General features: G+C 41.5%; 1 protein-coding gene and 1 non-coding gene across 2 annotated transcripts; both read right to left on the bottom strand.

Moving 5' to 3' along the window:
* Window positions 1–26,131: 26,131 nt before the first annotated feature.
* Window positions 26,132–120,011, bottom strand: LOC124775698 (gustatory receptor 5a for trehalose-like). The gene is made up of 7 exons (XM_047250526.1): window positions 119,834–120,011; window positions 70,873–71,067; window positions 61,838–62,124; window positions 45,791–45,948; window positions 33,512–33,674; window positions 31,936–32,025; window positions 26,132–26,361 (listed from the first exon to the last, which is right to left on the bottom strand). Exons 1-7 carry the CDS (start codon window positions 120,009–120,011, stop codon window positions 26,272–26,274), a joined length of 1,161 nt encoding a protein of 386 aa, XP_047106482.1. The 3' UTR covers window positions 26,132–26,271.
* LOC124778183 lies at window positions 71,950–72,052 on the bottom strand. The gene has a single exon (XR_007015887.1). It is a non-coding gene; the product is annotated as a U6atac minor spliceosomal RNA (small nuclear RNA).
* Window positions 120,012–144,179: the final 24,168 nt, after the last annotated feature.

The raw sequence follows: 144,179 nt of genomic DNA, 5'->3' as shown, positions 1-144,179 counted from the left end.
TTCAGGGAGAGCATAAGGGAACAATTGACAGGAATGGGGGAAAGAAATACAGTAGAAGAAGAATGGGTAGCTTTGAGGGATGAAGTATTGAAGGCAGCAGAGGATCAAGTAGGTAAAAAGACGAGTGCTATTAGAAATCCTTGGGTAACAGAAGATATATTGAATTTAATTGATGAAAGGAGAAAATATAAAAATGCATTAAATGAAGCAGGCAAAAAGGAATACAAACGTCTCAAAAGTGAGATCGACAGGAAGTGCAAAATGGCTAAGCAGGGATGGCTAGAGGACAAATGCAAGGATGTAGGGGCTTATCTCACTAGGGGTAAGATAGATACTGCCTACAGGAAAATTAAAGAGACCTTTGGAGATAAGAGAACCACTTGCATGAACATCAAGAGCTCAGATGGAAACCCAGTTCTAAGCAAAGAAGGGAAAGCAGAAAGGTGGAAGGAGTATATAGAAGGTCTATACAAGGGCGATGTACTTGAGGACAATATTATGGAAATGGAAGAGGATGTAGATGAATATGAAATGGGAGATACGATACTGCTGAAGAGTTTGACAGAGCATTGAAAGACCTGAGCCGAAACAAGGCCCCGGAGTAGACAACATTCCATTGGAACAACTGATGGCCTTGGGAGAGCCAGTCCTGACAAAACTCTACCATCTGGTGAGCAAGATTTATGAAACAGGCGAAATACCCTCAGACTTCAAGAAGAATATAATGATTCCAATCCCAAAGAAAGCAGATGTTGAAAGATGTGAAAATAACCGAACTATCAGTTTAATAAGTCACAGCTGCAAAATACTAACGCGAATTCCTTACAGAAGAATGGAAAAACTAGTAGAAGCCGACCTCGGAGACATCAGTTTGGATTCCGTAGAAATGTTGGAACACGTGGGGCAATACTGACCCTACGACTCATCTTAGAAGCTAGATTAAGGAAGGGCAAACCTACGTTTCTAGCATATGTAGACTTAGAGAAATCTTCTGACAATGTTGACTAGAATACTCTCTTTCAAATTCTAAAGGTGGCAGGGGTAAAATACAGGGAGCGAAAGGCTATTTACAATTTGTACAGAAACCAGATGGCAGTGATAAGAATCGAGGGGCATGAAAGGGAAGCAGTGGTTGGGAAGGGAGTGAGACGGGGCTGTAGCCTATTCCCGATGTTATTCAATCTGTATATTGAGCAAGCAGTGAAGGAAACAAAAGAAAAGTTCGGAGTAGGTATTAAAATTCATGGAGAAGAAATAAAAACTTTGAGGTTCGCCGACGACATTGTAATTCTGACAGAGACAGCAAAGGACTTGGAAGAGCAGTTGAACGGAATGGATAGTGTCTTGAAAGGAGGATATAAGATGAACATCAAGAAAATCAAAACGAGCATAATGGATTGTAGTCGAATTAAGTCGGATGATGCTGAGGGAATTAGATTAGGAAATGAGACACTTAAAGTAGTAAAGGAGTTTTGCTATTTGGGGAGCAAAATAACTGGTGATGCTCGAAGTAGAGAGGATGTAAAATGTAGACTGGCAATGGCAAGGAAAGCGTCTCTGAAGAAGAGAAATTTGTTAACATGGAGTATAGATTTAAGTGTCAGGAAGTCATTTCTGAAAGTATTTGTATGAAGTGTAGCTGTGTATGGAAGTGAAACATGGACGATAAATAGTTTGGAAAAGAAGAGAATAGAAGCTTTTGAAATGTGGTGCTACAGAAGAATGCTTAAGATTAGATGGGTAGATCACATAACTAATGAGGAGGTACTGAATAGGATTGGGGAGAAGAGGAGTTTGTGGCACAATTTGACTAGAAGAAGGGATCGTTTGGTAGGACATGTTCTGAGGCATCAAGGGATCACCAATTTAGTATTGGAGGGCAGCGTGGAGGATAAAAATCGTAGGGGGAGACCAAGAGATGAATACACTAAGCAGATTCAGAAGGATGTAGGTTGCGTTGGGTACTGGGAGATGAAGAGGCTTGCACAGAATAGAGTAGCATGGAGAGCTGCATCAAGCCAGTCTCAGGACTGAAGACCACAACAACAACATGTAAATTAATTAATTTGATCAATTAATTCCCCTCAAACCATGCCCACCCCACTCCAGACCACGCCCAACCCTGCTCCCAGATGACGTCATGCGTTTCTCTCAGTCTGGACATATGCTCCAAATCCCCTCCCCTTGTCCCACTCATCCCCCCCCCTCCACTACGTACCCTATTGGCGGGAATTTTGAATTTTAGTGGGAAAATCGAATTTTGGTAGGAATTGCTTTGTCTAAGGACTGTATGATAATCCCAACCCTATCCTTACCTGGGAACTGGAGGGAAATTAAAAATGACAGAACCATTTCTGGGACACGGATCCAGTTCCTCCTGGACGGAAAGCCCAACTGTACTCCTCCTCCTCCAAAACAATTATATCACCAGGGGCGCTGACATTGACAGGAAATTAAAAATGGCCGTGCCCTTTCTGGAACTTGCACCCTGGTTCTACTGAATGGAAAGCCCAAGTGCACCCCCGAACACATGTAAACTGTCCAGACGTAGGACAGGAAGGTGAGCTTAGTGTACTTTATTTATTTCGGTTGGAAAAATGAAGTAAAGATAGGTCCTAATTATGTAAGTAGGGGGAGTACCGGGTCACTTAAGACCCAGAAAAGCTTAAAAATTATGCTCTGGCTGCATTTACATTTAACCCTTCCCCTCCCCCTGTAAACTACTTGTGTTTCCGTAACACACACTCCTACAAAGGCGACATATGTATTACACAGAGGTGTCATATTAAACCAAGCAAAACATATGCCTCCCGATCCATAACTGTATTCTCACACATGCGGTCGAATTGGTGGGAAATTAAAAATGGCGGTACCCCTTCCAGGACTCGAACCCGGGTCTTCCTGGACGGAAAGACCAAGTACACCCCCCTAACATAATTATCCCACCAGAGGCGCTTGGAATTGCTTAAAAATGGCGGTGCCCATTCCCGGACTCGAACCCAGGTTCTACTGCAAAGAAGGGTCTGTGATCCCTATCCACCTCCTCATCGTTACCTGAGCTTGCCACTATTTTGCAAGTAGAGTGGTATAATGTTCCCTTGGAAACCATACAAGACCCGCATTTATTTATCCCGAGACGACTGGAAGCTGTTATGAATGCCAACGGTTTCCCTGCAGGGTACTGGGCTTGGTAATATGTTATGTTTTGGTGTTTCCATTTTTTATCCACCTCTGCGCACATGAGTCAAATGGTGCAACGGGTGCTGGCTGTGCATGTGCAAACTTGGCCTCAGTAGATGTAGGATAGGCCGGCCGCGGTTCTAGGCGCTTCAGTCCGGAACAGCGCGACCGTTACGGTCGCAGATTAGCATCCTGCCTCGGGCATGGATGTGTGTGATGTCCTTAGGTTAGTTAGGTTTAAGTAATTCTACGTTCTCTGGGACTTATGACCTCAAACGTTAAGTCTCATAGTGCTCAGAGCCATTTGAACCATTTAGATGTAGGATAATATGAACTAGCCACCGATACATCGATTATGACAGTATAACTAATAACAGTATTGGTATCTATGAAGTTAATGTGATAAAATGATGCTATGACTATTATGCTATAGTATTCTCAAGCACTAGTACAAGTACTGAATTACCACCACAAAGAACATCATAACACCCCCTGGTGCATAACGTAATCCATCATGAGTAATACGTTTAAGAGAGCAACAGCGAAGTTATTTCTTGTATGGATAAAATACCTCCAAGGTCTTCTTGGAAATAAAATGGCTGACAAGTTTACGGATGAACGAATTACAATAGGTAACCAGGAGAACGATAAGATTCCGCGCTCAGGTCTCCTAGTCCCATACAAGGAGGCGTTAAGAATCAAAAGGGACTGCGAATGTAAAGCATCTAACACAACCTGAGGATATCCCTGTAGTGAAGAATACACATACAGTCCAGCATTTCATTACTAAACAACGAGAAACGGAGCACGAAGACTTTTCTCAACAGTGGTGCTGCTAAAATGCAATCATGGACGTCTTAAACAACATCTTCACCGATCTGGGACGATGGAATCGCCACATTGTGAGTGCGGAGACCATGGAAACACTAGCCACGCTGAGCTCGCCTGTCAGCGGTGGAACCACCCAACAGACATACCAGTTCGCCAGTCGGTCAGTGGCTGAACTTCTGATACAGCAGGGGGGGGGGGGGGGGGGGGGGGTGCCCCACATCACCACAACGCTACTGTCCACAGCCGATGGCAGGCTCTTTAAACTTACTACGGTAATTTTTCTTCTGCAAAGAATGTAAAAATGTCAGTCAAATCTGAAAATAAAAAATATATCGTGCACAACACAAGGGCTGAAAGGCGAGAGTGTGTGTAAGTAAAAATGAGTGGGAACGATAGCTGTAGTAGGATGACAACTTCGATAACATGAGCTGTAAAAAGTGGTAATTGTGTAATGTGGGAGATGACTGTATGATTGTCGAATCAATGCAAAAAGAAAAAAGAAAAAAACAGCTTCTCGAATCGTTTGTTATTGTGTGTTATACTGAAGACAATTTAAGTACAAGACACCACTGTGAAACTGCTATCGGAGTATAAAATTTTCAAGTAAGGAACGGAAATGAAGCCTGGTGACGCCTTCGACAATGCTGATATTTCGCCTGATGCACACCCCGTCATTTTCAAGCACTAATCAACGAAGAAGTCTGTGCAAGGAAACTGAAAACTCTTAAAATTTGTCAGCTGAATTAACCCCCGACGTCACCTCTCGTCAGAATAGCTGCAGTGTAAGACAGATGAGACCTGTATAGCGCTATCGACAAACCATGAATCGGGTGAGTGACAGTAATAATGAGGTGGCACCAAAATCTACGGCCTTCTTGCCTTACGCAGTTATCCTGTCCAACAGGACTGGTCGTATTCTGCAGCAACATGATCTGAAATATGTTTTTCGACCACCATCTAAGATTAGAGCCATTTTGGAATCCGTATTTCTTGCAGCTGTGGGTATGTCATATATTGGTCAGACCATCAATACCGCGTACAACCGGTATACTGAACATACAACAGCTGAGAAAATCTGCCATTGCAAACGCTGCCTTGGCACCGGCCATCCTATGGAATACGACAACATAGATATACTGGCATGCACATCCAACAACTGTAATTAAATTAGCAGATGATTGAAAAAATAGTCTGAGGTTTTTACTTAAATTCTGCGTGCAATCCTGCGCTCTCCCTCGTCAAACAACGGAGGAGCAGATTTAATGCTATCTAGCCCGTTTGCTGTTAATATTTACTGCTGATAGCTTCTGACGTTGGTTATTTTTTATGCTGCAGTGGCGCTGATGTTCACAATGTAGTGAGTGTTATCTCTCAACTTATACTCAACCTAACGAAATTTTAAATTCTCTTGCACAGTCCTCTGTCGTTCCGTTCGTGCCTTCAAAATGACAGGCTGTGCGCCTATCGAAATATCGCTGGTTGTTGAAGACATCACCAAGTTTCATTTCCGAAAGTTATTTACACAGAATTAATTTTAATTAAAAGTAAAAAGAAGAAAAGGAACAGTACCTGTCGTGGTCTTACAATTAAAAGCATTTGTTGTACAGTTTTCTGTCTCGTAATCAACAGTTTAACTGGAGTTGTATCTTAATTATTCTACACAGTTCATTGGAGCACTCGAAAATGTTGAAGAAGTAAGACGATATCAATAAGAAGGAGTTTTCATTTAGTAAGAATGGTAGACAGCTCATACAAGAAATGTAATTTCACTTTCACTAAAGCTAAAATCGTAAATTAACTGTCGTTAGCTTAAATAACTCATTTAACGAGAACCACTTTTGTTGATTCTCTACTTATGAATCATCTCATCACACAATGTTAGTCCTCACGGCACAATCACTGCCTACCGACATTTACGTTATGTCAGCTACGAACACAGGCAATGCTCTTCATATTTTCGCGGCGCAAAGACTACTCCATAAAATTTCGGGCGTGTAGCCGCATAAATTCAACTTCTTCTAATATTTCGGCTGAAACCGTCCAGCCATCTTCAGATTGAGCCGAGGTGACTGACGCTCCAGCACTTGCTCCGACGTTTTAAACACTCGGACCGAACCACTGCGCTTGGGGCCACAGATCTGTCAGTCACTTCGGCTGGCTCTGAAGATGGCTGAATGGTATTCAGCCGAAATATTAGAAGAAGAAGTCGAATTTACGCGGCTGCAAGCCCGAAATTTTATGAAACGACGCAGACTTCATTCATTATTTGAATTTGAATGATGCTTTGGTAAGCTTATCTACCTGTTCGGTTAATATATTTCATTATTGTCCATGTTTTCTTTCATCTTTTCAATGACAAATGTGAAAACAAGGGTCTATTAGCTCTGCCACCTACATTTCCTTCCGAAAGTGGGGAGTAATCATTTAAATATTTCGTATAAACAAATACTGCTCTTCCCTTAGAATACTGAGACACAACCGTAGGAAGTTAAAGATCACATTCAAGGAAGACTGACATAACACAGTTTCTTTGTCAGAAAAATTTTTGTTGACAAACTGAGGCAGAATCTGAAGCAATAAGATTGTTTGTCCAAACACTTCTGACTTCTACTAATTCTGACATATGGCTGTTTAAAAGTAGTGATCAGTTAATATTTCAAGTAGATGAAAGGAAATTCGCTTTCATTATATAACAGACATTCAACTGACACTTCCAATGAAAACACAAATAAAGTAAGTAAATACTGCCAGGTAAAGAAATAAGTTGTTGTAGAGGTTATTATCATTCAGCATTAGGCATAAAGAATTCGATTTAGTTTTCATCTGACATACGCAGAGTATTCAGCTGCCCGTACATAAGGGTTTTACGTAACGCACAAAGCCTTCAAAAACCATGAGCCAAGTTTTCAAATTCTGTCACTCACTATTAGTGCTACAGAACAAAAATATGTTAAAATGTGTGTGAAATCTTATGGGACTTAACTGCTAAGGTCATCAGTCCATAAGCTTACACACTACTTAACCTAAATTATCCTAAGGACAAACATACACACCCATGCCCAAGGGAGGACTCGAACCTCCGACGGGACCAACCGCACAGTCCAGGACTGCAGCGCCTTAGACCACTCGGCTAATCCCGCGCGGCGCAACAGAACAATGAACAGCTAATTTTCGTAGGAAATTTAATGCAGTTAAAATTTATACTGGGATACGTTTTCGGTGGAGGCTACAGTTTTCGAGTTACTCACGGAAAACGCATTTTAGGGCCATTTTTGTAAATTTTTCTCGAATAATTCGAAAATTACAGCCTCCACCAAAAAACGTATCTCGGTACAAAATTTACTTCATTAAATTTCTTACAAAAAGATGCTGTTCATTTTTCCTGTAGGACTAACAGTTTGTGCAAAGCGAGCTGTGCGGCTGGTCCCGGTGGAGGTTCGAGTCCTCCCTCGGGCATGGGTGTGTGTGTTTGTCCTTAGAATAACTTAGGTTTAGTAGTGTGTAAGCTTAGGGACTGATGACCTTAGCAGTTAAGTCCCATAAGATTTCACACACATTTTTCGCAAAGCGAGGGCGATTACATGAAAATCTTACACATGGTACTTGAAGGCTCGGTGGATTGCATAAAACCCATAAGGATGGGCAGCTAAATCACCCTGTATACTGATACAGTATCCATTGCATAATATTTACTGTTATCGTATGCATGAAACTCATAATGAAATGAATATGAAGCGAAATCCATTACTATCAAGCTAATGTCGAATTACCCCTTGTAGTGTTTCTGTTGACGATGAATAAATGATTGAAAGACTTAGGGAAAGTTTTCTAACTGGCAACTGTGATGCTGACAAAGAATTATGAAGGGCTCATAAATTAAATGAAAACGACATTCAGAAACGTATTGTAAAATGAAAGTAAAGGAAAGATAGGAAAGGAACATGAAGGAAGAAGAAAAATAACTAGCGAGACAACTTCGATGGTGCTTAACTGTTAAAATATGCAGAGGTTGACGTTTCTCATACCGTATGACATAGCGTGATTGATAAGGTAAATTATTCTGTAAGCCATTATTGCGTAATTTATGTACCTCTTTTCCTGTTGTTGTTGTTGTGGTCTTTAGTCCAGAGATCGGTTTGTTGGATCTCTCCATGCTACTCTAACCCGTGTAAGATTCTTCATCTCCCAGTACCTACTGCAACCTACATCCTTCAATGAGTTTCTTCAGTTTTAATCTACAGTTCATAACCAATGTCATAACCAGAGTCCACATCTTCCCCCTGGAAATGTTTTACAATTTAAAACCTGGTTCCTAATTCTCTGTCTTACCATTATATAATCTATCTGAAACCTTCCACTGTCTCCAGGTCTCTTCCACGTATACAAACCTCTTTCATGATTCTTAAACCAGTTGTTAGATATGATTAGGTTATCCTCTGTACAAAATTCTAGCAGACGGTTTCCTCTTTCATTCCTTACCCCCAGTCCATATTCACCTACTACTTTTCCTTCTCTTCGTTTTCCTACCATCGAATTCCAGTCCCCCATGACTACTAAATTTACGTCTCCCTTAACTATCTGAATAATTTCTTCTATCGCAACATACATTCCTTGAATATTTTCATCATCTGCGGAGCTAGTTGGCATATATACTTGTACTACTGTGGTAGGCGTGGGCTTCTTGTCTATCTTGGCTACAATAATGCGTTCACTATGCTGTTCGTAGTAGCTTACCCGCGCTCCTATTTTTTTATTCATTATTAATCCTACTCCGGCATTACCCCTTTTTGATTTTCTATTTTAACCCTACAGTCACCTAACCAGAAGTCTTGTTCCTCCTGCCCTCGAACTTCACTAATTCCCACTACATGTAACTTTAACCTATTGTGAGCTTTCAAATAACTACGCACCCTTCGACTCAGAGTTGCAATATTAAAAGTTCTGGCTGGTTTCGTTGTCTAGGGGCTGGGATACGTAGTTGCCACATTACAGGCCAAATACTGTTGAGTCTACAGTACACAATATGAATATACACATGAATCGAATGGACGAAGTTCCTATCACTCGGCAATTGCGAATTTTGAACGTAACATAGACGTTTACAAATGAAAGATTGCAATCAAATAAAATCTGCAGGTACTATCTTAACGACCTTAAATGTAGAGTACGATAGCAGAAGTACTTTTGAGTATGCGGTATATTTCTGCAAAACACTTGTTGGTGTCGATGGTCCAGCAATTAAATGAAATATATAATCTGAATTACAGGGAAACAATAGACTCCTACCGCACGTAATTAGTTACGAACAACAACATAGCTCGCGAGATATACGGACACTTCTAAACGCACACTACGTCTTCACTGTATAAACGTCGGAAATCTCACAAGTTCCCAAGTCCGCACTCCGAAGTATTTCTATCTCTTGCGACCACTCGCAAGCTGCTCCACACTCCAAGTCCTTCCTCGCGACCGTCGCGTCCAGCACCTCCCGTGTCCTGTGCGACTGTCCCTCGCGCCGCACTCCCCTAATTCCAGAACGGCCTCGTGTCCTCTCCGGAAACGATGCTCCCATCCAGTTTCCCCATTGACGAGCGCTGTGATTGGCTAGAGCGCTCGCACCAACGCACCCACAGACATATTTAAGCACATACGAAATACTGGAGTTACATTTAAATAACTGAAATTAAATAAATATTCCTACGGCTGGACCATAAGCACGCTCTAACACACATTATTGAATACAAAAACAATTAAATAAACACATATCAAAAGAAAAGAAGCAAAAGGTAGGCCAGGAGCCTAATGTCTCTGTGTTTTCTAAAACACAGTAAATATTTAACCAATTTCTTCATGAATAATATATGTCGGACATATACAAAGACATAGATGAATAAATATATTTATGAGCATGCTGCTACCGTTTTTCCGTGTAACTGTGGATGACTTAAGGCCTGACGCGATCGCTCACTTTGACCTCCAATAACTCATGTACTATTCAAGTTACATATCTGTAATTTATACCAATTTAGGTTTACACTAAATCGGATGAAGCGTTTATATTTTGGAAATTCGTTGCTGGGTGTTACTTGTCTAATTTACAGTCAGATACTAAACTTTAAACTAATAAAGATATTGAAAATCTCATTACACCATCGGAATCGTCGTGCAAATAATGGTAATTTACATGCTTCTTTTTGAGGTGTCATGATTCCTCTGGCTATTATTAATATCTTTATGAAGTGCGAAATGTCTGCCATTATGGTTTCACGAAGTCCGCCATCTTTGGCGCTCTCGGCATACAGCGTCACCAAGAAATTCCCAGCCATGCGGCTGGACCGGCCGTTGGAGCTGCCCCTCTCGTCCGCCTAACATTTGGCGACACGGGTTTGTTAACGAGCGGCTCGCGCTCGCCGACCCGAGCGCTGGCCGCCAACTCTAAACTTAGAATATTTCCAGGGCGCCACAATTCGCCCGTTACCTCACACTATCCATTTCCCTTTTTAAATTTTCTAACATACCTACGTGATAAAGGGATCTGACATTCCACGCTCCGATCCGCAGAACGCCAGTTTTCTTTCTGCTGATAACGGCATCCTCTTGAGTAGTCCTCGCCCGGAGATCCGAATGGGGGACTATTTTACCTCCGGAATATTTTACCCAAGAGGACGTCATCATCATGTAATCATACAGTAAAGCTGCATGCCCTCGGGAAAAATTACGGCCGTAGTTTCCCCTTGCTTTCAGCCGTTCGCAGTACCAGCACAGCAAAGTCGTTTTGGTTAGTGTTACAGGGCCAGATCAGTCAATGATCCAAACTGTTGCCCTTGCAACTACTGAAAAGGCTGCTGCCCCTCTTCAGCAACCTCACATTTGTCTGGCCTCTCAACAGATACCCCTCCGTTGTGGTTGCACCTACGGTACGGCTACGTGTATCGCTGAGGCACGCAAGCCTCCCTACCAACGGCAAGGTCCATGGTTCATGGGGGAAGCCTCTTTTCCTAAATACCCATAAAGTAGCAATAAAAGTTATCATAGAAAATGTATGTATTCACAGATGGTAAACAAAATGTATGAAAGTGATTCATTAATTTTTAGGGATTCGTACCTCAGTCGGTAAAAGTTCAACAATTACAGGATCGCTTTGTTGTCCGTATATCTAGTTCTGCTTGTCCGACGGTTCAAACCCCTTTTCTCACAACGAGTAGACGTATCAAGTCCAAGTTTATATGGTACCTTGTGGAAAGAAGCAATTACGCTTCTAAGTCAATGTCATTAAAAGATGTGGCCATTTATGTTGCATTTTAATACTTGCAAACTCGCTCATCAAAACCTATAGGATACTTCTTGTTGATGTTCAATCATAAAATTTGCAAGAAGCAAGATTTCACAGTTCACGTAAAGGAAAAGTCCGAAAATGATTAATGTTTAATCGTATCACGCGATAGAAATATTTTATTTATCATCTGTTATATGTCTCTCCGTTGTTTAGACAAAGTTTTCTCAGGAACGGCTGGACGGATCAAGTTGAATTGTATATCACACACTGAGGTCTACAGTCCTAGGCCGTTTAAAACATCTAAGTTTCTAAACCAATGCACTCAAAATATACGGGCACCTACGCCACATATTTTGATACTTAGAAAGTCACTCGTCAAAACCTTTATTGTACTTCCTCGTGACCTAGAATCATGAAATTTCGGAAGAAGTAAGATTTCACAGTACAAGTAAAGGATACAATCCGAAAATTGTCAGTTTGTAATTACATCACATGTGAAAGATCTTCTCGAAAACCTTGAAATTCGCAGGACAGCTATCCTGCCAGCATCGATAACAAGGAAAAATCGCCGAGATTCTCGATTCCCGAGATGGATGAACTGTCTATAAACATAATGAAGCTTGTACAGAGAGCGAGTCGAACCCGCACTTGGTCAATTTTTTTTATAAATTAATAAAATATCAGTACAATAGTTACAATTACGTCAATTTGAAAACATATTCATTCTTTTTTAAATGTATTTGGTGCACCTTTGTACAATCTTTCTGATATCTTGAAAGCAAAAAAAAAAAGTTGAAGATCAAGACACCGATGTTCTGCTTACTTCGAACCGACAACATCTTAACACATCTTTGAGTGGCGAGAATAAATGGCAGTCGGACGGGTCAACGACGGAACCGTTTGCGTAATGCATCGATACCTCAAAAGGCAGATTCTGCGGGGTTTGCACGCTGTGGATTGTGGCATATGGACGCAAATCATCATACAATTTCAAACAATCGACTTCGACGTTTCGTTCGAATTGTAGGTTTCATATTGTTGCAAAAACATCTCACTGTAGTGTTCACTGGTTATTGTTAACCGAGTAATGCAGCCAAATAGTCTACTGTAATTCCAAAAAACTATAAGAATTTCTTTTTGGATGATGATTCTGGGTGTTTTAAATTCCACGCCCTGGAATTTCCTATCTGGTTGTAGTGACTAGGTCCAGATCTAGGTGGGGCGGGGGGAGGGGTGGAGGTGTAGGTGAAAGCGAGGTATCTGTACTGGGCGACAATTTCAGCGGGCACCAAATGCATATTCTCGAAGGAAAAAAAAACTTGTTTCACAAAGCGCCTAACAGACCGCGCACGTTGGTCTATCGATTATTCGTATCATTGTCAAACGTATCCCTGTCGGTTTTTAAACATTTTTGAACATAATCTAAGTTGATTTCTGAACGAATATTAAGTTGACTTTTGAATGCGTGTATAGTGTACGTGATGTCTTTGCTAGGGGAAATCTCGTCGCATCTAGAAATAAAAAACTTCCCGTAGTCAAAATGGGACGGGGCTGTACGAGCTGAGCCGAATAAACCCGAATGGGTGAATGCCAGTGGCTGTTTGTTTATGTGGTTGACTGGGTGTGAGAATGATCAGTGATGTTACAGTCATTATCGAAAGTCATAGATTCAGGCTACCAGAGTGGAAATAAACGACTAACAGGAATAACAGGTAAGAAAGATTACATATTCTTGGTATACCCAAGAAACGAAATTTTGACAGAAAATTTTTACCATATGGTTACATTACAAAGGGCCAGATGCACAGTTCCCAGTTAGCAGCCGCTTGAGTTCTAGCCTCGGAATAGTGCGGAAACGCGCTGTACGAACACGTGACACCGCCTAACGAGAGAATAAATGCGAAATAACTAAACCGGTGATTCTGGGAGGGTTAATGAAGTTAACTGGAGAATAAGGTTTGACGGTGACAGGAATAGTTACAGATTAGTTATGAGAAGTTTTTTTTTTTTTAGAACGAGGAAGGAGAAAAAACGGGAACATCACACTAATTATGTGGAAGAATTTGACGATTCCGAATTCATACAAAGATTTCGTACTACCACTATGTAGTGTGCGTACTGTAACACCTTCGGTACACACACCATCAGATTATTTGACTTGTCGCTCTAACGAAGTGGCGAGTGTCAGCAATGTGTCTCGTGGTCTTATCGTGGCGTGTTTATCTTCTGCCGTTAGGTCAGACGGTAGAAATGACATCTGCACGCTTAGAGTAGCAGATTGACGGTGACCAACTTTAAACAGAACTTGATTAATTTTCACACACATTTATTAAAATAATAATAAGCATAGACATCATGTAACTAGATTCTGGATGCTGTTTACAATTGACAATCTGAAGTTCCTTTGGTCTTGGGGCGTTAATCTTATTTTCACATATCTCTGATACTTGACAAAGTGCCTATTCATTTATCTTCATGGCTATGTACAGGAATATGGTAATCTTACTAGGCGCAGACTGAAACTGGTACAGACTAATGCAGACTGCTACAGACTGGTGCAGACAAATGCAGACTGACTGATCGGAGGTCTGTACACTCGTTATAATACCTCGCGCGTTCAGGTATCATTGCGCAAGTGTGATCTGCGAGGAGAAAAGGTTCTACGTTAGCAGCAATCTCATTGGCTGCGTTACATATTAATACGCGGATTGGCGGAAGCAGAATTCGGTCTGTCTCTAAGGCAGCGCCATCTCGTAGTGCAGAGACGGACGAGCGCTGCGCCTGCGCTGTTGTGCTTAGCAGGGCGCGCTCTAGTGGGAAAGTTGTGTACACGCTGACTGTGCAGATCTATGTACACAACACACTACTACTACTATTACTACCACTACTACTACTATTTTTCGATCTCATGCTTGAGAAACTGGAGCACATGAATGAAATATGAAACTATTTCCTAACATAAATCTTTTTGCTTGTAGTAGGCCTAATAGGCATTTGATGTTGGAACTTCGTGAATTACATTCTGTCGTATTATTTCTATAAATGAGGTAGATAAAAATGGCCATTTATGCCAAAACAGTCTCGTTTATTTGGCGCGTGTTACAACTGCTGCAGTATTAGGCAGCCCTATTTCGTTTTATCTAGCAGGCAGTTACAAAATTTATGTAATCAAATCGAGAAACCACAGCATTCTTGGGTACTACTTGTATTAACAGCTTTTTCAGTATCAGCCAAAGACATTTTTATTTTTCATGTAGCAAAACGTTTGACGAGCTTTGATGAAGTAGTAGATCCGTTCACAGAAAGGAACGCACGCCTTGTAAAGTTGTAGCAGTATTAGAAAGAAATAAATGCTGGGACCTAAGGATAGAAGAAATGGGTGCTTTCTCGCTTGTCTCTCGTCTTTACTGCTTTTATGTTTCCTATATTTAATTTTATGTCACATAAAAGAGAAAGTTATTAGCTAATAGGCAATAAAGCGTGCAAATTTTCTGGGTAGTTCTTCTTCTCGTGCTCACAACTAATCCCACCCACTATTAACCGTGAATTTTTTGTAGGAGGGGTAGGATGTCAAACCGGCCGACTGGGAGCGGGAGAGGCGCCACAGGACAATTCAATTTCCACTGCCTTGAATACAGATCTGATAGCTTCCATTACACGATACATGTGTCTCAATTCTACAGAGCAAATACAATGATGTGCGATAAGAAGTATTCTGTGTAACAAGGCGTGGCACTGCACTTTGGCACACTTAAGACCAAATAACATGTCTTACATTTCCTCGAACATATATGTTTTATATATCAAACTCTTCACAAAGGTGTGTGCTACAGAATGAACAAATTTTTGAAAAATAGATTTTTTTTAATTTTTGACATCCTGTCTCAAACGTTGGAGGGAGAGGGAGGGGGGGGGCGCCACTATCAAGTTTTTGCCCCGATTCCGAAATATTGGAGATCGGGGGTGGAAGTGATTAATCCATCTTCCATCTACAGTGATCTTTCGTTTCAGAAAAGCTTCTTTTTCGTTAGTATGAGACTCCAGTAGGTGCTGACAGATTCTCCATTTCTATATCTTGTGTTCTTCACTAAGTTTTTTTGGAACCTATCTAGTACCGAGTTTATAATATTGAACTAGTTACACATGCTTACATATGTAAAACCATAGCTAATATGCATGTGCTTGCATTTTGTCACTTTCTCAGGAGACACTTTTCAGGATACAGACTTGTTTGCATCAGCGGTGAATGAGGGTGGGTATCTTGCTGTCTTCTCGCCCTCCTCGCTTGTTGTAACACTTTTCAAGTATTCAGTCCACTGGTACACAAATCCACGTCTACAACATTTACCCCGAATAACGCCAAAAGACTTAGTTACATTTTCTATCCTGAAACTCCAACTCACACCTTGCGAACCAAACATCGCCTTTATGATCCTGATGTCATGTTCTAGTGTGTGTATCATGTATGTAATGGTTGCTGAAAGATGTAGCACTAGTTCTTCATCATTTTAATTGTCAATGAAGATAATTTTTATAGCTTAGCTAAAGAATCAGTAGGGTAAGAAATTGACGTGTTTATTTTTGCTTGCTTGCCATCGTTGGGATCGTTTGTTTACTAGAAAATTGACTTATAACCTGAAACCTAGGTCGTACATTAATAATAAAATTTGTGACAGAAGGCAAAAAAGTTCTACGTTTAATTAATACGTTAGTTTTTTACATTATACGAAATAATGTGTGTCGTCTCTGTGTAGAGAGTGCTGTGATTGGTGTTGAGAAATGAATGAATAATGTACTGCTAGCTTTTTACATTGTGAAGTAACTTATCAACAAGAACCTATAAACCAAACAATGTTTTACACTAAGGTTTAACAGAATGAGTTTGATCTAATTTAAACAGACGTCCTTGCATTCAGGAGGCAGAAAGCTAATCCCGATAAATTTGTCCTAACTTAAGTTTTCCGTCGTTTCCCGAAATTACTTTAAGCAAATGTTGCAGTTGGGTCTCGCTGTAAGGCCACGGCCGACTAACTGGCTACCCTTGTAAAATTAGACCTATAAGTCGGTAAATATCTGTATGTATCAATATGTATCAATAAATATATCAAAATATATTCCTAAACTGTAATGCTCTGACATGTCCATGTTGTTGTTGTTGTTGTTGTTGTGGTCTTCAGTCCTGAGACTGGTTTGATGCAGCTCTCCATGCTACTCTATCCTGTGCAAGCTTCTTCATCTCCCAGTACCTACTGCAACCTACATCCTTCTGAATCTGCTTAGTGTATTCGTCTCTTGGTCTCCCTCTACGATTTTTACCCTCCACGCTGCCCTCCAATGCTAAATTAGTGATCCCTTGATGCCTCAAAACATGTCCTACCAACCGATCCCTTCTTCTAGTCAAGTTGTGCCACAAACTTCTCTTCTCACCAATCCTATTCAATACCTCCTCATTAGTTACGTGATCTACCCACCTTATCCATTGCTGTTTTGGTGGGAACGGGCCGTGGTGCGGCCTTGTCTGCATTGCAATAACGCGCAGCGAACTGATTCGATAAACTCTGAAACCTGCCGTAAACGAAGGGAACGGTTTCATCAGGCAGCATACTCAAATTACGTAAGATTGTTTTAGAAGTTTTGGAACTTATTCACTTACCTTTCTCGAAACAGCCAATACTGTAACACAGCAGCTTTGTGGCATTATTTGTTTGCTCATTCATCCTTTTCGAGCCTTTTCTGTCTTTGCAGTTCAGACAAATTGATGTGAATCTAAACTACATGCTTCTCCCACGTTGAATAGGGCCAGACGGCTGCAGAGAAACACATGGTGCCTATAAAGTCTTTCCCTGATTACAAACATTTATTTCTAAAGAACTATGCTAGGTACAGTTAAGCGGTAAGTTGCAAATGGTAGCTTAGCTCCTAAAGTTTTTTTATGGCACACTTTATTCCGTCATAACTGCTTCTAATTTCTTTCAACTGGTTCCTCTTGATGTTTCCGTACGTTCAAGACTTTTAATGAAAAGTTAATACCGCTGCCCCAGCTATGCATCCTATCCTGTAGCGGCCTCCAAGGAAACAAACATCTGTAATTTCTCTACAATGCGTAAACACGTTTGACCGATGTTTCGGGCACAGAACTCAAGTACCACACACAAAATGAACTCATATAAGCTACTCACACAAGTAGATAAATTGTATACTAATATCATCAGTAAGCGCTTCCGGGCTAAGTTGCCGTGGTCGATCTGTAGAACTTCTTCTCCCTGACGTTTCGTTCTCAACTACGGAGAACATCTTCCGAGGTGAGTCGACGACTACTCACCTCGGAAGATGTTCTCCGTAGTTGAGAACGAAACGTCAGGGAGAAGAAGTTCTACAGATCGACCACGGCAACTTAGCCCGGAAGCGTTTACTGAAGAAGACGCCGGCCGTGAAAGCCTACATGGGATGTATACTAATATGTTACAGTAGGCGTTAATGTGATGATAAATGTCCCTTGGAATGTGGGTAGGCAGAGTTCCAAAGGATCAAGTCTACATCTAATAACTTTGTAAAAAAAACGTTCTTTACATTTCAGTTTTGTAATGTCTGTGGAGTAATAACATGGTAAAACTAGTACTTTTCACGTAAATCACTACTTGAACACATTTCATTACACGAAAAATTATGTGAAGTCCTTGCATTGAACTGCTCATTTATAGCACATATGTAATTTTATACTGCTGAGTTACTGCGAGAGAATTATAAAGGTGATCGACAGCTGGCCTGAACCCATGCGACACGCTTTAAATGTTTGTACTCAGTAGTTTTGTGTTGAAAAATTCCAGTTAACATCTGACAGTGTGATTGGATAGACGTGTTTTCAGCTGCTCGCTACCTTCGATAATTGATGCGATATCTTTGGTGCTGATTCTTCATTGTATCGATGATCGCTGGTATGGCGCAAAAACAGCGAAGCTAAATCTCATAAATAATATGTTTATTCATACTTCTCAAAGCCAAACAGTATTTGATGCTCTTCCTGTAGATACAATACCAATCATGGCTGTATCTAATCATGCAGTACAGTTTGCTACACCAACGATAATTGTTTACTGAACTTTCTCGACAGCATAACGCAGCGCACAGTCTCTATTCGAAGATAAATTACACTCATATATCTGGCTCTGTATACTCCGGGATGATTTGTGGCATAGCTGAATCATTTCAGTTTACCACCGGTGTATCTGGCACTTTCTGAGGCTCTAGTGTGTTCAAAGTGTATTGTGCACTCTTCTACGATTAGACTTCCCCTACATCTTCTCTTCTCCAAATCATCTTTCTTCTGCTTCTTCCTTCTCTTGCGATCTTCTCTTCTTGTGAATTCGCCTTTATGTCTAAATTATTGGTTATTACGATCCACAGAATAAATATATCTGGAATAAAAATGTCGCTTTATCTCCTAGTACTACTGCTCTCGTTTTAGATCTTCAACAAATCAAGTTGTTCAAAACTCTTCCTTCTTCTCTTGCCGATGAACAATTTCTTCATAATAAAAACAGGCGAGGTTTAATTTCGTCTTAGTCCTTCGTTGACCTCACTGCTGCTCTTCAACTCTCTCTCTCTCTCTCTCTCTCTCTCTCTCTCTGCGTCATTAACATTAAGCACTGATATTGATTTTTCTATCGTGCCGAGGTCTAGAAATACAATGAAATTATATCTTACCCCAACACAAAAAATACATAATGTAAAACAAAACAATACAGAAATCATGAGAATTTAGAAAAGGAAGACATAGTGGCACACACAAAACCTGGGTTAAATTAGCCCACCACAACTTGCATATGTCTATATGACCTTTTTTTCCAAAAGGTTGGACTCTTACAGTGTATGATGTCTTTTCTCTCCCTCTTGTTACGTGAAGCATAATTTAGGAGTGTTGCTGTCACAATGGCGTGTACGCAGGAGAAAGCGCAATGTGTTTGTGGTTTCATGAAACAGTCGTCTATTACAGGTCAGCGACAATTCCGAAATTCTGATGGTCGAGATCCGTCAGATTCGAAGAGTGTCAAAGGATGCTATGAAAAGTTTAGAGAGACTGTCAGTGTTGCTGACAAGGGAACAAGCGGCAGACGTGAAGTCAGTGACGACACTGTAGATACCCTGTGGACGGTACAACGCACCTATAAACACTGTCTGTTGCTGTATTTCACCAGGCCGTACATGTTGATCCCAAAACTATTCAGCCCGGCAATTAGTTCAGATAGTTAATTGTTGTCCGTTTCTACTTTTCCTGGCTGCACTTCACTCATATTTCTCTATTTTCACACACCTGGACAGATCTTGGGTGATCTGCATACATTGATTCACAGACACCACACCACCAAAGCTGTTCATGATACCTGGTTAGTGATGTTATAGATTTATGGCATCTCTTGAATTTTCTTTTGACGTATGTAATTTCGCTTTGATTCAGTTAGCTCTACTAAAGTTAGCGGTGGCTGTAACAAGGAATTTTCAGTTCCTTCCATTTATTCTATGGTACAAACAACTGGAATTTAATTTCGGAGTAACTGGTTATTACCCATCACCTACACAGATATTCACATTGAATGCCTTACAATTTCCAATATGACCATATCCACGCAAGAAATAACAAATTAGGATCATAATACCATTTGGCGGGGAGTAAAAAATTTAAAATTTTTAAAAAAGAAAAGAATGTATCTTGTCAGTGTTACAGAATGGAAACGATTTCATAGTTACAAGTTGCCAAATAGCAACAACTGGAGCAAAGATTGAAGATTTAAACTTTACAGAATACAACTGAATTTCTCGTTTTCTGAAAGAGTCGCTCCAAAATCAAGCTCAATAGAGGCACAAGTTTCTGTAAATAAATTGAAAGTACTAGTGCACTAACTCTAGTGTTGTTGATTCTGGAGGGGGAGATGCTACTCGCCATTCACCTAAATTTACTTCACAGTAGTTATTTCCTTATCATTTCTCCTTTACTTTCCGTTGCATTCTTAACTGTGGATATCAGATTCGGTTAGTGGTTATCTTCATTATCTTTTCATTATTTTTCTTTTTCTTTGATTTAGTTTTCAACCAAAAGCCTCCTTCACATCTAACAGTTTAGTTATTACCATTTCCTTCCTTTCTTTCTCCCTAACTTCCTTACGTTTATGTTTCTTTAATATGCAGATACTAATAGGGTAATTTTGGTGTATCAGAATTTCAGTTTCATCTTTTAGTCGATGTTGCTTCGGCTGCTACCTATCTGTTCTCTCTCTTCTGATCCAGAATTCGGAATGATCTTTTCTTCACTCTTTCACCTGAATATGTTCATAGTCTAAATCTTTCCCTTGTAATTGATGAAGCTGAAACGTGCCAGTAAGCTGCGAAATTTTACTAATTTTCCGGCCGGCGTGGCCGAACGGTTCTAGGCACTTCAGTCTGGAACCGCGCGACCGCTACGGTTGCAGGTTCGAATCCTGCCTCGGCAATGAATGTGTGTGATGTCCTTATGTTAGTTAGGTTTAAGTAGTTCTAAGTTATAGGGACTGATGACCTCAGATGTTAAGTCCCATAGTGCTCAGAGCCGTTTGAAACATTTACTAATTTCCGTGCACGGCGTAGTAAGAAAAAAGCGTGATAAAATTTGTAGCTGATTTTGAGGCGTTGGCAACACTGTCAGCAACAACGTCTCTAACCCGGCTGCACATCAATCGCATTGATGACTGGTAGGGGTATGCCATTATATGCTCCATCAACTCTATGTCAGATGGGCTGACGGACGTTGATGTGCCAATCTGTTCGAAAACAATGATCACATGTTTTCGTTGCATTAGAGATCTGGAGAAAGTGCCGCCTAGGTCAGCGATCAAACAACCTTTGCATCGCAGTAGCCCAGGACAGTGCGGGGAACATGTGGTCTTGCGCTATCTTGTTAAAGCACAACATCACATCCACCTGAAAAATATGACACAGCAGTCTGTCCTAACACTCCCAAAGGTAACGACTGCTATAAAAATGCGTACCCAATAGCTTCCCACGTCATCACACCAGATTCTGGGCTCGTATGACGATAAAAAATGCAACATGGCAACATTCGATCTCCTCGGAACCTCCACACACAAATATGTCTATTGTGATGTTGTAAGGAAAATCGAGGCTCGTCTGAAAAGATAACGCTCCTCCAGTTCCGTATCCTGTGCTGTCATTCGGCACACCACCGTTGATACACGTCTCTCTGCTTTCACATCAAGCGGAGCTTCAACAATGGCCACTGTGCTAACAGACAGTACTGCTTGAGATGTAGTCGCACTGTCTGGACTCTACTCTTGCTGCAAACAAACTAATTTACTGACAGGGTAATTGACATGACAGTACAATAGTCTGACCCATACGGCTCTAATCACGTAGGGTCGTTGAGATTATGGATGGCGATGAATATTGCCCACCTGAACCCATCGATATAATCTTTGCGTGACAGTCATGTGATCCAAATCAACGCGAGCTGCAGTATGATGAAACGAAAAATCACTGTCTCCGTAGGCCATGATCTGCAACTGTCTAATTCTGGCACGTGTTGGCAGATGTTCATCGTCTTTACATGGGGCAGGAACTTTCCTCTACGGGATAAACAGGGCATCCCAGGAGTAATGGTCAGTATTCAGTGATAGTACAGGAACGACCATTCGAAAGTCGCGTATACATGGGATCTAAAATGCGTACCTTAAGAGCGATGAGAATTAATTCATTTTTGATACCATCAAACACATCTCTTAGCTCTCGACGTACGCATTTTAGAGCCCATGTTTACTTGAAAATTTTCTCCTGTTTTGTTCCGTATTATCTCATCCCCAAGTATGGAAAGCGAAGAGCTTGCAGTAAAAGTGATTTGCTTCACAGTATCGAAGATAAAGAAGTGCTCATAGCTCTTAAGGTTTCCATTTTATGACCCATGTTTACTAGGATTCGAATGATAATTCCTGTAATATCCCTGAATACTGACCATTCCTCTGGGGACACCATGTAGATAGCAACTCTTGCCTGCTTGGTGCAGATGTGCTGAAATACTAATTACTTGTAAGTGCAAGCATGTAGTACACTTCACTCGAATTTGACGTTCGTTGTATGCCATCTTGTGGAGTTGTGTCGTAATGGTCAGTAGTGTACATACTGAAGACTTCTCAGTACAATATTTGAACAAGGCTGCATTTGTGAGGTTTCAGGTGTCCGTTCCAACTTACAGGAGAGCAAAGGCATCATATATTCCCGTAGCATGGAGCAATGTGATAAGTACAGGCTGACCTGATGGGAAAAAGCCATTACCACGAACTACACATTAATACAAAAAAAAAACTCATCACGAAGGAATTATCTGAATGGGACGTAAATCGGTAAGGCGATGTACATGTACAGACAATCAAATGATTACAGTTTCAGAAAACGTGTGTAATCTATTCAAGAAAAAGAGCTTTACAAACTAAGGACGTCAGCAACTCATTGGTTCACCTCTGGCCCTCATGCAAGCTGTTATTTGGCTTGGAATTGATTGACAAAGTTGATGGTTGTCCTCCTGGGGGACATCGTGCCAAATTCAGTCCAATTGAGCGTTAGAGCGTCAAAATCCAGAGTTGGTTTTAGGTCCCTGTCGATAATGCTCAAACTTCACAACTGAGGAAAGCTCCGGCGACCTACTGCCTTCAGAGCCTTCAGTGGTACATCCCGTTTCGAACTGCGCCCCAATGACAAGTGAAGACGTGTCTGGAGGTGCCCCGGCCAGCAGTGGGATACCAACCTGAGTTTCGCCCTTCGTGCGGCCCAAACACTAGGAGTGACGGTCTGGTGTGCCATTTCATTTCACAGCGGGACGCCCTTGGTTGTCATCCGCACTATCCTTACAGAACAGCGGTATGTCAATAATATTCTACGCTCCGTTTAGTTGACCTTCATGGCAAGCCATCCTGACTTTACGTTTCAGCAAGATAATGCCCGCCCGCACTCAGCGAGAGTGTCCACCGCTTGTCTTCATACTTACCAAATCCTGCCTTGGCCAGTAACATCGCCGGATTTCTCCCCAACTGGGAACATTTGGAGCATTATTGGCAGGGCCCTCCAAAAAGCTCAGGCTTTTGACGATCTAACTCGCCAGTCGAACAGAATTTGTTACGACGTCCCTCAGGAGGACATCCAACAACTCTATCAATCAGTGCCAGGTCGATTAACTGCATGCATAATGGCCAGAGGTGGAACAACTTGTCATTGACTTGCTCAATTTGTGTAGCTCTTTCTCTTGAATAAATTATCCATTTTCAGTGGAATTGTAATTATTTGATTGTCTGTACACGTACATCACATCAACTGATTTCCGTTCCAATAGGATAATTCCTTCGTGGTGCGTCTCTCTCTATCTTTATCTATCTTTTTTGTCTTAGAGAGTAGTATACGAGGGGACCTGCGCGCCATTGCTGCGCACCAAATTTCAATACTTATCTAACAAACAACAAGTATTCTAGGTTACGGACACTACATGTACGATTAGAAATATCTAGAATATCAGTGTTCTTATCACTTCGGATAGAAAAATTCATTTCACATACAGTGCGGAAGTTATGGGCCAATAAAGTTGGCTGTCTCCAAAAAATGGTATCTCTTTATTATTTCGATCTGACTGCACCAGAATCTACATGCCTATGTAAGGCTTTACATTACTCTCAACGAGTGCTAATACTATGGGGTGTAACGAGAACTGTCCAACGCCAGCTCAGCTTGGATAAAATATCTGTATGGTGCGAGAAGTGGCAATTGACCCTGAATAAAGAAAAGCGTGAAGTTATTCACATGAGTACTAAAAGAAATCAGCTAAATTTCGATTATCTTAAGGCTGTAAGTTCAACTAATTACATAGGGATTACAATTACGAATAACCTAAATTGGAACGATCGCATAGATAATGATAACCAAAGACTGGAATTCATTGGCAGAACATTTAGAAGGTGCAACAGGTCTACTAAAGAGACTGCTTACACCAAGCTTGTCCGCCCTATGCTGTGTGGTGTGGGACTGACGGATGACATCGAAAAAGTCCAAAGAAGGGCAGCTCGTTTTGTACTATCGCGATACAGGGGTGATTGTGCCACAGACATGATACGTGAATTGGAATGGCAATCATTAAAACAAAGGCCTTTTTCATTGCGACGGGATCTTCTCATGAAAGTTTCTCCCCCGATTGCGAAAACATTGTGGCACCCAACTTCGTAGGGAGAAATGATCACCACGATAAAATAAGAGAAATCAGGGCTCGCACAGAAAAATTTAAGTACTAGTTTTTCCCACACGTCGTTCGAGAGTGGAACGGTAGAAAGACAGTTTGAAGGTGGTTCATTGAACCCTCTGCCAGTACTTTATTGTGAATAGCAGAGAAATTATGTAGATGTAGATGTAGGACACAGTGCAAGTAAGTGTTTTATCTGAACAACAGCTCCGTATATTATGTGTTCGACTGAGTAAATCTCCGGTGGCGTCCGCACAGCGTATGGATAGAGTGGTGGGCGTATTTATCGCAAAGTCGATGACAGGTGGCCACCAGCAATCCACCGAGGTCTGCCAGGGCCGATCAGGACGCACCCAATTGCAGATCGAACTAGTCGGTCCTAACGATGCGCCAAGCAGTGTCATTGTCTTCGAGAGTTCTAAGATTTAACTGATGGGACATTGCTTTGGTCAGTTACATTCGACCATCTCAGAGAAGGCTCAAGCAGAGACCCTTCTAACTCTTTATTCCTGTTTCAAGAGAGAGGGATTTAAAACCCAAATGTTTCATTCTTCATAGCACAGCGGAGCCGCAGGAAGCAACACTGTACACAGGTCCACTGCAAAGAGTACGGGACATCTTCCATTATTACGCCTCTAGCAGCGCCTGTGGCATAATGTCAAAGGCATTGCCACATCACTTCGCCCGCTGTTTCGACTTGCATTATTAAACTGACGAGCTTGCTGCTGGATTCTCCCACAATGACCTTTGTCTACTTGAAAAATCTGTACATACTTATCAGCTGGACTGTGTGTGTGATTTTGCAGAGCTCCAGGGGTGCCTCTAGTAAAAAAAAAAAAGGTTGAAATCACTCTAAGCACTATGGGACTTAACATCTGAGATCATCAGTCCCCTAGACTTAGAACTACTTAAACCTAACTAACCTAAGGACGTCACACACATCCATACCCGAGGCAGGTTTCGAACCTGCGACCTTAACAGCAGCGTGGTTCCGGACTGAAGGGCCTAGAACCCCTCGGCCAAAGCGGCGGGCTGTCCCTGGTCTTTCTTGACGTCATCTAATACGCAGAATCAGTACCGTATTGTATTATTCACATTTATTTAATTTCATCTCTGCGAATTCTGATAGTGTACAAGTGTATAAACAGTTCATAGAATGCAATAAAGGTAAAGAAATAGCATCAGTAAAAACATTAACACATTTAAGATGTTATTTATTAAGCACCAGAATTCCAGACAAGTAGCAGCATTTATAACATGAGTTTTCAATGAGTATCGTATCAATCACCTATCACCTTTAAGGAAAATATCAGTCATCATCATGTACCTGGAGCTTAACGAAGTTTCAAAAAATGTGTGTGAAATCTTATGGGACTTAACTGCTAAGGTTATCAGTCCCTAAGCTTACACACTACTTAACCTAAATTATCCTAAGGACAATCATACACACCCATGCCCGAGGGACGACTCGACCAGGACCTAACGAAGTTCGTCTGAGGGTTGTTCGTATAGCACTCGACATCAAGTGATGTAATTGTACTTTGTATAGCTACAATATGCTGAAACAATTCATTTTTATTTTTGCTAAGCAGTCTAATGTTGCATAAATATAATAAACGTTTACATTTCTCCAAATTTTCTAAGTTTCGATACAAATAAAATACATCTGAATGTCCTGCACTAAGGCAACAATCACATTGTCTAGTACTGAAAAAATGTCACTTCACCGAGATGACATTGTAGCATTGAGGACTGAACGCTGAACGCTGAACTGCAGAAGTACCACTTCGTATGTCACAATCGCTCCAGCCACCTATGAAAAAAGCAAAAAGCATTAAACATTATCAAGAAATTTTAATATCGGCAGAGCTGCATCTGAAATGTGACGTGCCGTGGGAAACACAGTTAGGCACAGTTCGGAAGCTTTCCTTGTCTCGCGTACATTGACGATTTTTAGTGGGAGTAGAGCTACGCTTTAGTTGTTGATGGTGGAGGGGAGATAAGAGAGAGCCTGAGATTTGGTGTTGGAACATAGCCTTCTCCTCTCTAGTAAGTGGCCTATTAGCTGAATTAACTTATCACAGGGCTTGGTTCTACGCGCATAGGCGAGTCTAGCCAACACCACTTTTTCCTAGTCACACAGTGTGCGGAGAGGAGACACATGAGCCAAGTTCACCTCCCATGTCCATCCGGCACTGAACGTTCTGGATTAATTGCCCATCGAGGTGAAACAATTAAATGAAGGCGTCGTGTCTCTTGTTTCACACACATTCGAAAGAAAACACACCGCGCATTCACATAATCACATAATTTCGTCAATCCATAGCCTGTGACGCCACGTCTCCACCGCCGCCAGGCGTTAATCCGATACCCAATTGCTGGCTCCACGTCGCCTGTCAATGTGCAAATTGCAGAATCTATCTTACCCCTAGTGATATATGCCTCTACATCCTTGCATTTGTCCTCTAGCCATCCATGCTTAGCCATTTTACACTTCCTGGCGATCTCATTGTTGAGTCGTTTGCATTCCTTTCCGCCTACTTCATTTACTGCTTTTTATATTTTCTCCTTTCATCAATTAATTTCAATATCTCTTCTGTTACCCAAGGATTTCTACTAGCCCTCGTCTTTTTACCTACTTGATCCTCTGCCGCCTTCACCATTTCATCTCTCAAAGCTACACATTCTTCTTCTTCTGTATTTCTTTCCCCTGTTCTTGTCAGTCGTTTCCTAATGCTCTCTCTGAAACTCTCTACAACCTCTGGTTCTTTCAGTTTATCCTGGTCACATCAACTTAAATTACTACATTTTTGCAGTTTCTTCAGTTCTAATCTACAGTTCATAACCAACGTCATAACCAGAGCCCACATCTGCCCCTGGAAATGTCTTACAATCTAAAACCTGGTTCCTAAATCTCTGTCTTACCGTTATATAATCTATCTGAAACCTTCAAATGTCTCCAGGTCTCTTACACTTTTACATTCTTCTTTCATGATTCTTAAACCAGTTGTTAGATATGATTAGGTTATCCTCTGTACAAAATTCTAACAGACGGCTTCCTTTTTTCATTCCTTACCCTCAGTTCATATTCACCTACTACTTTTCCTTCTCTTCGTTTCCTACCATCGAATTCCAGTCACCCATGACTATTAAATTTTCATTTCCCTTAACTATCTGAATAACTTCTTTTATCGCAACATACATTCCCTGAACCTTTTCGTCATCTGCAGAGCTAGTTGGCATATAAACCTGTACTACTGTGGTAGGCTTGGACTTCGTGTCTATCTTGGCTACAATAATGCGTTCACTATGCTGTTCATAGTAGCCTACCCGCGCTCCTATTTTTTTATTCATTATTAAACCTACTCCTGCATTACCCTTATTTTGTTTTCTATTTTAACTCTGTATTCACTTGACCAGAAGTCTTGTTCCTTCTACCTTCGAACTTCACTAATTCCGACTACATCTAACTTTAACGTATCCATTTCCCTTCTTAAATTTTCTAACATACCTACCTGATTAAGTGACCTGACATTCCACTCTCCGATCCGTAGAAAGCCAGTTTTGTTTCTCCTGATAGCAACATCCTCCTGAGTAGTCCCCGCCCGGAGATCCGAATGGAGGACTATTTTACCTCCAGAACATTTTACCCAAGAGGACTATATCATCATTTAACCATACAGTAAAGATGCATGCCCTCGGGAAAAATTACTGCTGTAATTTCCCCTTGCTTTCAGGTGCTCACAGTACGAGCACAGAAAGGCCGTTTTGGTTGATGTTACAGTCAATCATCTGGACTGTTGCCCCTGTAACTACTGAAAAGACTCCTGCCCCTCTTCAGGAACCACACGTTTGCCTGGCCATTTTACAGATACTCCTCCGTTGCTCTTGCACCTACGGTACGGGTATCTGTATTGCTGAGGCACGCGAACCTCTCCATGAACGGCATGGTCCATGGTTCATAGGGGGGGGGGGGGGGGGGCAGTAATATTGTGTGGTATCAATTTACTGTGTGGAGCCAAGCGTCAGAATATTGGGCAGTAATATTGTACAATATACTGAAGCTTGGCTCCACACAGTGAATCGATATTGTGCAATATAAGTGTCAAATCTCGGCGGGTACAGACGTCAGCTGTTATTTGGCTCTTGGACAGATTTTGCGCTCATGTAAGGGAAAGAGGAAACGTAGATGGATGAAGGGCTGGTATGAGAAGAGAGGAAGGGGGGCGCATGAGAATTTACTGAGTGACTTGAAGAAAAGCGAGCCAAATGACTATCGAAACATTCTGAGGATGGAAGCTTCCTAATTTGATGTACCTCTATAAATTCTTACACCTATACTTGAGGTTACATTCGCGTAATATTTATTTATTTAGATCCAATTAAAAAAAAAAACAAGTAAACCAATTTTTATTCAAATTTCACTAAAAATGTGTTGTACTTGCAAAACGTTCATGGCATCAAAGTACCAAAGTGTTGACTCAGTAGCTCGTAAACACCAGTTGCGCTTTTCTTTGCGCTCCTACTTCTTTTCAGCTCTTTCCTATAAGTTGTCCGCAGTGAATTTAATTTCTTTACTGATTCAAGCTTACCTTCTTCCGGGTACGCTTCTCTATATTTTCAAAACAACTAATCATCGTTTGGCTATTACTACACTCGTTTCATTTTACACACTGTACGGCTGACAAACTCCTATATACTTAAAATAATTCTCAAATGACCGTGCGTCCCGCTGATTTCAAAGTCACTTGCATTTCACAATACAATAAATCGCACAAAATAAACGGTTTAGCATACGATCCTAAGCTGAAAAAGATACAATATGAACCAGAAACCATACAATCGAAGCAGTTTTTTCGATAAAAATCTAATTCCAGTAGATCCGTCAACATACTGCACACCCTTCGATCTTATCTAGAGACGGTCGATAATATTACGTAATATGATGTATTGCATAATATTATTCACAGCATAGGGGCCGTTTAACTATCGGACAAACGTCACGACTAACTGCACCTCCCCTCCCCCCCCCCCCCCCCCGCCCCTCCTACCAACTTCTAGTCTCCTGCCCTCCTTGGCACCGCATTCGAGCCATCAGGTAGGATCGGCACTGCCCATGCTGTTATGCTGGACACACGATCAGACAACCAGCAAAAGATGTTCAACTAACTAGGAAATTGGAACGATTTATATGTTATTGTTGGCTGGGAGTTTCCGAGGGGTCAACTGAGCCGCCTAATCAATAAGCGTTTTCTTAATTGCACCCGCAATGGCCCCTTTCCAGTGTATGATATTTTTATATTCAGAGTATCTGTAAATCGTAGGTGACTGGAATGCATGCGTTTACAGTGTTCTGTTGTAAGACAACGAGAAAACGGAGAGCGTGAAACTTGGTACCAGAGGTTTGGAATGTAATGTAAGTCACCTGCACAAATTGTGGTGATCTGGTTTTTTACGCCAGCGTATCCCCTCCCATTGGCTGATCGGGTACTGGTAGTCAAAATTTCTTCTGCTACCGAATGTCGCCACCTTTTTGCGAAGATTCTATTCCAAGTTGTCGCTAGCTGGTTTTAAATACATTTGAGAGGCAGTGTTATATCTTTGGCCAGTTCTTCTTTACATGATCCAGTGCTCCTGATTAATAAAGTAGATACAGTTATCAGTTTAAATTTTTGTTTTGAGGATATAAAAAACAAACTGTCCTATTAACAACGAGCAGCTGTCATCCGTAATCTTGGGAAACATTTACCAGTCGAGTACTGGAATTTCCCCCCCCCCCTCCCCCATGAACCATGGACCTTGCCGATGGTGGGGAGGCTTGTGTGCCTCAGTGATACAGATAGCCGTACCGTAGGTGCAACCGCAACGGAGGGGTATCTGTCGAGAGGCTAGACAAACGTGTGGTTCCTGAAAGGGGCAGCAGTCTTTTCAGTAGTTGCAGGGGCAACAGTCTGGATGATTGACTGATCTGGCCTTGTAACACTAACCAAAACGGCCTTGCTGTGCTGGTACTTAGAACGGCTGAAAGCAAGGGGAAACTACAACCGTAATTTTTCCCGAAGGCATGCAGCTATACTGTATGGAGCATGGAGAGATGCATCAAACCAGTCTCAGGACTGAAGACGACAACAACAACAACTGGAATTCTATCAATCATAAGTGCATTTGGGGTCGTTCTATTAACGAGCGCCAACAAGCAAAAACAATAATGGTGGCTCTTAAAAATGAGAAAATGCCAGAAAAGGACGTCACCGAAGGTTTGTGACTATGCAACAGTGACATAAAATGTACGGAACATTTATCACTCTAGGATAACGCTCCAGATTAATGTTCCTCTTCAGCACTTGTAGCTACATTTTGAATTTTACTATGGATGTCCTAGGTACTAAAATAGCGTGTTAGACAACAGCTCCATTTTATTTTATTGGCAATGACGAGTATTACTCTTCGTGTGGCTACACTGCTTGTAACATATTATCAGACAGCACTCTTATTTTCAAAAGAAATTATTGAATTATATAAGCGCTAAATGTGTTGAACCGTTTCGTTGGTCGCTCTGAAAGTGGCAGTCGTCATGGTTACTCTGGCATCTCGACCTGGCGACTTGGAAAGGCCGTCGGAAAGCGTGTAGCTGATTCTCGGCTGTGTATACGGAGCAGCAATAGCCTCCGAGCGCTAATGTGGCCACAGGCCGCCGCTCCGGCCTTTCAGCACTTGTGGCGGCAGTGCAGGCGGGCCTAAGACTCCAGATCACGTAATTTGGGGTACGACGGCTACACGACACGTTAGGCAGTCGTGTATTCGCATCGGTGCCGTCTGGTTGTAACACACTACTGTTTCTTATCTCGGCGTCTAGTTTTCTCTCTCTGGGCTACCCGTTTGACTTGGTTTATCAGCCGTGGCGTCTACAGTTGTCCGTTTCCTCGTTGTTAGTGTAAAATACCGTTTATTATTACGAGTCGGCAACACGATAGCTTAAGACTAGTGTTAACGTCCTGAGGACATCGATTGAATAATAAAGGAACTCATCTTGAACTGTTCAAGGATGGGGTAGGAAATCGATGGTGACCTCTTCGCTTAAGTGCTTTATGGAAATAATGACAAACCTAAATATGCATGGCCTGACGGGACAGTGATAGCTTAGTGAACGCGATGACACAAAAAGCACGGGACATTTATAAGTTAGGGTGTATTCACACTATCATAAACTTGCTTTAGAAGGCTGATAACGGCGTCCTAAGCATCTGAAAACAAATTTGGAGCAGTAGTAATTCGCTCTGCATTACACACCAAAATATCCGTAACGACAACCGTCTGTTGCACGATTTTACTGCTATCGTAGAAAACTGGAAAATGAATACTGTACATCACTACAATAGTTACTTACTCCGAGCATGAAATTTCTTGTGATGGAGAAGAATCTCATGCCTGTGAGAACAATGTTGTCAGACGAAATTTGGAACTGCAGTCGTTGGGCCTGAAAAGGAACGTTTAACATTATGAAATTAACAGGAAATCACTAGAGAAAAATTTAATTATTTATTTTACGACACAACGTACTAGATATATTTTATTTCCATTGTTAAATCCATTTTACATGACTTCTTATACGTTACATGAATATCCTTTTTAAAGGTTTATGGTATAGCTACTTATATAACATTGAAATATCATATTTTCTTGTATAAGTTCGTGACAAGGGTGTTACGTGCGACATATTGCTTAGGAAGGCTCTTTCCATTATTAACGAGAGCCATACGCCATTTGTACTCTATAAAATGTAAACAAAAGGCCTATTCCACAATGGGAACCTCATATGCGGTCGTAGCAGATTGCAACTTCGTCAAGTAATGAGGTAAAGTCACCATCCAGTACAAACGGAAAGCGATCGTGAAAAATATCTTCGCGAACAGACACGGCGGACTGATGTTAACGCCATTATATTCACTGGCGATGACAAAGAGAAATTCAGCAATATTGGCAATAGAAAAGTCAACGGAAAAATCGACATGATGGTAAGGACAATGATATTCAGGTGCATAACTTTCCCAATGAATAAATGCTATTTGGGCAAACTATCAATTTACGAAGTATATTATCGACTTTGATATTCTACTTGCTAAACTCGCAAGTTAAAATTTATCTTCAAATGCTGTACAGTGGTTCCATTCAGATCTTTCTTTTTATCCATTTGACCCTGAATAACGAAAAGAGTGAGGTCATCCACATGAGTGCTAAAAGGAACTCGTTAAACTTCGGTTACACGATAAATCAGTCTAATCTAAAAGCCGTAAATTCAACTAAATACCTAGGTATTACTATTACGAACAACTTCAATTGGAAGGAACACAAAGAAAATGTGGGGAACGCTAACCAAAGACTGCCTTTTATTGGCGGGGCACTTAGAAAATGTAACAGACCTACTAAGGAGACTGCCTACACTACGCTTGGCCGTCCTCTTTTAGAATACTGCTGCGCGGTGTGGGATCCTTACCAGATAAATAAAAAAATTGAACTGTTGTCTAAAGCGATTTCTTAGGTACCTAGGACAGGACGGAGTACATCGAAAAAGTTCAAACAAAGGCGGTACGTTTTGTATTATCGCGAAATATGGGAGAGGGTGTCACAGAAATGACACAGGATTTGGGCTGGACATCATTAAAAGAAAGGCGTTTTTCGTTACGACGGAATCTTCTCACGAAATTCCAATCACCAACTTTCTCCTCCGAAGACTCAATTACCAGAGGAACCCTGTCCATATCGGTATTCAATTACGTGACAGCTTTCGTTATGGCATCTGAATCTATGGAGAGCAATCCGAATATCGGTAGGTCCAACCAAAGCAGATCACTGTGCCAGACAAAAAGGTATGCTCAGTTGGCCTGTCGTGCACTTCATTCTTCGCTCCCCAGTAACGCGATGTTGTCGCTGATGACTAGACAGGTGAGCAGAAGTGAGCGAACCTCGGGGCAGAGCGCTGGACAGGCGAAGAGGTGGGGCAGCGCGGCGCGGCCCTCGTCGTACACCGCGGCAGCCGATAGCGTCACCCAGCAGGCGCGCACCAGCAGGAAGCCGAACGAGCTCACCAGGTACACCGACTCCAGCACCGAGCCGCGCTTCAGATGCCTGCACACACACAACACCCAGCTGCTACACTACGCCACACACTACTGTGTGACGTCGACCACCAGGTGCGCACAAGCAGGAAGCCGAACAACTCATCACGTATACCGACTACAGTGCCGCGCCGCGCCTCCGCTGCCTGCACAGATACAACACGCTGCTGCTACGTTACATGACACAATACCGCGTTACGACGCCCAGCAGCGTCCACTAGCAGAAAGACTAATGAAAAAAATATATTGAACATACAGTTAATAACACGACAATATTAGTCTACGTTGAATTCTGATCTTGTCCAAGATGTACTTGCTGCCTGCGACCGCGGCTGAGTCTTCCAGCTGAGCCGGCCGCTGTAGCAGAGCGGTTCTAGGCGCTTCAGTCCGGAATCGTGCTGCCCCTACGGTCGCAGCTTCGAATCCTGCCTCGGGCATGGATGTGTGTGATGTCTTTAGGTTAGTTAGGTTTATGTAGTTCTAAGTCTAGGGGACCGATGACCTCAGATGTTAAGCCCCATAGTGCTTAGAGCCATTTGAGCCTTCCAACTGACAAATAGTCGGCTACGCGACCGCCACCCGACCGCAGCCGCCGCTGTTTTCCAAGGCAAGACGCCAGCAGCAACCGCAGTCGGCAGTCAGCAACAGGATGAAGAGAAGCGTGGTCGAATTGGCTTTCAATTCGAACTACTTGAATAATTTACTACAAGAAGAAGGGGACGAGATGCTAAAGTTGTTGTGGCTACAGAACAAGGGAAAAAAGAAGAAGATTAATAGTATTTTTGCGATACGTGACGGTAAAAGTTGTTATAAAATTTGATTAACAGTCAGCTTTTAAATTAAACTTCCTGGCAGATTAAAACTATGTGCTGGACCGAGACTCGAACTCGGGACCTTTGCCTTTCGCGGGCAAGTGCTCTACCAACTCAGGTACCCAAGCACGACTCACGCCCCGTCCTCACAGCTTTACTTCTGCCAGTACCTCGTCTCCCACCTTCCCGAGTTCGAGTCTCGGTCCGGAACACAGTTTTAATCTGCCAGGGAAGTTTCACATCAGCGCACATTCCGCTGCAGAGTGAAAATCTCATTCTGGAACCTTTTAAGTTGCTATACATATTGCACACTCTATTTTAGATTAAATGTCTGTCAGACTGTGCATATTTTGCAGCTTACAGAAAGTTATGTACAGAAATAAAACGTGCAACCGGTTCAAGAAACTCATCAATACAGCAGAAAAAATTGCAGTGACGCTCATATTGCTCTCTAAACGACTACTTTCTGGCTAAAATTACTTAAAATGTAGTGTCTCCCTTTGTCACAGCTGTAATTATTTAATCACTGGACATTTTTACACATCGTCCAACGATAAGTATTTCCTCATTGCTTTGTCGTCCTAACAAGACACAGACAGGGCAAAGCACCACAGCGCAAAGATGCGAGCTGGTGCCAGTGCCATAGAGACTCGCCACTTGCGCGAGTTGCACCAGCACCACGGGCGGCGCTCACGATGAAGATCTCGACTTCGCCTCGGCCAATTGCCTGCCGAGTACAATCCGCCAATGGCAGGACCCCAACTGACAGAATACTACCCACAAGGGAACTTCCCCATCGCATCCCCCTCAGATTTAGTTATAAGTTGGCGCAGTGGATAGGCCTTGAAAAACTGAACACAGATCAATCGAGAAAATAGGAAGAAGTTGTGTGCAACTATGAAAAAAACAAGCAAAATATACAAACTGAGTAGTCCATGTGCAAGATAAGCAACATCAAGAATAGCGTGAACTCAGGAGCGCCGTCGTACCATGGTTAGCGTGAGCAGCTGCGGAACGAGAGGTCCTTGGTTCAAGTCTTCCCTCGAGTGAAAAGATTAATTTTTTATTTTCAGAAATTATTATCTGTCCGTCCGTCCGATGCGAGGTAACTGCGCCGTAGTATGGGGACGCTACATCTAAACAAACATCGAAACACACGACGTCAGTCGACTACAGCACACGGAAGAGAGAGTATTCCTGCTAAGGAGGCTCCCTGGCTGGCAGTTGACTGTTCGCTACTTTGGACGAGAGTACATTAAACACGTGAGATGTATTCCGTGGGCAATATGAATCCAGCAAATATAGCTCGCGACTTCAATAACAAGGTCAATTAATATTTTCCGAACTGTGAGGAATCGGAAATTTCCTTACCGGGAGTGATTATCACATCCACAAGAAAACCTAAATCGGACAAGGCAGAAGAATCTTTTTACCCATTCGCCAAGTGTACAAGTTAGGTGGGTCGACAACATATTCCTGTCATGTGACGCACATGCCGTCACCAGTGTCGTATAGAATATATCAGACATGTTTTCCTGTGGAGGAATCGGTTGACCTGTGACCTTGCGATCAAATGTTTTCGGTTCCCATTGGAGAGGCACGTCATTTCGTCTACTAATCACATGGTTTTGCGGTGTGGTCGCAAAATACAGACACTAAACTTATTACAGTGAACAGAGACGTCAATGAACGAACGACAGATCATAACTTTGCGAAAATAAAGAAAGTAAACTTTTCACTCGAGGGAAGGCTTGATCCAAGGACCTCTTGTTCGGCAGCTGCTCACGCTACCCACGGGACCACGGCGCTCCTGAGCTCACACTATCCTTGATGTTGCCTATCTTGCGCATGGACTATTCAGTTTGTATATTTTGCTTATTTTTTTTCACAGTTCCACACAACTTCTTCCTGTTTTCTCGATTGATCTGTGTTCAGTTTTTCAAGGCCTATCCACTGTGCCAACTTATAACTAAATCTGAGGGGGGTGCGATGGGGAAGTGCCATAGAGACTCGCCACTTGCGCGAGTTGCACCAGCACCACGGGCGGCGCTCACGATGAAGATCTCGACTTCGCCTCGGCCAATTGCCTGCCGAGTACAATCCGCCAATGGCAGGACCCCAACTGACAGAATACTACTCACAAGGGAACTTCCCCATCGCATCCCCCTCAGATTTAGTTATAAGTTGGCGCAGTGGATAGGCCTTGAAAAACTGAACACAGATCAATCGAGAAAATAGGAAGAAGTTGTGTGCAACTATGAAAAAAACAAGCAAAATATACAAACTGAGTAGTCCATGTGCAAAATAAGGAACATCAAGAATAGCGTGAACTCAGGAGCGCCGTCGTACCATGGTTAGCGTGAGCAGCTGCGGAACGAGAGGTCCTTGGTTCAAGTCTTCCCTCGAGTGAAAAGATTAATTTTTTATTTTCAGAAATTGTTATCTGTCCGTCCGTCCGATGCGAGGTAACTGCGCCGTAGTATGGGGACGCTACATCTAAACAAACATCGAAACACACGACGTCAGTCGACTACAGCACACGGAAGAGAGAGTATTCCTGCTAAGGAGGCTCCCTGGCTGGCAGTTGACTGTTCGCTACTTTGGACGAGAGTACATTAAACACGTGAGATGTATTCCGTGGGCAATATGAATCCAGCAAATATAGCTCGCGACTTCAATAACAAGGTCAATTAATATTTTCCGAACTGTGAGGAATCGGAAATTTCCTTACCGGGAGTGATTATCACATCCACAAGAAAACCTAAATCGGACAAGGCAGAAGAATCTTTTTACCCATTCGCCAAGTGTACAAGTTAGGTGGGTCGACAACACATTCCTGTCATGTGACGCACATGCCGTCACCAGTGTCGTATAGAATATATCAGACATGTTTTCCTGTGGAGGAATCGGTTGACCTGTGACCTTGCGATCAAATGTTTTCGGTTCCCATTGGAGAGGCACGTCATTTCGTCTACTAATCACATGGTTTTGCGGTGTGGTCGCAAAATACAGACACTAAACTTATTACAGTGAACAGAGACGTCAATGAACGAACGACAGATCATAACTTTGCGAAAATAAAGAAAGTAAACTTTTCACTCGAGGGAAGGCTTGATCCAAGGACCTCTTGTTCGGCAGCTGCTCACGCTACCCACGGGACCACGGCGCTCCTGAGCTCACACTATCCTTGATGTTGCCTATCTTGCGCATGGACTATTCAGTTTGTATATTTTGCTTATTTTTTTTCACAGTTCCACACAACTTCTTCCTGTTTTCTCGATTGATCTGTGTTCAGTTTTTCAAGGCCTATCCACTGTGCCAACTTATAACTAAATCTGAGGGGGGTGCGATGGGGAAGTTCCCTTGTCAGGAGATAGAAGAGTAGCTCTCGCTCACTTAGTTATATAATGGCTCTGAGCACTATGGGACTTAACTTCGGACATCAGTCCCCTAGAGCTTACAACTACTTAAACCTAACTAACCTAAAGACATCACACACATCCATGCCCGAGGCAAGATTCGAACCTGCGACCGTAGCGGTCGCGCGGTTCCTGACTGTAGCGCCTAGAACCGCACGGCCACCCCGGCCGGCTCACTTAGTTATAGATCATCATCCAGAGAAAGTCGTTTAGTGAACTCTTAGAAGTGAATAGATAGTTGTTGTAAATTGCTTTTGCTATGTACTGTGCAGTTTACCGACGATTATTTGAACTTACCCATTAAGGCCATTTTTTGTGTTATATTACATGCAGTGTTGCAGACTTCATTATTCAACAAGTCACAAAGATAAATAAACCTTTTTAACTAATTTGTGTGACTTCGCTACGAATTTGTTGGAGTGTTGTAGAACCTTCTTTCTCCTAACCTGTTACGTGACTCTGGGGCATAGCTTTGTAATAGTGGCAGGGAGAAATTGTATTAGCGGTGTACTGCACCAAAAGCCGTTTCACGAACTCACAGACTTGGCTTACCGTAACAACACCCCCGTCCCCCACAGCAGTAGCGACGAGGCATTTACAAAACTGGCGACGAGGGTTTACAAAGAAGAGTGAATGATTTCAGATGATAACTGAACCATTTCATGTTTCTGCTTTAATATGAAGACTAGAAACGTTTTGGAGAAAAGTATTTATTGACATGTTTACATATTATTTAAAAAATAATTCTGCAGAGTACTGAATCACTGTGATATAAGTCAGCATCGATAGGATTACAGCAATGGAGACAGAAAGAATTTAATATAAACAGTATTCATTAACCCGTCCAGCTGGTTTTGAGAAACTTAGAAAAGTAGTAAAAAGTTAAACAATACTTTAATTTTAAATTAAAAGGAAAAGTGTAATGCTCCTAAGATCATCAGCCTCAAATAATAGCAGTGAGTTCTGACATATTCTTAAATTTCTCAGTTTCGGGTTATAGATCCATCACTAAAATCGATATGATTTCCTCTTTGGTTTTACAGAACTTTAATAATGGGGTAGGATGTCCTCAAAACCACACCTATGCTCAGAAGAAATCAATTTACATCGGCTTGCTTCGCGGTCGTCTCTATGTATTTTATTTCGAATTCCGCAGACGCTCTCTCCCTTTCAGTCTGCCTTTCCTTCGAGCAGAAGATACATCTTGTCCTCAACTCCCATCTTTTCCCTTTTACGTAAATTTGTGCCGCTGGTATCACGAACTTCGTTTATCTGCGTGGAAGTTGTATATTCATCTGAAACATTTCATGGACATTACATCTCTCTCTTGTCATGCTCTTCCAGATTAAGTGCTGTGGATTCAACTTCCGTATTGTCTCCAGAATAAGCACTGCACTTACGAATAACCTAAACCGAAACGATCACATGGATTATGTTGTGGGGAAAGCTAACCAAACATTGCGATTCGCTGGCAAAACGCTTAGAAGATGCAACAGGTCTACTAAAGAGACCTCTTACACTACATTTGTCCGTCCCCCTCTGAGGCATTGCTGCACTGTCTGGGATTCGAATCAAAGAGGATTGTCCAGGCACTTGGAAAAAGTTCAGAGAAGGCATCTCGTTTTGTACTATCGCGCAACAGAGGAAAGAATGGCACGGACATATTATGCGAGTTGAGGTGGTATTCAGTAAAACTAAAGCTTTTTTTTGTTGGGAGGAGGGGGGGAATCTTTTCGCGAAATTTCCATCACCAATTTTCTCTTCCGAATGCGAAAAAATTTTTGCTGGCGCCGGTATACGTAGGGAGACATGATCACTGTAATAAAATATGAGAAATCATAGATTTCTCAGAAATATTTAAATCTCCGACTTTCCCGCGCGTTGTTGGAGAGTGGAACAGTAGAGAAAGAGTTTGAAGGTGGTTCGATAAACCCCCTGCCAGGCACGTAATTGTAAATTGCAGAGTATTGATGTAGATGTAGATCAGTCACAGTATTTACAACAACGCTGTTAGTCTTTTGTCAGGCACTTAACTGTGAATTGCAGATTAGTCGTGTAGATATAGATGTAGATCAGTCACTACGTTTGCAACAACGCTGTTGATGTTTTCTTCCGACTGCGAAAAATGTTGGAAATAGATCTTGAACTAGATATTTATTGTTGAAGTTCATAAAATTGTCAATAATAGGTCAAATTTATTATTCCCAAAAGCAAAGAAGTGAAAACTACTGGCAGACGATAGTAGTACACTTAAAATCAACAAATTTACTTACTAAGTCTCGTATTGAACCGTATGCAGAAAAGCCAAGCGATCATAGAGAACCCATTTCTTTGGTATTGCTGAGATATTTTATCATGTTCCATGCGTTCTCTCTCTCCGTATCACGGATATGAGTCCCTAAGGTTTCTCTATATGAACATGGAAATTTCTCTTAAAACGTCAGAAAATATCGGTTTATTAAAAGTAAAGCATACTAGCTTTAGGTTATTGGCAACAAGAGACTCTTACCCATGTCTAGTATTATCCTTCTGAATCTCTACAAGATAACGGTTGAGTCGTGGAAGAAGTACTATTCGCATTTGTCTACAGACTTTTTATTTATTTGTCACTTTCATCAGTAGAAGAACTTTTGGAAGTAATTTTTGACGAAATGGCGGTCTACAAACTGTGATAGTGCTAGAACAAAACGTTCTAGTGAGTTTTGATGTTCTAAATCGTGGAAAATTTATGTTAAGAGACTAACTCATAGAGTATCACTTTTGTGGCTAGACATCATGCGACAACATTATGAAGAACGCCTCTGTCGCACGGTTACCGTCACAGCACTGTTCACTGGTGCAATGCTTCGCCTGCAACCGCACCGGCTGGGCATCGCTGTCGAAACTCATGATTGCGGAGGCGCCAGAAGGCACTCCCTGCTACTGCAGTGTGTTCAGTCGCAGCCGCTGGCCGTTTTCGCACCTGGGACAAGGCACCTTAAGACGTAGAAGATTTTACAACACATATCACATTATATGTAAAACTCATATGAGAAATCTTCGTCGGGTGTCTCTCCTAAGAGTCATCAGGTGTTTTTTCTCTGGTGTTTCGGGAGACCCCAGCAATCTCGCTTTTGGCATGTGTAGCTAGAGTGAACCCAAACAAATATTGCTGATCATTACTTTTATACGGCGCTCGGTGTCGACGAAAACCGTCGCTTTGTTTTTCATGACAAAACTAATGATTTTTAAAGCGGAATTTTACCTGCTCACTCGATAGAGGGGTCCCAAAATTTGACTAGTGTGATATTCATTTCATAGATATATATTAACGGGGACAGTAAAACACGAAGAATAACAAGTTCTTTAATAGTGAAAGCGCCGTCTTCGACAGCACTGACTGCTGTTGGCGGGCAGCAGCGCTGCTGAGTCACTGTTGGAGCACTGGTTATTCATCGTGATGATGATGATGATGATGATGATGATGAGGTTCCATCCTCCGAGGAGCGTAGGGGGACGATGCGGGAGATCCGCACCGCTTTACTAGGCAGGGTCCTAGTGGAGGTGGTTTGCCATTGCCTTCATCCGACGGTAATGGGGCTGAATGATGATGATGAAGACGACACAACAACACCCATTCATCTCGAGGCAGGGAAAATCCCTAACCCTGCCGGGAATCGAAGCCTGGTCCCCGTGCGCGGGAAGCGAGAACACTACCGCAAGACCAAGAGCTGCGGACTTATTCATCGTATATAGACTAATTCTGGGACCCTTATATCGAATGAGCACGTAAAATTCCGCTTCAAAAATTATTTTGTTTGTAACGAGAAACAAATCGACGCTTTCCGTCGACACTGCAAGTCACATGAAAGGCACCACCTGAATGGTGTTCGTTTGGGCTGACTCCAGCTAACACTGTGTAACGTCCCCTTTGAAAAATTATGAATGACTGTGCTGGTAAACTTCTACGTTATTTGATACAGAAACAGCTGAGTAAAACTCAGCGTACCCAGACAGTTTTCTCTTTACTTATTCTGATCATCACTAAACTGACAGACAATATTTTAGCGCAACGCCATCTGACTTTCAATAATCCCTTCAAAGGAACGGCCCTGACTAACAATAACCTATACCTTTCATTAATCACTTACCTCACAAAAATCTTAGTTACTCGAACTACTGCAATACAGCGAGCGACAATACTGCCAGCTAAATAAAAGTTCTAGCTATTGAAGGCACTAACTACTGATAGGCATAGTTAGCAAATGAAAGATTTTTATAGAGAAAAAACAATGTATTTACCTTAATAATGTTCAAAAGTCATTATATATATATATAATTTTATGACATCCAATTAAACAAATTTCCTTCTTCTGACGGACACACGTCCAGGTCGTCCGCTCAAAACTCTGTCATCTCTCTCTCCACATCCACCACTGCTAACGGCTCACCTTCAACTGTCCAACGCTACGCGCTGTTCACATCCAACTGCCCAACACTACACTAGCGAATATTCCAACAATGCCAACCAGCCACACACTGCTCACAGCGCGGTCAGCGATTTTCATACATAGCACTACGTGGCATTACCAACATAAAAACCTAAACAGCCGACTTACAACTGCAAACACGAAATTTCAGATACCTGGCGAAAAACCAGAAAAATGTTCCTGGCGACTCTTAGGGGTTGCTGGCATTTTAGCAAGTAGACCAGATATGTGTCTGAAACATTATCATGGATTTGTCGATGGAAAAACTTCATATTAACATGTGGGAGAATGTGCCCTTCGAAAATTCGTTCTGGTCGTTGTGTCACTTTTGCATCTTCTATAAACAGATTCGTATTGTTCTTATGGAGCAATGGGCTTTCAAGAACAAGGTGATTAAGATCGTCAAAGGCGTCAAAACCGAAATTCGCCCACACTTCTAGTTCTCGTACCAGGGGCGACTGGGGAGAGTAGGTAAACTGTCAGCTTATTGCCTGCCTTTGATGCAATAGACAGTTTGAACAGGTGGCTCCACTCGGTCCTGGAATGCATCTCAATGAAGTTGTTTCCTGAAATTTTATCATATTTCTTCTCGTCCAGCGGGGCAGCATCCATAGCTAAGGAACGCCAATTTCCATTATGAATTAATCCGCAATCGGTTTTAACCCATAACATCAAAGATCTTTCGTTTTGATTTTCAACCTGTTGTATCACTCCCAGTATTCCACAAACTAGATGATTGTTAGTATTATTGTAGATGAAATTCTGCATCAGTAACAAACCAGAGGTTGAATCTGAAAAGACCGAATACTATCCCTTCTTGAACTTTTTTCGATTTAGTAGTCATTCTGCGATAGCAATGAACACGCCTGTCATCAACGATTAGCCCCATTTTTATTCATAATGTACCATAGATTCTTTGAACAACATAATGTGCTCAGTAGTTGGAAGAAAGCACAGGCCACAGCCGTCTACAAAAAGATTAGTAGAAATAAACCACAAAAGTACCGTCCAATATCGTTCACATTCATCTACTTTAAAATGGTAATTAAGTAAAGACGCTAAGCTGCCGACAGGCGTTGATATACATCAATGGGGACAGTTGAAAATGTGTGCGCCGACCGGTACTCGAACCCGGGACCTCCTGCTTACATGGCAGACGCTCTATTCATCTGAGCCATCGAGGACGCAGAGGATAGCGCGACTGCAGGGATTTATCCCCTGCACACTCCCCGTAAGACCCACATTCCCAACTTAAAGTCCACGCACACGCATTGCCCGAACTCTTACGGGACTCGGTAAGATTGTCTGCCACGTGTAAAGAGTGTAGTGGGCAGGGGCACTACGAATGTATTCATATTCATCTGTTTTAGAACCTAAAAGAAAAGAAAAAAAACCTCTGATTGGAATGAAAATCGTTAGATCTCAGCTACATGTATGGACAAACAAATGATTACAATTTCAGAAAAACTTAATGGTTCATTCAAGAGAAAGATCTTCAGAAATTGAGCAAGTCAATAATGAGTTGGTACACCTCTGGCCCTTTATGAAGCACTTATTCGGCTTCGCATTGTTTGACAGAGTTGTTGAATGTCCTCCTGAGGCATATCATGGCAAATTGGCGCATTAGATGATCAAAATCCCTTGCTGGTTGGAGGATTTTGCCCATAATGCTCCAAACGTTGTCAATTGGAGAGAGACCCTGCGACCTTGCTGGCCAAGTTAGAGTTTGGCAAGCATACAAACAAACAGTAGAAACTCTCGCCGTGTCTTCAGCGCTGGAATCTCATTGATTCGAGCAGAACTGTCTTCAGCAATAAGTTCATTTCCGAAGTGGGCCCCGGAGGCAAGCTAAAACGTGTCTGGAGACGCAATGGGATACCGACCTGACTATCTCCGCCATACGGCCTGACAACCAGGAGTGATGTTCTGGGGGCCATTTCTTTTCATGGCAGCACTCCTTTGGTTGTCTTCCGCCGCAGCCTTACAGCACAGCGGTGCGTCGACGATATTTTACCGCCCGTTTCTTTGTCCTTCACAGCAAGCTATCCTGGGCTTACGTTTCAGCAACTTAATGTGCGCTTGTACACGGCCTGCTTGCATTCATGCTTGCGAAAGCCTACCTTGGCCAGCAAGGCGGCTGGATCTCTCCCCAGTTGAGAAAGTTTGAAGCATTATGGGCACGGCCCTCCAACCATGTGGAGGTTTTGATGGTCTAAAAATACTGCAACCCTCATTTTCCTGTACCTCTTCACCTGTCAGCCCCACTCGCCGCTGCGCTTGGATCAATAGGCAGGACTGTGGCCGGAGCACTTGCGCTTGCGGAGCCTTAAATCAAGATCAAAGATCAAATTTATGGCTGGAAACACCATTGCTATTCACTAATACCGCTAATACTATGGAACCAGCATCCTGAGCAGTACTGCAATTTATATGAGCTTGTCCTAACTACCAAATGTTATCGTTCCCTATTATTTAGGACAGATATATAAAAGATGTTCCAAGAGAAATGGTCAGTATTCTAGGATAACAGGAACGATCATTGGAAGCAAAAAGGTCTACTAAACATGGGCTCAAAAATGCATACCTTAAGAACAATGAGCACTTCTTCATCTTGTATGCTGTGAAACATATCTCTTCTACTGCAAGCTCTTTTCTTTCTATATTTTGAGAGGTGGTAGCACCTATGGACCAAAACAAGAAAAAAGTCCAGTAAACATGGGCTCTAAAGTGCATACCGTAAGAGTGGGCCACTGAGTGCAACAGCGTAATCGGACTAATTACTCAACAGATAGTCAATACACTGCTGCACTCTACTGAATTTTTTAAAGGACATACGCAACAACAGATACGAATTCCGAAAAGGTAAACAGCTGTATTATTCCATTCTTATAATGGCACATGCTATGTGATTCGAGGAGCATAATGCTTAATTCTAGAAACTTACGTCTCCTAAATTTCCTGGATATTATCGTTACTGACACATCTGAGATGTCGGCGAGCTCCATGTCATCTGCAGGCATTACCAAACCCGTGAGTAAACACTGATTAATCTAAATCAGTTACTTGTGTAGAATTCAGGCCACGAAGAACTAGTTTTTGGAGTCAAATGTCGACCACTATGAAGTCAGGTTGGTGGCTCAAAATGGCTCAAAGCACTATGGGACTTAACATCTGAGGTCATCAGTCCCCTAGACTTAGAACTACTTAAGCCTAACTAACCTAAGGACATCACACACATCCATGACCGAGGCAGGATTCGAACATGCGACCGTAGCGGCAACGCGGTTCAGGACGGAAGTGCCTAGACCGCTCGACCACAGCGGCCAGCTCAGGTTGGTGGTCACAATGTACTAGTTGATCAATGTATCGTTTTCGAAGCAACTGCTTAATCCGAGGAACGAAGGTATTTGTTGGTAAAGTACTCACGAAATGCCTTTCAGTAGTTGTAGACAGATGAAATACAGATTGTTGGCGAAAGACAGCAGCATAAGCGGCGAAATCGCGTCGTCGACATCCTTGATGAAGGCAGCGACATCGGCGAAGAGTTCGCGAAGGCGCCACCATGCAGCATTGTCCAGTGGACCCTATGACAACGACATAAACTGTGGCATATTGCGACTGCTTCTAACAGGCGAAGAGCATCTGAACGTCGTCGAATTTGAGATCTGTGTCTTAGACATAGAGCTACAGTGAATGTAATAATGCATTTGAACCCTTCTAGTGCACTGTCAAGTAACACAAATTTATTTTTAGTATGGTGGTGCAGTGGCTAGAACACTGGTCTCGCGTTGTGGAGAAGAAGGGTTAAAATCACCAGCAGGATTCTATATTTTCTTTACTTGTTCTGATGCGACCAAGGTGAATGCTGTACTTGTTTCTTTGAAAAGGATATGGCCGATTTTTTTCTCCATTCTTGCCCTATGCCAGCTTGCACTCTTTCTCGAATGGCACTGTCGTCAACAGAATACTGATCACGAATGTTGTTTTTCATTTTACACAGAGTGACCTTAAGTGGAATGACCGCACAAAACAGATAGTGGGAAAAGCACATACCATACTCAAATTCATCGGAAGAATCTTAAGGAAATGTAACTCATCCACGAACGAAGTGGCTTATTTGGCGTTTGTTCGCCCGATTCTTGAGTATTGTTCATCTATTTGGGACACCTGTCAGGTAGGACTGATAGAGGATATAGAGAAGATCCAACGAAGAGCGGCGAGTTTCGTCACGGGATCGTTTAGCTGGCGAGAGAGCGTTACGGAGATGCTAAGCAAGCTCCACTGGCACACGTTACAAGAGAGACGTTGTGCATCATGGAGAGATTTACTATTGAAATTTCGGGACATCACTTTTCAGGAGGAGTTAGACAACATATTACTTCCCCTCACACACATCTCGCATATTAACCACGAGGAGAAAATTCGAGAAATTAGAGCCAGTAAAGAGGCTTACCGATAATCATTCTTCCCACGCACTATTCGCGAGTGGAACAGGGTTGGAGGGATCAGATAGTGGTACCGAAAGTACCCTCCGCTACACACTATTAGGTGGCTTGCAGAGTATGATGTAGATGTAGATTATACAACACTTTTACATGTGTAGAACGCGAAATATTTGCAAATGGTGTACATAAGCCAACCTCATGTCTCGTAACAATAAAAGCTGTAGAAATGGCGGAAGTTGTTTACGGCGGTCTCTAGTGCGCATTGCTTCATGTGATTCTAGATTCAGGCGCCAGCTGAAGTATCGACCAAGAAATACTGTGTGTTCCTAGGTACACTATCCTCTAGGTATACTCTCTCCCTCACCATTAATCCTAGTTACTTCTACGAAGATAAGGTCATAATCTGTTTCCGCAAGAACGCTGAGAAATATTGATGTAATTGAAAAAAATCATCTAAAATAGCTCAGCATGGAAAAGGCGACTTTATTAGGTGTCTGCACGATTATATGAGGTCCATCCAGAAAGTAAAGAACGTTTCATCATACCAAGATATTCTTCAGTAATAATACAGAAACTGAATATACATATTTTGAAACAAATTTTGACTACCTTTCTACCTGCTGGCCTACGCAAGCCGTCCTCTAGTTTTATGCTTCCCGGATACTTTAGCACAAGAACGGTCGCCTCGTCACTGCTGTCCAAAGGGGAAGTGCGCTTACAAGCGAACCTCCACCGAGCCGTACCGCCATCTGCGTGCGTTTTCCTCCCGGTTCCGCTCTGGTAAGGTCGGGTGGTCGTATGCTTGTAGTTCAGGTCAGAGCTTACAGCAAGCAGCAAACAGCTACAACGTACACAAGTGAAGACTACACCGATATGACACTGATCTATGGCAAGATGCACCACAATACAGCTGAGACTAAAAGGCTGTAGTCACAGCGTTTTCCAACTCGATGTCTACATTCTGTGCATGATTTTAGACGTACAGAGAAGCGCTTAAAAACCGAGGGAGCTTCCTAGGTACAACGTGTCGTGGAATAACCAATCCGCGACGCACCTAATGGTGCACAGAATATTATTGAATATATTGGCTCACATCCCGCGCACAATAAGCATACCTTAAATGAAAGTAACATGTACGTACAATGTAATATAAACGAAAGTATTATCGTACTATTGAATTTAGTTTGCAGTATAAGTAAGACTAATAGTAATACTGTTATGGTCATTATTATTAATATTATGGATGTCATTAGATTTCGCCCAGTAATACCTACTTCTCATCGTAATTAGGACAAAGAAGAGTGGCAGCGGACCTGAGAATATCGAAGTCTTCCATACAAAGGATTCTGGAGCAGCACCTACGCCAACATCTATATGGAAACGATTTCCAAAATAGGATACCGTTCTGCAAGTGTCTCGTAAATAAAGTAGTCTTAAATCCGGATTTAATCAGGCAGATGTTATGGGGAGATTAATGCTATTTCGTCAATGACGCCGCTGCCGATAGACGCAACCCACTGTACTGGGCTCCTGCAAATCCTCACTGGTTACGACCACATCACATGCAAGTACACTAGGGTGTTAACTGTGGTGAGCCATTCTAGGAGACCACATCATTGGGCAAGAGTATTTGTTTCCCAGATGAACTGGTCGGCTGTATTTGCAATTCCTACAGAATGAGCTGACTCTTGGTCATCTCCTAGACGACATCTGAGTTCAGTTCGCTGAGAGAGGCTGGCTTCAGCACTATCCTGCACCAACCTATTGTTGTAGAGGGGATAGGGAATATCTCAACATGGGTAGCCAGAACGTTGGAGGTCGTGGTGGTTGCATTCGATGGCCAGTGAGATCGCCTGATTTAACGTCCTTGGACTTTTTCTTATGGGGTTGTATCAAAGTCAGGGTTTACGAACCGGAAGTGGATAATACAGATGTGTTAAAAGAACGAATACATCATGCTACAACTTCAGCATCTGCAGAATGTTAAGAGGTGTCCCTGCTGATACCGTGAAGTGCTTACATCAATGCATCCAACAAGGTAGACATGCATTTCAACATTTGTGTTATGAACAATGCAATGATAAAGATCTGTTAGTCTATAACATAGGTTTAAATTAACATAATTATGATCTTCATTATATTCATTGTTCTTTATTACAATAACGGATATGATAGCATTTGTGTAATACTGCCCATTGTGAAGCACGAATTGGTGCAATATGTGCTGTAACAAATTAGCTGTCGTATGTTGATGAGCCTTGAAACAGATAATTAATATTGTTTTGCCCTTCTGCGTATTATTTCAGTCAGAGACAACCATTCTTCTACACAGACACAGCTGTAGGACCGGTTGTAGCTGTCAAGTGTTTGTTGTCAAGTGCTAGTGTTAACGTTTAACAGGATTTCCTCTCTGTTGGTGTGGAGTCCCCTTTAGTGCTCTGCTTAGGCAAACCTTTCGGCTCTTTGGCACCCAGGATTGACTAACGTCAACGGAGGATGGCGTGAGAGGGCCATCTGGTATATAGATGCCTTTGACATTAAGACACTTATCGTACCTTGGCCCCAGTTTGTGTATACCCTCTGGCTATTCAGTCAGGTCACAACAGTATCCGTCAGGTCTTCAATATTTGCGAAGAACATCGAGGTACATCAACAACACCTGTCGGCAGCTAAGGGTTTCATTTAATTATTATTTGCGAAGTGTTTATCAGCAAGGTGCCCTTTCAGTTTTGTAAACAGAGATAAGTCCAGCGGTGCCAGGTCCGGACTGCAGGGAGAATGCTCGAAGATGTCCCACCGTAATTTCTCATGCAGCAAGGATTGGTCTGCGGACAGTATGCGGACGCGCGTTGTTGTGCAACAGAACAGTTCCATGCCAGAACTTGACTATTCGACGGTTCTGGACAGCCCAAGGAAGACGTTCAAGGACAGCCCAGAACGCTTTGCTTCATTATTGATTGTTGTGTTTTGGGGCATGAAATCGACGAATAGGACCACTTCAGAGAATACAGAAGCCACCAGTTTTCGAGCTGATCCATTTCGAACTTGCATGGCTTCTGCGGCGACTGAGGATGATGCCACTCCGTAGACCGTCCCTTCATTGTCGGGCTGTTATGAGAAAACTATGTTTCATCTGCTGTGACACTCAGATAAATGAACGTGTTGCCATCTCTTTCGAAACGCTCCAAGAACGCTAATGCAGCGCGGATTCTCGCAGCTTTCTGGTCATCCGTGAACATGCGTGAGGTTTTGTGGTACTCAAGGCACAACTGAGCGACACCTCCTGACATTGTTAATGCAAGTCATTCTTTAATCGGGAATCGCCCATTCTCTCGAATGATACGATCTACATTTTAGACAGAAAGGCTGTTAATGTATACTTAGTTTCAGGTATCTAAGTAAAATAGTAATTCAGTGCACAGATTCGAAGTATGGATCGGCATATAAAAATGTAATGTACTGATCTTTACAAAAAAAATTGTAAGAAGTCAACGTGTGAACTAATGTGGTTAACTATACATCAAAATGTTCTGCAAGGATCGCTCCTGTTGTCACACCATTTTCAGCCTACTAAGAGATCACGTTTTTTAGGTAGATATGTGTAAACTGCATGAAAGTTGTTAGAATTTTTTCAGGCGTTCACAATCAAGTTATCTTAAACGGTTTGCTCATCAGAATCTTGCCGCCTTTCGTAAACTTTCGAGACTTCAGCACCGAGGAACACTGCTACTACGTGGGCGCTGAAACCACCGATCCATGTGCCCCGGCGGCCGACTGTACTTATCGCAAAACCGTTTTGACTTCTACATGGTGGTCCAAAAAGTGAGGGCCGCTACTACCCTTGGGTGCTGTATAAAGCGCCGGCCGCGGTGGTCTCGCGGTTCTAGGCGCGCAGTCCGGAACCGCGCGACTGCTACGGTCGCAGGTTCGAATCCTGCCTCGGGCATGGATGTGTGTGATGTCCTTAGGTTAGTTAGGTTTAAGTAGTTCTAAGTTCTAGGGGACTGATGACCACAGCTGTTAAGTCCCATAGTGCTCAGAGCCATTTGAACCATTTTTTTGCTCTATAAAGCCCCGACTCTGAAAGAAAAGAACCGACAAGCGAAAGCAGCACTATTTTTTGTGGCCAACTTAGCTGTGTCTTTCGCAGCACTTACGGAGGGACCACTCTGGAGCCATCTACTAAAGACCAATTTCATGTGGGATAAAGCGTTTAAAGTTCCTAAAAAGGCTAGGAAAATAGCCTTCTATGCTATAATTACTAACTTTTCGATATAATCAGGGAAAAATTCTTCATACCTACATCTCGTGTGTCTTTGTGTGTGTGTGTGTGTGTGTGTGTGTGTGTGTGTGTGTGTGTGTGTGTGTGTGTGTGAGACATTGCCTAAGATACCACATATTTGGTCAACTGTCCTAAAATTTTCTATTAAAATACTTGAAAGATAATTTTTATTTTATTACGATTAACGTTAGTACAAATAGTTAGAGTGTTCTGGATGTTATAATTGAGCAAATTTGAGAATAGTTAACCGATGATAGTTCCTGACCTACATATCGATGTCTTGCCGCGTCAGACATCCCAGCCTATTTTATTATAATTGTAAATCGTTCGTCAACCATAAGTGCAATGACAGCACCGAGTTCGATCCACAGAAAATGAATTATTTAATGTTTGAAGTCAACAGAGAGATCTTAATCTAACCCTGCGCAAGATAACGCTAGTTAGGTATTGCCTTAGGATGACGACTACTAGTTGCTTTCTTTCTAATACTACTTCTACGTGGGACGGGAAAGCCTGTAATTTTAAAGAAGCATTCCAAACTATTACATTTATTAACATTCTCTCGACCAATTTACTTGGAACTTGGCAATAATAGAATGGGTACTTAGTTCATCTAATCGTCCGGTACGCACTCGCAACTGAGTGAAACGAAGTAGTAGAAAGATCAGCCTGGGGTGTACTTCGTGCACGGAGGACACGAAAACTACACTGAAGGGAATGTTAATCACACAGACACGAGATTTGGGGGAACGAAAAGCAACACAGATACTTTAGCAAAGAAAGTTAAAGAGTATGTACGAAACAACCTAAGGGGAGTAAGCTGAAGCTCCGGTAATTAAAGATTCGGTAGTTTATAACAGGAAGAACCATTTGGGAACAAAATACTTTTGAAACAACAAACCAGACACTCACACGAGCTGAAGCAGTGGTTCTAAGTCATCTCGTAATTTAACTATTTTCGAAACGGGAAAGATGAAAATACTGATAAGCTATCAGTTACTCTGGAGCTGACAACTCACCGACATCCACGCTTACAATTACTTATTTCTTACTATTTCAGTGTGATCGCTGGAACAACCCATTAGGGCAGCAACCTATGTGGTCTTCCATTACACAACTACTGCATCCACCATGAGTCTACCCTGTGCAGCGCCCCAAACTTATCTGAGAACTTCAGCATTAAACTGGCTCCCAATTACTCTCAGCGTTTATCACATCATACACAGTAAAGAAACTTATTCTTCATAATCTCTACGATTTCGCAATGCAGTTTTAATGATATTCATAATTACTCAAATATCTCACTGCATTTTCAGCGTCCCCAAAAGCTAACACGACTACCCTGCTTGTGACCCAAAAGAGTTACCTGCCTTCACTCCAACGTTCCAGACGGCACCCCGTCCGCGTTTTTTCGCAGTCGGCCCCCTCCCGATAAATAGTCTGTCACACTTTTCTATACGACAGTACAGATCAATCAGAATGCGAGAAGAGCGCGTAGGAATACATCTTCTGCCAAGAGAAAGCTACCAGAAGTTTCTAGAAGCTTCTCCCGAAGAACTGGAAGAGCCAATGAAACTTCTCAACTCAAAATTGGCGGGAATATCCGTTCCTTTATCGGCATAGGCCGCATGAATTACGTAAGCCACATACACTACTGGTCATTAAAACTGCTCCACCAAGATGAAATGCAGATGATAAACGGGTATTCATTGGACAAATATATTATACTAGAACTGACAAGTCATTACATTTTCACGCAATAGGAGTACATAGATCCTGAGAAATCAGTACCCAGAACAATCACCTCTGGCCGTAATAACGACCTTGACACGCCTGGGCATTGAGTCAAACAGAGCTTGGATGGCGTTTACAGGAACAGCTGCCCATGCAGCTTCAACACGATACCATAGTTCATCAAGAGTAGCGACTGGCGTATTGTGACGAGCCAGTTGCTCGGCCACCATTGACCAGACTTTTCAATTGGTGAGAGATCTGGAGAATGTGCTGGCCAGGGCAGCAGTCGAACATTTTCTGTATCCAGAAAGGCCCCTACAGGACCTGCAACATGCGGTCGTGCATTGTCCTGCTGAAATGTAGGGTTTCGCAGGGATCGAATGAAGGGTAGAGCCACGGGTCGTAACACATCTGAAATGTAACGTCCACTGTTCAAAGTGCCGTCAATGCGAACAAGAGATGACCGAGACGTGTAACCAATGGCACCCCAATACCATCACGCCGGGTGATACGCCAGTATGGCGATGACGAATACACGCTTCCAATGTGCGTTCACCGCGATGTCGCCAAACACGGATGCGAGCATCATGTTGCTATAAACAGAACCTGGATTCATCCGAAAGAATGACGTTTTGCCATTCGTGCACCCAGGTTCGTCGTTGAGTAAACCATCGCAGGCTCTCCTGTCTGTGATGCAGCGTCAAGGGTAACCGCAGCCATGGTCTCCGAGCTGATAGTCCATGCTGCTGCAAACGTCGTCGAACTGTTCGTGCAAATGGTTGTTGTCTTGCTAACGTCCCCATCTGTTGACTCAGGGATCCGTTATAGTCATGCGGATAAGATGCCTGTCATCCCGACTGCTAGCGATACGAGGCCGTTGGGATCTAGCACGGCGTTCCGTGTTACCCTCCTGAACCCACCGATTCCATATTCTGCTAACAGTCATTGGATCTAGACCAACGCGAGCAGCAATGTCGCGATATGATAAACCGCAATCGCGATAGGCTACAATCTGACCTTTATCAAAGTTGGAAACGTGATGGTACGCATTTCTTCTCCTTACACGAGACACACAACAACGTTTCACCAGGCAACGCCGGTCAACTGCTGTTTGCGTATGAGAAATCGGTTGGAAACTTTCCTCATGTCAGCACGTTGTAGGTGTCGCCACTGGCGCCAGCCTTGTGTGAATGCTCTGAAAAACTAATCATTTGTGTATCACAGCATATTCTTCCTGTCAGTTAAATTTCGCGTCTGTAGCACATCATCTTCGTGGTCTAGCAATTTTAATGGCCAGCAGTGTACTGGGTGATCAAAAAGGTAGTTTAAATTTGAAAACTTAATAAACCACGGAATAATGTAGATAGAGAGGTAAAATTTGACACACATGCTTGGGATGACATGGGGTTTTATTAGAACCAAAACAAAAAATTCATAAAATGTCCGACGGATGGCGATGGACAGCAAAACTGCTACCGTGACGGGTGAGAGGTATGCCAATATGTTACAGAATCGCCTGGCTGATAAAACACCTGCTGGAACGTACGATGTTTATGCAGGATGGCGGTCCATCCCATATTGCTAGACGCGTGAAAGATCTCTTACGCGCGTCGTTTGGTGATGATAGTGTGCTCAGCCACCACTTTAACCATGCTTGGCCTCCTAGGTCCCCAGACCTCAGTCCGTGAGATTATTGGCTTTGGGGTTACCGGAAGTCGCAAGTGTATCGTAATCGACCGACTTCTCTAGGGATGCTGAAAGACAACATCCGACGCCAGTGCCTCACCATAACTCCGGACATGCTTTGCAGTGCTGTTCACAACATTATTCCTCGAGTACAGCTATTGTTGAGGAATGATGGTGGACATATTGAGCATTTCCTGTAAAGAACATCATCTTTGCTTTGTCTTACTTTGTTATGCTAATTATTGCCATTCTGATCAGATGAAGCGCCATCTGTCGGACATTTTTTGAACTTCTGTATTTTTTTGGTTCTAATAAAACCCCATGTCATTCCAAGCATGTGTGTCAATTTGTACCTCCTTATCTACATTATTCCGTGATTTATTCAGCTTTCAAATTTATACTGACTTTTTGATCACCCGGTATAATGGGCTGTTGTGTACTCCTACAGTTTTTTGCTGTGTTCATGCAGCTATTGCAGCAAGAAAGATATCGGGACCTCCTTGCGCTCCCTCACCAATGCAGAGCAGAAATCCGTCCAAAGCTCAGATAAACTTACATACTCACGCACTGTAGTGAACCGGAACGTAGTTGGGATTTACTGATCAGAAGGGGAACTTAAAAATTAAAAATAAAACGCACTTTACACTGTCACTTCCTCTGGGAATCGGTATTCCGCCACAGAATTGAAAACAGACAAAAACATAGTATGATACCAAGTTAAATTAAACGATCATAGAATAAATGAACATAGTACCAAAACAACATATGTCTTACGTACTGATAATACAAGGAGGAAGCAAGAAGATCGAGACAAGGGTACGGAGCCGCCTGGTCACTTACAATAAATATGTATGAGCCAGCCGCTCTGATAATATCAAGCCTGAAACTCCTCCCCACCTTAAATGAGCAATGAAATGATAATTAAATCAAGACCCTAAGCTGTCGACAGGCGTTGATATACATGAACGTAGATAGTTGAAAATTTGTGCCCCAATCGGGACTCGAATCTGCGATCTCGTACTTACATGGCAGACGCTGTAGCCATGTGAGCAACGGAGGACACAGACGATAGTGCGACTGCAGGGATTTATCCCTTACACGCTCCCCGTGAGACCCACATTCCCGACTTATTGTCCACACACTACATTCTTAGTGCCCCTGCCCATTACACTCATTACTCGCGGCAGACAATCTTACCGAGTCCCGTAAGTGTTCGGGCAATGCGTGTGCACCCAGCACAGAAGAAGAAGGTCAATGGCCAGTTAGCCTTAACTATATGAAGATTGTATCTGTTCTTTCGGACAGGTAACCATGCAGCTATCTTAGAATGAAATGATAATTAAATCAAGACCCTGAGCTGTCGACAGGCGAATGTAGTGTGTGGACATTAAGTTGGGAATTTGGGTCTCACGATGGGGAGCGTGCAAGGGATAAATCCCTGCAGTCGCACTATGTGCCCTCTGTGCCCTCAGTGGCTCAGATGGCTCTTAACTAAATCAACCGCCGGTAACTCACCGTGTTTGGTCAGAGGGCTACCTGCCCTCTCTAATAAAAAAACTGAGTTAATGGATCACAACGAACTGAAATGGGTGTCTTTCGACGTCCACCCCGAGCAGATATAACGAACGAAAACGAACAAAATGAGATTTAAAAAAAAATGGCTAAAGCGTCTGCCGTGTAAGCAGGAGATCCCGGGTTCGAGTCCCGGTCGGATCACACATTTTTAACTGTCCCACTTGATGCATATCAACGCCTGTCGACAGCTTAGGGTCTTGATTTAATTATCATTTCATTCTAAGAGAGCTGAGTATATTAAGGGATTAAGGGAGCAAGAACCACATTGCACAGAATCTTAAAAGTCGTACCAAATTCGCCTCGTTGTCAGCTAAAATACAATATAATATAAATCGAAACACAGTCAATTAAATGTGGTGCACTGTGATCTGTACATCGAAGCGCTACTTCTCATCTCGTTTTATATGTGCGCTGCTTGGCAAAAAAGTGGACGGCCCAGAAGGGAAAAGGAAACATAATGAAACTACACGGGTTGAGAGAGTTTTTAATTTTATTTCACTTATCGAGTCAAATTTGCAAAGAATTCGTTAGTATCAGCTTATTTATTGGCATGAATTTTCACCTAACTGTCGCCTAAGTGGTTGCACCGATTCGGTTGGGAAGGATATCACAAAGCCGTTTTAATCTCCCGTGAGGCAAGGTGGCTCACAGCTGTTCTGACTGGTCCTTGACACCCTGGATACTGGCACTGGGACAGAGTTGACGTACAAGTCGATCCCACAAATGTTCTATCGTTGACAGATGTGTGATCTCGGTGGTAAGAGGAGTGCGCAAACAACGCATAGAGATGTGTGCCAAGTGTTGGCACACTGTCCTGTTGAAAAATTTCGCCAAGGTACTGTCGCATGAGAGGTAACAAACGAGGACGCACAGTGTTCCTGACGTACCGTTGTGGCGTCAGAGTCCCTTCAATCGCAACCAGACGTGACCTGAAGTCACACCACACCAAGACGCCAGGTGTAACACCGCTGTGCCTCTCCAAAACTTTGGAATAATGGAACTTTTGTCCACAGCGTCTTCATACTCGCCTTCGATAGTCGTCCGTCCGATTCATCGTTGAATACAATGCGATTCCAATCGTCAGCATTCCATGCTTCCTGATCACGGCACCAGTCCAAAGGGAGCCATTTGTGTTGTGGTGTTAACGGCAGCCTCCGCATGGGATGGTAATTCCCTGGTCTGACTGCAGCTAGTCTCTGACCAATGATACAGGATGACTCCGAATGTTGCATGTAATGCATTACTTGTCCTCGAATAGCAGGCAGAGATGTAAAGGAGTTACATTGTGCTTGTCAGACAGTATGGAGATTCTCCATTCTGGCGGTCATACGTGATCGACTGGAACCTGGACAACGAGTATGCCTACTCTCAGGCTGTAATGCAGTCTAACAACTGTTACTGTCACGTACGAATGTCTCACTTGCACTTTTTGACCAGCCGACCCTTTTCCACTGTGTCAAATGCTGATAACGCTGTCTCACACGCGTTCGCGGTATCTCTGTGTCCCTCACATTTATTATTCAACATCTGATGTTGATAGCGCCCCTTATGTACTCTGATAGGTCTCGTAATGACACTAAAGGCCAACGACAGTAAACCAGATCTTTTTGTCAAGCAGTTTGTCATTATCACTGCGCTGCCTTTCATCAGACATAAAATTAATATGCAAATTTGCGTACCCTTTGATCAACGAACCGTCTCAATTAATTTTTAGCTTCAAGTGCTAAATTTCATTTGAAATAGCACTTAAAAACATCCTTCCTCTTCGCCCAGATCTCAGGAAATGACCATGATGTTAATTTCAGAGACATCCAAGATCATATGGAGGCTTATCGACCGTCGTTCTTCCTGCGTGCCATGTGGGAATGGGACTGGGAACGTGGAAAGTGACAGTGATACCAAAAATACGTGGGTTTGTTGAAAAGTTATACCTCCAAATTTTTATGTGAATACTCTTAAAGCTTTTTAAATAAAACAGGCCTGATTAACATTCTACTTCTTTATTCCTCTTGTCTACACATTTAGCAGTGTCTAATGTAACTATGTCGGTGCTTGGAAAACAGCGTGCCGTCATCGAGTTTCAAATTAGAAGAGTCCTTCCACGCATGGATCTGATCTTGAGCATGACAATGCCAGGCCACATACGAACGCTGTGAATCTGCAACAGTCCGATGCCTGTCGTCGATCATCCTCCATACACTCCCTACTTGGCCCCATCCGATTTTCACCTGTTTCCAAAACTTAGAGAACACCTTCGAGACGTCACTTTGATAGTGAAGCAGCGGTAAGTTGTGGCTCCGTCGGCAATGTCCAACATTCTACAGTGATGATATAGGGTGACAATTATTGAACTATATGAAAGAAGTGTAAATTAATTGCAAACTATGGCGTGCACACACTTTGTTCAGTGTGTAAACGTCGCTATAGATATTCGGATTTAGCTTATGACGTGTTCAATATGTCTTCCCTCATTGAAGATGATGTGGCGCAGACGTATAGCGAAATTCTGCATGACCTGCTGAAGCATAGGAACGTCGATACTGTCCATATCCCCTGAATGGTTGCTTTCAGCTCAGCAATAGTTTCGGGGTTATTGCTGTACACCTTCTCTTTAATATAGCCCCACAAGAGGAGTCGCTTGTGTTCAGGATCCGGAGAATATGACGGAAAATCGAGACCCATGTCAGTGGCATCTGCGTACCCCAGAGCCAGAATGCGGTCACCATAGTACTCCTCCAGGACATCAAACACTCCCCTGCTTCGATGGGGCCGAGCTTCGTCACCCATGAACCACTTCTTGTCGAAATCAGGGTCACTTTGGATAATGGAGATGAAATCATCTACCAAAACGTTCACGTACCATTCGGTAGTCACTGTTCCATCAAGGAATATCGCACAGATTATTCCGTGAGTGGTCACTGCACACCACACAGTGACACGTCGAGGGTGAAGAGACTTCTCGATCGCGAAATGTGGATTCTTAGTCCCCCACCAGATGTGCCAATTTTGTTTATTACGAACCCATCAAAATGAAAGTGGGCTTCGTCGTTAAACCAAACCATACGTGTGGATATTAAATTCCATCATGCCTAGCGGCCAGCCATGCAGTTTGAACGCCCTTATGCAAACCGTTCAAAAGTTATGATGATTTTATTTAATATAGTTCAATAATTGTCACCCTGTATGAACAAACTGGTCACACGTTGGGAGAAATGTGTTCGTCGCCAGTGTTTTATTTAAATAATACACTGAAAGACCCGCCTCAGTTGCGAGAATTTTCTGGTCTTTACCCAGGTTTGGGCTAGAATAATCTAGCCTTCTTCAGAAGCATAGTATTACTATAACATGCCAGAGTAAGGCACAGTCGACACTAAAAATTAAAACCTATAGTACCGTGGTACCATATGTCATTAAATCTACTTAACTGAAGTCCAGCCCCGGCATCACTTCACCACGCGGTTGGTTGGCAGCGGCAACTACGTTGGCACTGACCGTTGCACGCAGAATTGCACTGGGCACATAGCAACTCGTGCGCGTGCGTATAGGGAGAGGCAAGGCTGTATATCACTGGCTGGCTGTATATCACGGGTTGGGGGCTGACAAGCGTAATTGTAAGCAAACTAGGCATTATGTAGATGAAGTCCCTATGAGTATTAACTATACGCAAATTGTATTAAATGGTAGGAAATTTATTTGCTTGGGTATATAAAGTTTAAGGATTACCTTTACGACTTTGTGCACATATGGTCATCGTGTAAAGTATCCCCACCGAACATGACTAATAGCGACAAAATTACTTGTCTCACTTATTTAAGACCTTAATAACGAAAAGTGGGAAGTGATCCACATGAGTTCCAAAAGAAATCCGTTGGAATTCGATTACTCGATAAATAGTACAATTCTCAAGGCTGTCAATTCAACTAAGTACCTGGATGTTAAAATTACGAACAACTTCAGTTGGAAAGACCACATAGATGTTATTGTGGGGAAGGCGAGCCAAAGGTTGCGTTTCATTGGCAGTACACTTAGAAGATGTAACAAGTCCACTAAAGAGACAGCTTAAACTACACTCGTTCGTCATCTGTTAGAATATTGCTGCACGGTGTGGGATCCTTACCAGGTGGGATTGACGGAGGACATCGAAAGGGTGCAAAAAAGGGCAGCTCGTTTTGTATTACCACGTAATAGGGGAGAGAGTGTGGCAGATATGATACGCGAGTTGGGATGGAAGTCATTAAAGCAAAGACGTTTTCGGTCGCGGCGAGATCTATTTACGAAATTTCAGTCACCAACTTTCTCTTCCGAATGCGAAAATATTTTGTTGAGCCCAACAAACATAGGTAGGAATGATCATCGAAATAAAATAAGAGAAATCAGAGCTCTAACAGATAGGTTTAGGTGTTCGTTTTCCCCGCGCGCTGTTCGGGAGTGGAATTGTAGAGAGATACTATGATTGTGGTTCGATGAACCCTCTGCTAAGCACTTAAATGTGAATTGCAGAGTAATCATGTAGATGTAGATGTATAATTTAATAAGGGTGTAACTGGGCGTACAACGCCCGTGTCATCACACTTAACTGCTATTGACCGACATAGGTCAAGCGTATTAATTAAAGTGTTGCGGAGGGTACAACGTCTCCGTCATCACGCTTACGTGCTATTGACCGACGTAAGTCAAATATACTATAATATATTCTACGATGTCCGGTAGATGGAAAATATTTTCTGTAGATAACATTGTAAGTAATACGATACACGTGTAACATTATCGTTATCATTAAAAGGGGTAATATTTAGAGCAGTTAAGTTCTTCTTTACTTTTCTGCATAACTGTTAAATTCATCTATGCTATTGACCGACACAGGTCACTCATATTAATTAAAGTGTGGCGGAGGTTACAACATATCAGTCATCAAGCTTATGTGCTATTGACCGACGTCCTCGTATTTTCCTGCACGCACACTGTTGTGTACATAGTTCCACGTAGTCAGCACGTACACAACTTTCCCAATAGAGCGCGCCCCACTAATCACAACAGCGCAGGCGCAGCGCTTGTCCGCCTCCGCACTACGAGATGGCGCTGCCTTAGAGACGGACCAAATTCTGCTTCCGCCGATCCGCGTATTAATATGTAACGCAGCCAATGAGATTGCTACTAACGTAGAACCTTTTCTCCTGGTGGATCACACTCACGCAGTGATACCTGAACGCTTGAGGTATTATAACGAGTGTACAAACCTCCGATTAGCCAGTCTGCATTAGTCTGCATTTATCTGCATTAGTCTGGATTAGTCTGTGCCTAATAAGATTACCATATTCCTGTACATAGCCATGAAGATAAATGAGTAGACACTTTGTGAAGTATCAGAGATATGTGAGAATAAGATTAACGTACCAAGATCAAAGGAACTTCAGATTGTCAGTTCTAAACAGCATCCAGAATCAAGTTATGTAATGTCTATATTTTTTATTATTTTAATAAATGGTGTGAAAATTAATCAAGTTCTGTTTAAAGTTGGTCACTGTCAGTCTGCTACTCTAAGCGTGCAAGTGGTAATTCTATCGTCTGACCTAACACGCCACGATAAGACCACGAGACATATTGCTGACACTCGCCTACTTCGCTAGAGCGACAAGTCAAATAATCTGATGGTGTGTGTACCGCAGGTCTTACAGTACGCACACCACACACACTAAAGTGGAAATTGGAGAATAAGCGCAAGTGTAGATGCAGAAGTAGATGCGGAAGTACCTTGCGTGCGGGCTGCGCGGCAGCAGCGGCCGAGATGCGCGCGTTGGCGCCCCGCAGCAGCGCGGCGAGGCCGGAGGCGACCAGGATGAGGAAGAGGTCGCCGAAGTTCCAGACGCAGGTGGCGGCGGCGGCGAAGGGCAGCACGAGCGGCGCGAGCCACGGCCGGTAGGCGGGCAGCAGCGTCGCCGAGAAGAGGAAGGGGTGCGTGCGGCGCACGTAGGCCTCCAGAGGGTTGTGGGCCGGCGGCAGGGCGCGCAGCGCTACAGACACGCTCAGCGCGTGCTCGTCTGCAACCCGAGGCGGGCCGCCGTCAGCGCTTCCAGTCGACGCGTGCCGTCACAGCAGCCCTCTGTCAGTACTCGTGGGAATTTGTAGAGTGCTGTGGTGTTCTCAAGGAGTGCACACAGGTAAGCTCATTTAACTCTTTCTGCGTCTGCGATTCCAAATGGCATCATTAAGTATTCCTGGCTTTTTTGAGCTTCCCAATGCTTTAATGGTACCGTTTGGCATCGTTTCGCGTAGTTTCAAGTTTGACCATCAGATTGCAGTGGCGTTTGGTTTCGTGACTCGCTGTTTGTTTGAAGTGCAGAACAAAGAAGCGTCGTAAGTTGTGCTACTGCATTTGTGAGTGCACAGCGATTGTTGTGTTTAGTTTTATTGTGTGTATACTGAAATTCTTGGTTATGGAACCAACTTTACCTAGTTCCTCAAGGGCAAGGGAAAGAAATACGGTCGGCCGGTGTGGCCGTGCGGTTCTAGGCGCTTCAGTTTGGAACCGCGTGACCGCTACGGTCGCAGGTTCGAATCCTGCCTCGGGCATGGATGTGTCTGATGTCCTTAGTTTAGTTAGGTTTAAGTCGTTCTACGTTCTAGGGGACTGATGATCACAGATGTTAAGTCCCATAGTGCTCAGAGCCATTTGAACCAAAGAAATACGGTAAGTTTACAATACAGCTATGCATACATTTTTGAGTAATTATTACGTAATTTCTAATGACATCATTTGGAGTCATTGATGCATTAGTATGTATGAAGTAAGCAAAAATGAATTTGTATCATAAGAGTGAATTGTGTTTGTTCTTATATAATCTTTCGTAGTTTTCATTCTTGCATCACAGTTTCTTTATAGGTTAAGCGTGGAAAACATTAAGCTCTACAGGATGATGAAATTCTTCATCTTCTTCTGTGCGGCGATGACTCTAAAATATCAGATGACGAAATTGTTTTGGATGATCAAAGTGACTATGATCCATCAGTACAGCAAGTATTGCCTCTACAGACAGAACCTGAACTGGGCAGTTTAGAAGACTCTCTTACTGATGATGAAATTCCCCTATTTCTCCGCCTTGAAACTTTAGGAGCAGGAAATGAAAATTGCCTGAGCTATATGTGGATCTGCAGGCTATGGATCTTCAGTGTGCTGTGCAGTTTTCGGATCCACCAAGTGAAGAACATTCTCCGCTTCAATATTTTGAAAGTTTTATTGATGAGTGTATAATTCACAATTTAGTTACGCAGACAAATCTATACTCTACTCAAGTGTTACGACAAAGTATAAACACTAGTGCCAATGAAATAAGACAGTTCATTCGCATTTATTTACTAAGTGGTATTGTGAATGTGCCGAGTTACAAGATGTATTGGGCAAATGAGACAAGGTATTATCAGATAGCTGTCATAATGCCACTCAGTCGATTTTACAAGTTGAGGAGGTATTTGCATGTGAACGATAATGCAAAATTCTTCAAATGGCTCTGAGCACTATGGGACTTAACATCTGAGGTCATCAGTCCCCTATAATTTAGAACTACTTAAACCTAACTAATCTAAGGACATCACACACATCCATGCCCGGGGCAGGATTCGAACCTGCGACCGTAGCGGTCTCGCGGTTCCAGACTGAAGCACCTAGAACCGCTCGGCCACCAGCGGCCGGTGCGATAATGCAAATATGTTACCTTGGGATGACCCTCAACATGGCAAGTTGTTCAAGGCTAGGTCAGTTTTAGATCAACTAAAGAACAATTTTCTAAAAACCAAAGTTGAAGAATACAACAGTATTGATGAACTTATTATTCCTCTAAAATCACATCCATCTCTGCACCAGTATATAAAATCAAAGCCACACAAATGGGGCATAAAAGTATTTGCTTGAGCTGGTGTAAGTTACTACATTTATGATTTTGAAGTGTATGTTGGGATGGGAACAAATACTACAAGTAATCCTGAGTTACGAATGAGTGGAAATATAGTGATTTGGCTAACTGAGAATTTGCCTAGGCACGCCAATTTCAAATTCTTCATGGACAATTGGTTTACTTCCCTCAACCTAACAGTAAAGCTTATAAATGAAGGAATATATGTTGTGGGAACCATAAGAAAAAACAGATTGTATGGATACCGTCTGAAAAATGATGCAGATGTGAAAAAAGAAGGCAGAGGAACCTGTGGTTACCGTGTAGATGATAAAAACAAAATTATAATTTTTAAATGGTATGACAATAAAGCTTTTCACCTGATTTCTACCTATAAAGGCAAGGAACCTGTTGAAAATGTGGAACGTTGGAGTAAGAAAAAATATCGTATATAGACATTCCACATCCCAATATTGTGCTGGAACGTTGGAGTAAGAAAAAATATCGTATATAGACATTCCACATCCCAATATTGTGCAGGAATATAATATGGACATGGGAGCAGTGGACGTCCATGATATGTTGGTCCAAATATGCACAATAAACATAAAAAGCAAGATGTACTACCTGAGAATTGTTTTCCATTTCATAGACATGGCTTGTGTGAACGCTTGGCTGCCTTACAGGCGACATTGCGCTCAGAAAAATCAGAAATATACACCACTGCTGAAGTTTTGAGCAGAAATAGCAAGTGACTTACTGAAGAAAGGAATTGGTACACCTGCAAGAAAGAGCGACCATCCAGCCACAGACTCTCCAAGTCTACCTGCTCCCAAAAGAAAGCCTAAGACAATTCACCCAGTCGCTGACGTGCGCTTTGACGAAATAGGACACTGGCCAGAGCATTTAGAATCAAAATCAAGATGCAGACTTTGTATAAAGGCATATTCAAGAGTTACATGCTCCAAGTGCAATGTTGCATTGTGCTGTAACAAACAAAACAACTGTTTCAGAAATTTTCATTGTAAATAAATCAGTAACAAATCAATTGGTTTTGTGTTAAAATTAAATGGAAGGTTCAAACAAACATGCTGTCTTATTCCTTAACAAAACAATAAAGTGTCTTAACGCTTACTAATAAAATAAATAAGAAATTAGTTTATGTATTTATACTGACAACTTTACACCTAAATAATACTTACGGTGAATTTATGTGACAATGATGCCATTTGGAATCATTATTTTATTTATTAACCAATAGCTTCAAAAGAAATTTTGCAATGGATACGGCATATGTTCAACATATACAGTAAATACTCATCATAAAAACATTTTCCACAATTTTTTTCTAAATGTGACGCAAAAAGGGTTAATGGTGATGCATTTGTTATACACTGAAGCACCAAAGAACAGGTACAGGCATGCATATCCAAATACGGAGATACATAAACAGGCAGATTTCAATGTTGGGCCATCAACAAGTCTCAGCATGCGAACAATTCAACGAAACATCACAGATGTAGGCTTTCGGAGCCGAAGACCCACTCGTGTACCTATGATGACTGCATGACACAAGGCTTTACACCTCGTCTGGGGCCATTAACACCGACATTGGACTGTTCATGACTGGAAACATGATGCCGGGTCGGACAGATGGACGTGTACAGTTATGGAAACAACCTCTTGAAACCATGGCCCTTCCATGTCAGCAGGGGACTGTTCAAACTGGTGGAGGCTATGTAATGGTGTGGGGCGTGTGCATATGGAACGAAATGGCCCACCTAATACGTCTACATACGACTCTGACGGGTGACACGTACGCATCACCTGCATCCATTCACGTTCATTGTGCATTCTGACGGACTTGGGCAATTCCAGCAGGACAATGCGACAGCCCACACGTCCAGAATTTCTACAGAGTGGCTCCAGGAACACTCTTCTAAGTTTAAACACTTCCGCTCGCCACTAAACTCCCCTGCACGAACATTATTGAGCATATCTGGGATGCTTTTCAACTTGTTGTTCAGAAGAGATTTCCACCCCCTCGTACTCTTACGGATTGATGGACAGCCCTGCAGGATTGATGGTATCATATCTCTCCAGCACTACTTCAGACATTAGTCGAGTCCATGCCACGTCGTGTTGCGCCACTTCTGCTTGCTTGCGGGGGTCCTACACGGTATTAGGCAGGCGTACCAGTTTCTTTGGCTCTTTAGTGTATTTACGTACTTTCAGCAGCCAGTCTGCAGTGATGGACGAAAAACTGCCAGACAAAACAATACTTACTGTAGAGTAATGACATTTCGGCGATACGTTTGTCTAGGTAACACAATTAAGTGATTAACCATATAAGAACACAGGTCAGTGTCAGCGCGAGGTAAACCCCTGCAAATTTGAACTGATAGTACATTAAAAACCGGCGTAACCGGCAGAATGTTAAATGCAAGCATACAAATGTAGTGTGTTTCCAGGTGCCAGATACCAGTTTGTAGGATGGAGTTCCATGCCTGCTCCATTTGCTCGCTCAATACAGGGACGGTTAATGCTGTTTGTGGATGAGGCTCGACTTGTCTTCCGATGACATCCCATGTGTGCTCCATTGGAGACAGAGTTGGTGACCGACACTCTGTAGAGCAGTGGTTCCCAACCTTTCTTACTCCATTACCCCTGAGTGTAATCAAACATTAGCAAGTACGCCAGTCCTAGACCCCCTGCCATCTGTTGCCCCTACTCTCCCACGTTGTCACCAACTTTAGTACCTAACTAAACTGTAGAATGAAAGACTTTTCTTAGAAGACTTTTATTTTCAAAATGATGAAAGATGATTGATATTTAGTGTGTGTGTGTGTGTGTGTGTGTGTGTGTGTGTGTGTGTGTGTGTGTTTGTGTGTGTGTGTGTGTGTGTGTGTGTGTGCGCGTGTGTGTCTGCGTGTGTGTGCATGTGAGTGTGTGTGCATGTGAGTGTGTGTGCATGTGTGTGAGTGTGCGTGTGTGTGAGTTAGGGCGTGAGTGTCTGTGGGCGAGAGTGTCTGTGTGTGTGTATTCATGTGTTAGAATGAATGATGAAGTAGTTCGCGGTGCATCACAAGTGCTACCCGTAGCTCTTTCTCAGAAAAGAAAGCTGAGTATCCACAGTGAGGGTACAGACTTGTTACAAAATATGTTTCCCCCGCATTACTCCTCTCTGTTGCACGACTTGCTTCACATGCACACTGAAACTCCATTTAAAATGAAGCGAGATCAGATGTGTGCACTATGTTTACTGTTCGTGAATCACTTCATTACTGCACTGCTTACTTTTGAACTGAAATTAAACTTGACGTCTTCAGGCTGTCAATGCTTTGTGTCTAACCATTCTAATAATAACAATTAAACTGGGTACAGCAATCTATGTTGTTACTGTTATGTTGTGCTGTCATTTAATTCATCTATCTATTTCGAAACAAGTAATGAAGCAATTTGTGGACTAGTTCAGGTACTATCTACAACACGGAAAAGATATTTTCCTGAGATATTTAGCATTTGACGGATAAGTGCGGTTCTAGTGGCGACCCTATGAGGATGCAAATCAGGTTGGTTTCAAATACGGGCAGTAATGGTTAAAATGGCTCTGAGCACTATGGGACTTAACATCTGTGGTCATCAGTCCCCTAGAACTTAGAACTACTTAAACCTAACTAACCTAAGGACATCACACACATCCATGCCCGAGGCAGGATTCGAACCTGCGACCGTAGCAGTCGCGCGGTTCCGGACTGAGCGCCTTAACCGCGAGACCACCGCGGCCGGCTGCCGGGCCGAGACTCGAACTGGGGACCTTCGGCTTTCGCGGGCAAGTGCTCTACCAACTGAGCTACCCAAGCACGACTCACGCCCCGTCCTCACAGCTTTACTTCTGCCAGTACCTCGTCTCCTACCTTGCAAACTTTGCAGAAGCTCTTGCCCGTGAAAGGCAAAGGTCCTGAGTTCGAGTCTCGGCCCGGCACACAGTTTTAACCTGCCAGAAAGTTTCAACTACGTTGTAGACACAACGTGACTCACTCCTATAGAATGTCAACTACCAATATCAGCTTCGCTACCTGATTCGCGCGACCCGGAGGCTTCGAAACCGAACGCTTCGTACGGGAAATCAGAATAGATCTACGAGACCTGATTGGAATCCAGCTCTAAATTACGACTAGTGTGGTTTAACTTAAATTGATCAACGACACAGGATGAGATAAATTTGTAAGTAACCATAAGAACGGACTACAATTCAAACATTCGGATGGTCGCAGATTCTCTCCGCTCAGGGACTGGGTGTTGTGTTGTCCTAATCATCATCATTTCTTCCCCATCGACGCGCAAGTCGCCGAAGTGGCGTCAGATCGAAAGACTTGCACACGGCGAACGGTCTACCCGACGGAAGGCCCTAGTCACACAACATTTACATTTACCTCACTTAAATCTTGATAACCTGTCATTCTAGCAGCAGTAACCGGTCTAGCAACTGCGCCAAGCACGTGTTGTCTGATATAGGCTTTGCCGGCCGCAGTGCCGTATGCTGCCTGTTTACATACCTCTATTTGAATACGCATGCCTATACCAGTTTCTTTGGTGCTTCAGTCTATTTCTATATGCCAGTCTGTGAATGTGTCTCTGTCAGTGAAGACTGCCCTCAGTTAAGAGTAAGTTGTTCTGTGCTAATTTTAGAATGTGTTTCTTACTGCCAGTTTCTAAAATTTTTATTTCCGTTGCGACTGCTATCAGCTTCCCCTAGTATCCATTCAAAGCATTGGCTACCTGCAAGCAGGGTCGTCGTCCAAGCATTCCCATAGTCTGATACTACGTAGAATGGTGACATGAGATTCCAAGGACCTATCAATATTTATCCCTCCCGCTAACTGGGTCAAGTTCCTTTCATTCAGATCACCTGGATACGAAAGTTGTGGCAGTCAGTTTAGGTGTGGCAGCGCAACCGCCCGTGTCCTCCCTGCATTTCCAGTCAAATGGAACAGTTACATATTAGCTGTGGTGACACAGAGGAGGGAATGAATGAATCAATGAAAGAAGAGGCAGAATGCTTGTTTCACTAGACACTTCGGTTGCGGTCACTGTGTATACTTCTTATGGGGATGGTCTGTCGCTTTATTTTTCGTCATCCAGACTCGTTTGGAAAAAAAAGGAAGATTGGGTTTGACGTTTCGCCGACATCGAGGTCATTAGAGACGCAGCACAGGTTCTAAATCTGGATGGCCAGGTGCAGGTTTGAACAGTCGTCCTCTCGAATGCGAGACCAGTGTGCTAACCACTGCGCCATTTCACTTGGTCAGACTTGTTTGGACACTAGGAGCGTCTGCGCCAGCTAACTACTATACGATGGTGCACTGTCGCCGTACACTTGTACCAGATCACCGTGGATTGCTGCTGTGACACTTCCATTTCAAACAGAGGATGAAATAGAAAGCAATACTCCTCCTTATCAGGGGGCTCAGGCATTTTGTTTTATGTGGTGCAGCTGCGAGCTACAGTGCTGTGACGCGAGGATTTTAATGTATAGCAGGGCTACAGATATGTACCTGCAAACTAGTAGGAAACTACACTGAGGTGACAAAAGTTATGGGATAGCGATATGCACAAACACAAATGGCAGTAGTGTGGCGTACGTAAGGTGTAAAAGGACAGTGCATTGGCGGAGTAGTCATTTGCTGTCGGGTGATTCATTTCAAAAACTTTCAGTCGGTGATTATGGCCACACGACAGGACTTAACAGACTTCGAACGTGGAATGGTAGTTGGAGCTAGAAGCATGGGACATTCCATTTCGCAAATCGTTAGGGACTTCTACATTCCGAGAGTGCCGAATTTCAGGCATTGCCTCTCACTACGGACAAACCAGTGGCTGATGGCCTTCACTTAACGACTGAGAGCAGGGGCGTTTGTGTGGAGTTGTTGGTGCTAACACACAAGCAACACTGTGTGAAATAACGGCAGAAATCAACGGGAACGTACAACGAATGTAGCCGTTAGGACAGTGCGACGGGGCTATGGCAGCAGAAGACTGACCCGAGTTCCTTTGCTAACAGCGCTACATCGTTTGCAATGCCTATCCTGGGCTCTGACTGTATGAGTCTGACCATAGACGACTGGAAAACCGTGGCTGGTCAGATGAGTCGCGATTTCAGTTGTTAAGAGCTGACGGTAAGGTTCGTGTGTAGCGCAAATTGCACGAAGCCAGGGACCCAAGATGTCAACAACGCACTGCACAAGCTAGTAGTCACTCCATAATAGTGTCAGCTGTGTTTACACAGAATGGAGTGGATCCTCTGGTCGAACTGATCATTGACTGGAGATGGTTATCTTCAAATAACTGGAGACCATTTACAGCCATTCATGTAGTCAATGTTCCCAAACAGCCATGCAATTTTTATGAACGACAATGTGCCATGTCGGCGGGCCATAAGTGTTCGTGACTGGATTGAAGGATATTTTGGACAATTCGAGCTAATGATGTGATGACACAGATCTCCTGACATGAATCCTATCCAGCATTTATGGGACACAATCGAGAGGTCAGATCGTGCACAAAATCCTACCCTGGTGCAACTTCGCAATTATGGACGGCCATAGAGGCAACATGGCTTATAATTTCTGGAAGGGTTTCCAGTGACTTGTTAAGTGCATGTCACGTGGAGTTGCTGCACTGTGCCGATGTAAAGGAAGTCCACCACGATGTTAGGAGGTATCAAATGGCTTCTGACACCTCAGTGTTATTACGTACGTAGTTTTACATTTTTCATGTGAAAACTACAACTTTATGGCTGCTCCTCCAATATGGAATATTCGTGGACGTCCTTCTGAAAAGCGTTTGTGTTCGACAGCGAAATGCAGCGAGTGCAGGAGAGAGCGGGGGGCTACTCACAGAGGGCGCCGAAGAGGATGGCGGCGGCGGTGAGGGCGACCCTCCTGGCCAGCGGGGGCGGCAGCGCGTCGCGCTCCAGCAGCGCCCAGCGGCTCAGCAGCTGCGGCCAGCGGCGCGACAGCCGCGCGAACACCAGCTGCGACAGCAGCGCGTTCCCGTAGAACGCCATGCCCCACGCCGCCTCGTCCAGCCCGTCTGCAACGACACGTCAGCCACACCACTCAGCGCTGTTGTTTTGTGTCACTATGTGGGCAGGTATACATACCTACATCAGAATAAACTGACAAGGGAACCTCCCCATCGCACCACCCTCAGATTTAGCTATAAGTTGGCACAGTGGATAGGCCTTGAAAAACTGAACACAGATCAATCGAGAAAACAGGAAGAAGTTGTGTGGAACTATGAAAAAATAAGCAAAATATACAAACTGACTAGTCCATGCGCAAGATAAACAACATCAAGGATAGCGTGAGCTCAGGAGCGCCGTGGTCCCGTGGTTAGCGTAAGCAGCTACTACGTAACGAGAGGTTCTTGGTTCAAGTCTTCCCTCGAGTGAAAAGTTTACTTTCTTTATTTTCACAGTTATGATTTGTCCGTTCGTTCACTGACGTCTCTGTTCAACTGTAATAAGTTTAGTGTCTGTGTTTTGCTGGATTCATATTGCCCACGGAATACATCTCACGTATTTAATGCACCCTCGTCCAAAGTATCGAACAGTCAACTGCCAGCCAGGGAGCCTCATTAGCAGGAATACTCTCTCTTCCGTGCGCTGTAGTCGACTGACGTCGTGTGTTTCGATGTTTGTTTAGGTGTAGCGTCCCCATACTACGGCGCAGTTACCTCGCGTTGGACGGACGGACGGAGAGATAATAATTGTCTGAAAATAAAAAATTAACCTTTTCACTCGAGGGAAGACTTGCACCAAGGACCTCTCGTTCCGCAGCTGCTCACGCTAACCAATTTTTTTTTTTTTTTTTGTTCGTTATAGTTCGTTGTAATTGTTCGTTGCGGATGTTCCCTGACGGCTGTTGAAGTTCATTATTAATCCAGTCACTCAGTTTTTTTTTAATTACAGAGGGAATTTTTGGGACAAGCGCTGATAACTCAGCGGTGCCTCAACCTTATATGTGTTCCATCCTTGTCTAGGGGAGTGCTAACCGTCTCTCCTTTCATACAACACTACCATGGGACCACGGCGTTCCTGAGCTCACACTATCCTTGATGTTGCCTATCTTGCGCATGGACTAGTCAGTTTGTATATTTTGCTCATTTTTTTCATAGTTGCATACAATTTCTTCCTGATTTCTCGATTGATCTGTGTTCAGTTTTTCAAGGCCTATCCACTGTGCCAACTTATAACTAAATCTGAGGGGGGTGCGATGGGGAGGTTCCCTTGTGAGCATGGGAGGAGGGCCGGGGATTGTTGACAGTTTACCATTACACACAAGTTAAGTGTGGCTGTGACAGCAGCAGTTGCGCAGTTCCCTTCTGAGCAGAGCTCACGCTGGGCGCAGGGCGACTCCATTTTGTTGTTCCAGGGGGGCAGCCCTCTCAGTTGACTGTCACCTGCCGACCTGTGCACTTCGAACGTTCTTGCAGTTGTTTCCAGGGCTCTCGAGTGTCCAACCGGATGCGATCGTTGAAGTCCCACCATGCTTCGACGAATAACCTTTCCGCCATCATCAGGTGATGATGCACATTGTCGGTGTTATTTATGTCCGTCGGTAGAGCTTCGATTCCCTGCGCCGACTGTCCGATTGCTGCCGCCGACAATCCGTTTGCGGGAGCCAACCCAGGTCTGCGCCGTCACCTGCATCGAGCCGGGTGGTGGAAGATGCAAAATCCCGTGGAGTGTCCCCGGCAGCCGTCATGGAAAGATCTTGTGTTCGCATTCTACCGTATGTAGGCAATGTGACGTCAAAAATTGGGAAACTGCTAAAACAACACAAAATTGACACGGTGTACTGACCACCGTGCAAGATATGCGCCTTACTGCGGATGGTGAAAGACGAATTTGGCCTCAATAAAGCGGGCGTATATAATATTCCATTTGGTTGCGGCAGATCCTGCATTGGTCAAATGATCCGAACAGTCGAAGACCACCAACACCACACGCGCCTACGGCAGCCCAACAAATCGGCACTGGCAGAACACTGCTTGGGAACTGGACACAACGCGAAATACGAAGAGACCAAGACTCTGGCCCCTACAAGCCTCTACTGGGACAGCATCTTCAAGGCGGCCATTGAAATTCAACGGACAATCTCATAAACCGAGATACAGGTTTTCAGCTGAGCAAGGCCTGGAAACCCTTACTTAGCTCCATCAAAGAGTCACGCCTCAAGCGAAGACAAGATACGCCCAAGACAGCCGCCGGCGAACTCCACGGGATTTTGCATCTTCCAGCACCCGGCGCGACGCCCGAGACGGCGCGGACCTGTGTCGGCGATCGTAAACGGATTGTCGACGGCCGCAATCAGAGCGTCGGTGCAGGGAATCAAAGCCCGACTCACGGGCGTAAATAACACCGACAATGAGGAGACAGACCATTCCATCAGAACTACCTGATGATGGCGGAAATGTTATTCGCCGAAATATCGTGGGACTTCAACGATCGCATCCGGCTGGACACCCGAGAGCCCGGGAAACAACACATACGCCGGGAAAGCCTCCGATCACACATTCTTGTAGTTATTTACAGGGTGTTTCAAAAATGACCGGTATATTTGAAACGGCAATAAAAACTAAACGAGCAGCGATAGAAATACACCGTTTGTTGCAATATGCTTGGGACAACAGTATATTTTCAGGCGGAAAAACTTTCGAAATTACGTCGTCTTTCTGCTGTAAGCGTGTGCTGTTTACAACGTGCAAGTGTGCTGTAGACAACATGGTTTATTCCTTAGAACAGAGGATTTTTCTGGTGTTGGAATTCCACCGCCTAGAACACAGTGTTGTTGCAACAAGACGAAGTTTTCAACGGAGGTTTAATGTAACCAAGGACCGAAAAGCGATACAATAAAGGAGTTTACACCTCTATCCATACAAAATTCAAACACGGCAACCCCTCAGCGCCGCTACCATTGCTGCACGAGAGACATTCGCTAACGATATAGTGCACAGGATTGATGACGGCGATATGCATGTGGGCAGCATTTGGTTTACTGACGAAGCTTATTTTTACCTGGACGGCTTCGTCAATAAACAGAACTGGCGCATATGGGGAACCGAAAAGCCCCATGTTGCAGTCCCATCGTCCCTGCATCCTCAAAAAGTACTGGTCTGGGCCGCCATTTCTTCCAAAGGAATCATTGGCCCATTTTTCAGATCCGAAACGATTACTTCATTACGCTATCTGGACATTCTTCGTGAATTTGTGGCGGTACAAACTGCCTTAGACTACACTGCGAACACCTCGTGGTTTATGCAAGATGGTGCCCGGCCACATCGCACGGCCGACGTCTTTAATTTCCTGAATGAATATTTCGATGATCGTGTGATTGCTTTGGGCTATCCGAAACATACAGGAGGCGGCGTGGATTGGCCTCCCTATTCGCCAGACATGAACCCCTGTGACTTCTTTCTGTGGGGACACTTGAAAGACCAGGTGTACCGTCAGAATCCAGAAACAATTGAACAGCTGAAGCAGTACATCTCATCTGCATGTGAAGCCATTCCGCCAGACACGTTGTCAAAGGTTTCGGGTAATTTCATTCAGAGACTACGCCATATTATTGCTACGCATGGTGGATATGTGGAAAATATCGTACTATAGAGTTTCCCAGACCGCAGCGCCATCTGTTGTTGAAAATTGTAACTACTGTAATTTCTAAAGTTTGTCTGCCTGAAAATGTACTGTTGTCCCAAGCATATTGCAACAAACGGTGTATTTCTATCGCTGCTCGTTTAGTTTTTATTGCCGTTTCAAATATACCGGTCATTTTTGAAACACCCTGTATTTACTATACACAGTGTCACTACATTCATCATGCACCACAGTCATCATGCACCATAGGTGCAACGAAAGTTCTTCCTTATCAGGGGCACGTAATTACATACAGTGCCATTCAATTTATGTCAAAAGAGACAAAGAAGGAAGTAATAATATTATTAAGAAATTTGGTCGAGAGGAAAAATGTAGAAGAATAAGAAAATTTCATGTTATAACACGGAAGCTAATTACCGTACGAGTACTAAACCTGGCAGCATTAATGTCAAGGACATGGAGAAGAGAAGTAATGCAGAATCAATTCAACTGAAACACTTTTAATGTGCTGCTACGGTACATCATACCATTACATACAGATACCATTACTGCTATAAAAGGGGCCTAATATGGAGCCCATCAATGTCCTGAAGAGACTGAAAGTGCAAAACTGCATTTTGTACAGGAGAACGAAGCGTGCCCGTAGGTATGCTGGCTACCTCGCTTGATAAGCTGAGTTTCAGATCAGCATAAGTGTGAATGTTTCCCTAGTAAACCCTGTCCTTCGGGTAGCCCCACAACCAGAAATCACAGGAAGTGAGATCAGGTGATAGTGCCAGCTAAGCATTTGGAAACGATCGGCTGATAATTCGATGATTTCCAAATGTGTGTCGGAGAAGCAGACGAACTTCACAAGGGATGTGCGGTGGGGCCACATTTTGCATGAGAACTGTTGAGTTCAATGGGCCTCTCCTCTGGCGCGGGTACGACGTGCTGGCGATGCATATCGAAGTAATGCTAGCCAGTCACACTGCACTTCTTCGACCCTTGAGCGCCAACCTATTCAAAAAAAGAATGGGCCAATGATGAACGTAGTGAAGCATGCCCTACAGTGACACGTTCATCACACAGAGGAACTTCATGCACAGTGACTGGAGGTGATGATCCCCAAGCTTGGCAATTCTGTGTGTTCATCTTACCCACCAGAAACAAAATGAGCTTCATCTGTCCATAGTATGGTCCAGGGCCAGCCCCCATCAGCTACAATTCTTATGAGAAAGTGGACAGCGAAGTCAACGCGTCGTTGTGCGTCTTGTAGTGCAAGCTGCTGTACGATGTGGAAATTGTATGGATATCATTTGAGAATGGTTCGAAGCACCTTCCTTACGGCAGACCAGGGGAAGTTCAACTGTAGTGACACAGCACGAACACTGCCTGACGATCGGGAATTGTGAGCAGCATTGTCCGCCATAGCAACAGTGATGTCATCAACCACCTGTGGTGCAAATGGTCGTCGGCCTCTTACCGGAGCGACGCCCAGTTGTCCAATTGATTCCAACTTCTTCATCATGCTCCGCACAGCAGGTGGAGGAAGAGGAGCCTCCGGTAATTCTTTCAGCCGGCGATATTTTCGAAGTGCAGCTGCAGCATTACTGTTGTTTTGACAATAGAACTTCACCAATAATGCTCTGCTCCTTTCGTCCAAGCTCACGTTGACAGATCAACAAATGCACTGCGACTGGTCATGTGTGTGAGACTATGAATCACAATGACTGATCATTGCACCTGGTGGCCGTTGTTGGAACTGGACTGTGGCGCTGTGACACATGGAAATTATGCGCTCCATACTCTGTACACTAATGCTACCAGATTTGGTATTCTTACTGTAATTAGTTTCAGTGTTATAACGTGTTAAATAGAGAACGTTTAACTACAACTAACTGGTACATAGTGGGTTTTCTGCCTTGGTTGACCCTTTGTTTATACAATTAAATCTTTTTCTGTACTCTTGGGAGAAATTATTGACTTCGAATGTCTACATTTGTCGAATTGTTCGTTGTACTTACTATGCGTCAGAACTATCGTTAGTAGACTCGCTAGCTGTAGCATACCAATAACATGGGAATGCGGCTGTGTATAGGCTTCATCTGTCGTACTGCATCTCCCAAATTGAGCGACCGTCCTTGCCCCTTCACTACAGCCCCGTCTTTGCACATATGGGTCAAGTTACTTGTGTGTAGTCCACATTAATGCATTCCCATTAGCGTGCAGCATAGATTTTGCTTTGCAGGATCTTAATACTCTTATTACACATATATGTGGTGTCGAGAGCGTTAAGGATAATGGGAAAGCAGCACTACATCGGTAGTGTGTCGTAAAGTTGAGAATTTGGGTCCGACGGGAGGCATGCAGCTGCGATGACCCTGTGTTTGGATGGTGCAGTGATAATCGCATCTGCCAAGTAAGCATGAGACCTGGCATTCGGATCCACTTCAGCTTAAATTTTCAACTTTTTCCAGTGATTTAAATCAATGTCCACTGACAGATATCGTCTCTAACTCCTTTGTGTTTTGAGTCTTATTACAGTTATTAGGTTCACACATTTCGTAAAAGAAATACACCACAAAGAAATATACGACATAGAGCAACAAAGGTAGGCAATAGTTAGAGGGGATTGAGGCAGGGTTGTAGTCTATCCCGAACGCTATTCGGTCTGTACACTGAGCAAACTGTGAAGAAAGCCAAGGAAAAAGTTGAAGAAAGCCAAGGAAAAAGTTGGAAAGGGAATTAGAGTTTACCACACTTATGTATAATACCGACTGTATCTCTTTTATGCAAATGCTATGTTTGTTATGAATTCTGTAATATCTATGTTTGACGTTCTTTAACTTAACATATGTGGTAATAAATGTCCTTACTTCTGTTAAATTGTGTTAACAAAATCAATTTGTGAATGTATTTTTTGAACTATATTCTCTCATATGCAAATGTTTTATAGTATTATATATATGATTGGTTCATGCACCGGGAATGTAGGATTGCATGAAATGTAAAACCAAGCAGGAAGTCCCTCCACAACGAAATGCTTTGGTGGGAGTATAACAGTTAGTTTAGTGTGAAGTAGCATAAGAGGTCTTTGTGACAGGTTTATTCGGTGGCTAGCATCCAAACTACTGTCATTCCAAATACTTACTGGAGCAATAATTGCAGCAACAGTGAATTAATTATGCCTCAGATGTGTATTTATATTGGAAATTACATCATAACATTTGTAGCTGTGCTCTGAATCGTGAAATTCCAGCGTCAAGAAGATAACTTACGGAGTATTTTACATCAAGAGCCTTGATCCTGTATGACAACTATGTACTTTTGCCACAGAAGATCACCAAGGTCACTACCTTCAGTACAAGTTAAGTTAAGTAGTATCCATTTTAGTCTAGACCAATAATTTTATTAATTGTTCTAGTTTAAATTTTGTGTCAAGAACTCCAATTTATCCCCACTTACGTACCTGGAAGGTTCTACTTCCTAGTGCTGAAATGCTCCACAAATACTTATTAACTTCCATTAATATATTTACATACAATTTTTAAACTATTTGAGTAGTATGTTCTATGATATTCTCAATGTGTTGAGAAAAGTGAATAGTTAAAATTCTACAAAACAATAAATGTTTCTTAAAGGTCCGATTACAACAATTATTTTCAACTCTTATTAAAAGCATTGCTTATTACTAAAAGTAACAGCATAAAACTGTGGTTTCAAAAACCAAGTACATGCCATAACAGTTCAAAGACCTACACAAATCTTATTTGCTTTATAGGTTTGTATAGTTCTTTTATTCATATATTGACATTTATGGGTGTCTTATCAATATGTCTTGCTAGAAGTGATAGTCCTAAACCCAGTCAGTAGCTGGAACAGTTTCTGAGTCTACCGATTTATACTGAGCCAGTAGCTTAGCAAACTTTACAGTGAAAGTATTTATAAAGTTCAGAAATTACTTTAGAAACATTTGTCCAGTTAAAGTCATAACTACCAACAACTTAGAAAAACCATAAGAGATTCAGAGCCCCTTTACGTCACTGTGCTCAGTACAATACAAAGACTTAGCATCTTTCTATGAAAACATATAGGTCCATGTTAACTAAGATAAAAGATGGTTGATTAATTCTATATTACTGTCTTGCAGTAGTAGGGTACTAAAGCCACCTAATGTCCGATTTATGAGTGTGTAAAGAATGTGCATTGAGATACCAGAAAATTAAACTTACATGATAAATCTAGTAAAAATGTTTTCAAGCTTTCACTCAAACAACATGAAAAATCATTATTTTTTAAAAATCTCATGACTGCTAAAGGAAGTTAGAACAATTTTAGGTAAATAAAATTTATTTTTATAGTAAGAGGACTCTTTTTCTTTTTTTCCTTAAACTCGATTTTCTTAGTAATAGGGGAATGTAAGAAAAAAATAAAATTAATATATGAACATCAAGATATTTCTGTATTTTGAAGCACTTATATTATTTTTCAACAATTTGGGAAAAGTGAGCCAGACGCTGCAGAAACATCCCACTACCACAGATATCGTATTTGTAGAGACAAAATGTAATGAATATGTAATGTCAGTTACAATAATAAAATTAATGTTAAAAAGAATAATTTCTGCTTAAACTAAAGAATGTTCCCATATTTATTTAATTGGAGCTTGCCCTGGGGTTGTCTGTTGACAGATTTTCATACTACAGTTTAGTCAAAATTCCACATGTAATTTGAGTTGACTACATTTAGGTGCATGAAATTTATTTTTGTTGCAACTTTTTGTTTTTATAGATAACTGAATTCCGATTGCATATTTGGACAGGGCTAGAGACCTTGAAAATCTGTCTCCACTAGTACATGGAAGTAAGCTGGGTTGCATAACTCGTTGAGACAGTTGAAAATCCTTTCTCAACCATATACAAATTGATTTTAAAAATTCAAAATGCTAACATAATCTACATAAGAAGAGCTATTCAGAAAAATAAAGTAAATAAAATCGGATACCATTTAATAGGTCAGGTACTCAATTTTTCAGTTTCAAAATTCTCAGTTAGTATCCTGTGTTGTGCATCAAATGTGAGATTTTTCTTGTACATACATAATTACATAGGCTGAATTGTCTGCAGGAATTTTTTCATCAAAAGTTGCAACAAATTTCATTGCTGTTTTCTGGGAGGTCACAATATTCTTTCTGTGAGATATGTTTATCACATAGATAGGATAGTTTGTTATGAAATTATATGGACTGATGTTAACATAAACCTTCAACCGTGTAACTCCATTAAAATCAGGAAATGCATCACAACTTTTGAGAAAATTATTTGGTGGATCTAAGTTCCACATCTCCTGTGGGAAAATTTCATTCCATCCACTTTTCAGGTATAGTTTGCATAACTTAACATCAAATAATGTGGAATTGATCAGTTGGTTATTTTTGTGATTAATTTTAAACACAACCGTTACAAAACAGTGCATCTCAGATTCTTCTTCCCACTCGAGTCAGTACAGATTGCAGTTCATAAAATATAATAATTTTTGGATTTTTCGGTATATTTCCTCATTGCTGTACTTTGTAATATGGCTCATATTTAACAAAAGGGAAATTAATTTCCATATATTCTAGAACAATATTATCTCCTTTTGGAAGAGTGCCTTTTATTTCAATTCCAGCATCACTGTAATTGGGCTATATAAGAAGAGCATCTCCAGCACTGGAACTCCAAGTAACAATTACAGAAGGATCACATTCCCACATAATTGCTGCATAACAGTGAACTGAATTTTTATAAGCTTTTCCTTCATGTGTTGGATAATTTGAACTATCAGTTCCAATAATACTTAAGCTCACACACAACTGAGCACTATTAAGATGATGCAATCTATCTCCTATATTTATGTTAATTTCAGTATCCTTATTAGGAACATTAAGGTTATATTCATTTTTTTCATTCACATGGAATGAGTAAAACTGATACCTTTCGATTTTGTTAATTATTTAATAAGGATAAAATTTATTAAGCCATTTCCAACATAGCTATTACAGTAGTACCACTGAAGTTGATTAAATTATTGTTTTCATTAGTTACAGTTATTTCTAAATCCTATATAACTTCAAAAATTGGAATATCCATCAGGTAACGCAGCTCATGTGTTAGTGGTACACTAAATTCAGCATTTGCCTTCAATGAAGCAATAATATTTAATTTTTGATGAAAATGACCAGTATGCTTCACAAAAACCCCATCAGCTAGATTAAAATTTATAATGATTAATTTAAGTTGGATAATTTTAGGAACGTCATTGCTGACAGTTTTTGCATTAGCTTCAAAAATTTGGTTTACATTGTCTTTTTATCCATATCAACTTAAATCACTCTCAATAACAATTCTATTTAAAATGTCGTTTGCTTTAATGTGAACATTAGGCATTTTCAATGAATAAATTTTCCCAATTTTTCAAAATATGTGGAACAACAGGAATTTTTATTATTTCTCCATCACAATACCGTCTATTATTTTTCTATGTGGTATTTGGAGTTAGAAATGTATGAAATCTAACTAGTGCAACATTGTTATAACTTTCTTGTATAGGTAAAGTCAATTTTTTTTTGAGAACAGTTCCTTTTCCTCTCAATTGAAAAAGATGGCTCATTTAATACTAATAAAAGTTATATATTTAAGTACAGATTGGAAACCAGAAATCGAAAAAGAAACACAGTAAGCGTTTACGAAATTCTATTTGATGTGCTACAATAGGGTCAAGTGGATGTGGGAAAAAGATGTTAATGATTGATAATTATATTTCAGCTCCTGGATGAATTAGCACTAAATCAATCACTTGTATGCCTACTCTAAAAGTTTAGACCGACCAAAATATCAAGAATTTATTAAAAGGTTTAAAAAACTGAAGATAAATATAATAAGACAAGTACTACTTTTATTGAGAGTAATCACTGCCAAGGTGATTCAGTTGTAGTATTTGATGATTTAATTCTTGAAAATCAGGATATAGCTAAAGAATATTTTGTTAGAGATAGACATAAAGGAATAGATTATTTTTACTTAGCCCAGGCATATTCTAAAATATCTAAACAATTGATCAAAGATGATCTGATTTTTTTAAATATTTTTAGAGGGCATGGCACAAATTTATAATCATATTTACCTTGAGTTTATTGGTGGTAATGTAAGTTTTGTTAAAATAAGGAATATTATAGGAAATGTTGAAATATGGATAAGTCAGGATTTTGCACATCAGGTATGACTAGGGAACCTATGGATGGAAAATTCAGGAGAAAATTAAAATTTTTTATCAATATAATAAATCCATTAAACATTAAAAATATTTTATAAATGTTTTATCTGTATCAAACCTTTTCGAAATATAATCCAGAGGTAGTTAAAAAGCTAAATGACATAGAAGAAAGCTGAAGAATTGAAATAAAGATATTAGTTTAGGAAACAATTACCAAGAACATACTATATAAAAAATATCAACCTGTTATTAATGTAACAGAAAAAGTACAAGAAAGAATGGAGTGATTAGGTGATAATGTTCTAAAAGCTACTGAAGGAAATAGAGAGGTTGAAAAAAAGATGGTTCCTATTATTCTCATGGGTGTTTACTGGGATATGAAAGTCCAAAGTATGGATGGTCTGATGATCATTCTGCTAAGTATGAATATAAATTAAGTGATTCAGAAATACATGGCCATTGAATAAATGTGAAGAGAGACTAAAACTAGAATAAAGTAAAAAGATGAAGCTCAGGGTGTTGCTAAGAACCAAATATAAGTTAAAGAATGTGAAAATATATTAACAATAGTGAAGATAAAGTCTTAGACAAAGATCTGTTGGCATATTTAAGTTTGTTCACCATTTACTGGCTGAATTCAGTGGAGATAAATTGACAATTGGTGGAAAAGAAAAAGAAGGTATAGATGGACTAATGAATCTCTTAACTAAAAAATAGATTAATATGGATGATAAGGGTGCAAATTTCGATTCAGGTGAATTATCTAATTTTATGGATATACTATACGATTCAGGACCATTATGTTCTAATAGTAATTCAAACAACATAAAAACAAGTAGAGGTGAAAAATAAAGAGGTTTTATAAAAGATATTGTTAATGTCTATTTCCTACATTCGAGTCATATAGATTCCAATGGAAAGTGGGTGAACATTTAATGAAGGCCCATCAGTTGAATATGTTTGGATGAAAGATGTGAGTGAATTGCTCGATAGATTAGCAATAATCCATATAAAAGAAATAGCTGGAAATAAAAATTTTCATAATGAAAAAGTGGCATAACACAGAAATGACAATAAATGAAATGATTTTTCAATCAGCAATAAAAAGTGGATTCGATATCTGATTAGATTTCTCAGCCATCTTCATCACACTTCTTGGAAAAGTGATAAATACAGTAAGGGGCTAGTAAAAACTTTGATTAACAAACTTCCATGCGAAATGCATCCATTGGCTATAGATTTTGTGATGTGGGAACCAAACTAGATGAAAGATCAGCTAGAGGAGATGAAGGAATATATCCACTAGACGAAAATTGCAAAAAATTTGATATTGTCATTAGGGACAATAAAAATTTAAAAAACACAAACCCGATAAAGAATTTCAGTTAGCTGCAAAAAAGGAATGCATGCCTCTCATGCTTGATTAGGAGAAAAATCAGCAGCTACACCAGTTCAAGGAATAATGTACAGGAAGAGAAAATTAGGTATGGGGTTTCAACTTGACGAAAATGAATGGAGACTATAAAAATATTCGTTTTCATAAAAAAATTTATTTCTATAAATGATTAACTTCAGCATCAATTACAAATAACTACCTAATGTCAAAACCAAGCCCAAATTAATTAAAACTAAACGCAATAATGAACAGTTACATAGTACTCATAATTTTTAAGTGATGTCCTGAAACAGGAAAAAGGATAAAAAACTGGTGGAAATTTACTCATAACTTCAGATATACCTGTTGTGATAGAGATTACTTAATATCTACCAAAAACGAAAGAAGACTCTCAATTAACAATACCTGAAGGGGAATTTCTTCCTTTGTTATTTGTGGCATTACCATATTTAGCTATTGACACATCACTAACCGGTAGAGCTGAAGCTACTGCAAATGTAGTCATAAGTGTGAAGAAAGGTGATGCAGAATAGGAAGAACAGAAGAGACACAATTTAGTATTGGAGAAGAAAACTGCAGCTGGAATAAAAAAAATTAAAAAAATAGTTGAAGCATTCCCTAATACATTAAGTAACTTTGATACAGCAAAACTTGTCAAACAATTAGAAACTAAACAGTTTTGTTGTGTGTATATGATTTATGAATAGCCAAATCATCCTACAGTATACGAATTTGGAATAGTAAATGTAGATGTTTATGATAATGTTGGAACTCACTAGATTTGTTATTATAGAGCAAAAAATTAAACATTCCTTTTGCTTGAGTTGCAGGAAATATTCCTGAAGAATTGGTTAAATATCATTGTGAGAGTGAGGTGTTCTACAAAAAAAACGAATTAACATTATAATGAAGTTATTTGTGTTTATTTGTTTTAATGATATTTTGAATTTAATGAATGGATATTTTTGGAAATAAGATGCAGCTTATATGTAGCTTCAGTAATGGAAAACTAAACTTGAATGAGTTAGATACAAGAATTGATCCAAAAATAGAAAATTTAATTAAATAATTTGGTAAATAACTATATAACATCTCTTAAGTATCTAAAGGATATATTAATTCCAAAGGCAGAAGGTTAGTACATTTAAAAGATCCAGTAAGAGGTTATGATGCAGTTACCAAACAACACTTAGAAAAAGAATATGTTGCAAAATCTGAATACACAAGTGTTCTAACACAAGTGAACACCTATACACATATTAAGACAAATTACTTTACAAAATAGGAGAATGAAAAAGCTTTCACAGATTGTTTCTCAAGGGCAGATTTAACACCAGACCTAAGCCATTTAAGTTATCTGCAACAAAGGATGTGCAACTAATATAAACTGAACTTTCATTTTGTTTCCAGTGATGAAATATTAAAATTTCATATTTGATTACTATGTAAAAATCAAGGGAGTTACTTTATTTTGAGCTAATTTAGATGGTGATCCCTCATCTACTGATTTTAAAAGAGAGATAAAAAAATTAATGTTGGCGAACTTCAAATTTTATATCTAACTCATTCAAATAATCTATTACTCGAAATGAAAATGAAAGACAAAATATTTATACCTCTAAAGCAGTCTGCTACACAGTACTTACTTCAGGTGAGTTACTAATGTTTGGTGAACTAATTTTAGAACCAAATTATGACAATACAGCAAACAGTAACTAATGATTTTTAATCTGTACACACATATATTCACATTTGGTGTTTGAAATGAAGAAATTTTGCAGAAATGCATAATCCTCACAAAGTAACACCTAAAAATAGAAGAGAGATTATTGAAGTTCTTTGCACAGTATACAAAACTAAAAAGATTAAATTTGTTAAAAACTTTTTGTAGGTGATGGGTTGACTATGCATGCAGAAATAACAAATGAATTACAAAAAACAACGAGAAAAATTTTTCAAAAAGAAATGTAGTTTCATTCAGTAGGCGATTTATGGCAAACTGATGTAGTAGAAATGGAATCTGGCAACTTGAAAAGAATATCTGTTGACTGTTATCAATGTGTTCCGAAATTTGATTGGGCTATATCAGTTAAAGATAAAACTAATAAATATGTAGCTGATACTTTGGAAAAAATATTCAAAGTATGAACTCCAGGAAAGTATACAAACAGATAATGGTATAGAATTTTACAACAAAGATTTTCAAGAACTTACGAAGAAACACAAGAATAACCATTACTCGTCTCTTACAGAATTAAAACCATCTGTATTAGAACGATTTTCCAGAACACTGCAGGGCAAAAAAGTGGAAGATATTTGCTATTCAAGGAAATTGTAAGTGGGTAAATACGATTTCGATAGAATTTTACAACAAAGATTTTCAAGAACTTATGAAGAAACATAAGATTAACCATCTTTTACAGAATTAAAATCATCTGTACTAGAACGATTTTACAGAACACTGCAGGGGAAAAAAGTGGAAGATATTTGCTTTTGAAGGAAATTGTAAGTGGGTAAATACGATTTCGAAACTAACTGATGAATGCAACAACACAAAACTGTCAATAATAAAAATTTAACCAATGGAAGTTAATGAAAAACATATAAGCCAGCTGCTGCTATATCTAATGATAAGCCGAGTTACAGACTTAAGTCTGCTTCAGTGGAGGAAAAATGTAATGTGTGTGATAAAGTGAGAATCAACAAACTAGAAGGATAATTGGTCAACAGAAATTTTTGAAACTGAAAGTCATATTCATTCTTATCCTATCACACATTAATTAAGAGATTTAAATGGAGAAGGAGTGAAAGGAAATTTTTATGATCAAGTTTTACAAAAAAACTAATTATCCTGATGTATATCTTGTTGAAAAGGTTTGAGAAAGAAAGGAGATAAAGCATGTGTTAAATGATTAGGATGTAATAATTCTCACAATTGTTAGACAAATAAAAGTAAAAATACTTATGTAACAGATTTCTTACATCTTGTAAAAGTTGTTGCTCTTTATAGCCAATAATTAGTTGTATTGTATTTGGTAACTGAGTTAGGGAACAGCCCTAAGGCTGCTTCAGCTGCCACTGGATTGCATTATATTCTTATTATTTCTTCACAGTTTGGATGTGTGTCTGCAAGTACATTTAACTATGTTTGAAGCTTTCTGCTTTTATATATAATCACGTAGTAACCAGATTCAAATTCGTCATACAATAATTTTTAAATACCAAACGTCTTTGTCAAATCAATATTTTCTGTTCATACAATGATATACAGGGTTATTACAAATGATTGAAGCGATTTCACAGCTCTACAATAACTTTATTATTTGAGATATTTTCACAATGCTTTGCACACACATACAAAAACTCAAAAAGTTTTTTTAGGCATTCACAAATGTTCGATATGTGCCCCTTTAGTGATTCGGCAGACATCCAGCCGATAGTCAAGTTCCTCCCACACTCGGCGAAGCATGTCCTCATCAATGAGTTCGAAAGCATCGTTGATGCAAGCTCGCAGTTCTGGCACGTTTCTTGGTAGAGGAGGTTTAAACACTTCACCATTAAGAAAAAATGTTGCTTCATCACCGAAAACAAGTTTCGTATTGAACGCATCCTCTTCCATGAGCTGTTGCAACCGCGCCCAAAATCAAAGCGTTTGACTTTGTCATAAGGTGTCAGGGCTTGTAGCAATTGTAAAAGGTAAGGCTTCTGCTTTAGCCTTTTCCGTAAGATTTTCCAAACCGTCGGCTGTGGTACGTTTAGCTCCCTGCTTGCTTTATTCGTCGACTTCCGCGGGCTACGCGTGAAACTTGCCCGCACGCGTTCAACCGTTTCTTCGCTCACTGCAGGCCGACCCGTTGATTTACAGAGGCATCCAGAAGCTTTAAACTGCGCATACCATCGCCGAATGGAGTTATCAGTTGGTGGATCTTTGTTGAACTTCGTCCTGAAGTGTCGTTGCACTGTTATGACTGACTGATGTGAGTGCATTTCAAGCACGACATGCGCTTTCTCGGCTCCTGTCGCCATTTTGTCTCACTGCACTCTCGAGCGCTCTGGCAGCAGAAACCTGAAGTGCGGCTTCAGCTGAACAAAACTTTATGAGTTTTTCTACGTATCTGTACTGTTTCGTGACCATATGTCAATGAATGGAGCTACAGTGAATTTATGAAATCGCTTCAATCATTTGTAATAGCCCTGTATGATTGTGTTTGCCTTATTCGCTCTAGAAGCACTTCTAATCTTTTTGAGTTTTGAATTTCTTCTCTTCTCTTCCTCAGAACACAATTGCCATTTCTTTTGTAAATCTTCAATTTGATCTTGTAAATTTTCAGTTGTTCATTATAGTTTGTATCCCCCATAAAACAGTCCTTAAAATGCATAGCTATTATCATTTTATATCCGCATATAAATTCATGTAATCCAGTTTCATTAATAAATAGTCTGCAGCTCGTGGTCTTGCGGTGGCGTTCTTGCTTCCCAAGCATAGGATCCTGGGTTCATTCCCGGTGGGGCCAGGGATTTTCTCTGCCTCGAGATGACTGGATGTTGCGTGTCTTTCATCATCATTTCATCTTCATTCACTTGCAAGTCGCTGTAGTGGCGTTAAAGAACTTGTGGAGTGGCGACCAAACCGCCCCTCGAGGGGTCTCCCAGCCTCCAATGCCATACGCTCATTATTATTATTATTATTAAGTAGTGTTTGTGGATGAAGATTTTGTAAAGAGGTTGAATACCTCCCTTCGTATTTGAATATTATTTTTAATCCTTCCAGATACATGTTCTCCTTTAAGTTTCTTGTTATCTTTTTATTCTCATTTCCCACAAACATCCTTAACTTTAAACAAGAATTATTTTCTTGATCAATTATGTAGTACTTCTTTATTGTTATAAACAATCCTGTTGCAGTTCTGAATATATTCATTAATAGTGCTTATGTAGTGGATGTGCTTGGGGTTACTGTGATTTACTAGAAACTCTTTTACTAGGAAAAATATTTTTATATAAATGGTTATGTTGCATATGATAGCGCCCTGAATCATCACTCTTTATTCATTTATAAAATCTTGATTTGAGTTCATCTTAAAAGTCATTAGTGATTGACCAAAGTTTAGTTCACTATAAATTTTCGAGTTATTCTTGTCTATACTTAAGTTGTACCCAATAATTTTCTGCATCTGAGACTTTACATCAATAATCCCATATTTGGATGCATATTTGAAAGCGGTAGTCTAAGGAGTCAAAAAAATTGACAAGGGAAAAAGCTATAAAATTTATATATATATATATATATATATATATATATATATATATATATATATATGTGTGTGTGTGTGTGTGTGTGTGTGTGTGTGTGTGTGTGTGTGTGTGTGTGTGTGTGTTCACTACAAATAAAGAAATTAACAGTTCCAAATTTTGGATATGATGATGAAAATTAATATATATAAATATATGTATGTGTGTGTGTGTGTGTGTGTGTGTGTGTGTGTGTGTGTGTGTGTGTGTGTGTGATTTTACAGAACACTGCAGGGAAAAAAAGTGGAAGATATTTGCTTTTCAAGGAAATTGTAAATGGGTAAATCAGATTTCGAAACTAACTGATGAATACAACAACACGAAACTTTCAACAATAAAAATTAAACCAATGGAAGTTAATGAAAAATATATATATAAAAGCTCAGGCCTGCAGCCAGATGAAATGAGTAAACCAATAAACTATTAAAATAATTATGGTTATTTCAATACTCTGGATGATGCAAAACTCACTCAAACAGGTACTAGGAGAACATTATTTCGTTGAACACACAATCTTGAGATAATTGGCGAGTTAAGTGAAGATGCTTTAAATTTTATAAGTAAGCCTAGATGTGATATAAAAGATGTAAATACTGGTTATAGCACTAGCACGTATACATGAAATTCAAAAATGAAAATGTTAAAAGGTCAAACAAAAAGTAACAGAGGCAGTATTTCGTTTCCATCAAGAAATAAACTGATATTCAGTTTATTGGTGACCCCAGTACCTCTGGTACTTTAATTACAGGTAACAGAAGAATACATTAGAAACATCAGGTCACTGAGGTTTATGAGATCTACATGGAAAAGGTAATGTCTTACATCACGAAATTTTCCAAATTACGAATAATGATCCACTAGGAATACGTTAATGTAAAGATGAAATTTGAAATGTGACTATGTAGACTTGATGGGATTGGTACATGGAGACTGTTGGAATTAAACCAAATTATCACCAATGATATTTTCACTCTGCAGTGGAGTGTGCGCTGAAATGAAACGTCCTGAGAGATTGAAACTGTGTGCCAAACTAGGTTGTGCAATATTTTCAGAAGAGCTTCTGTGAAGTCTGGAAGGTAGGAGACGAGGTACTGGCAGAATTGAAGTTGTGAGAACAGGTCGTGAGTCATTCTTGGGTAGCTCAGACGGTAGAGCACTTGCCCACAAAAGGCAAAGGTCCCAAGTTCGAGTCTCGGACCGGCACACTGTTTTAATATGCCAGGAAGTTACCTGAAGTATTGGTTCATGATATTGGGCACACATTATGTTTACAGGGCACAGATGTTGATGGAGCAATAATGTATTCATCTACAATGCATCAGATTTAGAATTATCTCAAGATGACATTGACACAATTCAAAGTTGATACAGCAAAACAATAGAACAACGATCTACAACAATGTCTACTCTAGTTGTAGCATATCCTCCAAATGAACCAGTTGAATCATTATCTCAAATTAAGTATTTCTATCTCTTATTATTTGTAAATCGAATTTTATATATTTTTTGCCACAAGTAAATGTGGATATGTACTTATATGAAATCCCAGCTCATAACTTTATTTGTTAAAATTTTTACCACATGACTTACAAAAGTTTCATTGAGTGTATCAGTGACCAAGTTGTAACGTTGAATTGTTTGTTAATAAATTGATTACATAATGGCTCTTTGTGCATCATCATTAATTTCAGGATCTCACAAACCCCTATCAGGATAGGATTATCTAAAATCTTTTTATTAAATGTGTAGTCAACACAAATGCAGATAGAACTTTTATTTCTTTAGAGATCTTTTCTATGCAGAATTGAATGAGTATGACTTTAAATATATCACATAATTACTAGAGAATTTCCAGGAGTCCTACCACAAAGAACTCTGTATCTATGAGCATATATGGATTGTTGTATTTTTTCAAGGATGATATTTTCTATAATAAAATGAATTCACAAAAATGTAATTAGAGCATGTACCACTGATTTATCATTAATTGGTATTGACTACTCTAAAACATTTGCAGAGGTACTAACTATATTAAAAGATACATCACAAACATTAGAAAATTTTACTTTTCCTTATTAAAATTTTTCCTGTATAAATGGAAGCATCAGGCTGTGTGAAATCTAAAATGAGTAAACACATCACACTTGAAAAGTCAACTGATAATTTTACTTCATAGAAATATGCAAAAGATGTTTATAAAACTATTTGTAGACAGTGTACACATGAATATCTAATAAGACTTTACAATAGTAAACAATTTCCTTGAGTATGTGGAAAAATGTTTCTATATGTTATTTTAAAATTGCTTACAACGAATTCTTGTGACTCACTCTGAGGATGGCCGGACGATATGCGGCTGAAATATCAGTGGAGGAAATTTTATTTGCATGCCTGCATGCCCGGAATTTAATGGACTATTCATTACGCCGCAGAAGTTGAAAATGCACATCGAGTAAATCTTCTGTTTTTAAGAATGGAAGTTATTCAAACTATTGTTGTATAAAAAATATAAGTAAGCTTGTTTCAAATCAAATTACAAATTTAATTGCCCTGAAAACGAATAATATTCATAACAGGTTGAAGAAATTGGAAGAGCTTATCCCAAAATTGAAGAAATGAGATCTGAAGCACAGTCAAGACATACTAGATCTAAACTATGTTCATTGTGTAGATGTTATTATACAAAACAATAATAAGAAAGTTCATCATCATGACAATTTAAAAGGAAAATATATACATTCATTGTGCGGTAATAGTAATCTAAAACTAAAAAACCGAGTTTGTACTGCTTTATTTACATAATTTATCTGGATATCATTCTCATTTTTTGTGCAAGAATCGATTACCATAAAAAGCAATAGATTTGAAACTCAACAATGAAGACAGATGTATTATGTTTGGCAAGACGACATGAAATATGAACATAAGATTTATGAACACATTTAAATTTATGGCCTCTAGAACTACATGACCTACACATACATATAACGTAGCTCCCGAAAATAAAATTGTACTTGGAAGCAAAGAAAGTAAGTTGTTGACTACTCTGGATGATAAACATAACTAAGCAACTCACTATAGAAATCTTAAACAATTCCTGTCTATAGGAAGGAAGATAAGAAAAATAGAATTTTAAAATTTAAGCAGTCAGATTTGTTAAACAATATAGATTTGAACATAGAAATGAGGATGGAAGCAAAGAATGATTATGAAAAAGATTTCGATAAGTTAATTAATTCTGTGTTATGCAAGACAGTGGAGGACATAAGAAACAGAGTGGATAGAGGATCAATTTCAGATGGCAAAAATTGTGATAAGCTTGTAGCAAAACCAAACTTCAAAGGAAGAACCATATTTAATGAAAATCTTTTTGCCATCCATATGAATAAGACAAAAATTATATTTCATAAACCCAATGATTTTTAACTACAGAGTTAAATGGTCAAAATACTGAATTGTGTTATCATAATACAAACAGTTACATTTACAATATGCAGACTGAAGATATTTATGAAGATAAGAAATCGGTGATTAATCACTTTAGTACAGATGACCATCCATCAAATAATATATACAATATTCCACAAGTAAACAAGAAAATTTTAGGAAAACTGAAAGATGAATGTAATGGAAAAATAATAAAATAATTGTGCGCTTTGAGAGAAAAATTACATGTTCATAAAGTCAGGACATGGGAGAAAAATCTAAAGGAGTGAAGAAATGAGTTGTTAAAAGTATAATACATTTAGAAGGCTATAAAGGTTGTTTGTTCAATACCAGAGAGCAGTATACAGTGATAAATATAATTTGAAGTGAAAAACACTGAATCTACACAACTGAAGTAAATAAAAAGGCATTAAGTCCTCATGATGATAAAAATATGTTGTAGAAACTGGATACATACACTACCATTTGGATATTATTCATTATTATCATCAGCAGCATAGTCTTCACATATATAATCTTCCTTTAAAAGTAAAAACTTCACTTCAGGTGTATTGTATATCAGTTATACTATCTCTTCAACGGTATAAAAACTTAAAAGTTTTTTGTTGGCGCTTTCTGCATTGTCTATTTATATAGAATAAAAAATAAAATCTTATTAAAATGTTATTCTATGTAATAGAGGCTCTGCTCAACAAGCTGAACAAGGCTATCAATTCGAGATGATCCTAAAAATTTGTGAGTGGAGTAAATACAACATATCATATCACAGAATGTGAATATTTGTAAACTATATATTGAGAGAAAATTTGTGTGGAGCTCAATAATAAATTTAAAATTATTTATCCTAACAGACATTATAATTTAATTATGGGTTGAGATTTTATATATTTTGATGATGGAAGTATTAATTTAGATATAAAGAAATAAAGAAACTTAAACATAATGATTCCTTCTCTAAAGGAATGTTGTCAGCATATAGATAAAAAAAATTGAAGAAATTTATAAAGGTAAGTATTGAAAAGACAGATATTGTAATATATGTAAACAATGTGCATCAAGTTACGAGACAATTAACGTTTCATATGAATGTGGTAAAAATTTAACCAAGTGTTCACTCAAACAAAATGAAAATTCATTAGTTCATAAAAAATCTCATGTCTTCTAAAGAAGAAAAAAATTAGGAATATTTTAGGTAAATAAAATATATTTTTATAATGAGATTTTTTTCTTAAACTCGATTTTATGAGTAATAGCAGAATGCAAGAAAAAAATAAAATGAAGAAAGCAGAAACAATAACTAATTTATATACACTCCTGGAAATGGAAAAAAGAACACATTGACACCGGTGTGTCAGACCCACCATACTTGCTCCGGACACTGTGAGAGGGCTGTACAAGCAATGATCACACGCGCGGCACAGCGGACACACCAGGAACCGCGGTGTTGGCCGTCGAATGGCGCTAGCTGCGCAGCATTTGTGCACCGCCGCCGTCAGTGTCAGCCAGTTTGCCGTTGCATACGGAGCTCCATCGCAGTCTTTAACACTGGTAGCATGCCGCGACAGCGTGGACGTGAACCGTACGTGCGTATAGTGGGCATGCGGGAGGTCGGGTGGACGTACCGCCGAATTGCTCAACACGTGGGGCGTGAGGTCTCCACAGTACATCGATGTTGTCGCCAGTGGTCGGCGGAAGGTGCACGTGCCCGTCGACCTGGGACCGGACCACAGCGACGCACGGATGCACGCCAAGACCGTAGGATCCTACGCAGTGCCGTAGGGGACCGCACCGCCACTTCCCAGCAAATTAGGGACACTGTTGCTCCTGGGGAATCAGCGAGGACCATTCGCAACCGTCTCCATGAAGCTGGGCTACGGTCCCGCACACCGTTAGGCCGTCTTCCGCTCACGCCCCAACATCGTGCAGCCCGCCTCCAGTGGTGTCGCGACAGGCGTGAATGGAGGGACAAATGGAGACGTGTCGTCTTCAGCGATGAGAGTCGCTTCTGCCTTGGTGCCAATGATGGTCGTATGCGTGTTTGGCGCCGTGCAAGTGAGCGCCACAATCAGGACTGCATACGACCGAGGCACACAGGGCCAACACCCGGCATCATGGTGTGGGGAGCGATCTCCTACACTGGCCGTACACCACTGGTGATCGTCGAGGGGACACTGAATAGTGCACGGTACATCCAAACCGTCATCGAACCCATCGTTCTACTATTCCTAGACCGGCAAGGGAACTTGCTGTTCCAACAGGACAATGCACGTCCGCATGTATCCCGTGCCACCCAACGTGCTCTAGAAGGTGTAAGTCAACTACCCTGGCCAGCAAGATCTCCGGATCTGTCCCCCATTGAGCATGTTTGGGACTGGATGAAGCGTCGTCTCACGCGGTCTGCACGTCCAGCACGAACGCTGGTCCAACTGAGGCGCCAGGTGGAAATGGCATGGCAAGCCGTTCCACAGGACTACATCCAGCATCTCTACGATCGTCTCCATGGGAGAATAGCAGCCTGCATTGCTGCGAAAGGTGGATATACACCGTACTAGTGCCGACATTGTGCATGCTCTGTTGCCTGTGTCTATGTGCCTGTGGTTCTGTCAGTGTGATCATGTGATGTATCTGACCCCAGGAATGTGTCAATAAAGTTTCCCCTTCCTGGGACAATGAATTCACGGTGTTCTTATTTCAATTTCCAGGAGTGTATATATATATATATATATATATATATATATATATATATATATATATATATATACATATATATAGTAGGATGTTTCTGTTGACTCTGTGTAATTTTTCCCAAGAAGAAAAAACCTTATGCAATATTAGTTAGCACTTTGTGATGATCATTACCTTTCATACTTCAAAATAGACAGTTTATGATAGTGTGAGGTACTTTGCTGTCAATACATTTTAAGCCTTTACACACATATGTGTTGCTGATGGCTAACTATTTTATCAGTATATGCAACGATGTGCTAGTGTTTTCATGAGTGATCTACAAACAAATAAACTTACATACAGTAGTTAGTTTTATTGATTAGTAGCATATTAATTATAATTATTTTCCCTAATTACACTGGCGACCGTATTTGATAAACATAATCACAGTTAAAATTTCCAACTTCAATACTGTTAGTTCGATCACCGCTGAAATAAGTGTGATTCACATTCAATAAGTAGTTTTTCGGATAGTGAAAGAAAGTCCAATTCCTTCCTATTAGCACATGATGATGGTCAACTTAAATGCTTGTTAAATGAGTAACATTACCTGGGACTTACACTTGTAAAATAACCTACAGTGTTACACTTGGCCTTTTCCATAACATGGCTGCTGTTATTGGTTCATGGAGAAAAAAATCAATCTCTTTGAAGTTTGTGGTAGATATTGTAATTCTGTCAGAGACGCCATATGATCTGCAAGACAAGGTGAATGGAATGAACAGTGTGTGTAAAGACGTTACAAGACGAAAATCATCAAAAGTAGAAACAGTGTAATGTATTGTAGTTGAATTAAATCAGTTATGACAGTGAACTTACATCTCTGTATTCGAAGGGTTTCTCTATAACTGTAGGAGTGATCTGAAGATAGGCAGGTGGCCCAAAACTGGTTATGTAGAAATGAAGGAAAGCAATCTAGAGACTGAATTTGAATACTTTTAAATCAGGAGGTGCTGAGGGAGCTAGATTACAAAAGGAGACATTAAAAGTAGTTGATCAGTTATGCTGTTTGGGCGCCAAACCAGTGTATTTAAAGTGCCTATTGGTAACAGCAGAAGGAAAGGACTTTATATAAAGAGGAATTTATTGATATAAGTCCTTAGGCATCAACAGGCTGCATCAATATGAATACATTTATTTTGGGCATTAGGCAACGTCATTAAGAAGTACTAAAACAAGCAAAATTCCGATGTTCCGATCGGATTTGCAGAGGTCCTCTTCAAGGTGATTAACTTGCCTTGAAAAGGTCTGCTGCAAAGTTAATCGAAACGTCGGCATTTTAGTTATTTTAGTGTCTCATAATGATTTGCTCTAGTAACCAAAATATTTTTTTCAAAAAGGAATTCATGAACATGGAATATAAATTAAAATATTAGGAAGTCTTATGAGAATCTATATTTGTGAAGTGTAGGGTTGTGCGGAAGTGGAACGTGGGCGAAAATCAGTTCACACACGAAGAGAACAGAAGCTTTTTGAAACACGTTACTGCAGAGGATGGTCCAGTAAGAGCGTGGCCCATACGAGTGGTCTGATTGTGGCTGTGGTATGCAACAGAAAGAGTGAATAAAATTAAAGCATCTTGACAGATGTTGCCGAAGATAAGCATTACTGCCTTACCTAATGACAAGCCGAGTGAACACTGACCTTGGCCATGTGTACGTCTCGTGCTCGCGGTCATTTGCACACAGGCTGTGACTCTGCACTGGGCACATGCACGATCTGCTTCCCTTACACTGCATCTTCCTGTTCCTTCCTCTTTCTGGTAAGTGCAGTTAACACTATCAGCTGTAACGGGGTCCTGCTACTTCATTTGGTTGATTTAGTCACAAGAGCCTACTATGACGTTAGACAGAAGTTTTTTTTTTGTAAAAATAAACAGAGTTGACAGCTAATAATCGTTGTCACATTTCTGAAGGTAGGGGTGAGTGGGGAAATGTCGTGCACTTAACCCATTATTTAAATATTTCTTATTTTTAGAACTCAATAGAAATGGTGAACATCTTATTTTGTCAGGTAATCAGTTTCCTACACGTTTATGATTCCATATTTGGTGCATTAAATCTATTTACATTTCTACAGGTGTTTTAGAAAAATGTTACATTGTACAGTATTACCCCAAGGGGTTGGGTAATACGATGCAGTGTAAGGCATTATACGATGTAGCACATAAAATAGCAAATACTCTGTAAAAATAAAACAGTTGAAAAATTCGAACTTAAGAAATTATTTAAAGTTCAAAAATGTAAATTTCACAACTTATTAAAGTTCCGACAGAGAGCAAAAATTGAAAACTCCTTTTACTGGTAAAATAACATTGCAACATAATGGATTCAACTTGTCTCTGTTCACATTTAGCGCCTACAACAACGACAGTAGTTACAAACATACTTTACAGCAGTGTCTCATACACTACACTCTGAATGAACACATCCACTGCAAATCACAAATCGAAACCACAGCTTCCCGTCATTTGAAAATCCTCCACACAGTGGGCAAATGGCATCGTTGTCAGTATACGTTCCAATGTTTCTTCTAACAGAAGTTTTTCCAAAAGGGTCAGTGTCGTCCATCTCATTGCCACTACAAAGTTTGTATAATGGTGGACCTAAATCATCATGTGATGTAGATTCAAAAGAAATTCTCCGCTGATATTTCATTATGCCAGATTGCTGAGATCTTACCCTGGATGCAAAGTTTCTGAAGTTGCTTTTTTCCCTTACGTTTTAACTTTGATTTTCCTAAAGATAATTCACCTTTTTCTCTTTCTTTCTTTCTTAATTTAGCTGTTTTACTCTGTGCAGTTTTTTCTAACCTAACTTTGCTAGGACTCAAAGCGAAAAGTGAGGAATGCTGTTGTCTGGCACTTTTCTTCAGTTTAAGAGGGCGTGGTAATGGAGGAAAATCTCTGAATTGTATTTCAACTACAGGCTGTATTTGTAAGTTTTTGTCTACATCATCTTTGAAAAACAAAGCACAACTGTCTCATTACTTTCATATTTAACGCTGCAATCCTCATGAAGTCTTTGCGAAGGGTAGGACAAATGTTATAGGGTGTTATTTTCTAGTAGGGTTTAGACTCCATAAAATTGGGACATTCTTGATTAAATGATTAGATTAGATTATAGAGTAGATTAGATTAATGCTAGTTCCATGGATCATGAAGATGATATTTCGTAATGATGTGGAACGAGTCAAATTTTCCAATACATGACATAACTAAGTTAATTTAACAACATACTTAAGTTAATATAACTTTTTTATTTTTTTATTTTTTTCTTAATTTATATCTAAAAATTCCTCTATGGAGTAGAAGGAGTTGCCATTCAGAAATTCTTTTAATTTCTTCTTAAATACTTGTTGGTTATCTGTCAGACTTTTGATACTATTTGGTAAGTGACCAAAGACTTTAGTGCCAGTATAATTCACCCCTTTCTGTGCCAAAGTTAGATTTAATCTTGAATAGTGAAGATCATCCTTTCTCCTAGTATTGTAGTTATGCACACTACTATTACTTTTGAATTGGGTTTGGTTGTTAATAACAAATTTCATAAGAGAGTATATATACTGAGAAGCTACTGTGAATATCCCTAGATCCTTAAATAAATGTCTGCAGGATGATCTTGGGTGGACTCCAGCTATTATTCTGATTACACGCTTTTGTGCAATAAATACTTTATTCCTCAGTGATGAATTACCCCAAAATATGATGCCATATGAAAGCAATGAGTGAAAATAGGCGTAGTAAGCTAATTTACTAAGACGTTTATCACCAAAATTTGCAATGACCCTTATTGCATAAGTAACTGAACTCAAACGTTTCAGCAGATCATCAATGTGTTTCTTCCAATTTAATATATCAATGGACACACCTAAAAATTTGGAATATTCTACCTTAGCTATATGCTTCTGATTAAGGTCTATATTTATTAATGGTGTCATACCATTCACTGTACGGAACTGTATGTACTGTGTCTTATCAAAATTCAGTGAGAGTCCGTTTACAAGGAACCACTTAGTAATTTTCTGAAAGACAGTATTGACAATTTCATCAGTTAATTCTTGTTTCTCAGGTGTGATTACTATACTTGTATCATCAGCAAAGAGAATTAACTTTGCCTCTTCATGAATGTAGAATGGCAAGTCATTAATATATATTAAGAACAACAAAGGACCCAAGACTGACCCTTGTGGAACCCCATTCTTGATAGTTCCCCAGTTTGAGGAATGTGCTGATCTTTACATATTATGAGAACTACTTATTTCAACTTTCTGCACTCTTCCAGTTAGGTACGAATTAAAACATTTGTGCACTGTCCCACTCATTCCACAATACTTGAGATTGTCTAGCAGAATTTCATGATTTACAGAATCAAAAGCCTTTGAGAGATCACAAAAAATCCCAATGGGTGGTGTTCGGTTATTCAGATCATTCAAAATTTGATTGGTGAAAGCATATATGGCATTTTCTGTTGAAAAACCTTTCTGGAAACCAAACTGACATTTTGTTAGTACTTCATTTTTACAGATATGTGAAGCTACTCTTGAATACACTACTTTCTCAAAAATTTTGGATAAAGCTGTTACAAGGGAGATTGGACGGTAATTGTTGACATCAGATCTATCCCTCTTTTATGTAAAAGTATAACAATAGCATATTTCTGTCTATCAGGGAAAATGCCCTGTTCCAGAGAGCTATTACACAGGTGGCTGAGAATCTTACTTACCTGTTGAGAACAAGCTTTTAGTATTTTGCTGGAAATGCCATCAATTCCATGTGAGTTTTTGCTTTTACTCAAGTTTATTATTTTCCTACTTTCAGAGGGAGAAGTGGGTGAGATTTCAATTGTATCAAATTGCATAGGTATGGCCTCTTCCGTTAACAGCCTAGCATCTTCTAATGAACACCTGGATCCTACTATATCCACAACATTTAGAAAATGATTATTAAAAATATTTTCAATTTCTGACTTTTTGTTCATAATGTTTTCATTCAATTTGATGGTAATACTGTCTTCCTGTGCTCTTGGTTGACCTGTTTCTCTTTTAATAATATTCCAAATTGTTTTAATTTTATTATCAGAGTTGCTGATTTCAGACATGATACACATACTTCTGGATTTTTTAATAACTTTTCTTAATATAACACAGCATTTTTTATAATATTTGATAGTTTCTGGGTCACTACTCTTTCTTGCTGTCAGATACATTTCCCTTTTCCGGTTACAAGATATTTTTATACCCTTAGTAAGCCATGGTTTGTTACAAGGTTTCTTACGAGTATATTTAACTATTTTCTTGGGGAAGCGGTTTTCAAATGCATTTACAAAAATGTCATTAAATAAATTATATTTTAAATTGGCATCAGGTTCACGGTACACCTCATCCCAGTCTAACTGCTGTAGGCTTTCCCTGAAATTTGCAATTGTTAAATCGTTGACTGAACGTACTACTTTAGAGGACTGTGTAGTATTGCTGAATGGAACTATGTCATATATTGTAACTAGCTGTGCACCATGATCAGAAAGACCATTCTCAACAGGCTGAGCATTTATCTGGTTAAACTTATCTTGGTCTATAAAGAAGTTATCTATCAGTGAGCTGCTATCCTTCACCACCCGAGTAGGAAAATCAATAACGGGTGTCAAATTGAAAGAACCGAGTAATACTTCAAGGTCATTTTTCCTATTACCGTCTTTCAGAGAATCTACATTGAAGTACCCACAAATAATAATTTGCTTCCCCCTGTGTGACAGATAGCACAACAAGGAGTCCAAATTTTTCAGAAATAGATGAAAATTTCCTGATGAGGACCTATATACAGTTACAATTATAAATGTGCCTTTATTTAATTTAAGCTCACAGACAAATGCTTCTATATGTTTTTCTACACAAAACTTTTTTGTTTCTATACTTTTTGCACAATGATAACTTTTGACATATATGGCAACTCCTCCTTTCTCCATATTTTCTCTCATTACGTGTGCAGAGAGCTTATATCCACTTACATTTATCTTATCCATATCAGTAACAATGTGATGCTCAGACAGGCATAGTATATCTATTTCATCCTCAGCTTCTAAATCTTCTAAACAAACCAGAAGCTCATCTATTTTATTCTTTAAACTCCCAATATTTTGATGAAATATACTTACTTTATTTTTAATTATACTTTTATGAGAACCTTTCCATATTCTAACATTTGCAGTACTCTCCTGTCTGAGTTTCTCATTGTGTTTAGGCCTAGTTCCTATACCAGTGGTCACATGGTGTTCAGAGAGGCAGATTGTGTCAATTGGGTTGGGTGACTTTAATTCATCAATACAATTACCTAGGACTGAGATACAACTTGGTGGAGATAAAATTTCTGCAGATTGGTGAAAATTTATAATTGACAGCTGTGATTGGTGATCCAATGTGCTAGAATTGTGCTCTTTAATTTCTTTCCTAAACTGAAGATTTGTTTCAATCCTGACCTCTCTTAGAACTTGACACCTTTCTGTCTTACCTATCCTAAAAAAGGTGCTGCTCCAACACCTGTAACCACTGGTATTTTCCCATTCATGGCAGTGCCTCCCCCACTTAAATTTCCTGCTATTACCCCAGCCAGTTTCCCCTTCCCTTTCCTGTTGAGATGTAGGCCGTGCCTAGTATAGTCCCACCTACTGAGAGAATCAACAGGAACCACACCAATATGAGCCCCCGCACCTGACCCAAGCTGCCGTTCCAACTCCAAATTAACTCTCCCAACAAAAGAGTTCAAATGAGGCCGGTCATGGCGTCTCAGGACAGATACAAATTCAACATTGGTGTGTCTCAATGCTGACGCAATCTTTACCAGGTCACACTCTGTACTGTACCCAGGATCTATGTCGATGCTGTTCCCTGCCCTGCCACAATAACCACGGTGTCTTCCCTGGTAAATCCTTTACAGAGTGAACCTAAATCCTCTGTCACCTGATCCAGTCTAGCACTTGGTTTGAAAAAATTTGTCACCTGGTTTTCTGGTCCTAATTCCTCCTGCAGAAGTGGCCTACACCTCTGGCATGAGAACTGCCTAACAACAAAACTTTGTTCCTTTTCGATGACTTTCCTACATTCTTTTTCAATTGCCTATTGAAAGTTCGTTGTGTTCTGTCTACACCTACCTCTGCTTGAGGCTCATCAGTTTCTAACTGAAGCAACAGGTCAAACTTATTTTTGACATTCACCACAAAACTGTCAGACTTAGTTCTAGGTCTGTTCCTTCTGCTACCTGTTGCCACTTCCCACCTCTCTTTGCCCTTCTCCCTCCTTAACCTGTCCAGATCTTCCCTAGCCTGTTCTAGCTCAGCCTGAAGGGCAGCAATTTTCCCCTCCTGTTCCACTATCTTTCTATCTCTGCTGCAAATCCTACATAACCGCTGATGAGCCTGATCCACTTTCCCGACACCCACGCCACTGCAGTCCCCCCAGTGAAAAAAACTACTGCATCCATCACACCAAACCCCGGAACTAACAATTCTACGGCAAGTCAGGCACTTCTCACTCATGGCAAAAATAATCCTTTAGCTAGAATAAATCAATTAAATTACCGAAAATCAAAAAAGACGTTACAAGAATTAAGCCTATTCACAAATGTATATAAGCAAGTTTCTGATTTAAAATTCCGCTGTTTTTCTGATATCTGTATTAAAACAAAGAAGGTATACGCTATTTATTATATATTTCACTCGATGGAATGAAAAAAAGGACAATTAAACGAGATACTTTAACTTTGATTCTCCAAAAACGTTACGAGAATTAGGCCTATAAACAAATGTATATAAGCAAGTTTCTGATATAAAGTTACGCTGTTTTTCTGAAATCTGTATTAAAACAATGAAGTTGTACGCTATTTACGGTAGTTTACTTATTTGTTACCGAGAAACTAGTTAAATTACCATGAAACAAGAAACAAACACGTTTACAAAATTTAAGCCTAAGCGCGACTTCGCGAAGTTACGATCTTTTCGTGTTTTCTGAAAAAATACGCAAAGAAAAGCCAGACCTTTAACGGCAAGACTAAACGATACACTAATGCACGTATTTAATTTGTTGTCGGCGTTAAACTAAATTATATTCCTGTCTAAATCACTTAACTTTCTGGAAATGGTTTCTTTTCACTTACTCGGCGGCCATCTTGGAACTGCTGAAGCCTTCAAGTTGCTGAAAAAGGCCACATCTAAAGGTTGTAGCCTGTGAGAGTAGTGAGGTGGGCAGTGTTATCACTGCTGTTCCACTGCCCTCGCAAAAGTTATAGGCTTCTAGGTTGGTTCAAATTGCTCTGAGCACTATGGGACTTAACATCTATGGTCATCCGTCCCCTAGAACTTAGAACTACTTAAACCTAACTAACCTAAGGACATCACACAACACCCAGTCATCACGAGGCAGAGAAAACCCCTGACCCCGCCGGGAATCGAACCCGGGAACCCGGGCAGGCTTCTAGGGATACATGGCTAGCGTGAATGTCTAAAATCGAAAGAACGCTATGGTTCTTAGATGACTTGGTGACGTTATCAAAGTGCTTCAGCCACTTTTCTATATTCACATATCGAATTTGGTGCCTCCCCCCTCCTCCCTCTCTGTAAGACAGTGGTTAACCTAAGCTGAGGAAGAAAAACTTGTGAGGCACATTTGCCACACTGGCACTCACTGTACAACGCTCTCCAACGTTCTTCCCACACTCCCAGCTTGCTGATGAGCCGACTTGTTAGCCCTTTGGGTGGAAACATTTCTTCTGGCTTTTCAATTGTTGATATTCCCATTTCATCAAAATGAGAAATTCCAGAGGCATCAAACTTATGGACATACAAAAGAGTTTAACATCACTCGCATTAAAAGATGAGATCCGATTAAGAATTGCGGTATCAGGTATTCAAATGCTGACTGACGGATTTCTTGTAAGAAACCCAGTGATCCAATTCCTTCCAGCTGTTTTGAATGATTTATTAAAATTATACTGAATTTACTTGCCTCTGCATATTCGTACACTAATCTTCTCAACTGCACAGAAGATATTCCATAAAATGTCTTTACTAACAAAAGCACATGCTTAGCTATTTCATCTTCCTAAGATTACTTTAGAACAGTCTCCAGATTTTAACTTATCTCTTAAAGAAGAAAAAAATGCTTCATACAATCTTTCAGGTCCTGTATGTGGCTTTGCAATGCCGTTCAGCGGGGTAACACCGTGTACTGCTTTTTCCAGCTTCCTAAAGGAGTAAAGAGCAGTGCATAGTGCTGCCACATAGTGGAAGAAACTACAGTCAGAGCCAGAGGGGTCGTGAGCTTTTAACGGCACAGACGTTTTCGACAGTTGATTTCATTTGATTTCGAATGTTTTATTATAAAATCTGCAGATAACGAGTTTAGAGGTAAGTCAAGTATGTTAATAATAACAATATTTGTAGAGAGGGTGCAACCGACATTTTTAGTAGTTAATTGTAGAAGTCTTTTGTATCTCAAAAAGCTGTGACCCTTTTAAACATTTTTAATAGAGGAAAAAATTATTACTTGCCTTCAGTAATTAGGAACATTTCCTTTATTCTAATTGTGAAGAACTATTTTTTTAATTGCCATAAAGAAACAAATATTCCTCTGTGTTAAATTTTTTTGTAATTGTTGATAGTTGCTATATAACGTAATTGTTGGAGGCTAAATATTGTAATTATTGATGCTTAAATAGTGCACTGACGCTGCTGGACAAATACACTCCTGGAAATGGAAAAAAGAACACATTGATACCGGTGTGTCAGACCCACCATACTTGCTCCGGACACTGCGAGAGGGCTGTACAAGCAATGATCACACGCACGGCACAGCGGACACACCGGGAACCGCGGTGTTGGCCGTCGAATGGCGCTAGCTGCGCAGCATTTGTGCACCGCCGCCGTCAGTGTCAGCCAGTTTGCCGTGGCATACGGAGCTCCATCGCAGTCTTTAACACTGGCAGCATGACGCGACAGCGTGGACGTGAACCGTACGTGCAGTTGACGGACTTTGAGCGAGGGCGTATAGTGGGCATGCGGGAGGCCGGGTGGACGTACCGCCGAATTGCTCAACACGTGGGGCGTGAGGTCTCCACAGTACATCGATGTTGTCGCCAGTGGCGGCGGAAGGTGCACGTGCCCGTCGACCTGGGACCGGACCGCAGCGACGCACGGATGCACGCCAAGACCGTAGGATCCTACGCAGTGCCGTAGGGGACCGCACCGCCACTTCCCAGCAAATTAGGGACACTGTTGCTCCTGGGGTATCGGCGAGGACCATTCGCAACCGTCTCCATGAAGCTGGGCTACGGTCCCGCACACCGTTAGGCCGTCTTCCGCTCACGCCCCAACATCGTGCAGCCCGCCTCCAGTGGTGTCGCGACAGGCGTGAATGGAGGGACGAATGGAGACGTGTCGTCTTCAGCGATGAGAGTCGCTTCTGCCTTGGTGCCAATGATGGTCGTATGCGTGTTTGGCGCCGTGCAGGTGAGCGTCACAATCAGGACTGCATACGACCGAGGCACACAGGGCCAACACCCGGCATCATGGTGTGGGGAGCGATCTCCTACACTGGCCGTACACCACTGGTGATCGTCGAGGGGACACTGAATAGTGCACGGTACATCCAAACGGTCATCGAACCCATCGTTCTACCATTCCTAGACCGGCAAGGGAACTTGCTGTTCCAACAGGACAATGCACGTCCGCATGTATCCCGTGCCACCCAACGTGCTCTAGAAGGTGTAAGTCAACTACCCTGGCCAGCAAGATCTCCGGATCTGTCCCCCATTGAGCATGTTTGGGACTGGATGAAGCGTCATCTCACGCGGTCTGCACGTTCAGCACGAACGCTGGTCCAACTGAGGCGCCAGGTGGAAATGGCATGGCAAGCCGTTCCACAGGACTACATCCAGCATCTCTACGATCGTCTCCATGGGAGAATAGCAGCCTGCATTGCTGCGAAAGGTGGATATACACTGTACTAGTGCCGACATTGTGCATGCTCTGTTGCCTGTGTCTATGTGCCTGTGGTTCTGTCAGTGTGATCATGTGATGTATCTGACCCCAGGAATGTGTCAATAAAGTTTCCCCTTCCTGGGACAATGAATTCACGGTGTTCTTATTTCAATTTCCAGGAGTGTAATAATAGTAATAAAATGTGTCCTTTCACAACACCGCACAATTACAAGTACCCCGTGCCACGCAATTCACAATGGTTTGCAGAGTACAAATGTACACTACGTGATAAAAGAAACTAGACACCTATTAGTGGACATTAATATGGGGTGTGTCCACCTTAGCCTTTATAAAGGCGTGAACTCTGCTGGGGATACTTCCAGGAAGGTGTTTGAATAAACAGAATATGTGAATATGTGTTAGAAAGTTTTTGTCTGCTGTGATTTAATTGTGTTTCGGAAATGATTGTCTTTGTGGTATTGTTGTATCTCTGAGAATTATATAGCTCACTGAATAATGTCTCACTTCACATTTCAGAAATGGTGCACTAACGTTGGAACAGCTGTACTGTGAATCCACACTTTGAAGTTGCTCTCCACCTCATCCACAAAAAGTCATTTTTTGGTGTGTAAACTGGGGACAGTGCATTATTGGGCTCATTTCAGTTGAGGAACCTGTCACAGAAGATAAAAACAAACAAGATGTGGAACTTGGTTTTTTACCGAGTGCACAACGCCACCGAATTCTCTGAAACTATTGGTTCATACAGGATGGAGTACGTCCACACTGTACTGCAGATGTCTTCCACTTTCTTTTGGTGACCTTCAGACATCGGATCGTCGCCATGGACACCTTATCATTCATTGAACATGATGTGGAATGGCAAATGGCTCTGAGCACTATGGAACTTAACTTCTGAGGTCATCAGTCGCCCAGAACTTAGAACTACTTAAACCTAACTAACCTGAGGACATCACATACATCCATGCCCGAGGCAGGATTCGAATGTGCGAACGTAGCGATCGCGCGGTTCCACGTCGAAGCGCCTAGAACCGCTCAGCCACTCCGGCCGGCTGGAATGGCATCCTTATAGTTATGATTTCAACCCCTGTGATTACTTCTTATGGTGTTATCTAAAGGACAGAGTGTTCAAAGATAATCCTCATTCCTGCAACACTCGAGGAACATCGTACTGCAATTTCCAGAGAGCTGCGTGCAGTTGAAAGTGATGTTCTTAAGAATTCCTCGAGGAATTCAGTTCAATGCTCTGTACACTTATTGCTGCAGAAGGAAACCACTTTGAAAATTTCAGTTTGTTTATTTTAGCATAAATACACTGAAGAACCAAAGAAACTGGTACGCCTGCCTAATATCGTGTAGAGCCCCCGCGAGCACACAGAAGTGTCGCAATACGATGTGGCATGGACTCGACTAATGTATGAAGTAGTACTGGAGGGAACTGACACTGTGCATCCTGCAGGCTGTCCATAAATCCGTAAGACTACGAGGGATGTAGATCTCTTCTGAACAGCACGTAGCAAGACATCCCTGATATGCTCAATAATGTTCGTTCCTGGTGAGTTTGGTGGGCAGCGGAAATGTTTAAACTCATAATAGTGTTCCTGGAGCCACTCTGTAGCAATTCTGGACATGTGCGATGTCGCATTTTCATGCTAGAATTGCCCAAGTCCGTCGGAATGCACAATGGACATGAATGGATGCAGGTGATCAGACAGCATGCTTACGTACGTGTCACCTGTCAGAGTCATATCAAGGCGTATCAGGGGTGCCATACCACTCCAACTGCACACGCCCCACACCATTCAAGAGCCTCCACCAGCTTCAACAGTCCCCTGCTGACATACAGGGTTTATGGATTCATGCGTTTGTCTCCATACCCGTACACGTCCATCCGCTCGATACAATTAGAAACGAAACTTGTTCCACCAGGCAACATGTTTCCAGTCATCAAAAGTCCAATGTCGGCGTTAAGGGGCCCAAGCGAGGCGTAAAACTTTGTGTCGTGCAGTCATCAAGGGTACACGAGTGGACCTCGGCTCCAAAGGCCCATATCGATGATGTTTCGTCGAATAGTTCGCACGCTGACACTTGATGGCCCAGCATTGAAATCTGCAGCAATTTTGTGGAAGGGTTGCACTTCTGTCACGTCGAACGATTCTCTACAGTCGTCGTTGGTCTCGTTCTTGCAGGATCTTTTTCCGGCAGCAGCAATGTCGAAGATTTGATGTTTTACCGGAAATCCTGATATTCATGGTACACTGGCGAAATGGTCGTACGGGAAGATCGCCACTTCATCGCTACGTAGGAGATGCTGTGCCCCATCTCTCGTGCGCCGACTGTAACACCGCGTCCAAACTCACTTAAATCTTGATAACCTGCCATTGTAGCAGAAGTAACCGATCTAACAACTGCGCAAGACACATGTTGTCTTATATAGGCGTTGCCGACCGCAGCGCCGTATTCTGCCTGTTTGCATATCTCTGTATTTGAATACTCGTGCCTGTACTAGTTTCTTCGGCGCTTCAGTGTATAATGACAATTTAATACCCCTTACAACGTCTTAGTAGACAAAAAGTTTCTAACACCTAGTCTGCGACACCCTGTATGTGGACGAACGCCAGCCTATTCTTCCGTAAGAACCGAAACAGGGGAAGATAATGTTGTTGGACACTGAGACTCAAACGAAATTAATGCTACGGTATATTAATAATTTTTACTTATGGACCGTCTGACAGCAACTGAATTTTAGTGCCAATTTTATTCAGTTGCTGTCAGACGGTCCATAAGTAAAAATTATTAATATACCGTAATATTGCACGCAACTGAGGAAGACAGGACTATAAAAGTTGAAGAAAGTAATGCTGTAACTCATCCCAAAAGTGGTCCACTGGATTCAGGTCAGCCGCGCAAAGCAGTCCATTTCGGGAATGTTACTGTCCACAAACGATTCCCCCACAGATACTGTTCTATGACATGATGAATTACCATGTAGATACAAACAATCGTCTCTTAATTGCCCCTCTACCGTATATTGCGCACAATACTGAGAACTGTGTTTATATGACTCTGCATTTGGCGTTTTATTAAACTCAATAAGGACACCACAACCTAACCATGAGAAACGCCCCAGACCGTATAACCACTTTCTCCGGATCTCACTGATGGTGCTACACATGAGGGCAGGTAATGTCCTCCAGGCATTCGCCAAACGGAAACCTCTCCATCGGATTGCCTCAGGGTAGAGAATGATTCATCACTCCACGTCACTCGTTTCCGGTCACCCTCGGACCAGTAAAGTTGCTTTTTACACCACGTCAAGCGTCGTTTACAGAAGTGTATGGCTTATGAAGAGTTCATTCACCATTGTACCCCAACTCTTTTTAACGCCCTACGCACAGTCATTGTGCTATTCGGGCTGCTACTGTTTACAACACCGCTACAATACTCGACGTTCTCTGTCCGTTATGGCATTAAGTCTTCCCTGTCTCGCTTTAGTTTTCCTTGTTACTTCGGATTTCCACTGCATACCCATATCACTAATAGTCAACTTGAGCAGCGTTAGAATGGTTGACGTGTCGGTGACGTATTTGTTACTCAAGTAACGTCTAACGACCAGTCCACGTTCAAAGTCACTGATCTCTCTTGACGGATCCATCACGCTCTCACTGCTTCTCTACTGATAATTCAATATTCCCAGGATCTTTCCACACTTCCAGGTTCGTCTCTCGTGAGACCTAGTGCAGTGGTCGATTGCTCATTACATAGGGGTGTCTGGATACTTTTGATCAGATTGTGTAGACGTGGGTGCGTTCATCTGTAGCTGCAGCCTGATCCTCGGCACTCAGGTATCTCAGCGGCCGTTGGAGAGGCAAGTACATCCAGTTGTAAATGCACCAGCAGCGTGACATAAAAACAGCAAAGCTGAAGTAGAAAAGCGCAGTAGCGTGGGAGAACGCCTACTATGCCCCCAACCGTCATGAGATCCAAGTTATGTGGGCAGCCGACTTTCTTACAGCCGACACTCGAGGTCTGCTATGCTACACAAGGCTACCAGACGGCGACTGATGCGCCAATAGAGATCGCTGCCCCCCCCCCCCCCAGACCTCTTTACTGTGGCACCCACGTGACAAGAAGGAAGACCGACTGTACCCTAGCGCCGAGGGATGTAGTTAGGCCGGCGCTCTGGCCCTGAGAAGACAGTTCATCCGAGTGGGCGTCCTGGGTCGGAAGCCCAATACTTTTGCATTTCTTCAGTCAGGATATCACTCCGGAGCCGTCGCTAAGCTGCCACCACCGTTCAACCCAGCCTTCTCGTCCCGGTTCCTTAAACGTGGCCGTCCAGAAAAGACGCGGCCCGTATATAGTGACCGAAAAGTGGAACTATTATATTTCAGAGTCTGTCTTCAATGCGACTTCACCAGAGATAAACATTTTCTCATTGTGAACTTTGACTCTTACTTATCCCTTCCGCGCTTCGTTTCGGTACTAAGTGTGCCAAGAACTTTTAATCGGATTTTGTTTCTACACGAGGTTTAGTTTAGAACTTCGTTTAATTCATTACCAGCTCTTCTGCCTGAAGTACTGTTTTATGTATAAACCAGAAGAGGAGAGTTTATTTTGTTCACGACGTCTTGTAGGGAAGCAGCCTACTCACGCTGTAGTAAATTCACATCAGTTTCCATTGTGTGCCAGCCAGTCTGCTGTAACTAGCTCTGACGTCATAAATGTTGCGCAATACCTTAAAAATCAAGCAAATGAACTAAAACTTTTCTAGCATGTCAGGAATAATACTAAATTAATGTGTGTTAAATATCAGTTTGATAACTTTAGCCGTTTCCGAGATTTGGACGTTTTTCTGGAAAAATCATTGGCGCAACAGAACAGAGCTAGAGACTTCAAAATTTATATTTAGATTCATTTTTCATAATGATTTAATAAAAACAGTGCTTTGGATTTCACAAATTAAGACTTTAGTGGAAATTCATGATTTTCTGGTTTTCGTCTCAAAACTGAAGGAAGCAAGATAGATTAAGTAGGCTAGTAAATAAGGCTAGAATGTTTAGATTTAAATAGGTTGGAGGTTCGCTATGATTATGAAGATGTGTAAAGTTTCTTTTTAATACCTATAAAATTATAGCGATAGCGGATCTCAAAAGGGACAGTTCAGAGCTCATCTACTGCGGGCAGTGCAATTAAATTAATTCTCTCGCCTAAAGTATTTAACTTAGCCACGTCAAAATTTTATTATCAATACTTACCTGCGTGCTGAATGCACGTTTAAATTAAGAGCTTCTTCGGCCATCAGCCAAAGAAGCTATAAATTATTATGTAACTTGAAGTGGTGCGTTACTAGCCCAGCGGCTAGTCGAGAGAACCGAAAGGATCAGGCGTTCCCTTCGCCGTCCGCACCGCGGCTTTATATATAAGAACACTGCGCGAGGAAGCAAGGCCCCAGTTCTCTCCAGACGCTGAATGACACGCCATCTGTGTCGGTAGTCGCGTCGCGTCAGTGTATCTGCTACAAACAGCCTCGGGTGCCGTATTAAGTTACTAGAGATACGCGGAACCATGAAAACATTTCATGTGAAGTGTTAATTCTGGGATGATTTTCATTAACTAGCTTCAGTTTGCGTATTGTCGTATTTTCACGTGCCGTCGCGGGACAGACATTCTACCAAATATTTAGCGTGGCGTTTGATGAAATATTTTCATCAAATTATGGCGAGCATTCTTTTTAACATTTGATTCGGACATTTATAGTTGCATCAGCGTATTAGACTCTGAACTCTTCTGTTAGTTAGGTTGTAGGGATACTTGTGTTTTATATCAGTGAATTTCAGAATATACTCAACTATTTTGGAAAACCGTTTTGATTAGAAATCCCGGACAATCTCCTAATTCCTCAGAGCTATAAGCTGCAGCTATAAGAACATTCTCAGGTAAAGTGGGCACTAGGATATCTATTTACTGGCTCCAAGTTTTATTAAATCACTTTCTGGGGGTCACGGAGTAAATAGAGAGCCAGTGTTGAGAACGGCAAAAGACAGCAATAACAACATTCTAAAAGCTAGAAACTGATTCAACACGCAAGCGCATATATACAGCAATCAGATATTAATTAGACTTTTTACAAACTTACATCCGCCGCCCCACATATGGTGCATCGGCCGGGAAATCAACTAAGTGAAAGTGATTTTTAACTATTCGGATTCGCGAGTGAAATGCGAAGCGCAACTGAGTATAGAACAGTGAATGTGTTACGTGTGCACGTGGACGACGCAATTGGATTAACAACGCATCTGGATTGACGGAGCTGGCACTGAGTCTAGCGGTGCTGCCGGCATCGCGAGAAGCCAGTCTCGCCGCACCGCAGTCGTCCACTGAAGCAGCCGGCGCAGAGCCTGCAATTGCGGGCCACGCTAACACACAACAGCCGTCGGAGAGCCGTCTGCAGTTTAACGTGCCACGTCGCATCAGGAATCCTGGTACGCCGCGCCGGCAACGCCATACGTCGTGCAGAAGGAACTAAGTTAAGTGAAAAACTGTTAAAAATTTTACTAACCTGCACTAAAAGACTGTCGGCGATGGAACCGTCAAAAGAAACTGAGGTTAAACTTAAATCAGAACGTATGTCTGTTGAGGGAACTGTAAATCCAGACAACGGTTCGAGTGTAAATATGCATGAAAGTAGTAATGTTAAGGTGAAATATGAAGTATTGTCTCCTGACAGTAGTGTGGGAAGGGGCAATGATTCAATAATAGAGACTCCTGTAGTAAAGCGGAAAGTAGAAATGATAAATTTAGTGGATGATAGTTTCTCTGATGAATTAAAAATGAAACAGTCATCAGAGATGGTAGAGTTTAAGAAGGAGAAGTTAGATATGACTAATCAATCAGAAGTTTCAGTTAGTTTTGATGATTCTGGTGTTGGAGCTAGTTTTTCGTCACCTGAGTGTGATAAAAAGCCAGCTCGTGAGCAACCCAAAGATGGTGGGGCTGTTGATTTAAATGTTATATTACAAGCAATAGCTGCCAGCAATGCTGAATTAAAGTCTGAAATGGTGGCCAGTCAAACAAATTTTAATAAACGGTTTGAGGCAATGGACAATAAATTAGAATCCAATAATGCTGAATTAAAGTATGAAATTGTGGCCAGCCAAACTAGTTTTAATAAACGATTGGAGGTAATGGACGATACCTTCAAGGCTGGTTGCAATAAGTTGAAAGAGGATCTTGACAGTTTGAATTGTAAAATTGATTGCAATCATGAGGATATTAAGAAAAAGGTTGCTCAACAGTTTTCTGAAATGTATAAAACAGTTAAATCCGAAGTTGCTGAGGTTCGCAAAGACTTCCAAATGGAAGATGCAAAGCTGGAGCACAAGTTAACAGAAAAGATCGAGGCAGAATCTGAACTGTGCTCAGATAGATTTAAAGATGTTAATATAAAAGTAAACATATGTCAAGCAGAAGTAGAAGCAATCAAAACTGACACTACTCATATTGTACAAAGAGTAGATAATGTTGAAATGAAAGTAGAAAATATCAGTACTAACATTGCTAACATTGAAAGTAAAGTAGCTTCAGTAACTTCTGGTAATGGTAGTATACAACAAGTTGTAGCTGCAAACGCCGCTTTTATCGGGTGTCGGCAGTTCTTGCGGTTCGATCCAGATAAAAATATCCACCCGCTAGATTTCTGGAACGATTTTGAAGATGTGATTCCACCAACTTGGTCTGAGCGAGAGAAAATCTCATTTATTAGAAGCCATTTAGCAGGTGACGCCATGCGTTGGTCAGCTGATGTTATGTTGAAGTGTAAAACATTAGCGGAGTTTAAAACAGCTTTCATTAATGAGTATTGGTCTAGCAATAAGCAAAATGAAGTGTTGAGAGAATTTTGGAGTGGAAAACGCTTCAATGCAGGCAAGGAATCAATTAAAGAGTTTGCTAGGTCATGGATTTCACGTTTGTCACATTTGGCGGAAAAGCTAAAACCAGAAATGATTATACTAGGTCTGGAAGCTAAACTGCCATGGTACTGGCAAACTAGAATTATATCAGCCCCTAGAGACAATCTGGATCGTTTCATTGAATATTTGGAACGTGTAGAACGTGTTGCTGCCAATGAGGAGCAAGCACGTAATAACCGTAAAGCCAATAATAATAATAGTAATTTTAGGAACGAGCAAAATGGCAATGTAAACATCAGAACAGTAGGTGTTCGTCATCCTAAGAGAGATAGGAATTGGGGAAATAATTATCAGAACCAACAATGGCGTCCAAGGGATAATAATTTTGTTCCAAACAGAAATATGCATGTAAACAACAGTACGGAAAGTAAGGCTATGCCAGCTAACTATAATGAAAATAAAGGAAACAGTAGTAGACCTAGGCAGGAAAACTAGTTCCCGTCTATGAGGACACTGGCGCTCACCAGGCGGTTACTTTTCCTAAGCCAGTAGTTAAGGGAATGGGTAAGACAGATCAGAATACTCAAACTGAACAGATGGATGAAATGTCGGTAGCACCTAAGGATACAACAGAAATATTAGATCACTCACAGTATTTGATAGATACCGTGTTAGAGACGCTTTCTAAGTGGGAAGAGAAAGAGAAGGCGCAGCAGTGTAACAGTAGGGATGAGCTACAAAATACTGAATTGTCAGGTGAAGAAGCAGAAGAAATTCATGCTTATATTTACGATGAGGATGATGTGCTCTTATCTAAAGTGCCTGTGCAGGATGTTGATAATGTACTAATAGATTTAGAACAGGAGATAAGTGGGAATGTAGAGGGTAGGCAGTTTGGGGTCGATGAACCCAGTAGCTGTGACCAGTTGTCACTTGAGAAGGAAACCGACGATAATGGTGAAAGTGGTTTAGCTGTAACCAATGTTATGCCCGGTCTGGAGGCGCAGAATCGCTCAGACTACAGTAATTTGGGTCATGTTCAGCAAACTAAATGTAATGAAGTCGTGCGGTGTTTCGATTTAAAATTAATAGATCGACTGGAAAAAGCAGCTGAGAATGTAATTCAGGAAACCCCTACACACTGTGACCTAAATGTAATGAAGACAGATGTCGATCACTTTAGTTGGAGACAAATCCAAAAGGAACTATTAGATGAATTTGAGGAACCACCTGTACAACTTAGAATAAGCCACCCTATAATAAAAGTGAATATGTTGGGTATCAATGTACGTTGTCTCTTAGACAATGGAAGTGAGGTGAGTGCAATATCTCAGTCCTTCTTTGATGCATTACCTGGTAAAGACAAACTTACTGTAATGAGGGTATTAGGACTAAGAATAATTGGTGCTACTGGCAAGGTGTCAAAAACGGTAAAGCAAGAAGCTTTACTACCCTTTAACATTAATGGTAATTTAATTGATCATCCATGTTTAATTGTAAACAATCTCAGTATTGAGGTTTTAATTGGCATAGATTTCTTGTCAAAATATCAGAGTGTTGTTGACTTTGAAGGAAGCCAGTTGAAAATGGTCTTGTCAATAACCGGAGTAATTATAGTACCTTTTAGTGATAAGCATGTAGTAACTGATGATGGAACTTGGGAACTGCCTATACGAGTTCTGAAAAATAGGAGGTATTGGGACGAAGGTGTTAATCGTAATGACAATAAGCTGAACACAGAAGAAGAAGAAGAAGCAATTATGTTAGACAAGATAGAAGCTAAATTGCAGGAAATCTATAAGATTTCAGACAATACAAAGGAAGAACTGAGACAGGTTCTAAAAAGGCATCATAAAGTATTTTCAGATCGACGTGGCAGATTCATAGGTAGCCACTGAAAGCTGTAGGGAGGAGGTTGTTCTGTAACCTCTACACAGTGTGGCAGCTGTGCAGTCCCAGCTGTGTGAGATCTTCTTCCCATTTCAGGTTTCACTCATTCTTCATCTTTCCTATCTACAAAAATTTCGACATCATCTTCCAACACATAAAATTTTCCGGTATGGTTATCTTTACAGCATTAAACCAATGAATGCTGTAGGGAGGAGGTTGTTCTTTAACCTCTACACAGTGTGGCAGCTGTGCAGTCCCAGCTGTGTGAGATCTTCTTCCCATTTCAGGTCTCACTCATTCTTCATCTTTCCTATCTACAAAAATTTCGACATCATCTTCCAACACATAAAATTTTCCGGTATGGTTATCTTTACAGCATTAAACCAATGAGTGCTGTAGGGAGGAGGTTGTTCTTTAACCTCTACACAGTGTGGCAGCTGTGCAGTCCCAGCTGTGTGAGATCTTCTTTCCCTTTCAGGTCTCACTCATTCTTCCTCTTTCCTGTCCACGAAAATTTCGACCTCTTCTTTCCAGACATGAAAATTTTCTGTCATGACTATCAAGCCTTGAGTTATGTAACCATTCTATCTACCGATTAGTGAAAAAAAAAAAAAAATACCTAATGTGACAAACCTAATAGTGACAAACAATAGAGAAGTATGACGTAATTAAGATATAAAATGTATTTGAGTAACAAGTATGTATAGTACCCTGGTAATATAATAAGTACAAAGTGTTGTTTTATTGGAATGATCCACCAACAGTAATCTAAAAAGATATATGAATTCATGTACAAGCAAGATCTGAAGTGGTAGTGAAACCTAGTGTATGCATTAGAGCTAACTAAGAAATAGTAAAAGAGATTGCTTAGTGTTATGAAAAATATGCAGATAAGTTGTAAGGATGAACTCACCTGGTGTAGCAAGGAAAGGCAGTGTAATAGAATTGAGCAGTGTTTGTGGTTGAGACGTGAAGGACACGTCCCTGAAGTATTTATACGGTTGGAGTTGGCCATTATTTTAGTGTAGTGTGTGACAGGATACACCTACACGTATTGAGGTTATGAGTTGGAGGCGTGAATGCGACCATAGGTACCCTTATGTTAGATGAGACAGAGCAGCTCATGGTGTCCTATAGGTTTAAGGAATTTAGCATTACGCTCGTCCATATTTATTTGATGCACTTTAGTGGTAGGTCTGAGAGAGACTACCTGAGGTTTCAGCGTCCGATCGAGTGGAAATGGATTGCCACGTGAGCAAACTAATCAGCTGCAATACACTATGAATATGAAATAAATGTGCTGTCCTATGCTTTTAAATATTAATGGAGTGAGTATTACTTAAGTTCAAACACTAGCAAAGTAAGTAAGAACATACTGACAGACGTGAAACATAATTTTAGCTCAGCATGAATACACTTCAAAGTAAGTAAGTACCTAATTGCAGATGTGGAACTGACAACAGCAGAGGACCAATAAGTGGATTTTGTAGTCAACTAAACGTAGTGTGTTTTGAACACTTACAACTGTACTATTACCAAAAGTTACTCACATGTACATGGAAGCTGAGAAAACAACCACTAATCATACTCATACTATCTCTAAGAATAAAGTAACCAAAAATGAGTCAGTTAAGTAAATAAGATGCAGATTTGTCAGGAATGTACCGAGCATTGGTTCAGTGTTCCGGCCCAGAAATAATAAATTCAGATTAAATATGATTTATGATTGTATGCCTTAGGAGCATAAATTTTCTCCAGTACATGACTAAAGGCGTTTTGAGCCATTTGTTTAACGATTTTATGACAATTAAGTAACCGTGAGAGAAAAATTAAAAAGGTTCTGTTAACTTTGTTCCAGCAAAATATTGGAAGATAAAATGTATATATCCCCATTTCTTTGTGACCCACCCTTAGATATTAAGTGAACAGAGTCTGAGGCACTCTTTTTGTTTGTTCTACAGGACAAACCAGATAATGGCAGCCTGATAGCTGCGTGAAAGCGTGGAGTGGCTTGGACACAACTCACAGTGACCCCTCCCCTTTCCCCCATGTAATTTAGAGAGAACGTGAAGGACGCACACCATAGCAACTTCCCCTTCTCTACCCTTGTGAATGGAAGTGTAGGACGCCAGCCAAAGCGGCTACAACCACGTGTGTAAAAATTATTTGTGAACTTTTCTTCCAGGTTTAGAAAAGACTGCTAAGAGATAATCATCTGTTTATGTATCAGTTTATTTTCTTTGAATTTGTGTATGTAAAAATGTATTTAATGGATCTAAGATAATTTTTCAATTTGTATGTGTTTGTCTAAGGCAAAATGTATGCCAAATATTTCATTGACTTTGCTTAAAATTTTGAGTAATGACATTGTTTAAGAGGCAGTGAACATGCCCACAATTTAAATAATTAATGTAGGTAATCAGTTTTCTTTAATGTTTCTACATGTTTATATTTCAATTTTGATTTTCATAGGGAGTTAAACTGTACTCTTGCTTCCCTTTTTGTAATTAAATTTTTTTTTCATTCATTAACATTCATAAACAAAAAATTTAAGTAGAGGGTGATGTAGGGAAGCAGCCTACTCACGCTGTAGTAAATTCACATCAGTTTCCATTGTGTGCCAGCCAGTCTGCTGTAACTAGCTCTGACGTCATAAATGTTGCGCAATACCTTAAAAATCAAGCAAATGAACTAAAACTTTTCTAGCATGTCAGGAATAATACTAAATTAATGTGTGTTAAATATCAGTTCGATAACTTTAGCCGTTTCCGAGATTTGGACGTTTTTCTGGAAAAATCATTGGCGCAACAGAACAGAGCTAGAGACTTCAAAATTTATATTTAGATTCATTTTTCATAATGATTTAATAAAAACAGTGCTTTGGATTTCACAAATTAAGACTTTAGTGGAAATTCATGATTTTTCTGGTTTTCGTCTCAAAACTGAAGGAAGCAAGATAGATTAAGTAGGCTAGTAAATAAGGCTAGAATGTTTAGATTTAAATAGGTTGGAGGTTCGCTATGATTATGAAGATGTGTAAAGTTTCTTTTAACACCTATAAAATTATAGCGATAGCGGATCTCAAAAGGGACAGTTCAGAGCTCATCTACTGCGGGCAGTGCAATTAAATTAATTCTCTCGCCTAAAGTATTTAACTTAGCCACGTCAAAATTTTATTATCAATACTTACCTGCGTGCTGAATGCACGTTTAAATTAAGAGCTTCTTCGGCCATCAGCCAAAGAAGCTATAAATTATTATGTAACTTGAAGTGGTGCGTTACTAGCCCAGCGGCTAGTCGAGAGAACCGAAAGGATCAGGCGTTCCCTTCGCCGTCCGCACCGCGGCTTTATATATAAGAACACTGCGCGAGGAAGCAAGGCCCCAGTTCTCTCCAGACGCTGAATGACACGCCATCTGTGTCGGTAGTCGCGTCGCGTCAGTGTATCTGCTACAAACAGCCTCGGGTGCCGTATTAAGTTACTAGAGATACGCGGAACCATGAAAACATTTCATGTGAAGTGTTAATTCTGGGATGATTTTCATTAACTAGCTTCAGTTTGCGTATTGTCGTATTTTCACGTGCCGTCGCGGGACAGACATTCTACCAAATATTTAGCGTGGCGTTTGATGAAATATTTTCATCAAATTATGGCGAGCATTCTTTTTAACATTTGATTCGGACATTTATAGTTGCATCAGCGTATTAGACTCTGAACTCTTCTGTTAGTTAGGTTGTAGGGATACTTGTGTTTTATATCAGTGAATTTCAGAATATACTCAACTATTTTGGGAAACCGTTTTGATTAGAAATCCCGGACAATCTCCTAATTCCTCAGAGCTATAAGCTGCAGCTATAAGAACATTCTCAGGTAAAGTGGGCACTAGGATATCTATTTACTGGCTCCAAGTTTTATTAAATCACTTTCTGGGGGTCACGGAGTAAATAGAGAGCCAGTGTTGAGAACGGCAAAAGACAGCAATAACAACATTCTAAAAGCTAGAAACTGATTCAACACGCAAGCGCATATATACAGCAATCAGATATTAATTAGACTTTTTACAAACTTACATCCGCCGCCCCACAGTCTCAAGACTCGTTCGCAAGCAAGAATCCACTAATTCAAATAAAATGTGTCATTTTATTTGACCACCCGCCGCGGATACTTCAAATAATACGTTTGCAATCGTACGTAACTTTATTCCACAGAGAGTGGCTTACGGTCCTCTGCAAGGAGGAAGTACGAACGCTATGTTGTTGTACGATGAACTTGTGCCGACTGCGCTGCAGGGAGTTATCTGCTTACCGTCGTCACGGCGTGCGACGTCTGCAATGTGTGCCGCAGTGAGCACCAGCAGCGTGACGTAGGCGGCGGAGGACAGCACGGACACGGCGGCGGCGGCGCGCTTGCCGCAGCTGCCCGCCCCTGCGGCCGCAGCGGGCAGCAACCCGCACACCACCGCCGCGCGCAGCGGCAGCCGCATGGCGCCTGAGAAGCCCTCCCTACAGCCGCCACCGCCGCCGCTAGCAGCTTCTCGCCGCGGCACGCGCGCACGCTCGACCCCAGCCTGCCGGCAACAAGCGTGCACCTCCTCAACTGTGCCGCTTCTCAGTGGAAACGCCTGTTCCCCGATACGTTAGTTCATTCTTCTGTTTCTCCTCGTAATCACCAATGTCCATCTCTCAACTGTTCGCTAGGAAACTCAGCGCCTTTGAATACTTACCAATAAGTTTTGCCTCAAAAATACGTACCACACAGCCGTAAGATACAAAGGGCAATAAACACTGATAGAATCCTTATTTTCTTAGACACATTAGAAGCTTTGTTTCGAAATCCCTTTATACGAGGGGTAGTCATAAAATTTTTAATTATCATCTGGACAAAATGAAACTTGTGGACAAAATGAAGCATGATAGTGTTCGTCCTTTTGTACACGTTCGCCCTTTCATACAACACTTTTCCCAGCGATGGATAACTTACTAGAGACCTTGCTTATTGCAGTTGTATGAGGGCTATTCGGAAAGTAAAGTCCGATCGGCCGTGAAATGGAAACAGCTATGTAAAACAGTTAGCTACTCCTTTCAGCTACTTCTCTATACAGTCGCCACTCCCGACTCAGGCATTCGTCGTTCCGTTGTACCAGTTTTGCGGAACCTTGTTATAGAAGGCAGCCGCCTGTGCTATCCGCCAATTCTCTACGTTACTCTACACCTCGCTGCCCGTGCCAAAATTTTGTTTTCATAGCCGGTGGTTCGTGTGGGCAGAGATGACTGTCAAGGGAGCCAGTTACTGGCTGTCTTGTGGGTGATCAGACACTTCCCTTCGAAAACGCTGCAGGAGTATCTTTATTGCCCCTGCAGAGTGCGGCCGAGAATTGTCATGAAGAAGGAAACGCATGGCAATTACGTCACATGGGCTGCATCACGGCAGGCGAAATCTCTCACCAGGCCGTCATACTTGGTGGGAGACTCTTCTGTTCTAGTCGTCTTTACGTGCTCGCTGTGCGCTCAGAACCGAAAGGAACGAATAAATTTCTACATCTACATTCATCCTCCGCAAGCCACCTGACGGTGTGTGGTGGAGGGCACCCTGAGTACCTCTATCGGTTCTCCCCTCTATTCCAGTCTCGTATTGTTCGTGGAAAGAAAGATTGTCGGTATGCCTCTGGGTGGGCTCTAATCTCTCTGATTTCATCCTCATGGTCTCTTTAGGAGATATACGTAGGAGGGAGCAGTATACTGCTTGACCCCTCAGTGAAGCTATGTTCTCGAAACTTCAACAAAAGCCTGTAGCGAGCTACTGAGCGTCTCTCTTGCAGAGTATTCCACAGAAGTTTATCTATCATCTCCGTAACGCTTTCGCGATTACTAAATGATCCTGTAATGAAGGGCGCTGCTGTCCGTTGGATCTTCTCTATCTCTTCTATCAACCCTATCTGGTACGGATCCCACACTGGTGAGCAGTATTCAAGCAGTGGGCGAACAAGTGTACTGTAACCTACTTTCTTTGTTTTCGAACTGCATTTCCTTAGGACTCTTCCAATGAATCTCAGTCTGGCATCTGCTTTACCGACGATTAATTTTATACAGTCATTCCACTTTAAATCACTCCTAATGCCTACTCCCAGATAATTTATGGAATTAACTGCTTCCAGTTGCTGACCTGCTATATTGTAGCTAAATGATAGAGGATCCTTCTTTCTATGTATTCGCAGCACATTACACTTGTCTATATTGAGATTCAATTGCTATTCCCTGAACCATGCGTCAGTTCGTCGCAGATCCTCCTCCATTTCAGTACAATTTTCCACTGTTGCAACCTCTCGATATACTACAGCATCATCCGCAAAAAGCCTCAGTGAACTTCCGATGTTATCCACAAGGTCATTTTATATATTGTGAATATCAACCGTCCTATGACACTCCCCTGTGGCACACTTGAAATCACTCTTACTTCGGAAGACTTCTTTCCATTGAAAATGACATGCTGCGTTCTGTTATCTAGGAACTCTTCAATCCCATCACACAATTGGCCTGATAGTCCTTATGCTCTTACTTTTTTCATTAAGCGACTGTGGGGAAGTGTATCAAACGCCTTGCGGAAGTCAAGAAACACGGAATCTACCTGGGAACTCGTGTCTATGGCCCTCTGAGTCTCGTGGGCGAATAGCGCGAGCTGGGTTTCACACGATCGTCTTTTTCGAAACCCATGCTGATTCCTACAGAGTAGATTTCTAGTCTCCAGAAAAGTCATTATACTCGAACATAATACGTGTTCCAAAATTCTACAACTGATCGACGTTAGAGATATAGGTCTATAGTTCTGCACATCTGCTCGACGTCCCTTCTTGAAATCGGGGATGACTTGTGCCCTTTTCCAATTCTTTGGTACGCTGCGCTGTTATAGAGACCTAAGGTACACCGCTGCAAGAAGGGGGGCAAGTTCCTTCGCGTACTCGGTGTAAAATCGAACTGGTATCCCATCAGGTCCAGCGGCCTTTCCTCTTTTGAGCGATTTTAATTGTTTTTCTATCCCTCTGTCATCTGTTTCGATATCTACCATTTTGTCATCTGTTCGATAATCTAGAGAAGGAACTACAGCGCGGTCTTCCCCTGTGAAACAGCTTTGGAAAAAGACATTTTGTATTTCTGCCTTTAGTCTCTCATACTGTGTTTCAGTACCATTTTGGTCACAGAGTGTCTGAACATTTTGATTTGATCCACCTACCGCTTTGATATAAGACCAAAATTTCTTAGGATTTTCTGCCAAGTCAGTACATAGAACTTTATTTTCGAATTCATTGAACGCATCGCACATAGCCCTCCTCACACTACATTTCGCTTCGCGTAATTTTTGTTGGTCTGCGCGGCTTTGACTATGTTTATGTTTGCTATGAAGTTCCCTTTGCTTCCGTAGCAGTTTTCTAACTCGGTTGTTGTACCAAGGAAGCTCTTTTCCATCTCTTGCGATCTTGCTTAGCACATACTCATCTAATGCACATTGTACGATGGTTTTGAACTTTGCCCACTGATCCTCAACACTATCTGTACTTGAGATAAAACTTCTGTGTTGAGCCGTCAAGTACTCTGAAATCTGCTTTTCGTCACTTTTGCTAAACAGAAAAATCTTCCTACCTTTTTTAATATTTCTATTGACAGCAGAAATCGCCGATCCTGTAACCGCTTTATGATCGCTGATGCCCTGTTTTAACTGTTTCAAATAGTTCGGGTCTGTTTGTCACCAGAAGGTCTAATGTGTTATCACCACGAGTCGGTTCTCTGCTCAAGATAGTTTTCAGATAATGCACTTAAAAAAAATTTCACTGTATTCTTTGTCCCTGCCACCCGTTACAAACGTTTGAGTCTCCCAGTCTATATCTGGCAAATTAAAATCTCCACCCACAACTATAATATGGTCGGGAAATCTACTCGAAATATTTTCCAAATTTTCCTTCAGGTGCTCTGCCATAACAGCTCCTGAGCCAGAGGGCCTATAGAGACATCCAATTACCATGATTGAGCCTGCTTTAACGGTCACCTTCACCCAAATTATTTCACATTTCGAATCTCCGTCAATTTCCTTCGATACTATTTCACTTTTTATCGCTATAAACACGCCTCCCCCTTGACTATCCAGCCTGTCTCTGCGGTATGCATTCCATTCTGAGTTTAGAATTTCATTACTGTTTACATCTGGTTTCAGCCAACTTTCCGTCCCTAGTACCATGTGGGCATTGTGACAGTTTATTAATGAGAGCAGTTCTGGGACCATTCTATAGACGCTCCTGCAGTTTACTATTACCACATTAATATTGTCATTCCCTGATGCGTTTTGTCTACTGCTACCTTGTTGCGTCTCAGGAGGCGTCTTGTCGGGCCTAGGGAGGGAATTCCCTAACATAAAGAACCCACATGTGCACTCCACACATACTCCGCTACCTTTGTAGCCGCTTCCTGCGTGTAGTCCACGCCTGACCTATTCATGGGGACCATACATTTCTCTATCCGATAGCGGAGGTCGAGAAATTTGCACCCCAGATCTCCGCAGAATCGTCTGAGCCTCTGTTTTAAGCCTTCCACTCGGCTCCAAACCAGAGGACCGCGATCGGTTCTGGGAACGACTCTACAAATAGTTAGCTCAGATTCCACCCCGTGAGCGAGGCTTTCCGCCTTCACCAAATTCCGCCATCCGGCTGTACGAACTGAGAATGACCTCTGAACCCAGGCGGCAGAAGACATTGGTGCTGAAATGAGCAACAATTTGCAGTCGGGTGCGCCCAGTGCTCTCTATCGCCGCCGGTAGGGCCTCCTCCACATCTCGGATGAGACCCCCCGGCAAGCAGACAGAGTGAACACTGGCCTTCTTCTCCGACCTTACCGCTATTTCCCAAAGGGGCTCTATCAACTGCCTAACATTGGAGCTCCCAATCACTAATAAACCTCTCCCCCCGTGTGCCTGCCCGGAACACAGTTAATACTTAAATTAACGTAACTTGCTGCACAGGAGATGTGAAGCAGACGGCAGTTACGACGACACTGGCAGTACTAGCATTACAGCTGACTAGAGGGACGCTCTCTGACTGTATTTGAAACTTCCTGATAGATTAAAACTGTGTGCCAGACCGAGACTCGATCTCGGGACCTTTGCCTTTTGCGGGCAAATGCTCTACCAACTGAGCTACCCAAGCACGACTCACGACTCGTCCTCACAGCTTCAATTCTGCCAGTATCTCATCTCCTACCTTCCAAACTTCACAGAAGCTCTTCTGCGAACCTTACAGAACAGCACTCCTGGAAGAAAGGATACCGCGGAGACATGGCTTAGCCACAGCCTCGGGGATGTTTCCAGAATGAGATTTTGACTCTACAGCGGAGTGTGCGCTGATATGAAACTTACTGACAGATTAAAACTGTGTGCTGGACCGAGACTAGAACTCTGTACCTTTGCCTTTAGCGGGCAAGTGCTCTTGCTTAGTAGAGCACTTGCCCGCAAAAGGCAAAGATCCCGAGTTCGAGTCTCGGTCCGACACACAGTTTTAATCTGTTAGGAAGTGTCAAGAAAAACACAGTTAATACTTAAATTTACGTAGGTTGCTGTACAGGAGATGTCTCAACATATTACCGGTTTCGGTCTATTATGACCATCTTCAGATCTGCAGCAAAATGTGGGAAAATATAAATACACTAGCCGATTGTCTACAGCTTAAAACAATAAAATAGACCATACTGAAATGTACTACTGACATACATATACATTTGTGAGCTTTAAGTATGATGAGGCATACCTGTTTTATAAAAAAAAAAAAATGTCCTAACGTACTGCCGCCATAGCGACGTCGCCAAATGTTAGATCCAAAATCAGCACCAGCATCGTTAAACATTTATAAATAACAGCATATGCACGAGTCATCTTTTCAGGAGCGCTACTGTTCAAAACAAACTGCCGTAAGGTGGCCGCAAGATGTTTGTGTTGTAAGTTCACCAGATGTTGCTACTGTAGGCATACACAAGTCTTCAATGATTAATTGAACAATGTAAAATGAAGGGGGGACACAATCGGTAAAGTTTGTAATGGGCTTATAAGGTATAAGATGCATTACAGTAATAAAAAATAATGAAATAAAACACGACAAAAGTTAGATTGTTAAAAGATGAAGTGTTAAGAGACAATAATTGACATATTCTCAAGTGCCAATATTATAGATAATGACATAAGTAATAAACAGCTTTCATAGTGCACAGAATAATATAAAAACTACAAAAAAATAGCTAAAGAAGTCACAACGAAAGAAAGCATACTGCTGCATGTAATCAGCGCTCTCTGTTAGCGCTAATGTCAGGATTACGCAAGGCGAGAAGTGGTTAGAGGAACTTGACCGCCAGAGTGCCGCTCGTACCCTGCGCACGCCGTTGCAAGAAAAGAATGATGATATTCCGTACCAGTGTATGAACAATATTATCTAGTTAATGTATTATGTTACATAAACAGAGATCAAGAAAATACTAGAGTTATGTGTACAACGAACGAAAATGAAGTAAATACGTAAGGCACTCGATACTAGGTGATACTATCAACAAATTATATATAACAGAGTCGTGCAGTGATTAAAATATTGTCAGCCAAAACAAAATAGGTATTGGGTATTAAGTCGCTTTGCTACATGGGCAAGGTGACTTCATGCCCAATACCTATCTTGCTTTGTTTGACAAAAACGCCTATTGTAAAGGAATGTGCCGAAAAATAAAACGACGACAGTTGCAAAAGTCACCGCAGAACTGAATGTCGCACTCGAGGACCCTGTCCGCACCAAACACGAAGGAAGCCCCACAAGGAGGGAATTTCACGTCGAGATGGAATTCTTAAACTACTCATGAGTGATGCAAATGCACGCAACGTGAAAACTTGGTGACAAAGTCATAATACCTGGACAATGGAAGAATGTCATTTACTCGGATGAGACTTGTTTCACACTGTTTCCAACTTCTGGCCAAGGTTATGTCCAAAGAGTGAAACATGGCAGCGGTTCGGTGATGGCCTCGGCAGTTGTACCGTGCCATTTCATGGGAGCTATGGTTACTCTGCAAAGTCTAATTACTGACAAGGATTATGTGACCATTTTGGCTGATCAAGTCCACGCCATGGTACAATGTCCGTCCCCCAATGGTGAAGCTGTGTTCCAAGACGACAGGGCTCATTTTCACAAAGTTCACGTCGTCCGGGACTGGTTTTGTGAGCACGAGGATGAATTGTCACATCTCACCTGGCCATTACTGCCACTAGCTTCCAATACATTTTAAACTTTGTGGTCTGCTTTGCAGGGAAGAATGCGTGATCGCTATTCACCTCCGTCTTCGGTACCTAAACTTACCATTGTCTTTCAGGAAGAAAGATATGAAATTCCCTTGAAAACCATACAACACTCGTATTCATCCACTTCGAGACAACTGGAGGCTGGTTTGAATGCCAGCTAGATTCAAATTCAATTGGCTCTGAGCAGTATGGGACTTAACTTCTGAGGTCATCAGTCCGCTAGAACTTAAAACTATTTAAACCTAACTAACCCAAGGACATCACACACATCCATGCCCGAGGCAGAATTCGAACCTGCGAAGGTAGCGGTCGCACGGTTCCAGACTGTAGCGCCTAGAACCGCTAAGCCACTCCGGCCGGCCCCAGCTAGATTCGTGCACCGTATTGGGCACCGTAATTTGTTCCGGTTTTTGTGTTTCCATATTTTTGGCCACCTGCTGTATACATCCAGCACTCATTCATAGTGATTAAGCAGCTAAAGACACAGCTAGAACGTTTCCGCTCTTCCTCTGTTCAATAGGATTTCTGAATCGGTACGAACATTTGGTGAACCCTGCTGCCGGTGCCCATTGTCGTGCTCAGAATGTTGTCCAAGCACTTGAAAACTACTTCATGACTGGTTTTCACTTTTCCCACCATCGCATCGATTGCGGCAAGCCGGTCCTCGAGCACCAGGACCTCCACTACTCTGTCAATACCCAGTTCTTCACAGAAAGACGGCCTACTACTTCTTTCTTCGTCGTTCAGACATTTTTGATCACATTGGAAACTTCTGCGTCGGCTAACCACTGAGTAGTATAACGATACATTGTTGCCTTACTCTTCTACCAATTCAGCACGGAATTTTGCATCGTTGTTCCCCTTGAAGCCCACAAAACAAATTACCGTTTGATACTCCCATTTATAAATGGACTGTGCAACTTTGTTTTGGTTCCTGTATTGGTATTATATGGTTCTGGTGATTTTAATGTCTGTCAAGACAGCAAATACGTCACTGTAAAGAAACAAACGTTTTATTCTGTAGCTGTAATTTTTCTGGATGGTACTCAAAGCCGTATGACTATCCCACTTCGTTAACCAAAAGCACTCCATACTATGCTTGTTCTTCTGATTATTACATCCCCTGTTGTGAGGTCACCGTTGCTGGATATCGATCGATACGACAACAAATACAACCTCTGCGACAAAGTGCGGCTTAACAACGAAGTTTACAGTTGCTTGCCTCAGAGTGCACGGCAACACAGCAGTCTTTAAAGTGGATTACTTGTCAACGTAGCCGCAGTGATTCTGCAATAACTCAAATTCGATAGCAAGCGAGTCTTAATGATAGAAGCGGGTCGTTTGATCTGTTTGAAGATGTTGTTTCCAACCGTCTACGTTCATAAAGATGGAATTAATTCAGTGTCTCCTCTTTTACAATCTAGGACAGGACCGATGACACTCTGAATAGTCCAACCAGTCAGTTATATGGGTTGGTAAGTCAGGACCATCATATGGACCCATCTGTCACACACTAAATAATTTTAAGTGCACATTCGTGTGCTGTAACACCTCGCAATCGCCTAGTAAGAAAAGCAATCGATTTTTCATTGAAATGTCAAGAAAGATGTTGCCAGTAAACTGCTCAGTGTGTCCTTGGGCTCAAAGGAGGCTAATTTCTTTGCTATAATTCAAAAGGGAGATGAGACTACCATTCACAGATATGTGTATATGTCTATTACTTGAGAAACTATGTTTGTACAATCATCTATAGGCGAGTGGTAGCTTGTTCTCCAATGTGAACTATTTCGTTATTGGACTTCTACTGTAATAATTTCTTGGTTGTGATTACATTTAGATAAAAATAAAAATGTTAACATGAATATGAAATAACAGCTCCTAAAATAGCAAACTAATTTCATAATTATGATTAGATATAGATAAAAATAAAACTATTAGACCATATACAAAATAACTGCACTAAAAGTAAGAAAATATCTTTCAGACATTAAATATAGTGTCCAGAATTCAAGGTGCAGAAACAGAATGAAGTATATGACTGACTTAAGGAAGACAGCATGTGGAAGTTAAAGGTGCCGTGTTCACAGTAGTGTCCTAAACTCATTTTTAAGCCTTAACCAGATCATCTTTAAAACCAACAAAATATTTTCTAGTATAAAACATATGTACCTCCTAATAAAATAATAAAGCAAATGTGAGGTGATAATATTAAGCAACATGACATCAGTATTAACAGTGTGTCATACCTCCGATTCCTTCCGTCAGTCAAGTTGAACAGAGGCGAAATTTTAAATCACGCTATTTTTTCATGAACTTCTGTATATACAAGTGTAAGTAGTAAAGAGCAAATACTCCAAACGTAAAAAAAATTGTCTGTCACATGACTGTATATACAGCGTTCGAGAAAAGACGTTTTCAATCTTCTAAAATTGCTACGCCGAATAAATAAATTATTGCTTGTTTGTACCATACAGGGAGAGCGGTCTTCGTGACTTACCGGTTCCAGCAGGATTTTTCTTTTTTTCAGAGGGCTCTCTGTGTTTAAAAAGCACAACTATATCTCTAAAGATGTTTTCACCCTTTCTTTCCATTGGCATGCTCTTTACATTTCTTTAAAAATAAAATATTTTTCAGCATCTTCTTGCCCAGGATCGCCAGAAGAACTTTTTCTAGAAAAAGTGCTTGCTCTGCTAATTGCTCCGGCTGTCGTGTGACATCTAGTAGAGAATATATTTCTCTTCAGCTGCTGCACACAAAAAATGCGTGTCACTCAGATGAGAGACAGATTACTTTCCAATAGTTTCACCAAGTTATTAAAACCTTCCTCTACTTACATGTAGTTCATATACTTTTGAATATCCGAACTACTTTTATACGGTAGATTATGCATAATCAATAGGGTGTTTAAAGACAAATAGATTTTTTAAAAGTTGGTAGTATAGACCACTTGAATGAAACATTCCTAATAAAATGTAATCAAGTCTTACGGTTACAGAGATACCGCTGGTTACAAGGACACATTTCCACTTCGCGTGTTACTACTTCAGTTGTCACAGGTTTATTTATCGACTGTCGGTTTCGTTTGAACGTTCAAATTGTGAAGTTGTGCTTCAGTTTAAGTAACTGAATTTTTTGGCTGTGAATCTGCTCGTGATTTGTTGATCAATGTTGCTGCATCGGTTATGAATGACGCACTTACACTGAAGGAAAAAAATCGCAACACCAAAAAATAATTAACGTAGGGTAATGAAATTTCGGGAATATGAGTAGGTAACGTAGTTAAGTGACTAACATTGCACATCACAGGTTAACATAAGCGCGAGATAAGCCATTACAAAAATGGTTCAAATGGCCCTGAGCACTATGAGACTTAACATCTGAGGTCATCAGTCCCCTAGAACTTAGAACTACTTAAACCTAACTAACCTAAGGACATCACACACACCCACGCCCGAGGCAGGATTCGAACCTGCGACCGTAGTGGGCCATTGCAAATGTGAGATGCTGGTACATTAATAATGTTGAAGACATTGTGCTAACGTGCATGCATTATGTTGTACAGTTGCCAGATGTCTTTTTGTGGGGATGGAGTTCCATGCCCATTGCACGTGGTTGGTCAATACAGGGGCGGCTAATGCTGTTTGTAGATGACGCTGTCGTCCAATGATGTCCGGTGATTTTCCATATGTGCTCGATTGGAGACAGATCAGGTGACTGAGCAGACCAAGGCAATGTGTCGACACTCTGCAGAGCATGTTGGGTTACAACAGCGGTATACGGGCGAGCGTTAGAGTGTTGGGAAACACTCCCTTGAATGCTGTTCATTAATGGCAATACAACAGGTCGAATCACCAGACTGACGAACAAATTTGCATGTGGGGTGCGTGGGATAACAACGAGAGCGCTCCTACTGTCATAAGAAACCGCACCCCAGGCCACAACCCAAGGTGTAGGTCCGGCGTGTCTTGCACGCAGACAGGTTGGTTGCAGCTCCTCAACCGGCCTCCTTCTAACAAACATACGGCCATCAGGGGCACTGAGGGACAACCAGCTTTCATCAGAAAACACAACAGACTTCCATCCTGCCCTTGAATGAGCTCTCGCTTGACACCGCAAACGACGGTGGTTTCCGGTCAGTGGAGTGCCCGGTATAGGGCGTACGGCTCGAAGCTATCCTAGAAGTAACCGATTGTAACATTTCCTCGTGTCACTGTGGTGCCAGCTGCTGTTCAGATTGCTGTTTCAGATGCGCCAGGTCCATATGCCGAACATGACGGTCTTCCCTCTCGGTGGTGCCACGTGGCCGTCCGTAGCCCAGTCTTCTTGCGACCGCACATTCTCATGACCACCGCTGCCAGCAATCATGTACAGTAGTACATTGCTGCCAAGTCTTTCTGCAGTGTAGCAGAAGGAACATTAAGCTTCACGTAGCCCTACCACAAGACCTAGTTCAAACAATGGAATGTTGATAATGGCGTCTTTGTCGCCTTAAAGGTATTCTTGACTGACTTCAGCTCACCATGTCCAATCTCATATGTAACTAACGCTCACGACCGTTACAGCGTTTATTTAAAGAAAACCTGATTTGCATCTTAATAATGGCGGCACTTGCCCCACACTTATGGGACTGGCGCGAAACTTGAATAGACATCACATATTCAGATACAGAAACACGCCTTTTCCGTAAACTGAGTGAAATTGGCGCAGAACCCAGCAGTCATATTTCATCTGAACGTGCAAATGAACACAGTATGGTTGAAATGGAAGAGATTATTCGGTTGGTAGAACGTGGTCCTTCAAAAAGCACAAGCAGAATTTCTACACGTATCTGTGTTCCACGTACAAGAATATTGCGGACATGTCGTACGCACGGCCTCCTTCGAGAAGGAGATGGAAGTACACGATTGTAATTTTGTCGTTGGTTAAATGCAAATTTCCATGTAATCCTACTAATACTGTTTTCGAGTGGAGCCACTTTCATTCGTGACGGAATGAATATCCGTAATTCACATCGGTGGTCTGTCGAAAATCTGCACGTCTTTATAGACAAACACTTTCAAGAAATTTCCTCTCTAAATACACTACTAGCCATTAAAATTGCTACACCACGAAGATTACGTGCTACAGACGCGAAATTTAACCGATAGGAACAAAATGCTGTGATATGCAAATCATTAACTTTTCAGAGCATTCACACAAGGTGGGCGCCGGTGGCGACACCTACAACGTGCTGACATGAGGAAAGTTTCCAACCGATTTCTCATACACAAACAGCAGTTGACCGGCGTTGCCTGTTGTGATGCCTCGTGTAAGGAGGAGAAATGCGTACCATCACGTTTCCGACTTTGATAAATGTCGGATTGTAGCCTATCGCGATTGCGGTTTATCGTATCGCGACATTGCTGCTCGCGTTGGTCGAGATCGAATGACTGTTAGCAGAATATGAAATCGGTGGGTTCAGGAGGGTAATACGGAACGCCGTGCTGGATCCTATTGGCCTCGTATCACTAGCAGTCGAGATGACAGGCATCTTATCCACATGGCTGTAACGGATCGTGCAGCCACGTCTCGATCCCTGAGTCAACAGATGGGGACGTTTGTAAGACTACAACCATCTGCACGAAGAGTTCGACGACGTTTGCAGCTGCATGGACTATCAGATCGGAGACCATGGCTGCGGTTACCTTTGACGCTGCATCACAGACAGGAGCGCCTGCGATGGTGTACTCAGCGACAAACCCGGGTGCACGAATGGCAAAACGTCATTTTTTCGGATGAATCCGCGTTCTGTTTACAGCATCATGATGGTCGCATCCGTGTTTGGCGACATCGCGGTGAACGCACACTGGAAGCGTGTATACGTCATCGCCATACTGGCATATCACCCGGCTTGATGGTATGGGGTGCCATTTTTTACACGTCTCGGTCGCCTCTTGTTCGCATTGACGGCACTTTGAACAGTGGACGTTGCATTTCAGATGTGTTACGACCCGGGCTCTACCCTTCATTCGATCCCTGCGAAACCCTACATTTCAGCTGGATAATGCACGACCGCATGTTGCAGGTCTTGTACGGGGCTTTCTGGATACAGAAAATGTTCGACTACTGCCCTGGCCAGCACATTCTCCAGATCTATCACCAAATGAAAACGTCTGGTCAATGGTGGCCGAGCAACTGGCTCGTCACAATACGCCAGTCGCTACTCGTGATGAACTGTGGTATCGTGTTGAAGCTGCTTGGGCAGCTGTACGTGTACACGCCATCCAAGCTCTGTTTGACTCAATGCCCAGGCGTATCAAGGCCGTTATTACGGCCAGAGGTGATTGTTCTGGGTACAGATTTCTCAGGATCTATGCACTCAAATTTCGTGAAAATGTAATCACATGTCAGTTCTAGTATAATATATTTGTCCAATGAATACCCGTTTATCATCTGCATTTCTTCTTGGTGTAGCAATTTTAATGGCCAGTGGTGTATGTAGTATTGTGTGACAGGCAATGTGTTTACACATCGCCTTACAGAAACATGTTATCTAAGTCTTTCTTGAAAACTAACTTTTAATATCTTTGGAAGAGCCTCCTTTGACTACAAGAGTGGGTACTTCCTTTCATAGTTCCCCTGCACAAGCTATTTTTATGGTGACACATCATCCAAATCTAACATTCCCAGGAAGACTGATTGATAGAAATGGTCACGTTTCTCAACCACCATAGTCCCTGGACGTTACCTCAGTAGATTTTAGCCTTTCGGGGTGTTTGTAAGACAATCTGTACAAACAACAGGTAAACACAAGAGATATATTCATCTATCGGAGTGTTAACAGTACTGCACTAGTAAGCAAAACTCAAGACCACCTCCGATGGACTGTATCTGTCGTTGTCAAGGGAATTCGAAAGCGCATTGAAGTCATTTTCCTTTGCTGAAACCTTCTGTGACTATTTGGGTACATTCTAACAGTTGTATCACTGTGACCAATAAAAATTGGACACGTTATATGGAAATTTTATTGGGAACAGTCTGTACTACCACTTCGCAAAGTATTTACAATTTCACCTGAAACACCCTGAACATTTTGCCGAAACGTGCTATCGTCATTATAAACTGCACATGGATTTAACGTTTTACTGCTGCAGTTATGATTCCCGTGTACTATGAAATGCAGATTTCGCATACACATTCCTGATGAAACTGTCAGTGAACGGTTATTATTTTTCCCCAGGATATTAAATATTTCCTGTTGCTATTGACGCTAAAATATTAAAAGTATCATCTCCAGTCCAGTATCAGTGGTATAAAGTTAACTACAGACACATGTATACTTGTTGGTGTACCTATCGATACAGATATTAGGGTACCTTAAGAAAAGCTACTTGGACAATTCTAATAAATTCAACATCTAAAATAGAAGTATTGCAGTCCAAAGAGATTTCTCTGAGCCACGCACGCCACTCACCGTTTGTCCCACAGCTTCCCACGCTACTACTTTGTTGCCAGGCAGAGCTGTAGCTTCCATGGGCATCACGGAATCATGCGATGTCAGCCGTTTCCAGAAGGACAGCAGCTGTGCAATAGAAGAAAAAGTATTTCTAAGCAGAAAAAATTCTAATTAAATTAAAAATTTATCACTATGACCCTTGGTTTTCCATATAATGACTGGAAGCGTTTTTTTCAAACTTCTCACTCAGTGAACCACCTAAATAATGAGATTCATGTTCGCGATAAACGAGTGACACAGTAGGTTCTCCAAAGATGTCTGCCCACTCCTCGACCAGTCTGAGTTTCCGCTGCATCCTTAATGATGCCGACGTTGTTGCGGCCTTAACATGATCATGCCGATGCCGAGAATTGTGCTTATCGCAGTGGAGTGGTGCATTTATTCGTGCTTTTCTCCACCTGGTGGCATTGCTTTTGCTGTTTCTCGCTGTGGTGTGGCGGTCGTGTTCAGACGCTCTAGGCCACTAGTTTAATACATTGAACTTTTATTTTTAAGACAATGACAGATCACATAAAATAATTTTACATTAAATTAATCACATATTTGTTCAGGAGGATCTCTAGTTAAAGAGTCACATAAAATTATATTCAAAGATGTTCGTTACGCCTGACTGATAGGTAACACATCAAACGTTATTGTATTGCAAGTAGGACAATTGGTAAGTCGAGCGTGAAAAATCGATGGTTCCCACCGCCCAGTCGAAAGGTCAAGTATAAGCCACTGGTGGTACGCGCCGGCGTAGAGGTGTTAAAAAATAAAATATTTTCTTTTCTCTCTATGTTCGATTTCACAATTGTATCTCTATCTGTTATACGCACTGTTTGAAGTTTGCTCCAAGCTCATAGACCGACTGCCTGAATCATTGGCGTTTTGCTAGTGGAAAATGAGAGATAAACAATGATATCACATGAACGAAATTTTATTGAGGTACTAGCCTTTTCCTCAAGGTTTCAGCCGTGTTCAGCCTCATCTCTCTCTCTGATCATCTCCTCCTACCCCTTTCTCTGTACATCTCCCCCTCTCTCTGCCTGCCCCTTTTTCACCGTTCTCTCTTCCATTTTCTCTGCCTCCTCTCTATGTCTGCCTCCTTCACATCCACACTCTCTCCATCCATCTCCTCCTCCCCTTCTCTTTTTCTCCTCTCTCCTCCATCTCGTCCTGCCTGGCTCTCTGCCTCTCTATATATATATTCCCTCCATGTATCCACTCCTGCCACCTCTGTTTTCCCATTCCCCCTTCTACCCATCTCAGCTTACCGCCAGCATTTCACATCTGCATATGCAGCAACTACAAAACAGGTCTGTAAATCAGGCCAATACAATTTTCAGAACTGAGCTGTCATGCTAGGCAACCTACACGTAAGAAGTCTGAAACCCACTTTTTGACCCTAACATGTTGGATGCCTTGCAAAATCAGCCAATAAAGCAGGTCGATACTACTTCAGCGCAACATGCCCGTCATGCAGAGCTGTCTATATGGCAGTAGTTGAAAAAACACTTTTTTACCCTTGTCTCCATACTTATTTGTACATGCACACACACACACACACAAATAGACTTTCCCATATGGCTCCATCCACATATGTGTTAGACACATGCATTGGCCACACCTCTTCCTGCCCTCTCTCTGTGTCCACATCTTCCTTCTTACATCTTGCTGTCCACCTCATCCTCTCACCTATACCTATCTGTCTCCTCCCTCCCACTCTCTCGGTCACTTTATCTACTCCTCCCTCTCTGTTTGTTCATCTCCTCCCCCCCGTCCCCCAGATCATCTTTTCCTGCCCCTCTCTTTATCCATTGCCTACTGCCACCACCTCTGTGATCATCCATTCCTGACCCCTCTCTCCCTAGCCATTCATTCCTGCTTCCTCTCTTTTTCCGTCCCTTCATCTCAACCTTCCCCCAGTCATGACCATCCACATGTGCAACCTCTATAAAACTGCTTAATAAAGCAGGCCAATACTACTTACATCAGAAACCTGTTGTGTGGGGCAGCCTACATTTCATGTACTGGAAAATGATATCTTGTCCCTGATGTGCAGGCTGCCCTGAATAGCAGATCGATAAGCCAGGTCAATGCTATTTCCACACATACACCTGTTATGCAGGGCAGACTGTATGGCAAGGGCTGAAAAAAACACTTATTTGCATGTATCTCCAGTCCAACTTTAAGTAGTACATTATTAACCACAGTATACTGATACTTGTAAAGTTTGCTGTTTGTGTGCCAATTTTGGTTGGCATCAATCCAGCACTTTGAGAGCACTTTGAGATCCCAGATATACTTACATACCTGTAATCTGCTTTATACATGTACTAACCTTATCATTGTTGTCTCTCTCCCTATATGTTTCATACAGGGTGAACACTAATACAACCGACAAACTGCAGGGAGGATTCCTGACTGGATACAGAGAAAAAGAGTTCCTATGAACGTGTGTCCAAACATGCATCGCTGCCACAGCAGGTGGCGCTGATGAATGAAAGTTTCTCTGAGCAAGAGCCATGTATTCTTCGTGTTGCAGGCTGTGTGACTGATACAGCATACTGTAAGCAACAGAATTTCCAGTAGTCATATCGGGAAAACGCCGATATGGTGTTTGTGTACAGCCAAGCAGATGGAAATAGTCGAGGCACCGCACAGCTATACCACAACAGGTAGCCTCACAGACACCAACCACATCACACATCATTGCAAACTCTTTTTGTGCGTTTGTGTGATCATGGATCCTTTCAGAACATGCAGGGAGGTTGTGCACTGTACATACACCAGATTTATGGTGACCATGTTCCACAAGGTATTGAGACAAACTCTAGTACAAGCTCTAGGCAAGTGGCCCACCAACATGCTGTAAGCCAAAGTATGATTATGTGTGCACATAAGGACCCATGATCACACAAACACCCATAAAGGGCTTGAAATGTGTGAAGTGGTTGGTGGCTGTGAGAGTACCTGTTTTGGTATAGCCATGCTGCCTCTCGACTGTTTCCATCTGTTTGGCCATACACAAACACCATATTGGCTTGTACCTAACATGAATACTGGACCATTCTGCTACTTACAGTTTGCTGCATGAATCACACAGCCTGCAACACACAAGGAACATAGGGCACATGGTCAGAGCAACTTTCTTTCATCAGTGCCATCTGCCATGGTAATAATATATTTGTTGACATATGTTCACAGAACCTTCTTACTCCCATTTCCAGTCAGAAAGATCGTCCCATATATATATATATATATATATATATATATATATATATATATATATATATATATATCCTCCTTCCCCTCTCTTGGTCCATCTCCTGCTGTCCACCATCTGCCCACCTCCTCCCCCTTCGCCTCTGCAGCCTCTTCCATACACCCCCCTCTGTCAATCTCCTCCTCCCTCTATCTCTCTTTATGTATCTCTTTCTCTCCACTTCCCTGCCAACCTATTCCTCTAGCCCTCTTTTCTCACCTCCTCCTCCCAGCCACTCTACCCATCCTCTCCTGTCCCATTGTCTGTCCATCTCCTCCTCCCTCTCTCTCTATCCATCTCCTCCTTCCCTCCCTCTCCCTCCCTCCCTCCCTCCCCCTCTCTCTTTATCCACCTTCTCCTCCCTCCTATCTCTCGTCCATCTCCTCCCGATCCAATCTCAGCATATAGATAGTCACATTTCCTTATTCTTATATGTGAGTGGAACAGGTGAGGAAATGACTAGTACTGCTACATGTTATCCTCCACTACGCACTGTAGGGTGGCTTGCAAAGTACATTATGTAGATGTAGCTGTAGATCTTCTCTCCCCCCTCATACTATATCTTTTCCTCCCCACCTCATTTTATTCGTCTCCTCCTACCACTTCTCCTTACCCCTCTCATCCTCCTCCTTTCCCTATCCATTTCGTCTTTCCCTCTCTCTGTCCCTCCTTCCCCTTACCTCCCCTCGATCTCTCCTTGTCGTCTCCTATCCATCTCCCTCTGTCTGCCCCCTTCCAGTCCCCATTCCCTTTGTCCATCCTCTCCTGACCCTGCTCTCTGTACACCCCTTTCTGCTCCCTTTTCCTATCCATCCCCTCCCATCCTGCTCTAACTGTCCATCCCCTGCTTCACCCATCTCAACCTCCTTCCAGCCATGTCCATATGTATGTGTAGCCCATGCACAACTTGTTGATAAAGCAGGCTGAGACTACTCCCATAACAATCCTGTCATGCCAGGCAGCCTACACTGTCAGTGGTATGAAACCTCTCTGTTTCTCCCCTGACATACAGGCTTCCCTGCAAAGTATGTTGGTAAGATAGCTGAAACTACAGTCTTGTTGGGCACTAGAAAACCATTTCTTGCTCCTGACATATGGGCTGTACTACAAAGTAGGTCAGTAAGGCTCGCTCTACTTCTCACCATACAATCACCTGGTGCCACTGTTAACTGTGAATCCTTTTTTGCAGAACTGCCATTTGTCACCGTGCTAGCGTTACTGAGCTTTTTTGTTTCAGAATGTGACCTGTAAGTGACTATGTTTATTTGTTTGTATTGAGGCTAACATTCATGCTTGCACATACAATTTCTTGTTTTGTCATTTTTGGCGTGTTTATTTATCATAGGTAACAGGCAATCTGCAAGAATCGTCAGTAATACAGATTTTCCAGTGTGATATGTAACAGATGCAGCATTTGATAGAAATGATAACAAGATTGCCACCCTGCCTCTCGCAGCACAGCCGCAGCCAGCAATGCCTGTTGCTGTCTCATCACTCCATGCTTTTGATTCGATACACAAGGAACGGTTTGAGTACCGACACAGCTCGACACACACTTCACGGTGTATCATGTTGTAAGTAGTGACAGACAGCCTTATTTTCTTGCAACAGTTGGTGAGTCAGTGTACAGGTTCGCATGAAAAAGTTTCCCTGCCATCCACCAAAAAAGTGTTCTTTATTAAGAATTGCCTGTTGTGTTAGGCAAATGCTTTGACGAACAGATTAATGTGGCAGCTGTGCATTACAAATTATTTTGTTTGCATAGGCAGCTTAATCAGACTCATAAACAGTGGGTAGCAGATTTACAAGGGCTTAATCGTAATTGCAAATTCAAGTGTGAGTGTCGACGTAATTATAGTGATGCCAAGATCAGGTATGCCATGAGTCAAAATGTGTCAGATCCACACATACACGAAGAGATTCTTAAGCATTCTCATCCTAGTTTGCAAAAGGTTTTGGATTAGTGGAGCGTCAGAACTCTTGTGACAGTGTAGCAGTCGATTATTATTCTACTCATGTTTCCGCAACACAGATTCTGCCCATAGTTCATGCACGTGGCTTGGGAAGCCTCAGCCAAGGCAGCGATTTAAACGGAACCAGTGTGTTAGGCAAAAGATCAGTGGTATTAAATCCCGCCCTCAGTATTTCACAACACACAAGCGCCAGGCCGCCCCTGTCGCGACGCTAAGTTTTGTCACGTTCAAACCGTCTGTTTGCAAAAATGTAAGTCCAACATGTACATTCTCCATGGTATCAATCTATGAATGTTAATACAATTTTTTCCGAGCCCAGTAGTGTTTGTAGTGTGACCCAGTGCAGTTTACGTGCAACAGTGAAGAACTCACATACTTCTACCATTCAGCGTAAGGCCAGCAAGTTCTTTGTCATTCTGAAAATTGCCAGTCGAGAAGTATGAGTGCTGTTGGACACTGGTCTGTCAGTGACTTCACTGAGCAGAAGCAATTAAGAATTGTCAGGCAAAACCTGAGCTACATAAAGTCGCAGGCAACTCTTTCTCGTTGCGGTGGACATGACATTCCTGTTTTCAGTGTATGCAGAACACCTGCCACTAATAGAAATGTTAGCAAGAGAGGTTTGTTCACAATTTTGTGCTGACCGCGATGGCCACGTGGTTCTAGGCACTGCAGTCCGGAACCGCACGACTGCTACGGTCGCAGGATCGAATCCTGCCTCGGGCATGGATGTGTGTGATGTCCTTAGGTTAGTTAGGTTTAAGTAGTTCTAAGTTCTAGGGGACTAATGACATCAGATGTTAAGTTCCATAGTGCTCAGAGCCATTCACAATTTTGTGCTTATGTGAAAGTGAAACCATGTTTCGCATTGACTCTTTTTATCTGTATTGTTTGTACACTCAAGACAATGTTCTCTCTCAGCGAATTCTTGTGTGACTATAGACTACGTAGCTAAACAGTGTGACGCATTTAGTGACTTTTTCAAGATGGATTAGGCAAAGTTAATAATTCTGAGACTACATTACCATGAAAGACAATATGCAACTATGGTTTTGTCGAGCACAGTCTCTCCAACATGCTATCAGAGATCAGGTGGCACTAGATCTCTGATCTCGACAGATCAATTGTGTGACTTCCCTGTAGCAGCCAATCAGTGGACATTACAACAAATTTTTGTGATCAACACACACATGGAGTTATTTAAGTTTTTGAGGCTGCCCTTTGGCAGTGCGTCCACAGCTGCAATTTTTTCAGCGGTTTTTTTTATCTCATTCGACTGCTACAGTTCCTTCTTGTTCGAACTATTTGGTTGACGTAGTCGTTAGCGTTGTACTCCAAACGAACGTCTTTACAATCTCACGCAATTGTTTCAATGATCTTGGATGTTGGTTTAAAGTGTTGTAAAGGCAAATGCTCCTTATTCCAGCCTGCGTCTGAATATTTAGTACATGTGATCAACAGGTAGAGTATCCACTCTTTGCAGATACATTAACCACCATATAGGATATAGGACCTCCCAACTCCTAGGAAGTGTGTAAGTTCCAAGCTGTGTTGAGTAAATTAACTTATTGCACTTGCATCATTCCGTACGCTGTGTACATTGCAAATTCCTTGCATCGTCTTCGAGATAAGAATGTTTTGTTTGAATGGACTAGAGATACAAAGTCGCATTTCAGAAACTGAAAGATGCTTTACTGTGCGATCATTGTTTGGTACACTTTGATACCACTAAGTCAGCCGTGCTTGTGGTTGATGCATCCTCTTACACGATTGGCGCTGTTCTCTCACAGCGAGTTTGGATCACTGGACAGGTCATTTGCCTTCACACCCAAACTCGTCAACAAAGCACAGTGCAACTATTCCCTGATTGAGGAGGAACTCTTGCAATTGTATATTGGTGACCGAATTCTACCAATTCTAATAAATCAGAAAATTCTACTTGTGACAAGCGGCAAGCCTCGCACCTCAGTCTTCAGCCCTTCCAAGACAATCTCGCTATGCACAACGCAGAAGTTGTAGCATTGGTCTCTGTTCCTATAAAATTATCAGTACCAAACTGTGTACAGGCCAACGGCTAAGCATCTGAATGCAGACATTATCCCTCGCCTACCAGTAGGCACCGATTCGGCATTCAACACCTCACAGGATTCTTATTTCCATACTGATGTTCAGGTCAACGAAACACTTCACGTTTCTCCCATCAACCATCGATAGGTCCCACAGGAAATAGCTGCAGACTCAAATTTCAAGACTGTTGCAGTTCCTCCACACCAGGTGGCCACATGCAATTAAGCAGATTACTGACCTCGTTGCACCCCATTATTCTGCTCTTCGCCACATCTTATCTGTCCATGGTATTCTATTAAATGTAGACCATAATCATTCAATCATTCACGTGTGGTTGTGCCACGTTTGCTTCAAAAGAAAATTCTTCATCTTCACTATCGAGGTCACTGGAGCATTGCACATACTAAACAGCTCGCCAGACGTCACTGCACATGGCTACGGCATGGACACTTCAATAGAACAATTAATTTCACAATGTCTGGCACGTATTGAACACAACGTTGCTAAACTTTTTGAATGACCCAAGTCCAGCGCCCCTGGGCAGCGACTGTAAATTGACTCTGTGAGTCCCTACTGGAGTTCCATTGGCGTATGTTGGTAGCTCCCTTTGCAAGTTTCCGTTTGCAATGCCCATGCTATCCATTAAAACAGCTAGTACTATGAGGAGCGACATCGATTTTTTGCATCCAGGGTCTACCAGAAGTGGTGGTTTTGAACAGTGGACCCCAGTTCATATCGGTAGAATTTCACCACTTTTGTGACGCCAACGGCATCAAGCATGTGATGACAATGCCGTTCGACCCATCCAGAAGTGGTGGTTTTGAACAGTGGACCCCAGTTCATACCGGTAGAATTTCACCATTTTTGTGACGCCAACGACATCAAGCATGTGACGACAATATCTTTCGACCCTCAATCTGATGGCGAATCGGAACGATTCGCCAGGACATTAAAGCAACAGATGAATCTGCTACGCGCTTCCTAAGCGTGTGCGTAGGCGTTAGTGCTCTTCCTTTCATCACACCGGTCGCAGCCATGCAACGGTAAGACACCAGCGTCAACTTTTGCATGGACGCCGACATGGGACACTGCTTTAGTTGCTGCATCCTCCGCAGCAGTCGGCCCATCGTCGTCAGAGCTCGAAGTTTATGTAAATGATTTGGCCTTTTTCAGAGTTGTTGGCAGACACTGGCGCTGTGAAGAAGGCGTTATCATCAAAGTCTTGAGCCGTTCTTTATATGTCTTGAAGTGTCCCAACGAGTTGCAGAAGCGGCACCAGAATCAGCTTCACTAGTGTGGGCTGCGTGATCTCGACCCAAAAACTGACCACGAGACTGTTTCCACGACTGTTAACAGTTTGGCTCTACTTCTCACACCACACAACCACCCGGTGCCACTGTTAACTGTCTATCCTTTTTTTGTAGATATGTCATTTTTTACTGTGCTTCCCTTGCTGTGTTTCAGAACGTGACCAACAATTGATTGTATTTATTTATGCATGTTGAGGCTAACATTCGTGTTCGGACTGATCAAAAACACACGTTGTACACCGTATCTGGACAATAATGTTTGTTTTATTTAAGTAGCTGTTACATTGTGTACATCGTGTTGCAAAGTATTACGACATTAATGGGCAACGTACAAGGTGCAATACAGGAGAAAAACTTTAAATCTGCTCCGGTTGCAGATATCTCAAAGTTACTGATAACGATCCAACAGGCAACCGGCTATTGTTTGACAAATGCATGAATAAACGATCAAACTTGTTTTAATAAATTGGCTGTCAATCAAAATTTCTTCCGAAACGCCAGACACCGCCTACGTTTGACACACATGTTAAAAACGTAGCTTACTATCAAATAATTTGATGAACAGGTAAAGCTGACAAATTGATTGATCGTCTACGGGGATTTAAGGTTTGCCAACATGAAAGTTGTTTGCCCCTTCTGCCACATTTGCCCACATCTTTATATCTCTCTTCTTCCCTCCCTCCCTCCCTCCCTCCCTCCCTCCCTCTCTCTCTCTCTCTCTCTCTCTCTCTCTCTCTCTCTCTCCCTCTCTCTCACTCACTCTCTGTGAGCGGTGATCGGGTAGAGGTGTCTTCCCACGTGGGAATTACTTCTTTGAAGTAAGGTGGATGGTCACTTTAGTATGTTTCAGTACACCAAGAGCAAAAATTCTTTAATGATAAAGAACAGATAACAGAGCTTCTTTTGCACAGAGAAATTGGCAGGGAAGTGGGCGTGTGTAATGCGCAGAAGATGTTATCGCAAAGATGGCATTCGCATCAACTATGTTTCACTATTGAAGGTATTTCTTTAGTTAATGTAACAGTGCACTATATACGAGTTATATGCATTCGATTCACAACTGGCGTCGTGTTAATGTTCTAAGCATCCGCATCGCTGTCTTCTTGGAGCCTGTGACAGCTTTCTGTGCGAATTTAAGGGTTTAATTAAACTACGATGACGACACGTGTCTCGTATACAACATCTAAGGACATAGCTGAAGGATACAGCTATAACAGCTCATTCTCACGCGACGATACGGAATACTTTA

Source organism: Schistocerca piceifrons, chromosome 2 (assembly GCF_021461385.2).
Source record: "Schistocerca piceifrons isolate TAMUIC-IGC-003096 chromosome 2, iqSchPice1.1, whole genome shotgun sequence".
Lineage (NCBI taxonomy): Eukaryota > Metazoa > Arthropoda > Insecta > Orthoptera > Acrididae > Schistocerca > Schistocerca piceifrons.
The sequence above is the reverse complement of the archived record's forward strand: the minus strand, read 5'-3'. Positions and strand labels throughout refer to the sequence as shown.

What these genes read in the sequence shown, in the direction of transcription:
- LOC124775698 (XM_047250526.1), bottom strand. Translation starts at nt 120,011, where the DNA reads ATGCGGCTGCCGCTGCGCGCGGCGGTGGTGTGCGGGTTGCTGCCCGCT. An exon ending in CCGCGCAGCCCGCACGCAAG is followed by an intron (nt 45,949 to 61,837) that starts GTACTTCCGCAT and finishes TCGTTGTCATAG; the next exon opens with GGTCCACTGGACAATGCTGC. An exon ending in CAAGAAATTTCATGCTCGGA is followed by an intron (nt 26,362 to 31,935) that starts GTAAGTAACTAT and finishes CTTTTTTCATAG; the next exon opens with GTGGCTGGAGCGATTGTGAC.